The sequence below is a fragment of the Canis lupus genome, chromosome 29 (assembly GCF_003254725.2).
Source record: "Canis lupus dingo isolate Sandy chromosome 29, ASM325472v2, whole genome shotgun sequence".
Classification (NCBI taxonomy): Eukaryota; Metazoa; Chordata; class Mammalia; order Carnivora; family Canidae; genus Canis; species Canis lupus.
Window position 1 is genome coordinate 9,492,630 of NC_064271.1, and position 144,179 is coordinate 9,636,808.

General features: G+C 40.1%; 2 protein-coding genes across 10 annotated transcripts; one reads left to right on the top strand and one right to left on the bottom strand.

Annotated features, from left to right (window-relative positions):
• Positions 1 to 12,731: 12,731 nt before the first annotated feature.
• LOC112678488 (syndecan binding protein) lies at positions 12,732 to 51,346 on the top strand. 7 transcript variants are annotated; one of them, XM_035708518.2, is made up of 10 exons: positions 12,732 to 12,877; positions 13,612 to 13,745; positions 32,574 to 32,638; positions 37,970 to 38,048; positions 39,179 to 39,288; positions 44,182 to 44,343; positions 47,189 to 47,364; positions 48,094 to 48,265; positions 49,032 to 49,123; positions 50,165 to 51,346. In XM_035708518.2, the coding sequence occupies exons 3-10, from the start codon at positions 32,588 to 32,590 to the stop codon at positions 50,217 to 50,219; spliced, it is 897 nt and encodes a 298-aa protein (XP_035564411.1). In that variant the 5' UTR covers positions 12,732 to 12,877; positions 13,612 to 13,745; positions 32,574 to 32,587; the 3' UTR covers positions 50,220 to 51,346. The 7 variants fall into 7 exon arrangements, with proteins under 7 accessions (XP_035564411.1, XP_048959894.1, XP_035564413.1 ...); XM_049103937.1 differs by having other exon boundaries at positions 44,185 to 44,343; XM_035708520.2 differs by having other exon boundaries at positions 13,612 to 13,741.
• A 630-nt stretch (positions 51,347 to 51,976) lies between these two features.
• NSMAF (neutral sphingomyelinase activation associated factor) lies at positions 51,977 to 115,704 on the bottom strand. Of its 3 annotated transcripts, none has more exons than XM_025477792.3 (31): positions 115,305 to 115,704; positions 98,566 to 98,655; positions 95,517 to 95,595; positions 95,352 to 95,419; positions 95,235 to 95,271; positions 90,861 to 90,911; positions 88,260 to 88,331; positions 87,903 to 87,950; positions 87,758 to 87,810; positions 80,719 to 80,848; positions 78,966 to 79,037; positions 78,627 to 78,735; positions 76,513 to 76,689; positions 74,981 to 75,060; positions 74,334 to 74,424; positions 74,187 to 74,250; positions 66,592 to 66,643; positions 66,368 to 66,488; positions 65,848 to 65,979; positions 64,808 to 64,850; positions 64,302 to 64,465; positions 62,788 to 62,896; positions 61,395 to 61,453; positions 58,834 to 58,901; positions 57,954 to 58,021; positions 57,189 to 57,312; positions 55,627 to 55,710; positions 54,326 to 54,476; positions 53,824 to 53,926; positions 53,579 to 53,688; positions 51,977 to 52,679 (listed from the first exon to the last, which is right to left on the bottom strand). In XM_025477792.3, the coding sequence occupies exons 1-31, from the start codon at positions 115,361 to 115,363 to the stop codon at positions 52,585 to 52,587; spliced, it is 2,763 nt and encodes a 920-aa protein (XP_025333577.1). In that variant the 5' UTR covers positions 115,364 to 115,704; the 3' UTR covers positions 51,977 to 52,584. The 3 variants fall into 3 exon arrangements, with proteins under 3 accessions (XP_025333577.1, XP_025333576.1, XP_035564408.1); XM_025477791.3 differs by having other exon boundaries at positions 62,788 to 62,887; positions 115,305 to 115,603; XM_035708515.2 differs by lacking the exons at positions 90,861 to 90,911; positions 95,235 to 95,271; positions 95,352 to 95,419; ... (1 more) ...; positions 98,566 to 98,655; positions 115,305 to 115,704 and adding an exon at positions 89,570 to 89,718.
• Positions 115,705 to 144,179: the final 28,475 nt, after the last annotated feature.

A 144,179-nucleotide genomic window follows, 5' to 3' on the forward strand; every position in this document is an offset into this window, starting at 1 on the left:
CTTGAGATGCTCTTTTTGCCCCCTCCCTCTGCCCCTCCTCATGTGCATGTGGACTCTCTCTCTCTCTAAATAGATGAATAAAATCTTTTGAAAACATAGATGTTTGGGGCACTTGAGTGGCTCAGTTGGTTAAGCATCTACCTTTGGCTCAGGTCATGATTTCAGGACCCTGAGATTGAGCCCTGCATTAAGCTCCTTACTCAGCAGGAAGCCTGCTTCTCCCTCTCCCTTTGCCTGGTGCTCCCTCTGCTCATGTACTCTCTGTCAAATAAATAAATAAAATCTTTTTAAAAATTTTAAAAAATAAAAGAAATAGATTTTTTTTTTTGTTAGCACTCCTATTGTAAAGTTGGACAGTATGGTCTGCCTCAATCAACCCTATTTATCCCATATGTTCCTTTTGTTTTTAGCACGTTTTTGTAGAATGCAAAGCTTTAAATGAATGCATACATGATTTTATTTTTTAAAACAGACTAGCTATACTAAGAAAGCAAGAAGAATAGTTCTACAGCAAACTATAACTAATACAATATTCTTCTTTCACAACTTAGCACTAGTTCTTCAGTCACAATTGGCTTTCCAACCTGCTAGCTTCTACAATTTCATTCTCCTTTATCATCTAGAAAAAAAGTCTTGAAAAATGCCATTTTACGCTTCATGCTTTTTTTCTCAGGAGGCTACTAGAGGATATACTCTTGCAGAATAAAAGCATGAATGGCAGGATGCAGGAGTCAGGGGCTCAGGATAGAGCCTGGGGTAGGGTCTAGGGTGATAGTGATCCCTAAGAAACCTCCCTCAACTGACAGGAGACAAATTGCACAGATGGGGTTCCTTGGACGTGCAAATGATATGCTTGAGCATAGAAAAATTAACATATAAAGGTATCTTGTAGTTCTACTGGGGACACTGGGAAGGATTAGCTATAAGACCAAGAAAGCAAGTCCTAACTTTTTCTTTAAGTTTTATTTCTTTATTCATGAGAGACACACAGAGAGAGTCAGAGACACAGGCACAGGGAGAAGCAGGCTGTGGGACTGCTTCTAGGACTCCAGGATCATGACCTGAGCCGAAGGCAGACCCTCAACCACTGAGCCACCCAGCCATCCCATGCCAGTCCTAACTTGATTTGAGAAATGAGAGATTAAGACAGTATTTGCACCTCCCACCATATAGTGTGGATCACACATCCTACACTGGCCATTAGGACCAAAGAATAGAAAAATGGATGTCAGCCTGTTACATTTCAAGAGTTCCAGTAACAATCCTGCAGTTTTAATAGATTTACTTGTCCTAGGCACATGGAATACTTCATACTTCTGTGCCTGTGGCATAGCTCCTAGAGGGCTTCTTTACCTCCCCAAACCCTGGTCAAGAAGAGCCATCTCTGCACTTCTCCCAGAGGTGTAAAATTCTGATGATCTACTTGTTCTTTCTGAATATCCTTATCCAGACCTTTGGCTTCAAATAGCAACGGTATACCTACCTATTTCTCCCAGTTTCCTAGGCTCAGCCAAGATCTTGCTCCTAAAAGATTCCTTGCTTACCTTATATACCTCTTTGTCAGATATTAGGTTAATTGCAATGTAGGCCTTCCTTGCAGAAGGTGGGACTTTATAGAAAGACAACCTTTTAAAATACTTGCAAGTTAATACCTATTCTTCTCAAACTATTCCATTAAATACAAGAGAAAGGAAAACTCCCAAATTCATTCTATGAGACTCGTATCATCCTGATACCAAAAACAAGAAAAGATACCACAAAAAAAGGGAGAACTACAGGCCAGTATCTCTCATGAATACAGATATAAAAATTCTGAACAAAATATTAGCAAGCTGGATCCAACAATACATTTAAAAAATCATACACCATGATCAAGTGGTGCAAGGCGATTCAATATTCTCAAATCAGCGTGCCTGTGTTGAACGTCTGCCTTCGGCTCAGGGTACGATACCAGCATCCCGGGGATCGAGTTCCACATCGGGCTCTCTGCATGGAGACTCTACCTGTGTCTCTGCCTCTCTCTGTCTCTCTCTGTGTCTCTCATGAATAAGTAAAATCTTTTTAAAAAGATTCTCAAATCAATTGACACAATACATCACATCATCAAGAAAAAGGATAAAAAAGCATATGATCATTTCAGTAGATGCATAAAAAGCATTCGACAAAGTACAATGTCAGTTCATGATAAAAAAAACAAACAAGAAAACCTCTGCAAAGTAGGTCTAGAGGGAGTATATCTCAATATGATATGAAAAACCCACAACCAACATCATATACAATGGTGTAAAACTGAGAGCTTTCTCCCTAAGGTCAGGAACAAGACGAGGATGTCCACTCTTACCACTTTATTCAACACAGTACTGGAAGTCCTAGCCATAGCCATTACACAACATAAAGAAATGAAAGGCATTCAAATTGATAAGGAAGAATTAAATTCTCACTATTTGCAGATGACATGATACTATGTATATAAAACAAAAGACTCCACCAAAAAACTACTAGAGTTGATAAATTCAGTAAAGTCTATCATTGTACAGAAATCTGTTGCATTCCTATACACTAATAATAAAGCAGCAGAAAGTGAAAGTAATTAAATAATCCCATTTACAATTATATTGAAAACAATCAAAATATCTAGGCATAAACTTAAAGAGGTGAAAGGCTTGTATTCTGAAAACTAAAACATGTCTTGAAAGAAATTCAAAACAATGCAAAGAAATGGAAATGGAAAGACATTTCTTGCTCATGGATTGGAATAACAAATATTGTTAAAATATCTATACTATCCAAAGCAATCTACACATTTAATGCAATCTCTATCAAAATACCACCAGCATTTTTCACAGAACTAGAAAAATCCAAAACTTCGATGGAGATGCAAAAGACCGCAAGCAGACAAAGCAATCTTGAAAACGAAAAAGAAAAGCTGGAGGCATTACAATTTCAGACTTCAAGTTATAACACAAAGTGGTAGTAATTAAGATAGTATGACGCTGGCATAAAAATAGACACATAGACCAATAAAATAGAATAGAAAACCCAGAAATAAACCCATAATTTTATGGCCAATTAATCTTCGACAAAGGAGGAATGAATACACAATGGGAAAAAGTCTTTTCAACAAATGGTGTTGGGAAAACTGGACAGCTACATGTAAAAGAATGAAACAGGACCACTTTCTTTCACTATACACAAAAATAAACTCAAAATGAATTAAAAACTTAAATGTGAGACCTGAAACCATAAAAATCCTAGAAGATAGCCAGGCAGCAATGGCTCTGACATTGGCTGCAGCAACATATTTCTAGATATGTCTCCTGAGGCAAAAGAAAAAATGAAAGCAAAAGTAAAAACCACATCAAAATAAAAAGTTTCTGCACAGCAAAAGAAACAATCAACAAAACCAAAAGGCAGCTGACTGGAAGAAGATATTTGCAAATGACCTATCCAATAAAAGATTAGTATCCAAAATATATAAAGAACTTATACAACTCAAATCCAAAAAATAAACAATTCAATTTAAAAATGGGCAGAAGACACAAACAGACATTTCTCCAAAGAAAACATCCAGATGGCCAACAGACATGTGAATGTCACTCATCATCAGGGAAATGCAAATCAAAACCACAATGAGACATCACCTCACACCTCTCAAAATGACTAAAATCAAAAACACAAGAAACAAGTGTTGGCAAGGATGTGGAGAAATAGGAACTCTCATGCACTATTGGTGAGAATGCAAACTGGTGCAGCACTCTGGTAAACACTATGGAGTTTCCTCAAAAAATTAAAAATAGAACTACCTATGATCCAGTAACTGCCCTACTAGGCATTTACCAAAAAAATACAAAAACATGAGTTCAAAGGGATATATGCACCCCCATGTTTATTGCAGCATTATTTACAATAGCCAAACTATAGTAGACCAAAGCCCATCTATTGATGAATGGATGAAGAAGATGTTGTATATATATCATATATATATAATATGCATTATATATATAATACACACAATGGAATATTATAAATATTATAAAGAAATAAAATCTTGCCATTTGCAGTGACATGGATAAAGCTAGAGAGTATAATGCTAAGTAAAATAAGTCAGACAGAGAAAGACAAATACCATATGATTTCACTCACATGTGGAATTTAAGAAACAAAATAAAAGAACAGGGCAGCCCGGGTGGCTCAGCGGTTTAGTGCCACCTTCAGCCCAGGGCCTAATCCTGGGGACCAGGGATCGAGTTCCATGTTGGGCTCCCTGCATGGAGCCTGTTTCTCCCTCTGCCTGTGTCTCTGCCTCTGTGTGTGTGTGTGTGTGTGTGTGTCTCATGAAAAAATAAATAAAATCTTAAAAAATAAAAAATAAAAGAACAAAGGGGAAAAAAGAGAAAGAGAAATCAAGAAAATAGACTCTCAACTATAGAGAACAAACTGATGGTTATCAGAGGGGAGGTGGGTTGGGAGATGGTGAAATAGGTGATTGGGATGAAAGGGTACACTTATCATGATGAAAAAAATAATAAAATAATTTAAAATAAACATGTAGGTGAGGTATTGAAATTCTTTTTCTGGCCTTATTTTGTTTTCATTAATTAATTAATTAATTAATTAATTCATTCATTCATTCATTCATTCATGAGAGTGAGAGCACACATGCCCAGAAGCCCATGTGAGGTAGGGGGAGGAGCAGAGGGGGAGAGAAAGAATCTTAAGCTGACTTCATGCTCAGTGTGGAGCCGGCCACAGGGCTTGATCCCATGACCCTGAGATCATGACCTCAGCTGAAATTAAGTCGGACACTCAACCAACTGAGCCACCTGGGCGCTTCAAGTTGCCTTTAATTGCATAGGCAATCTGCTGCTTATCTTGTGGTTTTTAGTTACTTCACTGTGTAACCTTTTAAAGGCACTTTCCGTGACAACAAGGAATCCAGACTTTATGTTAAAAATTTAACAGCTGGAGTGGTAAGAATGCAAACAATGCAGCCAGGTGACAAAGCGTTCAAGGGTTACTTCTGGGCATGGCTACATGCGGAAGCCAAAAAAACATCTCAACTTACTCTCTTTGGCCTGGCAGCTGAAATAGTCTATTGACATTGATTATTACAGAAATCTTATGTCCTTAGTTGTTAAAATGTGAAAGATAATGTGGATCCTAGGAACAGAAAAATACAGTAATTCTAGCATTATAGAAAAATTTCTGTTCCTCAGGCATTGTGCCAAGCATCAAAGACCATTTCAAGCGTCGCCCCAGCCCTCAGGAAGTTTCTATAAGATGAAGTAATGATTACACAGAAGAAACAACAGGGAAGAAAAGCAAAGACAAAACCACTTCTGATTACATGTAAAATTATATGGTAAGGACTATGGCAAGAGCTGAAGGATGAGGGTGCCATCCAAGGGTCAAATTAATACAATTGCCTCATTATCCACACACAAGAGACTAAATGTTTGAAACTATAGTAATTTTCCATATGAATACAGTTCAGAAATTAAGCATTTTCCTGGCTGTCTAAATGCAACTAATACGGTTGATTCTGAACATCTGGAACACTTTTGGCCAAGTGGAACTTGGAACAAAGCATTTGGCATCCTTTTTTAGGGTGTGTGCTTTCACAGTTTAGGGAGGAATCCCAGATAGAATTCCACAGTTAATAGCAAATACAATTTTTACTATACTGAAAGAGTACTGTCCTGTGTGGTAGAGGAACACCCAGCTAATAACTGATGGAGCGCAGGGTAACCCAAATATTAATTTGGCACATCTCCTGTGGTCCATGGATGCATTTAGAGACTTTAATGATTTTACTTTCTTAATAGAACCCAGGTGCTCTTAAATAGTCCAGGTATTATAAAAAATTAAATCAAATATAAGTGGACTCAGTGTATTATAGTGCTCCTTTAATGATTGTTTTGGACACCGATGAAGAAAAAGAGCTATGTCCTTTTACCAACATAGCTATTTCAAGTGGGCTATAGCAAATTCTTGTATATTATTGACCATTTCTATTTCTTTATATTTTCTGTGTAAGAATCCATAGATCAAGTGCGTATTAAAATATATTTAAATTTCGCTCCTTGTAAGAATTATTCATCATGGTTAGTGAAAGAATATCGAAAATAAAACCTTGGAATAAAGCAAATGACCCAGTTGACAACTGCAACTCCTTTTTTAAGTCACATTTCACTTTAGTTTTGCTTGAAAAATTTTCAGCAGACCCCTAGAATATTTGTTTTGTGGAGGAGAGAACTTTTTAAATATGGTAAAATTTAAATATTTTAGGGAAGCAGAATTCAACACACATCTTTGAAAGGAAAGTCAAATACCATACTGTAAGTTAATTTAATCATTTTTACAAGTTATATTTAACATATTGGTATGTCATCCAACAATATTTTTATTACCTGTGAAAGGTGTGCCTCATGACTATGACAGAATTTTTAGTACTGATGACCACTTCACTCTGGCAAAATAATCTATGATGAAAAAATTTTAAAAACAGCTTTGTAAAAGAATATAAGAATACTAATTCAAAGGGATACATGCACCCTTATGTTTATGGCAGCTTCATATACAATAGCTAAGATATGGAAGCAGCCCAAGTGTCCCATCGATTGAGGAATGGATATGGAAGATGTGGTATATACATGCTATGTATATATACTATGGAAAATTATTCAGCCATAAGAAAGAATGAAATCTTGCCACATGCAATGACACGGATGGTACTAGAGTGTAATGCTTAGTGAAATAAGTTAATCAGAGAAAGACAAATACCATGTGATTTCACTCATATGTGAGAATTTAAGAAAGAAAAGAAAGCAAATAAGCAAAAGGAAAAAAAATAAGAGAGAGAGAGAGAGACAAATCAAGAAACAGACTCTTCTTAATTATACAGAACAAACTGGTGGATGGTGGGGGATGGGTGATATAGGAGATGGGGATGAAGGAGTGTATTTGTTGAGATGAACACAGGGTGATGTATGGACGTGTTGAATCACTATATTGTTCCCCTGAAACTAATATAACACAGTACGTTAATTAACTGGAATTAAGATAAAAACTTTTTAAAAAGTAGCTTTGTAAGAATTGTAAGTACCTGGGAAAATGGTAATTTAACAACAGAGACTATTCATATTTACACATGAATGTTATATTATAAAATAACCAGTTATACTAACTCCAAACTTAAAAAGTAATATTTACTAAGAAATAATTGCTTTTCACAAGTGTCTTTAATTCAATGTTCTTTTTAAATAGGGAGCACCCCATGTACATTGAAAAAGTGACTGACTTGACAAAATATAATTTATCTGTTTTCCAGAAAGATAATCTCTTTTAAGTGTGATTCTCTAAAATGTGCATAAATAAGTTTGTTTCAAGAAAGTCAGCTGAGGAGCTTTCTAGTGGTGGTTTAACTGTTCAATAAAACATTGTTCATAATCGTGTTGATGTAAAACCCCGAGGAAGGAAATGTGTTCCGGAATGAAAGTTAACATCATAAAGAGTTTAGGGGAGTCTGGTTTGTCATGTGGCTGGGATTTTAAAAAAGAAGAGGAAGTTGCATAATTCAATAGAGCAGGTGACCTGTGAGTGAGAAACTATTTTTGCTCTTTATGGTAAAATTAAATCTTTAGAAATAGCAACAATGCTAATTAGGATAGTATTATTCATTATTAGTATTTCAAGGACCTTAAAAAGACAAAGTTCTCAGTTCTGAAAATTGAATAAAAAAGTATCATGATCATTCTTATCTTTACTCCTACCCATAAACAACATTAAAAGCCAGGAAGAGATCCAAGAGGTTATTTTTAAAATAAGAATACTGAACTTTATAGCAAAGAATATAAAGAAATTTTATTTTTTTTAGGAGTTTATTTATTCATGAGAGACAGAGAGAGAGAGAGAGGGCAGAGACACAGGCAGAGAGAAGCAGGCTCCTCACAGGAAACGTGATGCAGGACTCTATCTCCAAATCCTGAGATCATGAACTGAGCCAAGGGCAGATGTTCAACAACTGAGCCACCGAGGTGCCCCAAAGAGATTTAATACGTAGTAATATCTTTGGTTAGGCATACCCTACCACGGTAATTGTTAGAGTATATTCATATTTGTGGATCTGTTTTTGTATCAGACCAAAGTCCAAAGAAAATAACATGTTCTGGAAAGTAACTACATTAATGTCTGCAGCTAACCTGCGATCATGGTTTGGGTCTAAACTAATAAATAATATGTTCATCTTACTGTATCTACATAAATATTCTTCAAAGATGAGTCATGTAAAGTGATACGATTATATGTCTTTTCTTGGTCAATTTGCCTCATTTTTTTCCGCTGCTTTGTACTCTGATTTATTAATTCATCTCCCCTCTCCCAGAAGCAGGAATCTCTTGTTCAAATATGTTACTTTTCCTGGAGACATTCCCTCTAGAGCCCTCTATCATCCAGCTTCAAATGGGATTGCTCCTTTTGCCTTTTGCATAGCTGTCATTTGAGGATCTCCCTTTGACGACATCCTTCAACTATGTTTGCCTTTCTGATGCTGAAGCCTCTGTGTTGTGGGAAACTCTTCACCCCCTTTTCCTTGCCCTTATCGTATTCTTTCATGCCACAAATGCACATTTACTTTGTCAGTTACCTTCTGATAAAGAGAACACGAGACATAGACTATGATTTTTAAAAAAGATTTTATTTATTTATTCATGAGAAACACAGAGAGAAGCAGAGGCACAGACAGAGGGAGAAGTAGCCTCCTCACAGGGAGCCTGATGTGGGACTCAATCCCTGGATCTCAGGGTCATGCCCTGAGCCGAAGGCAGATGCTCAACCGCTGAGCCATCCAGGCATCCCTGACTTTATGATACTTTGTAGTATTTATTTATTTATTTATTTATTTATTTATTTTTTTACTTTGTAGTATTTATACAAAAGTCTTCATTTATCACTCTCAAATGATCTCATCTGCTGCAGTGTAGACTTCTAGGTTAGAAATCACTGCCCTCTTTTTATTAAAGATTTTATTTACTCATGAGAGAGACACACAGAAAGAGGCAGAGACATGGGCAGAGGGAGAAGCAGGCTTCCTGTGGGGAGCCTGATGCAGAACTCGATCCCAGGACCCCAGGATCATGACCTGAGCCAAAGGCAGACAGACGCTCAACCACTGAGCCACCCAAGTGCTCCAGAAATCACTTTCCCTTGTGATTTTGAAGGCATTGTTCCATTGTCTCCTGGCTTCAAGCATTTCTGTTGAGAAGTCCAATCCATTCTGATTCTCAGTCATGAGCACAGGACCTATTTCTTCTATCTGGAAACCTGTGTATGAACTCACTCTCCAGTGCACTCTCTTCCTTAAGTGTGGGGAGCTGGGGCTAAAAGTTCCAACTCTATTCAAATGCTTCATCTTCCTGGCAACCAGCCTCCATCCTGGAGTTATCTAGGGCTCCTTCCCCCTATAGCCATTAGCCACCTCATTAGGACACACCTATCACTTCTGAAACTCAAAAGCATTTCTGAAGCATTGATCCAGGAACTGGAGACAAAGACTAAATATATATATATATATATATATATATATACACACACACACATGCACACCACATACTGTTGTATGGCTTTTGACAAATGCTAATATTATTGTCTACCATTATGATATCATACAAAATAGCTTCACCGTCTTGTGTTTTACCTACTTATCTTTCTCCTTATTGCCCAAACTTCTGGCAATTATTTCTTTACTGTCTCTGTAATTTCACCTTTTCCATAATGTCATATAGTCAGAATCATGCAGTATGTAGCCTTTCTACAGTCTGCTTTCACATAGCAATGTGCATTTAAAGTTCCTCCACGTCCCTGCATGACTTGATAGCTCATTTCTTTTTGTTGCTTATTAATATTCCATAGTATGGATGTACCACAGTTTATCCATTCACCTATTAAATGATACCATGTTTGCTTCCAGTTTGGGAGCAATTATGAATAAAGCAGCTATAAATATTCCTGTGCAGTTTTTTCCATTTGTTTTTAAAGATTTATCTATGTACTTGAGAGAGAGCACGAGCAGGAGAGGCAGAGGGAGAGGGAGAGAAAGAATCCCAAGCAGACTCCATGCGGAGCATGGAGCCCACCATGGAGCTTGATCTCAAGACTCCAAAATCATGACCTGAGCAGAAACCAAGAGGCAGAAGCTTAACCTGCCTGCTACCCAGGGACCACCATGTGCAGAGTTTTCTGTGGACATAAGTTTTCCACTCATTTGAGCAAATATCCATGAGCATGATAACTGGTTTATATGGCAAGACTATGTTGGTCTGTGTAAGAACTTTGAAATTACTTGCATAATCTAAAAACTAAATTAAAAAAAAAAAAGAACTTCCAAATTACCTTCCAAAGTGGGTGTACCATTTTACATTCCCACCAGCAATGAATAAACATTCTTGTTGCTCCATATCCTCACTTCACATTTGGTATTGTCAGTATTTTGGATTTTAGCCTTTCTAATAGGTATGCAGTGGTATTTCATTGTTTTTTTAATTTGCATTTCTCGAATGTCCTCTCCATACACATACTTGCCATTTGTATATCTTATTTGGTGAGCTGTTTGTTCAGATCTTTTGCCCAGTTTTAAATAGGGTTGTTTTCCTGTTGTCGAGGTTCAGGTGCTCTTTGAATATTTTGAATACAGTCCCCTTATCAGATATGTATTTTGCAAATATTTTCTCCTACTTTGTGGCTTGCCTTTTCCTTTTATAAACAGCATCTTCCACAGAGCCAAAGTTTTACATTTTAGTGAAGTCTAACTTGTAAATTTTTCTTTCATGGATTGTGTTTTTGTTGTATCTAAAAACTTGTGACCAAACCCAAGGTTACCTAGATTTTCTCCTATGTTATCTTTGAGAAGTTTAGTTTTGCCTTTTAAAATTAGGCAGGGCAGCCTGGGTGGCTCAGCAGTTTAGGTGCCGCCTTCTGTGGGGGTGGGGGGGATCCTGGAGATCTGGGATGGAGTCCCACATTGGGCTCCCTGCTTCTCCCTCTGCCTGTGTCTGTGTCTCTCTCTCTGCGTCTCTCATGAATAAATAAATCAAATCTAAAAAAATAAAAAATAAAAGAATTTAAAAAAATAAATAAAATTAGGTTAATGATCCATTTCAAAGTAAGTTTTGCAAAAGGTGCAAACTTTTTTTTTTCTTTGCATGGGGCGTTCAGTTGTTTCAGCACCATTTGTTGAAAATACTATCCCCTTAGTGCCTTTGCCAAAGATCTACTGAATGTATTTGCATGAGTCTATTTTTGGGCTCTGTATTCTGTTCCACTGATCTATTTTTCTAGTCTTTTGTCAATACCACACTGTCTTGAATACTGTGGTTTTCTAGTAAGTCTTGGTACTTTGGCCTGTGACTTTATTCCTCTTCTTCAGTGTTGATTGGCTCTTCTGGGACTTCTGTCTTTCCCATAAAAACTTTAGGATTACTTTGCTTATTTTGTTGATGTCCAAACAATAACTCGCTAGGATTTTAATTGAGATTGTGTCAAATCTATCAAGTTGGGAAGAACTGACATCTTGACAATATTCGATTTTCCTACTCATAAACATGGGCTATTTCTCCACTTATTTGGATCTTCTTTGAGGTCTTTCATCCCAATTTTATAATTCTCATCCTATGGATTTTGTACACATTGTGTTAGATCTAGACCTAAGTATTTCATTTTTTTGTGCTAATGTAAGTGACATTATGTCTTTAATTTCAAATTCTAATTGCTGGAATATATAAGTAATTGACTTTTGCATATGTTAACTTGTTAACAAAGTTGTATCCTACAACTCTGCTATAACTGCTTATTAGTTTTGGGGGGGTTGGTTAACTTTTTTGGATTTTCTTCATAATCATGTCACATGTTTATTATTTAAAGACAGAAAAAAATAGGTATATTTCTTCGTTACCAATCTATTGTCTAACTTTAAATGTCTTTTATCAGCTAGACCATAAACTCTCTAAGTTTCCATCTTGTCATCTCTTTTATGCTCAGATTTTTATTAGTTTTACCACGTTAAATTGTTGCGGCACTAAATAACTAGAAATAAAATGCTTCTAAGTTAACGCTATTTCGTCAAGTACTCTTTGTCGCTCTTTGGTAGCTACGGTAAGCCTGGGTAACTTAGTGCCTGTTCCTCTGTGCGCTAGCAGGGATGTAGGGACTGAGGCCATACACATCAGGTTCTTAGGTCGGTACCTGGAATACAGCCCTGAGAAACACAGTTTTTTAGCGTTTGCCTGAGGATATGGGTCATGACCTGTGCGCTGTACCACACATAACCTCGAACAGCCAATGAACTTTCGCTCAGATGGACAAAGAGTAATAAAAGCCAAGGAAAAAAGTTGTACCGAAGAGGCCAGGGGTTGAGACGGGTTCGTGCAGGCAAGTCTCCGAGCCCGCGAGCGCAGAGGTCAAGTGAGAGGTCAAGACGGCTGGGGTAGAGAGGCGGGAGGAGGTCCCCAAGGATGCGATCTCGGCCGCTCCTCGGGCTGGAAGCGGAGGGAGCCAAACGGGCGTCACCGCAGCCGGACACCGCCGAGGCCGCGGCACCCGCCGCCCGCACCGCCCCTCGGCCGGAGGAAAAGGCGCGGAGCCGCACCCGGGGAGCGGGCGGGCGGCCCTCGGCGCCCCAACCCCCGCGCCCGCCCCCGCCGCCCGTTACCATGGGGACTGGGTCACCTGACCGCGGCCGCGCGCCTGCGCGGGCGGAAGGCGGGGGAGGCGCCGTGACGCGCTTGGCGGGCGGTCCTCGGGCGCGCGCGGCTCTCCCCCCCTCGGGTCTCGGCGTCCCGGCCAGTTACCGGAGGCGGCGGCGGCGGCGGGTCCTGCGACCGAGGTGAGCAGCCGTGGGCGGGCGAAGGGGCGCTCAGGCCGCGTCGGGATGCGGGGACTGCGGGCGGGGGCGGGGGCAGAGGCGGGGGCGGGGGCGCCGCGGGTCGCTGGCGGAGGGCGTCTCGGCCTCGGCGGTGTTCGGGGGGCGGCGGCGACGCCCTCTCCTCGGGGGCCCCGCCCCTGCTTGCGCCCGGAGGGGCCCGGGGCGAAAGTCGGCGCGAGCCGCTCGCTCTGCCCGCCCGCCCGCCGCCGCTGCGGGGTTCGAGGTCCCGCCGGGGGCCGGGGGCGGGGGGCGGGGGGCGCCGGGGGCCGCGGGCGACGGACGGCCAGTGAGGCCCGGCCCGCCCCCGCTCCCCGCCGCCCCCGCCGCCCCCGCTCCCCGCCGCCCCCGCAGCTCGGGCGCCGGGGTCCGGGCCGCTCCGCCTTTTTGTTCCCCTTGGCCGAGGGCCCCCGGGAGCGGCGGGGCCGGCGGCTGGCTGCGAAGTCGCGGGGCCAGCCTTCCGCGGACGGCGCTGCGTCCCGACCCGGGCGCGGGGGCGGGCGCGGGGGCCGGGGCGGCGGGGCCGGCGGGGCCGAGGTGCGTGCGGGGCGCCGAGCCGCGACTCCCGGGCAGGGTGCGGAGGGGGGTTCGCGGCGCGCCTCTTCCTGGAGAAGTTGGAGCGCAGGGGAGGCGTTGCGGCGGCTGTGCGCGCGGGGAGCTATCCCCGGACGTGCCGTGACTCAGAGTTTTCATTGCAGGATTTCCTGGTAATAATGGGAAAGTGAAGGCATATGGATGTGGAAAGTTTCCGTCCTTACCGAAGTGGAGTTATTTAATCACGGGTCTTCCAGTGTACCGGGCTCGGAGGCGATTTCTGGGTTGTCTAGTGTGTGTATGTTCTCCGTCTGCTCATTTACTGTGTTGTTCTTTTTTCTTCTCTGTGTGAGTACATTCCTTCGAGAGTACCTTGGGGGACGCCTGCGTGGCTCAGGGCTTGAGCGTCTGCCTTTGGCTCGGGGCGTGACCCCGGGGTCCCGGGATCGAGTCCGCAGCGGGCTCCCCGCGGGGAGCCTGCTTCTCCCTCTGCCTGTGTCTCTGCGTCTCTCTGTCTTTCTCATGAATAAATAAATAAAATCTTTAAAAAAAAAAAGTACATTTGGTTTGCCAGACTTAACATCTACGTGTCTGAAAAAAAAAAAAAAGATTAAAAAGGAAAATTACATTGAAAACAGCTGCAGGCTGTTGGCTTTATCTTCAATGTATGTAGGTGATTAAAATTCACATTTTACTTTTTTTTAAAAGTTTTTTATTCGTGAGAGACACAGAGAGACGCAGAGACACAGGCAGAGGGAGAAGCAGGCTCCGTGCAGGGAGCCCGATGTGGGACTCGATCCCGGGTCTCCAGGATCACGGCCCGAACCCGAGGCAGATGCTGAACCCCAGAGCCACCCAGGGCTCCAAATCTAGATTTTCCAATCTTTAGCTTTTCTATTTGAGGTTAAGGGCAAACAGTAAAAAAAAGAAACAAAAAGTTTTTTCATGTTTTCTGTTACCAGTTTAGTTCTATCAATTTTTCTTCCTTCGGTGGTACTAGGAGCGCCTGGGTGGCTCAGTCAAGTATCTTCCTTCTGCTTAGGTCATGATCCCGTGGTTCTGGGATGCAGCCCCTTGTCTGGCTTCCTGGTCAGTGGGGAGCCTGCTTCTCCCTCTCCCTCTGTTGCCCCCCCACCCCCGCTTGTGTTCTCTCTCTTGAATAAATAAATTTTTAAAAATCTTAAAAAATAAATTAAAAAAATAAATGGTGTGTAATATTATAGATCAAGTGGTTTGTGCCACTAAGTGAAAATAAGGAAGTGGAATGTCTTTCAAAATGTTCAGGAAATAGTCCATTATAATCCAGATTTAACTCTGACAACACTAATTTTTGAGTGTTATAAGGACATAAAAATCATGACCAGAAGAGGATGAATTTACAAATAGTTGGCAGGTGAATGTACTCTTTAATAAAACCATTACCTAAATTAAACATGACTCAACTTTTTTTTTTCCTGTTTTTGTCAGATTTAGGTACTTTTTTTAGGTAGTAAATGCCAAGATTTTATATAAAAAAAGTTTCTTCTGAACAACTTTAAAATATGTCCTTTATCTAGTAATAGTTACATTATTAGCATTTATTAATTTCTTTTCCAGTGCTGCCAATATTATTTATACATTTAGGTTTTGAGGAGGTCAGTAGTAACATGGCTCAAAATGTAGTTTCCTTCCTTCTAAAGGTCCTCCAGTTGGGGATGCCTGGGTCGCTCAGCGGTTGGGCGTCTGCCTTTGGCTCAGGGGGTGATTCCGGAATGCCTGGATTGAGTCCCGCAATGGACTTCCTGCGTGGCGCCTGCTTCTCCCTTTGTGTCTCTGCTTTTCTCTGTCTCTCTCTCTCTCTCTCTCTCTCATGAATAAATAAATAAAATCTTTAAAAATTTTAGGCACTGGGGTGTCTCATTTGGTTAAGTGTCAGCCTTTGGCTCAGGTCATGATCCCCAAGTCCTGGGATCTAGCCCTGAATTGGGCCCCCCACTCAGCCAGGAGCTTCCCGCTCTGGTCCTGCCTCTGCTCATGTCCGTGCTCTCTCTCTCTCTCAAATAAATAAAATTAAAAAAAAAAAAAAAGTCCTCCAGCCAACCACATTTCCTTTCTATAAGAGCCAACTGCTTTGTGTTTCTTAGGTATCCATCCAGGGATATCTTATAACTGTACAAACATAGAAATATATTCTGCTCCTTCCTCTTTTTTTATTGTAATAAAATACACATAACAAAATTTATCATCTTAACCATTTTTAAGCATGTAGTTAAGAGGTATTAAAAACATTGACAATGTTGTACAATCCTCACCACCATCTGTCCTTAAATAACTCAACTTGTACAGTGGGAACTCTGTAACCATTTAGTAATAACTCCACATTCTCTCCTTCCCCCAGCCCTTGGTCACCATCCTTATATCTTTACAATTTTGAGTAAGTACCTCATATAAATGGGATCATACAGTATTTGTCATTCTGTGATTGGTGCATTTCACCTAACAAAGTCTTCAAGATTCATCCAGCATGTTGCAGAAATTCCTTCCATTTTAAAGCTGAATAATGTTCCATTTTATGTGCATACCACATTTTGCTTGTCCATTTATCCATAGATAGATACTTGCATTACTTCCATGTTTGAACTTTTGTGGATATTGCTGTTATGAACATGGGTGTACAAATATCTCTTTAGATACAGATTTTAATTCTTTTGGATGTATACCCAGAAGTGGAATGCTGGATCATATGGTAATTAAAAATAAAAAAAAAAAAATATATATATTTTTTTTGTGTGTCTGTGTGTGGAACTACCACACTTTTTTATAGTGGGTATACCGTTTTACATTCCCATCAACAGTGCACTGGGTTCCAGCTTCTCCACATCCCTGCTAATTGATACTTAAAAAAAATCCAATATAGTCAGTGTTGTACTAGTTTTGGATATACAGTATAGTGATTCAATGATACCATATGTCACCCAGTGCAAATGCATTCCTTAATTCCCATCACCAATTTTACCCATCTCCCACCCATTGCCTTTCTGATAACTGTCAGTTGTTCTCTATAGTTAAGAGTCTTGTTTTTTTGGTTTGCCTTTTTCCCCCTTTGTTCATTTGTTTCTTAAATTCCACATATGAGTGGAATCATGTGGTATTTGCCTTTTTTCTTATTTTGCTTACTGTACTGTCTAGCTTTATCCATGTCATTGCAAATGACAGGGTGTTATTCTTTTTTATGGCTGATTAATCACTGTGTGTGTGTGTGTGTGTGTACATCCTTCATCTTCATTCATTTGTTGATGGACACTTGGGTTGCTTCCATATTTTGGCTATTGTAAATAATGCTGCAGCAAACACCGGGGTGCCAGTATCCCTTTAAACTCATTTTTGTATTTTTTTTTAGGTAAATACCCAGAAGAGCAATTACTGGATAATAGGGTAGTTCTATTTTTAACTTTTTGAGGAACTTTCATAGTGTTTTCCAAAGTGGCTGTACCAGTTTGCATACCCACCAACAATGCAAGAGGGTTCCTTTTTCTTACATCCTGGCCAACACTTATTTTTTTCTTGTGTTTTTGATTTTAACCATTCTGATAGGTGTGAAGTGATATCTCATTGTAGTTTTGATTTGCATTTCCCTGGTGATGAGTCATGTTAAACACCTTTTCACGTGTCTGTTGGCCATCTGGATGTCTTTTTTAGAGAAATGTTCGTGTCTTCTACCCACTTTTAAAATGAATTATTTGTTCTTTGGTCTTTGAGTTATATATGTTCTTTATATATTTGAATACTAACCCAATATGTCATTTGCAAATATCCTCTCCCGTTCTGTAGGTTGCTGTTTATTTTTGTTGATTGTTCCTTTTGCTGTGCAGAAACCTTTTATTTTGAGGTAGTCCAGTAGTTTATTTTTGCTTTTGGTTCTCTTGCCTTAGGATATTTATCTAGAAAAATGGTGCTACAGCCCATGCGAGAGCCGTTACTGCCTGTCCTCTTTTTTTGGGATTTTATGGTTTCAGGTTTCCCTTTTTAGGTCTTTAATCCAATTTGAGTTTTTGTGTATGGTGTGAGAAATTGGTCCAGTTTCATTCTTCTGCTTGTATTTGACAAGTTTTCTCTCCATGTCTTTTTTTTTTTTTTTGATAGTAGCCATCCTAATCTCCCAGTTTTGATTTGCATTTTTGTAATGCTTAATGATGCTGAAGATTTTTTTTTTCATGTATTTATGGGCATTCTTGTATCTTTTTTGGAGAAATGTTTATTCAAGTCCTTTACCAGTTTTTTTTTTTTTTTTTTTTTTTTTTTTTTTACTTGTTGAGTTTTAGTAGTTCTCTATTCTAGGTATTAATCCTTTATTGGATAAGTGATTTGGAGATGTTTTCTCCCATTCTGTGGGTTGCTTTTTTGCTCTGTTGATGCTGTCTTTTGATGTACAAAATTTTAAATTTTTCATGAAGTCCAGTGTATCTAGATTTTCTTTTATCTGTGTCTTTGGTATCATGTCCAGAAAAATCACTGTTAAGTCCAAGGCTACAAATCTTCTTTCCTATGTTTTCTTCTAAGAGTTTTTATTGTTTTAGGTCTTAAATTTAGTTCCTTTATCTATTTTGAGTTGAATTTGGAAATAGTATTATGTAAGGGTCATCTTCATGCTTTTGCACATGGATATCCAATTTTCTCAGCACCAGTTGTTGAAAGATTTTTTTATTCATTGAATGGTCTTGGCCCTCTTGTCAAAAACCATTTGACCATATAGGTGAGGGTTTATTTCTAGGCTATTTTTTCCCGTTGATTTGTATACCATTATACTAAAAGATTAGTTTTGATTATTGTAGCTTTATAATAAGTTTTGAAATCAGGAATATGAGCCTTCTGATTTTATTCTTTTTCAAGATTATTTCGGATGTTTGAGTCCCTTGAGACTTCATATAAATTTTAGGATGAGTTTTTCTATTCCCTGAAAAAAAAAAAATCACTGTGATTTTGATAAGGATTGCATTGAATCTTGAGGTCACTTTAGCTGATACATTTTAATAGTATTAAGTCTATCAATCCATGAACATGGGGTGTGCTTCATATTATTTATATCCTTTTTGATTTCTTTCAGCAGTGTTTTGTAATTTTTTTTAAAATGATTTATTTGAGAGAGCATGGGCATGAGCACAGGCAGTGGGGTGGGGTAGGGTGGGGGCGAAGGGAGAGGAAGAGAATCTTAAGCAGACGCCCTGCTGAGTGCAGAATCTGACCTGACTCAATCTCATAACCTTGAGATTAGGACCTGAACCAAAATCAAGATTGTATACTTAACCAACTGAGCCACCCAGTTACCCCTATAGTTTTCATTGTACAAGCCTTTCATTCACCTCCTTGATTAAATTAACACATTTGTTAATTTGTAAGTATTCTTTTTGAAGCTATTGTAAAATAGTAACAATTTTCAGATTATTTTTCATGTATAGAAATAAACTGATTTTGTGCATTGACTATACCCTGCTACATTGCTGAATTTATTAGTTCTAACAGCTTTTTCTTTGTGACATCTTTATAGTTTTCTAAACCTTAAACATGTAAATCAAATAATCTGCACAGATCATTTTACTTATTTTTCAATTTGGATGCTTTTTATTTCTTATTTTTGCCCAACTACTCTGGCTAGAACTTCCAGTAATATGTTGAATAGAAATGGTAAAAGTGGGTTTCTTTGCCTTGTTTCTGATCTTAGAGGAAAAACAGTCAGTCTTCATCATTGAGTTTTTGGTGTGGGTTTTTCATATGTGGCTTTTATTATGTAGATGTAATTATCTTCTATTCCTAATTTGTTGAGTGTTTTTTCATAAAAGGTTGTTGAATTTTATCAAATGTTTTTTTCTGCATCAATGGAGATGATCATGTGTTTTATTTCCCTTTATTTTGTTGATGCAGCCTATTATATTGATCAGTTATTTGTACGTTGAACCATCCTTGTATTCCAGAAATAAATCCCACTGGTTAAAAGATGTATAATCCTTTAATGTGCTATTGAATTCCATTTGCTAGTATTTTGAAGATTTTTTGCAGTGTTCATAAGGGATATTGGTCCGTAGTTTTCTTTCTGGGAGTGACTGACTTGGATATCAGGTTAATGCTGTCTTCATAGAATAGGTTAGGAAATATTCCCTTCAACTTTTGCCAAATTTTAAGAAGGATTGGTAATCTTTTTTAAATGTTTAGAAGAATTCACCAAGGAAGCTTAAGGTTTATGGCTTTTATTTGTTGGGAGATATTTGATTACTGATTCAGTCTTGTCAGTAGTTATAGGTATATTGAGATTTTTAATTTATTTGTGATTTAGTTTTGGTAGGCTTTATATTTCTTGGAATTTGTCCATTTAATCTAGGTTATACAATACTTTGGTGTACAGTCATTCATAGTACTGTCATAATTTCTGTAGAATCAATGTGCATATTCCCATTTCTCATTTTAGTATTTTGACTTTTCTCTTTCTGTCTTTGGCTAACAAAAGGTTTGTCGATTTTGTTTCTTTTTTTCTCAGATCATGTTTTGGTTTCATTGATTGTTGTTTTCCTCTATTTTCTAGTTCATTTATCTTCTAGTTCATTTATCTTTAGTCTTTATGATTTCCTTACTTCTGCTAGCTTTAGGTTTAGTTTGTACTTTTTCTAGATCTTTAAGTTCCCTCTTGCTTGTAAGACAAATATTAGCATGTTTATATACTGCTCTCTAAAACATGCTTTGTTTTTTAATGTTATTTTAGACCTTTCTATGTTTATGTATATAGAACTTCCTTCTTTGAAGTATTTTGCTATTGCAGTTGGTGCTTCAAGAATAAGCTTTTACATATGTCACTTTTTATGTGCAAATATATTTGTGGACTGGATGCTGCAGGGTTGGAGGGTATCTGTATTCATAATTTTGATAGATACTGCAAACTTACTTTGTATGGGAATTGTACTTCCATGAGTAATATATGAGTGTCTTAAAAAACCTTACTGTCGAAGTCTGTTGTCACACTTTGGAGTTTTGCCAGTCCAATAGGTCAGAAATGGAACCTTATGGGTAAGAGGAAAGTATTCTGCTTAATAGTATATTTCATATGGCCACATTTCACAATGGCTTATCATGAGAATTTCCCTGGCTAATTATTAAAGAGTTCCTAAGTCCTTCCATGAAATCTGTGTCAGCCTGGGAAGCTATTTTTAACTTGTGCCCAGGTAATTCTGATCTGATGATTAGCCAAATTTGAGAACCATTGCTATAGACAGCTGTTGACTTTATCACAGTGAGTTCATCGACGACATTTATGAATCATCTAGAATGCTTAGTGTACCATAAAACATAGTCATCACCATTTACCATCTGAGCCCAATGGACACTTCTTTTTTTTATATATTTTAGTTCATCTTCAGAAAAATTTGCCAAAGTGATGGTAAAGGGACGGTTGAAGCACAGTTTTGCCAGAAAAACAATTTAAGTAACAACTGGAACACAAGAAACCCATAGGTTTTTGTTGTTTTTCTGTTTTTAAAGATTTTTAAATTTATTTATACCATGAGCTGGATGGGCAGGGACAGAAGGAGGAGATCAGAGCATCTCAAGCAGCGCATCTGCGCTGAGTGCAGAGCCTAATGCAGGGCTCACTCTAATGACCCTGAGATAATGACCTGAGCTGAAATCAAGAGTTGCCTGCTTAACAGACTGAGCTACCCTAGTACCTCAAGAAACCCACATTTTTATTCTAAATTTCCTGGATTTGAAAGTATATATAGCTGAAATGGGCAACATCTTTTTGAGTACAACTAATTGCTCATCAGTTGGCACGTGTGAAATTAGCACGTCCCTCTTTTATTGTTCCCAGGTCAAATACATCTCTGATATGTTATAGTTTATCATTACATATGGTTCTCCTTCATGAACTTGGTTGTCAAACTACAATACTGATACTAGATTTCATATACATCTCTAATAGATTCTCTTGTTACCATCTGGTACTTTGGACTTGTATTTCCAAAATGTAGTACTTTTACAAATTTTAATGGCTTATGATTTTATGGCAAGGTTGACCCTTTTTCTTCTATGTTTGCAGAGAATTTTCATCTATATATTATAAACACCAATTAGAATAACCAGTGTGATGACTTTAAAAATTTTTCATTACATTACTGTTTTTTTTCCCAGTCATCTTTGTTTAAACACCAACCTTCATTTGGCCACTTAAAATCCATTATCAAGTAAATTTTGGTCTATAAATATAAGGGAATAAAATATGGTAATATTTTATTTAGTAAAAAGGATTGAGGGACTTGTTTCAAAATGTTGCATGATAATGTTCTTTTGAATGAGTGAAAAATTTTATTTCTTTTATTAATTACAGGTATGTTTACTTATTAAACTTGAAAAACTTTAATTAGGAGATCATCATGGTCTGAAAATTCATAGTCTGTGATTTGCGTATATGATCGGTTTCCTCATTATCATAAGAATCTAGCATACAGTTACTTGTATTCTGATTTGTCTCATAAATGTCTTCCTCCTTCAGTTTCCTATTCTCTGCCATCATGGGTGAAAAATGGAAAAATTCCAAGTATTTAAGGAACACTTTGGAAAACAAGCTACACATATAGTGTCTTCAGAGTTTATATGTTCTTGAAAGAAGATGCAGTACTTTGGGTAGTACAAACTGAAGGATGAAAGAATGCAGTATTTCACTGTTGCATCATTCTGGGTGATCTTATTTTTTTGTTATTTTAGTTTCTTAGCATAGTTGCAAATAACTGATGAATTCTTTTTTTTTTTTTTTTTTTTTAAGATTGTATTTATTTATTCATGAAAGAGAGAGAGAGAGACAGATAAACAGCCAGAGGGAGAAGCAGGCTCCATGCAGGGAGCCCGATGTGTGGGACTCTATCCCGGAAATACAGGACTAACCTACGCCCCAGGCCAAAGTCAGGCGCTAAACCGCCGAGCCACCCAGGGATCCCTACTGATGAATTCTGATGTAATTCTGAATTGATGAAATAGAAAGGTATTTCAAGGTGGAGAAAAATAAATTCACTAAAATCCTATAACAGATGTTAGGTTTATGAAAAAGTCCAGTTGAACTCTTATCAGATCGAGTGATTTTACTACATTTAAAGGTTTTTCTTTCTTTTTTTTCTTTGGAAAGATTTATAAGAAAGAATAAAAGTCACTAAATAGAATGCTAAAAAAAAGGAACTCAAAATGGGTCCATTGGACCCTGATAGTATACAAAGGGTTGAGGACAGATTTCTGAACCTTGGTCTAGACTTGATTGTTTTAGTTTCTGGGCTAGGACTCCAGAATCTTTATTAACATTTCTAGTTTATACTTAACGGACTTTAAACTTGAAGAAATCCTATTTTAGGGCCTTAATGTGATTTTTAATTTGCTATTATATGTTAGTATAGTAGTTCCCCCTTATCTGCATGGTCAACTGTGGTCTGGAAGCTGATGATCCCCTTTCTGATGTATCATCAGAAAGTCAGTAGTAGCCTAACACTAGGTCACAATGCCTATGTCATTTACCTCACTTCATCTCATCATTGTATCTCTAATATCATCATAAGAAGGGCAGGTACAGTATAGTAAGATATTTAGAGAACACATTCATACAAGTTTCGAAGTATTTGTTTTATTGTTAGCTATTGTTATTAATTTCTTACTCTACCTAACTGTAACTTAAATTTTATCATATGTATATATGTGCAGGAAAAAGCATAATATATATAGTTTCAGTACTATCCCTAATTTAGATATCCACTGGGGGGTCTTGGAATGTGTCCCCTTTGGATTAAGGGGACAGGTAGGACTTTACTTTAGATTACTTTCCTGATGTGCATTTGTTGTTTCTTGTGCTAATTTAAAAAGTTTTATACCGTATTATTGAAGCTAATTAGTCTTCTATGTTTAAATAAGGGAATGGTTTGATGTGGTGTTCCTTTGAAAATAATTTATGGAACTAGAACATTCAAACCCATTGCTATTGAAGAGTTCCAGGAATATAGCATATAATGACGGCTATTTAAAGAAAAACTGTGTTCTAAGTCTTTTGCCTTACAGAATAGATACTTTGTTGATTTACTGTATCATACATTAAATTGAGACCCTGGAAAGAAGCTTAAGTTCTTGACAGAGCTGAAACTAAACTTGGCTTTTATTCCAACAGTATGTTTTTTAATTTTTTAAATTTTTAAAAATTAAGATGTAATAGATCTATAACATATTAGTTTTAAATATACATCTAAAAAAAATCTCACAGAGACAAATGTCAAGAAACTTAGCATCCATATCTTTTTTCTAGGGATTGTTAGGCCTTATGTTCAAGTCTTTTAATACATTTTGAGTTGAATTTTGTGTATGGTGTAAGATAATGGTCCAGTTTCATTGTGTTGCATGTGTCTGTCCATTTTTCACAGCACTATTCATTAAAAAGACTGTCTTCATTGTATATTCTTGACAACTTTGTCATAAGTTAATTGACCGCATATATGTGGGTTTATTCCTGGATTCTTTTCTCTCCCATTGATCTGTGTGTCTGTTTTTATGCCAGTAGCATTCCCTTTTGATTACTGTAGCTTTGTAACGTAGTTTAAAATCTGGAAGTGTGATGCCTCCAGCATTGTTCTTTCAAGAGTGCTTTGGCTGTTTATAGAGTCTTTTGAGGTTCCATACAAATTTTAGGATTCTTTATTCTAGTTCTTTGAAAATGCTATTGGAGTTTTTGTAGAGATTGCATTAAATATGTAGATTGCTTTGGGAAGTATGGACATTTTAACAGTGTTAATTCTTCCAGTCCATGAACACAGACTATCTTTTCATTTATTTGTATTCAGTTTTTTTCAGCATTGTCTTATGGTTTCAGTTTATAGATCTTTCATCTCTTTGATTAAATTTATGCTTAAATATTCTTTATCATTAGATGCATTTGTGAATGGAATTATTTTAATTTTTTTGTTTTAGCTTATTAGGATGTAGAAGCACAGATGCTTTTGTACATTGATTTTTTTTTTTTTTATCCTACAGTTCTACTGAGCTTGTTTATTAGTTCAAACAGTTTTCTTGGGATCCCTGGGTGGCGCAGCGGTTTAGCGCCTGCCTTTGGCCCAGGGCGTGATCCTGGAGACCTGGGATCGAATCCCACATCCGGCTCCCAGTGCATGGAGCCTGTTTCTCCCTCTGCCTATGTCTCTGCCTCTCTCTCTCTCTCTCTGTGACTATCATAAATAAATAAAAATTAAAAAAAAATTAAAAAAAAAACAAACAGTTTTCTTGGTGGAGTTTTTAGGGTTTTCTATAGATAAAATATCACCCACATACAGGGACAGTTTCAGCTTTCCTCTTTTCCAATTTTGATGCCTTTTTTTTTTTTCCTTGCCTACTTGCTCTGGGTAGAACTTCCAATCCTGTATTGAGTAAAAGTGGCAAGAGTGAGCATCCTTATCTCTACATTTTTATTCTTTTCTCCTTTTATATTTTTAATGTCACAATTTATATAATTTTTATCTTCTGTATTCCTCAGCAAGTTATTACACTTAAAGTTTTGTGTTGGGGATCGCTGGGTGGCTCAGCGGTTTAGAGCCTGCCTTTAGCCTAGGGTGTGATCCTGAAGTCCTGGGATCAAGTTCCACATCAGGCTCCCTGCATGGAGCCTGCTTCTCTCTCTGCCTATGTCTTTGCCCCCCCCCCCCGCCCCCATGTCTTTCATGAATAAATAAATAAAATCTTAAGAAATAAGTGTTTTGTTTTTTTTTTTAAAGATTTTATTCATCCATCTGACAGAGTATGACAGTGGACAGAGGGAGAGGGAGAAGCGGGTTCCTCACACAGCAGGGAAGGCTGACGCAGGACTTGATCCTAGGACCCTGGATCGTGACCCAAGCTGAAGGCAGACAAATAACCGACTGAGCCACCCAGGCACCCCTCTTGTACTTAAAGTTATTTTTATTTTTGTTTTTTAACATTCATACTAGCTTTGTAAGTGATTGCCTCTTTATGGAACTAGATTATTCTGAATTTTACAATATATTTATTTTTACCAGTGAGATTCGTATTTTCTTATGCTTTCCTAAAATTAGCTTCCTTTGGTTTCTTGTCATTCTCATCTAGCTTTCACTTGTCTGGAAAACTTATCTCTCCTTCAATTCTAAAGGACAATTTTACTGAGTAGAGTATACTTAGTGGCAGTTTTTTTCTTTGTATTATGCGACTTCTTCTGGGCTGCAAGGTTTCTGCTAAAAAGTGTGCGTAAAGTCTTATGGAGGTTCCTTTGTACATAACAAGTTGTACCGAACAAGCTTTTCCTGCTTTTAAGATTCTTTCTCTCTTTTAACTTTCGACATTAGATTATAATGTGTTTTGATGTGGGTCTCTTTGGGTTCATTTTATTTGGAACTTTATGGACTTCCTGGACTTGGATATCTGTTTCCTTCTTCAATTTAGAGAATTTTTTTAGCCATTATTTTGTCAAATTTAAAATTTTTGCCCCTTTTCCTCTTCTTCCTTTGGGACCTTTATAATGAGGATGTTTGTTTACTTGATGTCCTGTTAGTCTCTTATGCTATCTTTGCTTTTGCTCTCCTTTCCTTTTCTTTTCTTTTCTTTCTTTCTTTCTTTCTTTTTTTTTTTTTGTTCTACTGCATTTAGTCTGTTCTTGAATCCTTCTATTGTATTTCTCAGTTAAATTATTGTATTTTTCAGTTCTGTGATATTTGCTTGGTATTTTCTTGTATTTTCTTTTGAAATTTTCACTTTTTTCATCATTTGTTCTCTGAGCCAAGTGAGCATATATATTGACTGCTATTTCGAACTATCAGGTGAATTGTTTATCTCCATATCACTAAGGTCTTTTACTCAGGTTTTATTTTGTTCTTACTTGAAATATTCCTTTGTTTCTTTATTTTACTTGACTTTCTATTGATTTCATTGATTAGATTAAGTCATCTCTCTGTCTTGAGTGACACACCTCACTTAAGAGATGAACTTCATCATCTGAGTTCTTGGTTGTCTCATACTTTTTTAATTGTCCAAACAGCCTACTTTATTCTTAGTTGCTCCCAGTAGTTGAAGGTGTGCCAAGATCTGTCAGTGTTCCAAAGGAGAGGATCTTAGTCAACACTTAGATTCAGGGACCTCAGGCAGCAGCTTTTAATGTATGCAAAATACCTCTTTGAGGGAAAGACTTCTGTCGGTCCATTCTGTGTTGTGCCCTAGGGTGATAGTTCACTTGGTTTTGTTTTGTTTTGTTTTGTTATAGTACTGTGGAACCTGTGAATACAGGCTTCCTCACTACCAAAGCCTGTTTATCCAGGGATGTGCCCTATGGGAAACATTTTGTGTGCCAGGCCTGTACACTAGCTTCTGTCTTGGAGACACCAAAGACTTGGTAGGGGGCAAAGGAGAGGCACCCACTGGCCTTCTCAGTCTTTGGAGAGTATTGTAGTCAGCTCTTAGATGTGTGTTTAATTAGAAGCCTATTCCTCAGGCTATAGCTATGAGGATAAGCTAATAGACTTCTTTCATAGAAAAACTGGAGGTGCATTTATTTCAGTCCGCTGTCTCTGTGTTGTGCCTTGGGGAAGATAGCCTGTTAACAACTGTTTCTGTTTCTTATAGTCTTATGGGATTGATGAATTTAAGCCTTACTGGCCACCAGAGCCAGGCAGTCAAGGAGTTATCTTTGGGCAGCAGCTACAAAAGCTAGAGTACCAGATGTGTTGTATTGCACTTTAAGATTACTGATTCTGCAGTCCCGAATTTTTATTATCCTATGATTTTTTTTTAACAGCTGGGATTAAACAAATACTATTTTAACTTAAACAATCACATGTCATTTTAAAAAAGACCAGTTTTCGTAGTTGGTTTTATTGAGGGAATGCGGTCAGCAACTCAGAAAATGATATGCATTGCCATTCCAGGTGATATTATCTGGAAAGCTTTACTAGTATGTTTCTTACCTCATTTGCCAGAGTATAGCATCTAAGAAGCAAATTAACTAGATGTTCCAAAATATAACATATGGTATTTGAGTTATGGAGGCTTTTAGTCTGCACATATGTAAAGACTCTAAGGAAGCTACCCTGACATTGCCCTGAGGATATGGGAGAGCCAAATAGGAAAGTTGATACTCAGAATAGTCAGGTATTTTTTTTATTTTTAGATGTTCTAAACAAACCCTGAAAGTGTTCCAAGCTCTGAGAAACATTTTAGTAGAAACTAATTTAGGGGTTATTTCCTAAGGCCTAGTGGTGCACTGGGTGCAGAGGTTTTTCATTACGCATGGAGAGAGTTTAGAATGGGCCAAACCTAGTCTAGGGGTAAGTGGAGACCAGTTCTTTCCAGGAATTAGACCAGTGAAACAAAGCTTTACAGTCAGGAATGTGCTCAAACTCTGGTAGAGTAGATGGCAAGATGTTTTGCCTACTAATTTCAGGGTCACTGGGATCTATACCTTATTATTGATTCTCAGTCAGCTGAAGGGGAGGCCTAGTAGCAAAATTCTGTAGTCAGTACAATAATAGTGTGTGAGAGGAGTTTTAAGTGAAAGTAAAATGCGAGTTCACATACTGATATAATAGAATTATTTTCACAATCCCTTTGAATCTCATTATTGGTCATTCTGAAATTCCAACCGTACTTGAAAGGATTTTTCAAAGGTAGTTTGGTAGTTCTTAAAAAAGGGCTAATTGTTTTTGACATTAGATCAAAGATGAACTCACTCCTACTTAATGGAACCCTTAAGAAAAATAATACAAGAATTTATTATTCTCCCAGAAAGCTTTTAACAGTTTGTATTCAAAGATGTAGACTGGAAAGATAAGAAAATTTGAACTTTTCAATGAATGTTTGAAAGATATCTTGTTTACTGCTGTTTTGGCAATATTGATCAAAATTTAGTAAATATTTGACTTGTTTTAGGATAAGGAATTATGCTAGGGAAATAAAAAATTAAAGGCCTTGATTTCAAGGACCAGAGAAACATAAACTTAGCTGTATAACAGGGAGAGTGAAACTGCTGATGTTAGAGAAACCTGTTAGGTTGAGGTCATCAAAGGTGTCCTCACAGAAGTAGCTCTTGACTGGGGTTTTGAAAGAGAAGTCCTCAAAAGGGATTTTGGGAAGAGGAAGCAGCTTTTGCAAAGATAGGGGGCACAGAAGCACTTGACCAGGATGGGAAGTAGCTGGGAAACAAAGGGTGGAGGGGAGGTGGGCGGGGGGGGGGGGGGGGGTGGTAACTGGGTGAGGGTCACTAAGGAGGGCGCTTGATGGGATGAGCACTGGATGTTATATGTTGGCAAATTGAATTTAAATTAAAAATTTAGGAAAAAAAAGAAATAGAAGGCTGTTGCAGCTAGAATGTTGTAATGTTTAGAAAGAAATTATGTGAAATGAAGCCACAAAAATAGTTTGTGAAGTAAAATCGTTGAGGAATCCTTCGTACTTTAGAAAAATAATGAGAGTTGATTAAGGTCACATACTTCGAACAATCCTGAAACTAAATTTTTTAAAAAGTGTAAGTTGTGATGATACTTTTTATTTAAAAAATGTCTGAAAAGCCCATTTCTTTTCTGGGATGGAGTTTGAATATTTGTATGAGCATGAAGTAATTTTTAGGAAATGAGTGACCTCAGGGTTGTTCAGACAACTTCAGTTAATATTTAAGGAAAAGCTTTATGAGGGAAATGTTTGAGAAAACTCACTGATTTTTTGAAATTTACACTCATCCAATTCACTTTTCATGAGGAAAAGGGGATCTTGTATGTGACCAGTGGCAGAAGTAAAAGTAGAAACCTAAAATAGAAATAGTACTACATTAAAAGCCAACATTTGGGGATCCCTGGGTGGCGCAGCGGTTTGGCACCTGCCTTTGGCCCAGGGCGCGATCCTGGAGACCCCGGATCGAATCCCACATCAGGCTCCCGGTGCATGGAGCCTGCTTCTCCCTCTGCCTATGTCTCTGCCTCTCTCTCTCTCTCTCTCTCTGTGACTATCATAAATAAATAAAAATTAAAAAAAAAATTAAAAAAAAAAAGCCAACATTTGTTCCAGTGAATTTAAAATAATTTTATGATACTGATAAAATGGTTGGAAATGTAAATAAAACATGTTTACAGGGGGAAGCTTAATGATTTTTTGAGACACAGAAAGGTTACTGCATTTTGTTTCCCTGAATTAATGGAATTAAACCATTTCTTACTGTATTTTCTCACGAATTTGCATTTTATTCACATATGTAAGCCCTGTTTTCTCCTTAAAAACTGTATCAGGCCATTTTTTTTAAAAAAAAGATTTTATTTATTTGAGAAAGAGGGGAGAGCACGAGCATGGATAAGAGGGAGAGGGGGGAGCAGACTCCTCACTGAGCAGGGAAGCCTGATGCAGGGCTTGATCCCAGGATCCCAGGATCATGACCTGAGCAAGATCATGACCTGAGTGGAAGGCAGACACTTAACCGCTTAACTGACTGAGCTGTCCAGGTGCCCCTGTATCAGGCCATTGTTTATTTGGCATTTTATTGGAGGTTCTAGCCCAGGAAAATTAGGCAAGAAAGAAAGAAGGGAAGGAGGGAAGAGCAGACAAAGGATTTGAATTGATATTTTTCCAAAGATATACAAATGGACAATAAACAAATGAAATAATGCTGAACATCATTGATTATTAGAGAAGTACAAATCAAAACTACAGTGGGATGCTATTTCACATCTACTAGGATGGCTGTAATAAAAAAGACAATAGCAAGTATGGCAAAGATACAGAGAAATTAGAACTCTCCCTTATATGTTGCTGATGGGAATGTAAAATGGTACAGTCACTTTGGAAACCAGTTGGCATTTTTTCAAAAAGTAAAATAGTTACCATGTGACCCAGCAACTCTACTCTTAGTTATAAACCAAGAGAATTAAATATATATATGTCTACACAAACACTGGTTGTAAATGTTCATTAGCATCATTAGTAGCATTATTCATGATAGTCAAAGGCTGTAAAAATCCAAAATGTTACTGACTGATCAGTGGGTACCCAAAATTTAGCAAGTCCGTATAGTCGGATGTTATTCCGTCATAAAAAGGGGTGAAGTATTGGTATGCACTATAGCATGGATGAATTTTGAAAGCATTATACTAGGTGAAAAAGAGACACAAAAGTCCACATATACTGTAATTCCAGATTAAATGTTCAGAATAGGCAAATCAAGAAGCAGAAAAATTTTTAGTTGCCTGGACTTGGAGGGAGGGGAGAATGGATAGGCATAGAGTTTTTTTTTTTTTTTTTTTGGAGGGGGGCAGTGATGGAAATGTTCTAATACCAGATGGTAGGGATGAGTGCACAACTGTAGATATATTAAAACTGAAGAATTGTATACTCTAAAACTGTGAGTTTTATGGTATGTGAAGTGAAGTATATACATTTTTTAAAAGATTTATTTATTTTGGAGTGCACGAGTGGGAGGAGCAGAGGGAGAAGGAAAGAGAATCTCAAGCAGGCTCTGCACTGAATGTGGAACTGGATGTAGGGCTCGATCTCATGACCCTGAGTCATGACCTGGGCCAAAACCAAGAGTTGGCTGCTTAACTGACTGTGCCACCCAGGTGCCCCCAAAGTACATAGATTTCTTAAAAAGTGGTGTTATTCAGCATCCAGCTAAGAGACAGAAACTATAGTAACTTGAACAGTGAAAGTTCAATGTACAGAATTATTAACCTGAACATGAACCGGAATTGGTTGGTAAAAAGTAAAGAGAACTTTAATGAATATAGGACAGATTTAATAAGTATCTACTAACCCCTGGGCTGAGTTAGAGTACCCCAGGAAGAGACTGCCCTCTTCTGTGCCTGAAAGCCAGGCCTTGTTGGAGAGTGCAGCTGTTGGTCAGTGGATGGTGAAGTTGGTTTTCAAAACTAGTTTACTGGAAAGTCTCCCTTTGGAGTGCTGGTGGAGGTCAGCTACAGGAAGGGTGCTGCACCTTGGAACTTGGTGCACATGAGAGGAGTGTTAGGGAAAGCTACTTATGGGGAGATGCCTTGCAGGTGGCACCATGCTAGTAAACTGCTCAACAGATGTGGGGGTCAGTGTTGGTTCTGTGCACGGCAGGAGTTGAGTGCTTAAAAAGCTGTTTTCTGCCAGGGGCAAGATGCTAGAGAAGCAGGTACTGCAGCAGCCTACCTGGAGTGGTATCCCAGAACCTTTAAGGAAAAACCTTTTCTCCTCCAGTGTATCTCCAGCTCCTTGCACTGACGAAGCGCAACCTCATGCTAGCTGGCCACAAAGCAGTATTTAAGGGGACTGGCTCCATTTGCAGAGCCCCCAGTAATGTGTGGATTTGGGAGGTGGGAGGTAATACATTGATAGCCAGCTCAAGAACCTCTGACATACCCTATGCCAATTAGAGATAAATTCTATTTTGTTGGGTTTAAAGGAAGTACCAGATCTCATAGTTATGACTAAACAAAATTTTCAAGTACATAGCCTTGTAATACTTTGAGAACTTTGTTGTAAATTTTTACAAAAAGCAATTTATGGTTGCTAAAAAACATTGAGCAGTATAGAAATGTTTAAAATGTAAAAATTTCTCTTATTCCTCAGTCCCTTAATATCTGTATCATTTGTCTCCTAAAATTAAAACTATTCCTAACGATTGCTGTTAAAAGTTATTTTTTCTAAGTACATATATAATAATAGATGTGTGCATACATATAAATGTATATATATATTCCCTCTCCCCCCCCCCCCCAGTGATAGAGATTTCATAGATAATTGTATAGGAGCTCTTCTAGGTTTTTGTTTGGATATAGTCTTTTTTCATTTGCAAGCACTTGTGTAAGCTAGGGTAAGTCAGATAACCATTCTCTTTGATTTTTTTAAACTTTTGAAATGAAGGGACTTTTACTTGAAGGGAAATTTAAAATCTGCAGTGGATATAGTTTGATAGTAGTAACGGAGGATGAAGTAGTTTAGTAACCAGTAATCAGTTTTTAGTGTAGGCTAGATGTTCATATTTTTCCATGTGTTCTACAATTTAAATGTTTCTTATTGTGTTAAAAATTTACATATGTTTATATATATTGCTGGTTTATGTATACTATTTAAATTTCAATGAAATTTGAAAGTTACAGAAATTTGTTTGTTTTTTCTTTAGAAAAATCTGCAAAAATGTCTCTCTACCCATCTCTTGAAGACCTGAAGGTAGACAAAGTTCTTCAGGTATGTCTAAGTTGTTTATGTGCTTTTCTTTAATATATACATTGTCACACATTCTACTTATAGGTGAAGTGAAGCAAAAAACTTAAATAGTGGATGTATTCATTTTTACATTAAACTTTTCAGTTTATTAATTGCAGACTAAAAAGTTATTAATTGCAGACTGAAAAGTTACAGAAAAGCTACCAATTCTTTTTCATTTCACTATGAATTAATAGATATGGGATATTATTACTTTAAAACTGGACTTAAACTCAAGATAGCTTGATTTTAAGACTCAAGTTTAAATTAAATACCATATATTTATGTTGGTAAAATACACTTCAACTTTTTAGATGCTCATAATTTTATTTAAAATTAGTATGTAGTTCTTTGGATCTTCAGATAGGACCTATCTTTAAAAATAATTCTTTGCCTTTACTGAGAAATTAAAAATTATAAAAATGGTGAATGCTATTAGAAGTAATATAAAGCACAATGAAAGTGATTTCCTTTAAGTGGCAGACATTTCATGTGAATATCCTCTAAATGTCTGAGTGTTAGAGATTATAGTATTTCTAATTTTATGAAGTCAAAAACTTTTTGTAGTTCTTCAAGTAAGTATTAGCTTTCAAGATAGATGCTTCTGCTTAAGAAAGTTTGAAATAGGGGTCAAGTCTTGCTGTTTTGTAAGTTTTTATTCTTTTTAGCTGGGGATAATTTGTAGTACTTCAAAGCTTCTTATTCTGAGGATCCTTTTACTTGAGGCCTTGGCCAGTTTACTCTAAATAAAAATCAATTATAAATTTGTGAGAAGTCTTTATTTTTTTTAAGGATTTTATTTATTAGAGAGAGAGAGAACGAGATAGTGATAGAGAGCCCAAGGAGGGAGGAGAGGGAGAAGTAGGCTCCCCGCTGAGCAGGGAGGCTGATATGGGATCCCAGGATCCTGGGATCAGGACCTGAGCCAAAGGCAGTCAATTAATGGACTGAGACATGCAGGCGCCCCTAAACTTGTGAGCAATCTAGACTTAAGCAACATCAAGTATAAAAGTGTCTTTTAGGCTAAATTGGCCTTTTTAAGGTATAAACCCCCAGCAATAATAGGGGCAGTTGTATGGTTGGAATTGTTACCTTGTAGCAGTGATTGGGTAAACATGTTCATCAACACATATTTTCCATCATAAATCCACTGAGAACATTAAAATGTGGTTTGTAAAACCTGAAATCTGTTCAGCTGCTAAAGGCTTTGAAGCTTCAATTTTTAGAGATTTGTCATCTTAAATGCTTTATTCTTTCTTCAGTATTTTGTCAGTATTTTTCTTATGGCATTTTTATTTCTGCAAAGTTCATCCTAACAAGAATACTTTGTTTTTAAAAAGCTTTTATCTGAAATACGTAGCCTTCAAGAATAACAAGACATTAATATGACATCAGAGCAGTGAGTGATAAGGATCTGCAGACAAATCTAAAAGAATGACTAATCTGTTTTTGTTCTTTATTGTTTTTTTTTATATATATATTTTTAATTTATTTTATTTTATTTTATTTATGATAGTCACAGAGAGAGAGATAGAGAGAGAGGCAGAGACATAGGCAGAGGGGAGAAGCAGGCTCCATGCACGGGGAGCCCGATGTGGGATTCGATCCCTGGTCTCCAGGATCGCGCCCTGGGCCAAAGGCAGGCGCCAAACCGCTGCGCCACCCAGGGATCCCCTCTTTATTGGTTTTTATAAAATTGAATTCTAATCATAGTTGACTTTGACAGAAATTTTTGGTTTTTAAAACTTAAAAGAGAAAGTTGATTTTTTTTTAAGATTTTTATTCATTCATGAGAAATGCAGAGAGAGGCAAAGACATAGGCAGAGGGAGAAGCCGGCTCCCTGTTTGATACGGGACTCAATCCCAGGACCCCAGGATTTGACCACAACCAAAGGCAGACGCTCAACCACTGAGCCTCTCAGGTGCCCCAGGAAAGTTGATTTTGACATATGTTTGGAAAATAAAGAGAGCTACAAACACAACATACTGACCTCTTTAAGGAGAAGCAAGTTATATAGATGTTCTGAGCAGGAAGTTTTAGCTGCTTGGAGATGTAACCATGAATAAGGAGGGAGAAACATCAGTTTTTATTCTTTTGGTGTTTGAAAATATTCTTCCTCAGCACTATACTCTTGGGCTGGTTTTTCTTGTTGTTGTTTCATTTTAGGTTTATTTTTGTTCTTGAGGTGTCCCTGCACAGGTAGCATTTATTTTCTAATCTTCTGACCTTGTACACGACAGCAAAGCTAAATTGCAGCTCCTATATTTTATAAACTACTTTACAAAAGCTGTTGCTTTTAGCATCATAAAATCCCTGAATCTCTCTCTATTGTGAATCCTTCACATAAACCTGTGGTGGTTACACCTATATAAAATAAGCTTTTAGAAACAGTGTTGTAACAGAGACTCAGTCTTCTAAGACAGTGAGCAGAAGTCAACACTATTAACTCCACACGCAGGCCTTGGTGGTAACCGTGTGCTCCTTGGGAGACCCCATTCCTTTTCTTTAAAAATTGTTTGAGATTTCACGTAAGTCTGAAATAATTTACCACATTTAATGGCATAAAGTCCTTATGCCCTTGTTGTACCATCTTTCTTCTGGTTTTGTTTTTACTATAGATTACATAATACATATATAACTGTAAGCTTTCTATATATATTCTCACTTCAGTATTCCTTGGATAAGAACAAAAGCAACGAGTAAGCAACGAGTAAAAGAATAGAAAATAATAACCAATGGAAAAAGGAACAATTTTTTTAAATGAATACATTTTATTACTATTTTTTATTTTAGGAGACTGAGCAGGGGAGAGGCAGAGGGAGAGGGAGACATGGAGGGAGAGAGAATCTTAAACAGACTCCACATTGAGTTTTTGGGGCTTGATCTCACGATCCTGATGTCACATGACCTGAGATGAAACAGGCGCTTAACCAAGTGCACCGTCTGGGCGCCTCAATACATTCTATTTTTAAAGCAGTTTTAGGTTCACAGCAAAATTGAATGGAAGATAAAAAGACTTTCCATCTTAGTTGCGCCTCCCCCCAACACACACACTTAGCATATCTTCCCCTACTATTAATATTCTCACCTGAGTGGTTCATTTTTCACAATTGATTAACATACATTGACATATTTTTACCACTCAAAGTCCATAGTTTACATTAGGGTTCAGGCTTGCTGTTATATATTTGGTGGTGTTTTGACAAATGTGTAATGTCATATCGCTACCATTGTAGTACTGTATAGAGTCTAGTATCGTATAGAGGTCCATACTGTAGACTACTGCTCTAAAAATTCTTGTCTATTCTTCCCTCCCTCCCCACTCATCTCTGGCAACTGCTGATCTTTTTACTGTCTCTGTAGTTTGCCTTTTCCAAAATGTCATAGAGTTGGAATTATACGGTGTTCAGGCTTTTCAGATTGGTTTCTTTCACTTAAATAATGTGCATTTAGGGGATCCCTAGGTGGCTCAAGAGTTTACACCTGCCTTCAGCCTAGGGTGTGATCCTGGAGACCCAGGATCGAGTCCCACATCAAGCTCCCTGCATGGAGCCTGCTTCTCCCTCTGCCTGTGTCTCTGCCTCTCTCTGTGTTTCTCATGAATAAATAAATAAAATCTTTTTTAAGAAAAGGTGATTTAAATTTCCTCTATGCCTTTTCATGGCTTGATAGTTCATTTTCTTTGAGTGAACAGTGTTTTTTTTTCCTTAAAGATTATCCAAGAAGTAATCCACTGGCTCCTAGCTCACTTTTAGCTGATAGCTGGTGATAGAACTTTGAAAATCCAATATACGTTGAGTCTGTGGACTATTATTTAAAATTATAGAGATTTTTATTGCATTTTATTTCAGTTTAGAATGTGACAGATTGTAAAACGATAAATACTAAAGTATGACGCAATAACAGTGTCAGAACATTTACAACCCAAATGAGTGAAGTAGCATCTAATGCTTTTATAGGCTATACTTATTTAAATTAAGCATCAATCACTCCAAGCATTTTGGGACTACTCTTGGCATTAATTTCAGGGCTATAAACATAATAGTATAATTCACATTTTTTTTCCAATTAAGTAAAAAGTGATATTAAAGATTGGCCATACAGCTTTAGCAATCTTGTCTCTAAATGATATATGGCTATTTTAGAAAATCAGATCTATCTATATAGGAAAAACGATTTCATCTTGGAATACTTAATGTGACATGGGCTGTGAAGGGCAGCCTGAGAGGAGTTCCTGGCATACTTGAGCATGAGTAGCATTTTGATAAATATATATGCTGCAAAATGATTTTAACAAGTTTGTTTAAGTTACAAATTAATTATTTTAGTGTTCTTTAATGTCAGTGATAAAGTATGCATTTGCATACTTTGTAATTTTTTTGTATTTAGTATAGTGTATTCCTTTCTTATAGTTGCTAAAATGAAGATGAAGATTATATCAGTGGGATATGTCAAAATGGCAAAATACTAACAACTTAGTATTTAAATTTTTAGGTGTTTTTCTGATATGTGACTTGTATGAATATGGTTGAGCTTTTTCCTTAGGCAAGTATTATTAGAGTAGTTGGTAAAAAAAAAATAATGAAAATTTAAAATATGCAGCCATACATTTTGTAATGCATTTTGAAAATGCTACTTTGTAATTTGCAGCACTATGAAATATTGGTTATATGGTACTTAGTCAAATTTTATATCACAGTGTTAAAATATTTGGAATATGAAATGTATTTTAGATTTGCAGATTTCCTTTTTTTTTTTTTTTTTTTTTAAGATTTTGCTTATTTATTCATGAGAGACACAGAGAGGCAGACACACAACACAGGCAGAGGGAGAAGCAGGCTCCTCACAGGGAGCCCTATCCGAGACTCTATCCCTGGACTCCAGGATCACACCCTGAGCTAAAGGCCGATACTCAACTGCTGAGCCACCCAGGTGTCCCTGCAGATTTCTTTTGAAAAACTTGTTGAAGTGTTTAAAATTAAACTATTTTAGAGAAAGAGTGAGCATGAGCAGTGGGGGTAGGGAGGAGCAGAGGGAGAGGGAGAGAAAAAACCTCCAGTATACTCCACCCTGAGCATGGAGCACACATGGACCTTGATCTCACAACCTTGAGATCATGACCTGAGTTGAAATCAGAAGTCGGATACTCAACTGACTGAGCCACCCAGGTGCCCCCAAATTAAACTTTATTGAATAATAAGACTTCAATGTTTTAGTTTCTTTTTGGAAATACTGAATTTAACTTATAAATTATATAAGACTTTTAAGCAAGTGTATATATAGCATTGTTAGAATTTTCTTTTCTTTTTCAGGCTCAAACTGCCTTTTCTGCAAATCCTGCCAACCCAGCAATTTTGTCTGAAGCTTCTGCTCCCATCTCTCAAGATGGAAGTAGGTTTATACTTTGGGTGTATTCTTCTTGAACTGAAATATGTTTAAGCCTTCTCTTACTGAAATAGGGAATCCAAGATTTTTTTTTTTAATCTACAGCATAAAATATGTGGCTAAAGTTCTTGTAATAGTAAAAGAATGTTTACTTCAAAAAATAATCTTTAACCAAGAAAGTGAACTATGAACATGAAGGATAGATTTTATAGCTTAGTCAGAATTAAGTGAATTAAGTTAAATCTCAACTCTCATAAGTCCCTAACTAATGACTGATTCATTTATGAAGAAAACCTATATGTGCACTGTGCCCATACTGCTGCTCTTGAACTTGCTAAACTGTCCTCCGTCTGTGTGGAATGAGGGTGGGTTTTGAAATTTCCAGCCAACTCCTTTTGGGGGAGCTTCCCAAATTCTGGGATTTCTGCTAGGTCTCCATATACTTTTCTTTGGTTCCTTTTCCTTCTAAGTTTATAGAGACTTAGGACAGAACCCCTAAATAATATGATTTAAAATAAAAGTATTAAATAGGTTTTTGTAGCCAGTCATAACTATTTATAACATTCTTTTAGACAGTTCATTTTAAGTCACAGATTATATAAAAACACTTTTGGAAATACTAATTTTGCTACTAAGTTATTTACTGTTAATATTTGAATATATTGTTTCTAAGATTTCATTAGAATGTGTTTAATGTTTTTTTTAAATAAGACACTAAATACACTTATAAGCTTTGCTTTTTTTATTCAGAAGAATCATTTAATAGCAATCAGTGTTTATTAATTGAGTTGTAAAGTAGCTGGTTGACAATAAACATTATAGTCAGTTGTTCAGCAGTGGAGAATCAGTGGTATGCTTATGAAATTCCTAACCAAATAGATTTATTTTAAGAAAGTAGGAAGATGATTTATTTAGAAAAATTATTTTTATCTTGACTATTTAAACCTTTTCTATATTTCTCATTTCTAATTGTCATTATAGACATAAGGAGATGATTTTCCAAGTTACTAATATAGATTCATTCTAGATTTTATAAAATACATGTAATTTCTTAACACAAATAGAAGCCCATAATAACAACAGTTTTCATTTTAAATATTCTGATTTTTTTTTCTTTATTCATTTATTCATTTTAGATCTCTATCCTAAACTATATCCGGAGCTGTCCCAGTACATGGGCCTGAGTTTAAATGATGAAGAAATCCGTGCAAATATGGCCTTGGCCCCTGGAGCATCAGTTCAGGGGGTATGTATACTGTACTTAATTTTGAATTGTATATAATATTTTAGAGATAAAAGCTCTCCTCTTCATGGGCAACTCACAAATTTATAACTTTAGCATTGGCCTCTCTTCAATTTTAGATTGCCTTCTGGGTATCACTTCTTAAATGATTTACTCTCTCTTAACCTTTTACCACTTTTCTACTTTATTAGGAGTTACAGATCCAGATGCTTTTGAGTAGTTTATTCTCCTTAGTCTTCTGCATTTAGTCAGTTATTAAGACTTAGTGATTCTGTCCTCCTCAGGTTTCTTGTATTCACTTTTTCCATTCCAGCCCTATAATAACTGCTTCAGGGTTTCTGTACTTCTAACATAGATTATTGCAGTCATCGCTTAAATTTTCTCTGGTAACTTCTTATATCAAACAGTGCTAACCTGCTGCTAGATTCGTCTTTCTGAAGTACAAGTCTGTCATATCTTTTTTTGGTCATAATCTTTTAACATTCAACATTCTGAAGTTTAAAGCTTTCTATAAGACCTCCCAACTCCAGGCTTTTAAATGTTTTTTGTAGCTTCTTACTAAGGTCCTTGCTGTAAGGCCATAGCACTTTATAGTACTTACTATAATTGTAGTTAAGTCATTAAGACAGGATCCATATCTGTCTTGTTGCCATAACCCCAGTGCTTAACATAGTACCTGGCATTTATTTATTAACTGTTTATTGAAAACTTATTTATATTATTCAAGGCCCATTTGGTAGACAGTAGGTATGTCAACAGAAATGATTTAAGAAATTAGAAAGGTTAAAGAATTGAATAACCAGACATTGAAGAAAGATGTAATTGCAGAAAGTTGCTGCTCCTTCTAGGACTGGGGTGACACAGGGAAGGGTTTTGAGTTTTGAGTTTTCAGAACGTAGAAGCTTGTGGGAGGGGACCACTGCTGTCAATACTGATACCTCTGAGGGGTTGCAAGTGAGACAGGTGCTGAAAGTGGCAGTAGAAGCTGGAGAATGGAATCAACTGCTGCCACTAGGGGTTAAGGGCACAGCTCATGCAGTTGGATAGAAGCTGGTAACAGAAAGAAACAAAGCACTTGTCTTCTTCCAGCCTCCTGTGGTGGATACTTACCAGAAATCAGGAATATGTATTTTGCACAGTTCAAGCTCTACCCTCACCAAGTAGAGTCTAGAAGCATGGGTTTGGAGCTGACAAATAGTAGCTTAATACCCAGCACTACCTACTCCTTTGACTACATATATCCACATACTTTTTAACTTCAAATGACAGCGATAACTGCAGGGTTGCCCTTTAAAAGATGCAATTCTTGGTAAAATTGGGGTTCAGCCTACTTTCTTCTGTTATGGGGGACTCCGTGAGTGGTAAGCATTTTAAGCTTTGCTACCCATGCGTGGTTTCTCTGGTATTCTTGTTTGTTTGCTTTACAACCTTTTAGAAGTACAAAAGTAATTTTTAATGCAGGGGGTACAAAACCAAGCAAGTTACTATCTCTGATATAATGAAGTACCTCCTACCCTTAACCCCAAAATGGGACAATGCCAGTTATCATAACCATCTCTGGGCAGTGGCCTGTGATATCAGTTACTGTACAGTATTAATTAGCCCTTAGTAGTCACATTTCCAGCTGAGTATTTTTGACCTAAAGACAGAAGTATAAAGTTCACTGTTATAAAGAAGTCGTGTATAAAGGTAAAGGAGGTAGGCGGGAAACAAAAAGTTGTCATATATATGTATGTGTCATATATATATATATAATTTATGGGTATAATCAAAGAAGGTAGTCATAGCTACTGGGATCCAAAATATTGGTGATTTGATCACGAGGCTGTAGTTAGTATTATGACTTCCTTTGTCTGCTACACATTCTTTACACCATTGCCCTTGAGCTGGTCTTTTCTTAGTATATACTGGGGTGACCTAAACCATTTTTGAAGTGTCAGCCCCCCTTTAAGTATCTTGTTTTTTCTTTTCATTTTTGTTTTATTTTACTGCTGGCAGTTTCTATTAACTGTTTCCATCTAGTGAATTTTTCCTGTGTGTATTTTTCTTCGCTAGATATGTTCCATGTGGTTTTAAGTCCTTGAGTGTACTGAACAAATTTATAGTAGCTATTTTAAAATCCAGTCTGCTAATTTTATGATGTTATTTCCAAATTTCTATTAACTGATTTCTCTCCTGATTATAGATTACATTTTCCTGCTTGTTCACATGGCACCTGTTTTTTTTTAATTTTATTATTATTATTTTTTTTTATCAGAACAGGACATTGTGAATTTTTTTACATTTTTAGGTGCTGAATTATGTTGTACTTCTTTAAAGAGTGTCAGCACTTGTTCTGGCAAGCAGTGTAACTACATGTGCATCAGTTTGGCCCTTCTGAGGCTTGATCTTACATATTGTTAGGGTAGGTATGAAGCAGCCTTTATTGTAGGGTTATCATAGCCTCATTACTGCAGCTGTGTGTCCCCTCTGTGTGTACCCTTTGCTGAAGGCCTTGGGTAATCAGTGAGCACACCACTTTTGCTGGTAGGATCTTGGATGTCTCCCAACCCTGTATGATAATGCAGGAAGGCTCAGCTTTCAGCTCCCTGCATGACATCTGGAGCTTTACCTCACAGATACGGAGATTAACATTTAGCAGAGGGTTCAAAGCGATAGATCTCTGGAGATTTTTTTCTCTGTGTAGCTCCTTCCTCTTTGGGAATCAGCCCTGAAAGTTCTGGCTGTTTTACTAGCTGCTTCACTCTTCCTGATTTTTGTCTCCTCGACTTACAGGAACACATTGCTCTGCTTGAGATTTGTACTTCTGCGTTCCAGTCCAGATAGTGGTCTGGGTAGAAAGCCAGGCGATGAAAGGGCTCACTTCATGTGTTTCCTTTCTGTCAGGGTTTACTGCCCTACACTGCTTACTGCCCAGTGTTTAAAAATTGTTGCTTCCTATTTTTCCAAAATTTTTAGTTATTTATAGCAGGAGAGTAAGCCTGGCTCCATATGACTGCAAGCAGAAGTCTGTTTTTCTATTAATTTTACTGTTGTACATGGCAGACCTAAAAGGCATCTCAAAGAACCTCCTGGATTCCACACGTAGTCCAGAATCCATTATCTAGCAGCAACCTAATTTCTTCTTGGTAACTAGAACTAATCACACTAGCCAGTTCAGTAATCTCTTCTTGCCTTTGTGTGAGTGGCATATAAATCCCAAACAACAGTTAGGTGATGACCCTTCTTATTCAGGGGGAAATATTGTATTCCCCAGTGGAGGCATTCCTCCCTCATAAATAAGACCTTCACACTGTAGAGCTCAAGATGTGGGGACAGGACGCAAAAGTTTTGTATATGGTTAGGTATAAAAATGAAAGGAACCATTCCCAGGCCACACCTTGGTTTACAGACTTTTATTTGGGCCTTGGAAGAAACTGCATCATGCATTTGGTTGCTCATTCAAAGCATATGTTGTATCCTATAAGGTAGAACCCCTTTCAGTGTGTTGTCTCCCACTGGCACCTTAAATGGGTGGAGATAGGAGCCAGTAGCTTAAGAACCCACATGTTCCAGGCACTCTGCCAGGTGTGGTAGATGCAGTAGTAAACCATAGCAGTGCCCCCCTTCCTGCCACACACAGTACTGGAACTCACATTGTAGACTGATAAACTGGTGCGTATAACATGAAACAAATGGAAGGAGAGTTAAGTGAATAGTGTTAGGGCTCCATTTCCATATAGTGAGCATATATGTTCTCTCTGAGGAGTTGACACATGAGCAGAGAACTGAAATGAGGGAGTAAGGCATGTGAGTATCAGGTGGGAGAACATTCTATATAGACAGAACCTGAAGGCTTTCAGGCAGAAATGAACCAGGTGGACTTGAGAGACAAGAGTTGTGTGGTGAGCAGAGGAAAGCAAGGCAGGACATGGCAACAGATGGCATTGGAGGGGTAGGGAGGACCAGGTGCTCTGTGGTCTTGTAAACCATGGTAAGGGATTGGGATCATAGTTGTGGGAGTGGTGTCATCATTTGGTTTCTTTTCTTTTCTCTTTTTCTTTTTCTTTTCTCTTTCTCTCTATTCTAGATTTCTGTGCTTACTCTGTGGGGGGAGAATCAGGAAGATGATCTAAGTTATTACAGTCCTTGCCAGAAATGGTTGCTTGCTTACAACAGGGTAAAGGGACAGAGATAACATGGTCATAATAAGTAAGAACACCTAGTAAGTCAAGTACTTTAAAATACTTGCTGGAAAAAATAAAGATTTTTCCAAAAGTAAAACCCATTCCAAAGCTCTCAACCCTTTTTCTATATGCCAGCTAAACTAAATAATTCATTTGCTTAAGTTTTCCTGTTTGTATCACATTTCCTGATTTTCCTTTGTTTTTTATAGCTGTAGTCATTTCTTTTAAATCTTTGTAATCTCGCAACTAATATTTTCTGGCATTACGTGTTCTGATTTCTAGCCTAATTGTGTACATTACTCCTGTTAGACTGTCAGCTTTAGAATATGCTATCATAATTACCATGAATTCTGAACAAAAAATTTGCCATCCATGGGGATTATGTAGTTGAGTTTCCTCTTTCCCTATTATTACTGCTCCAAGCATTACAGTTATTAAGTAGGTCAGAGGGTTTTTTTTTTTTTTTGACAGATTCCAACTAAGACGACTTTGATTAGCTCTTCCCTCACTATCTTTTTAGTCTATTCAGTCTCTCTCAAATAAAATCTTAAAAAAAAAATTAGTAAATAAAAACTAGGGTGATTTTTGCATAAAACAAACTTTATTTGAAGGAAACAATACATATCCCTTTTTGGGAAACCACAACTGAGTATATTCAAGTCAATTATCATTTTAGGTTTTTTTTTCATGGAGAATGTTTCTACGTATTGACACATTGTGTTCTTATCAGCAGTTGGTAGCAAGACCTTCCAGTATGAACTATATGGTAGCTCCTGTAACTGGTAACGATGTTGGAATTCGTAGAGCAGAAATTAAGCAAGGGATTCGTGAAGTCATTTTGTGTAAGGATCAAGATGGAAAAATTGGACTCAGGCTTAAATCAATAGATAATGTAAGTATTTTTAATTCTATTTCAGTTTGTCCAATAGCTTATGAGATACTAAGTGATCAATATTAGAAGAATTTACAGTGGAAATGTTTTAATTAATTGTAATATTTGATTTATAATCAAGATCATTTTAAAATTGTTAATTTTTTTCACTTGGAGATGCCTTATTTTGAAGAGTCAGAGTTGGTAATTTATTACTTTAAATGAATTTTGTTTTTGATCTTTCTGTAATAAAGTTCACTGGTCTTCATATATTATAACTTGGTTGTATAAATAAAATGGCATTCAAAAAGGGCATTATATGTGATGTTTAAGAAACTGAGAATGAGAGGGGCGCCTGGGTGGCTCAGTGGTTGAGCATCTATCTGCCTTTGGCTCAGGGCATGATCCTAGAGTCCTGGCATCAGGTCCTGCATTGGGCTCCCCACGGAGAGCCTGCTTCTCCCTCTACCTATGTCTCTGCCTCTCTCTCTGTGTCTCTCATGAATAAATAAAATTAAAACAAAAAGACCAGTGAGAATTGGTAGCCTTTATAGTATGTATTTTTAAATTAAATAATGATCATTTAACTTGTGAAGTGGGTTTGCACGTTTGTTATTTCCATCCTTCATTTTGAATTTAATAGGTCATTTTTTTGAGCAAAAGTGATTTTCTAATTAGGGCAGCCATTCCTTTACCTTTGTAATTTCCCAGGGTTACTCTCTGAGGAGGCATTTAGGATTGTTACGGATATGCTGAGTCTTTACCCCGATTTGTGGTTTCAGGCATTATGTCTTAGATTCCTTATTAGTCTTAAGTCTTGTTAGCTCAGTGTGTCCAACCTTTTCACACAGGAAGTGATAATGAGTGTCACACTGGTAAATGACTGAGGCTCATCTTGGCAGGCAGGCCCGACCGACCTTGCCTGCCTGCCCAGAGAGCTGAGGTCATCTATGGCTCTGCACATGCATAACTTAGGACACATCAGCATGCTTCTTCAGGAAGCCCTAATGTTACTGCTCTCCCTTTGTTTTCAGTAAATAGTATATGTTGCCCCCCCCCCTTTTTTAAGAGTTTGTTTATTCCTGAGAGACACAGAGAGAGGGGCAGACATAGAGGGATAAGCAGGCTCCTTGCAGGGAGCCCAATGCGGTACTCAATCCCAGAACTGGGGTCACAACCTGAGCCAAAGGCAGATGCTCAACCACTGAGCCACCCAGGCGTCCCATATGCTGCCCCTTCTGTCAGGATTTCTTCTCTGCTTCTTCCTCTGTCCTAAAAGACAGGACACTCTTCACAGGCCCCTATCTCCATTGCAGATATCCCTGCAGTAGATTTCTCCATTTGGCCAGTACTCATTGCTCTGAGCATTTTACAGGGTCCTGCCTAATTTTCAGTACTGCTCTAAAGCAAACTGTAAGACACAGAAGTTGTATCTGACCCAGCCTAGGAGGATAGAAAAGGTCCAACTTTGGGATCCCTGGGTGGCGCAGCGGTTTGGCGCCTGCCTTTGGCCCAGGGCACTATCCTGGAGACCCGGGATCGAATCCCACGTCAGGCTCCTGGTGCATGGAGCCTGCTTCTCCCTCTGCCTGTGTCCCTGCCTCTCTCTCTCTCTCTGTGACTATCATAAATAAATAAAAATTAAAAAAAAAATTTAGAAAAGGTCCAACTTTGTAGATGCTTTCATTTTTTACCAACTTTACTCTTCTATACTTATATTTTTTTCAATATCTAAGATTGGGAGTTTATAGAAGTATAAATATCATGTAGGTTTAGTTCTTTGTCGACTAAACTTGAGTTTTCTGTATTTCGTAGGGGATTCCTTGTATGAAAGAATTGGAGTGGATCCCTGAGTGGCTCAGCGGTTTCGCGCCTGCCTTTGGCCCAGGGCGTGATCCTGGAGTCCGGGATCGAGTCCCGCATCGGGCTCCTGGCATGGAGCCTGCTTCTCCCTCTGCCTGTGTCTCTGCCTCTCTCTCTCTCTCTCTCTCTCTCTCTCTCTCTCTGTCTATCATAAATAAATAAAAATAAATCTTAAAAAAAAAAAAGAATTGGAGTAGTATTGAATGTACTCACCTTTTTAGGCTATTAAATAAACTCTAATCTTATTTATTTTTAATTTAGCAAATGGGTTAAGGAGTCCTTCAGCTGCAAGGAGAGCTATGACCTTACACTAAACTATCATTTTTTTAGACTGTAAATGAAATCATAAAATTTCTAACAGTTGACTTCCTTTTCCCTAAACAAAGACCCTGTTGCCAGTACCTATTTTGTATTCTACCAAACTCATAGAAGCTTAGATATATTATGGAAACCTTACTTTTTCTTTTCTCTCTTCTCTTCTCTTCTCTTCTCTTCTCTTCTCTTCTCTTCTCTTCTCTTCTCTTCTCTTCTCTTCTCTTCTTTTAAAGATTTTATTTATTCATTCATCAGAGACACAGAGAGAGGCAGAGACACAGGCAGAGGGAGAAGCAGACTCCATGCAGGGAGCCTAATGTGGGGCTAGATCCTGGGACTCGAGAATCATGCCCTGGGCCAAAGGCAGACACTCAACCACTGAGCCACCCAGGTGTCCCCCCTACTTTATTTTCTTTAGACTTTTTATTCCAAGACAAAGGATGATTGAAGTTGGTCAGGTGGGTGGTGGTGGGTCATGATTGGAGGTAGAAATTACTAGTGAGATCTCCCATTTTTGCCTTATTTCTTGGGGCCACTGCCTTGATAAATTTTCAGTTTTATTTATGTAGTTTTTTTTTTTTTTTTAACTTGGGCAGATTTCTAACATGAACAGTTGATTGCTAATTTTCCAGCGTTTTTAAACCATATCGTAACAGTGGTAAATGACTGTTATTTTATCATTTCCTAGGGTATATTTGTTCAACTGGTCCAGGCAAATTCTCCAGCCTCGTTGGTTGGTCTGAGATTTGGGGACCAAGTACTCCAGATCAATGGGGAAAACTGTGCAGGCTGGAGCTCTGATAAAGCTCACAAGGTGCTCAAACAGGCTTTTGGAGAGAAGATTACTATGACTGTTCGTGACAGGTAAGTTGACTAGACAGTTCAGATGGAAATTCAAGACTAGTTTTCCATTTTCTGGGGCTTCTGAAGATTCTGTGGGTATTATATTGTGTTTCAGAAGATTTCATGTTATTGATTAGCCTTATACTCTGGCAATTGGCAGTTGTATTGCAGATTCTTCTTACATAGTTTTCTTTTTAATAAAGCATTCTGGTTTTGTATGCATCTTATTTCAAAGTTTATCAAATTCATCTTCTAAGAAGTTACTTTCCTGTTTCTATAGATCATAGAAAATGAATGTTGGAAAAGTAAGCAGTATGGCATCTCTGGCCATGCTTTCTAGTTTGCTTAGATATCCAGCATAGGATGGATAAGTGCCAGGGGCCCTGCAGAACTCTGAAGTGGTATAGGAGGAGTTCATGAAACCAAATCTGGCCTTTTGAGGTGGTTATGATGTTCTAGTTCTCAAGATAGAATATTTTATTTAGCAGTCAGTTAATAGCCTAAACAGCACATGAAGTAAGGGCCTCTGTTTATTTTCTTGCCTTTTACTAACAAGTGTTTAGGGTGGACCTATCTCACATTGTTAACAGTTAGCTTTTGGATTTTTATTCTTCTCATTTAAACTTAGGTTTTATCTAACCTTGTTTACAGTTTCTCACACATGGTAGGTATTTAGTAAGCAAGATTTCAAAGAATAAGTTGGACCAATAGGAAGAATGAAATTTTTAATTTCTTTCATTATGTTTATAGGCCCTTTGAACGGACAGTTACCATGCATAAGGATAGTACCGGACATGTTGGCTTTATCTTCAAAAATGGAAAGATAACATCCATAGTGAAAGATAGTTCTGCAGCCAGAAATGGTCTTCTCACAGAACATAACATCTGTGAAGTCAATGGGCAGAATGTCATTGGGCTGAAGGTAAGGAACAGAATTTTTGTCTTACTCCTGCAGTTTTATTTTAGCAGATGTCTTTTTCCATTTGTCTGTTGAGGTTGTGTTTTCATGTTGACCTCCAAAATAAATAGAAACTCCGTGGGGGGAGATGGGTGATGTGGCACGTGGGGCTTGGGCTGTGCTCTCAGGCCAAAGGAAATTGCCTGGGTCATTTGGAATTAACATTCCTAGAGCAGAGGGCTTGACTCTTTGATCTCAGCAGTCCCTTGAACTAGAATTCTATGGAGATGTGGGCATTGAGATTTTGATGACCTTCTGAAAGGATGATTGCTGAGCTTTTGCAACCTAGGAATAGTAGGAAATGAGTAATAGTTTCTGTTTTATATTAGTACCTTTTTTTCCCTCTACAGATTCCTATGTGTGGCTATTTTAAGGTGTAAATGTTTTCATTAAGATCTATTCATTTCATAAACTTGGTTAAGGATGCACTATTAACTGGGGGGATAGGATAGTGTATGTAAGGAAAATTATTTCCTCTTAAGTAATGAAAAGATGATTTTTTAGCTAAAATATTTACTCAGCTTACTTAGTAATTTTGTTACCATCTATACAATTGTGATACTATAGAATTAAACTTGGTAAGGGAAACTGGAAAAAATTATAAAGAGTCAGATTTTAGAGATCTTAGCAAAACATAAAAGAGGACATACATATTTTTACCAAGAATAACATAGTTTCATATTTATGAAATAAAGCCTTAGTATTAATTTTCATTACGTATTTTCAACAGGACTCTCAAATTGCAGACATACTGTCAACATCTGAGACTGTAGTTACTATTACAATCATGCCTGCTTTTATCTTTGAACATATTATTAAACGGTAAGTAGACGGTACTTCAATTTGATGCTTCTGGTCCTGTGAGTTACAAGAAAGTACAGTGCTTATATTAAGTCCCAAGTCTTTGGTTCTTTTACCTTAGGCATGCCACGGTATTTATATCTAGAAAAATCATAGAAATTGGTAGGTAAGGATGATCCCTAACAAATTCCCAAGTACTGCATAAAGTTCACCACACACTTCAGAAGTTTTGACATTTTCTAGTAGAAAAGAGGTAAGATGAGCACAAGTGGGCAGGCTTTCATCTCAGCTTTCAGTAAAATGGATTGTGGTTGCACTCTGCCTACAGCTTCTCTGCTCAATAGAAATCTACTGTGGTGGCTCATGATGGAGAATTCCTGCCTATGAGATGTTAGGAGTAATGGTTTTTGTGCTGAGAGCATCTAGGAGACAGGTAGAGGCTTGTAGGGGTGTGGAGTGTGGTGCTACGATGGTCCTCAGAAATGAGGATTAGGCAGCTGAGTAAGGGGAAAGGAGAGAGAGAGGCAGCAAGTGTTGCTACCTCCCCTAGAACTTTTAAAATCCTGGCTTCTAGCAGAGCTGCTTTTGCCAAGCCAACCTAGGTCCTTCTTTCAGAATCTGTCTTGCCTGTGGAAATAAAACATAATACCTTAATAAAATTTTTCAGTTCCTTGGTAGAAAAAAAAAAAAAAGGGAAGTGTTATAGTCAGGACTCATTGTTTTCAAGTTCTCTTAAACCAGTGCTATGTTCCCCCCTCCCAGTTCATAACAGTGTTGTCATTTTCCTTGTTTTTCGTCATGAGCTTTAATATACAAAGACTTATTTGTGTCTTATCTAACTTTTCTAGCCAAGGTTCAGGAGTCATTCATACTAGATGGCAAACAACTAGATTCCCTGAGACTCCTAGATCTGAACTCATTAAAGAGACTTTCCCTCTTTCCACAATCCCACTTGATGCTCACGAGTGCTAAGTTTGAATGGGAGTTTTCCTGGATTAGCATAGCCTTTCTGAAAAAAGAAACCCAAACCTCACTTTCATAAAGTGACTGACTCTCTTGTAGGATGGCACCAAGCATTATGAAGAGCCTGATGGATCACACCATTCCTGAGGTTTAAAAGTCATGGCACAATGGAAACTTCACCGAACTTCTCCAGTTTACTTCTTGGGCAACTTAACTTTATATTATGCACATGAAGCTTTCCAGGAGCCAGAGCGCATATGCGGCATGATGAAGACCTTTCTATCTTACATTATGGCTGGGAATCTCACTGTTTAGATTGGATATCTTGTTCACACTTCAAGATTGTTGTAGCCTTATCCTGGTTTTACAGATGTGAAACTTTGGACAGATTTACTGATTTTCCTAGAGTAGTTTCTCTACTGGAAACCTGATGCTTTTATAAGCCATTACGATTAGAGTGACTGATACAGTCTTGGCTCTGTGTTAGAACCAATCACCTTTATCTTACATATCAAGTAGAGCTGTTCATATTACTTTAGTTCTATGGTATAATTGCGTTTTTAATGTGTTGCCATAGTACATGTAGAATGACTGCTTTTGATGCTTTTTTAGTTCTGTGGGTGTGCGTGTGCGCGCGCGTGTAAAACACCAAGTACACTGGTTTCATTCCATGTAAGCATTATACAGTGTATGTAGGTTGTAAGAGATTGTGTTGGTCATCATTAAATTGTAACTACCTTCACTTAATATGCTTGAACTGTCGCCTTAACTGTGTTAAGCATCTAGAATAAAAGCCAAAATAGAACTATTGCTGCCTTTCTAAAACCCAAAATGCAGTTCTATGTTAAACTGAAATGTACACTAGCCCAGAACAATGTAATGATACATACTGAGCTATACAGCATAGCTGCTTAGTTGCATTTGAGATTTTTCTAGTCATTGTGTAATGGAAATTTCTTTCTTCTAAAAGTTACCGGTATTTTAGTTTCTGAGAAATGAATCACTATGTATTAAATGTAAAAATTCTTGTACCAAATAGGATAACTATTTTGACTTCCTTTATTCACTTGTAGGTTAAGTGGAATAATACCTAATTTTGTCATTTACTCTTAAATTCTGTAACCTACCCTCTTTGAGATCGTCTTAGGATGTTTCCCAGGTAATCTGTTCCATTTCCTGACCCCTCCCTACAAACAAAATGGCAATGACACTTTATCCTGATTTTTTTCTTTTTGGTTTATGTCTATTCCATTTTAATTAAATACATATAAATAAAGTTGACTTTTAGTCTGTTATTGTGTCACTTGGAAACTTTCACCAAACTTGCACAGGACTTAGAAAACAGGCATGTGAAGTTCCCACCTTGGGCCCGTGGAAGTGGTCTCCCAGAGCAGCTGACACCCAGAATCCCTGAGGAAAGCCCTCTGTGCTGAGAGGGCGGGGGTGTCATGAAGAGTGTTTCTACCTGCGACCAGTACACTGCGGCCTGCACACTTCAGGCTGTGCAGCAGAACTCACGGAGGCCGCCGGTGCTGCTCCCTGCAACAACTGACACCAAGTCATGTTTAATCATACTTAAAACCAACTTTGAAAACTGGTACCCTGACTCAAGTTTTCCATGTCATACAGCCTACAAAATAAAACTTCTATAGTCTTTAAAAACATTGTCATAGTAGAAAGGGAAGTCAGTAGAGTTGTTTTAGAGCTTACCCTTGTTGAAATTTAGAAAAGCGAGCTGAACAATGCTTCCTGGTTTACCTGCCTTGTTAACTGGATTTGGGTCTGTGTATAGTTCCAGAAATGTAAGTGAGTGACACCTCACTCAGTACAGTTTTCAAGGATCAATACTTGCAGTTCTTAAAAGGTACTAGTCTTGGCAATAAAATATTTAAATAAGAAAATGAAAACAGCTTTCATTACAGAAAAATATTTTTAATGTAGAAAAGGTGAGCATTTAATAGCTATAATGAAATAAACCGTTCTATACACAGTAAATATACTGTTACAAGAATTGCTGATCTTTCCCCAGGTTCTTAGAATCTGAGGTCAGTAGGTTATACAAAGTAACCATTCATGAAAAACACAGGTATCCAAAACCCCAATGGGCAGCAATTCTATGGGTCAGGAAGACAGAGCGACTCAGAAGTAGGAGAGAATACTGCAAGTTTTCTTGGAAAATTCAAAATTGTTGTGTTTTCTGAAAGTTTTCTCATCTCAGTTTATTTAGTATCTCCCGGCTACTTAGCCACCCAAACCTGCCTTCTGCCCATCAGCATCCTGGGATGGTTATTGGCCTCACACATGTAATGTTTTCTCCCTAACACTGCCATATCCTTGCCTTGGGAGGATGGCAACTAGTGGCCTTCAGTGAAGTCGCCATGATTTAGGAAGTTTAAAACCACAAATGTCTCATGTGGTAAAACTTCTAATTACTATCATTGCACATTCACCAGTTCATTTGAAAGTTTGGTTTAAAAATAAATAGAGTTCGACTTAACATTCAAGAGAGGAAAAGGCACTTAATACTGCAATTTCCAGAACATAATTTGTCTGTCTTCCCCTCCTGTGATGATGCTGCTACACTGTTCGTTCATCCATATACATGTCACAGCACCTAAAAGAAAGAGACCTTGTGGTTAGGTAGTAAGTTGACCGGGGGCCCCGAAGATATACTCTAAGTACTATGTTGTCTTCTCATCTTGTAATTGGTGTATAAATTAAAAATAACTGCTTAGCACAGGAACTTATGGGGAATAAGGAGACACTTAAATGTAAAGCTAAAATAATGGGTTGCAAATAGATATTCCTAGCCGTAGTCAGGATGGGTGAGAGGAGAAGGTAGGGAACCGGTGTAAATTTGCTCATTCCATTTCTACTGGAAGGAGTCAAATGTTTAAAGCCAGTTAAGTTAAGAATGATCTAAACAGATCACTTAATATAAATGTTAAGAAATAACCACATAACTGGGTGATAGAAGGAAAGGAGTGAAGGTGGTGGTTACTGGTCACAGTGAAAGGTAAATAGATGCTTATAACCAGAGATACTAGAAGAATTAAAAACCATAAATCTTCCAGAAGGTCAAGAGGCAACCATGCAAGTGTAAGCAAAGAGTGGAAAAAACCCAAAAGAACAGAATAATCAATATGCCTACAATGTGCCCTCTCAATAATGAGGGCACACCTCCCAGGATACAAACTGGAACCCATCCTTCGAGGAGGAGACCGGGGGTGGGGGTGCGGGAGTCAGTGGCAGGAGGAAGATTGTTCACATTATTATTTTTGTGTTGTACAAACTTCCTTTTTGGAGTCAAATGTCTGTTAACCTAAATCTCAGTCCCCAAGGACCCAAGAGATGCAGCTGGCCTGGCCAACCAAGGTGCTGGAGGGGAACAGCTACGGCACGGGGAGGAACGGTGTGTTTTCTGCCTGGGAAGAGTATGTTTCCTGATGGGAAAAGTAGGTCTGAGTTCAGCATTTTAGGAAGAAAGGTCCAGTCAACCGCATAACTGCTCACCTGTGTGGCCCTGGATTCTCTCACTGATTTTTCCTCCGAGGAGGTCCCAAACAAGCAGTTCACCAGACTGACTTCCAGATAAAACAGAATTTCCATCCCAGATAAAGCATCTGCAAGAAAGGTGCAGAGATCATCGTCATGACGGAGGGGCTCTCTCTTACCCTGGCCAGAGCAAACCCAAATGACATGATCACGAACTTGTCTGTAAGTGTTTTCACACACTAGTAGCTCAAAAAACATATTACCTCTGGGGCTCGTCTGAAGTCATAGAGGAGATGAGCATTCCTGTCTGCACATCTATGACGTTTAGACAGCCGTCTTCCCCTGTGCTGAGGACGTGGCGACTGTCTGCAACACGAGGAGACACGGCTTCAGAAGCGTGTTGTAAAGGATTCTGACATTTCACCTCTGGCATAATGTTCACTTTCCTTCTCCTTGAGCTACCTGTACTTGCCAGATGATTCTCCTCTCCTTGAAATGCTTCTAAGACCCCGGGCTGCTGACCCTTGGGTGTGAGTGCATTTGCATCTTATACATTCGTTTCTCTGGGCAGCTGACGAACTAAGAACCGTTTCCGCTACAGCCTTCCTGTAGGTGCCGATGGCCCGAGTATACGCTACGGGGCCGGGAAGCAGCCTCACATCCAGGCAACACTTTTATCAGCACTGTTTTTCTCTTTACGTTCTTCTTATTTAAAATCATTCCGATTCCCCCAGTTATCATCTGTATTACAAAGGATAATACTACCTGGGCTAAACGCAGCATCACACACGGTCCCCGAGTGACACGGGATCTGGTGCAACATGGTGGCCGTGGTGAGGTCCCAAATATTCACCGTGCCTTCTTTGGTGCCTGAAACCAACAGTGTACTCGCAGCATTTAAACTAATTGTATCTACCTAAGGAAGAAAACAGAGTAGTCCGCTTAGGGTTACGGTCAAGAGCTGTTCCCCTGGCTGGCCGAGCAAGGTTCTGCTCCGCTGTACGGTGTGCTGACGTGGCTCATGCAGATGGCCTTCACCATTGCTTACTGAATTATTTAAAAATTAAATTCTTCATATGCTAGTGAATAAAATGAAATACTGGTAGGGTAAATGGAATGCTTTTTTTTTTTTTAAGATTTATGATTTATTTTGAGAGAGAGCACATGCGAGAGTGAGTGGGAGGAGTGGCAGAGGGAGACAATTTTCAAGCAGACTCCCCACTGAGTGTGGAGCCCAGCTCTGGGCTCGATCCCGTGATTCACAAGATCACGACCTGAGCCCGACACCAAGAGTCAGATGGTTAGCCGACTGAGCCACCCGGGTGCCCGATTTGCTGTCTCAAAATAGCCTAAAATTGACAGTTTCAGAAAGATACCTCCATGTATTACACATCGTACACGGTGCCAAACGGTCTGAAGCACAGCTGGCCCATGGTTACCTGAGGGATTTGGGAGAAGCCGGGGTCTCTCAGGGTTATGTTTCCAGGCCCACCCGGAGTTACGTACTACGTAAATATTTCTCAACCTCAGCTCAACTGTCGACCATGAAAATCAGGCATCAATTCACCACCTCCGAGCAAAGGCAGTATTGTCAGCTCTAGTGGGAGATGCAGCAGCGGGACCCAGGGGGACTGGAGGGGATGGGACAAGTGACAAAGCACTAGCTTCAGTCCTGCCCCGGCTCGGGTGCACTTCCCTGGGCCACCCCAACATCAGGTCCGTGTCTTCGCCTGTCGGAGGGCGTCATGCTAGAACAGACGGCCCCTTCCACCTTCTGTGTCAGAAAACACGAAAGCCGAGGAGGCACACTGTGTTGCCCCAAATAGTTTGAGGGTGTCCAAATATTCAATGTCTTGGAAATCTGATGGGACCATAGCTAGTTGTTGGGAACCAGCAAATTGGAGGAAAAAAAAGACAAAGCAGACTTGGAAACCCAAAGAGTCCATGCTCTCTTCCAATAAGCATAATAAAATGAGAGAGAAAAATGGACACACAGCTAAAACCAACCCCCGCCCCCTCCTCTGGCCTCAGGCTCAGCGGGGAGCAGCGCTGTTGCTGGCACTCACACTGACGTCGTGTTCCAGCTCGGCCAGCATGTCAAACCGCTGTCTCCTGGTGCAGGTCATTTCTGCAGGAACACCAGACCACACCTAAGGTGGAATATATTGCAGAAGGTATTTCTTGCGCACGAAAAGCATTTCTAACACATTCGAGAAAAATGCTTGACTGACCAACTTCCAGTTAACGTACTTGCCAAGAAAATAACGCTGTTTTTCTCTTTACATGAGAAATGCTTCTGGTTCCTCTCCTGCAGTGCCAGGCTTTTATTCCGGCCACAGGCACTCCCGAGTGCTGGTGCCTGTGTCTGTTTCTACCCTTTGCACTTGTGGCTGTGATTTTTATGAGGACTAAGGAAACCTGAGTGCAAGCGCATTGTAGTGTGTCTGTTAATGTTTTGAGAAGACCCGAAAAGGCAAGTCCCCCCAAAAAATTAATAGAATTTGGTGTAGGCAAGGGAATTTATAAGAATGGGGGGAAATCCTGAAAAACTCTTGAAGGAATTCTAACAGTTTTAGGTTCTTGCTTTCTTTTTACATAAATGCAAACTGGAAACTGAATATGATGAATACTGGTGGGGTGTTTGCCAGATAGTTGTGGAGGGTTCCAAAGAAGGGGCTGAGGATGGCCCCGCATCAACAGAATGGTGAATGAATGTGTGTCCGCCTGTGCTAACTTGAAATAAAATGTGTCCTCTTTCCATGATTCCCCAGTTTAACTTGACATTTTCTAATTAACTGGTTAACTGTTAGTCCTGACTGTGTGAGATCAGATGGGCTGCTACTGTCTACAGCTGGCCCTTGAACAATGCTGGGGTGGTTGGGGGTGGGGGGCGACACCCCACCCCATGCAGGTGAAATCTACTTATAACTCTGACTCCCGCAAAGCGTAACTGCTAATAGCCTACTGCTGACTGGAAGTCTTACCAGTAACACAAACAGCTAACATAGTTCGTGTTGCATGTATCGTGGACTGTAGTCTTACAATAAAGCTAGAGCAAATAAAATGTTAAGCAAATCATAAAGTGAATTTACAGTACTGTACAGATTTATCGACAAAAATCCACTTATAAGGGGACCTGTGTAGTTCAAACCTGTGGTGTTCAACGGTCAACTGTATTTCTCTGTTAACTCTGTCTTGTGAATTCCACATTGTTCCAACCCCCCAGTTGAGCGCACATGGCACAAAAAAATCATGAAGACTTCCCATTGAAAAGTACACAGGTTAAAAAAACACAGGTAATAACATTCAGTATCTTTCTACGTCACTTACACACTTTGTGAAAAATAGTGAAGTGACTTAGCACATTAACAACGGGTAGTAGAATGGTTTATAATACTTGTATTAACCAAACATTTAAAAAAATATTCTATTTATTTATTCATGAGAGACACACAGAGAGAGGCAGAGACATAGGCGGAGAGAGATGCAGGCTCCTCACAGGGAACCTGATGTGGGATTCGATCCCGGTACCCCGGGATCACGACCTGAGCCAAAGGCAGACGCTCAACCAATGGGCCACCCAGGCGCCCCTTACCCAAACATTTTAAGTTAGAAAATATATACAGACCTTCACTGTGGAGTCCCACGATGCAGAATACAGTCGGTTGTCATGCCAACAGATCTTACTAACGGCATCATCGTGTCCCATTAACGTGTCCTGGCGTCTTGCAAATGCTATAGAATAAAAATAGCTGACATAAAAGATAATGAGAACTATTAAAAAGCATTCCAAAAAAAAAAAAAAAGCATTCCAGCTTCATTCTGAGACTCTTAAACACATATTATGTTGTTTAATTCTAATCTTACTGAGACTCGCTAGAATTACAAATTACTTGTTTTCATCTTACTAAACCAAAATACTCAATATCTGAACTTAAAACTAGAAGTCTCCAGGTCTGGCTCATTTGTGTTTTTTTTTTTTAATTTTTATTTATTTATGATAGTCACGGAGAGAGAGAGAGAGGCAGAGACACAGGCAGAGGGAGAAGCAGGCTCCATGCACTGGGAGCCCGACATGGGATTTGATCCCAGGTCTCCAGGATCGCGCCCTGAGTCAAAGGCAGGCGCCAAACCGCTGCGCCACCCAGGGATCCCTCATTTGTGTTTTTACCTCAGTTTAAACCACAGAGCGAGAGAGTCCTGCTGGAGAAATTATTAGGTTCAATAATCATAGTGAAAGCCACCAGTACTATCTTTAGCTAATATTTGTTCCTTTTTGGAAACAACACAGTAGAAGACCTGTGCCACCAGCAGAAGACCTGTCCTTCCTGCTTTTCGTCCCCAGAGATCACTAAGCCGAGTGAGGAATTACACCGGGAGCCCAGATACATACATGTTATTATCCCATGAAGAACTTATGACAGTGGCATCTCCTGGCAAAAGTAAACAAGATGATAAAGCCTGAAATGCAAATGGTTCAGCATTAATTATTTACAATAATTAGTAAATCCCTAACACGGTAAAACTAACTTGTAAGCTGCCCCCAAAATTCATGCTCAAATTCTATTTACTTTTGTCTCCTCACGTTTGGGACTTTTTTTTCCCAATGGCTAATTCCAGATGCTTAGTTTCCTCCCAAACGTAAGAAAGAAAGTCAAAGCGTGTCCAGTGCATGTGGATCTAGCCTGAGGATTTTTAGGGGCCCTGGTGGCCCTCAGGGCACTGGGCTGGAGGAGCTCCTAGCCTGGGTAAATCGTGAGGGGAGGGTGGGCTGCGTATTATCCTTAAGAAGTCTCTGGACTACAGACTTGCACAGGTAGGGAGAACTTCCAAAAATCTGCAGGGAACTTCAAAACCTTTTGGGTGGTTTACATTAACAATAAGATGCATTTTTCTTTTTTTTTTTTTTCCAGAAGAACTGGTTTTCAAGTATTTGGTGTCCTACCAACTCAGAAATGCACACATTATTTAAAAGACATAGACATGTTTAGTTTGCCAGTTCCAGAAAAGGAAAGATTTACTATGGAGAAGTCTACTGGGTGGCACTTCTAGTTTTCCAGACTACAAACCAAATCACGGTATTATGAGAAAAAGGCACCCTGAAAAAATTTTAATTGAATTGAGAAGTAATCTCACTGAGGCATTCTGTAGACACCCCATGGGAATAAACCCAATTGCTTGGGGAGAAACGAAATGCCAGTATAGGTGCGTATAACACAAACTGCTGCATGAACTTCCATCATACCACTGGTTTAAAATTAAAGTGAACTCACCATATTTGAAAATGATATGCTTCTTTGTAGCATTTTGGATTCCTTAGAGAACATCTTCAAGGTGGAATCTGATTTAACAATGAGAAGGGAAACGTATGAGAAAGATTTCCTGACCCTTCCAGAGGTCAAACACCAACCAGAGACCAGCAGGCAGTGGGGGTGGCAGGTGGGGCCCCCTCTGGGGACCTGTCAGCCCATGACAAGGACACTGTTGCATCCCCAGTGCAGGACCAGCACCCTGCTCACATTTCAGCAGGACTGAACGTGGAGCGGGCCTCGTCACGGACAGAAGCTAAGAGTTCGAGAGGAATAAAGTAGCAATTTTATAAAGACCACAAAAATTATAGTAATATATGTTTTGTTTTGTTTTTTAACAAATGGCCTAATTATGGTGTGATGCCCCTGTAGAGAATTAGCATTTCTGGAGGAACCAGATTTCCTAAAGAATAATAAAGTAGGGATTAAAGTTTCCTCTCCTAACAGAAGCTTTAAAAAGTGTAGAATAATCTCTTGGAAATCAAGACTTGCAAAAATGACATTGAGCTCCAAACATCCCCTATTTGAAGCAAGTAACACATTGCCTAACTTGTAAACACACAACATGACAGCTAAAAGGTCAGAGTGAGCCTTAAACAATTTCTTCTGTATAGTAAAATTTAACGTTTCTTTTTTTTTTTTTGTTTGTTTTAAGATTTTACTTATTTATACCTGAGAGACACAGAGAGAAACAGAGAGAGAGAGAGGCAGAGACACAGGTCCAGAGGGAGAAGCAGACTCCATGTGGGAGCCTGATGTGGGACTCGATCCCGGGACTCCAGGATCAGGCCCCGGGCTGAAGGCGGGCGCTAAACTGCTGAGCCACCCGGGGATCCCCAAGTCTAACGTTTTGACCTAATTTTCTCAACACCGACATACCAAGTCCTGAGACTTCATAAAGTGGAAAGCATTTCCAGCATCAGCTTGGAAGCAAAGTCCAAAGAGTGAACACAGCATTCCCTGAACTTGGCCCTGTGGGGCCTTCCTGAGACTCTCCGGACCGACCTGCCTTTGATCCCGCAGTTCCGAGCATTCGCCTCAAGGTCACCAGCAGCTTATTACCCTGGGGCAGCCTCAGGGAAGGAAGCCCGCAGGGCTGCGGGTAGCCCCACGGGTAAGGATGCTGTTCTCCCAAACAGGACACCCCCCCCCCACCCCGTGCTAGAGGCGACCCCGACAAAGGCTGCCGAAGAGCCAGGCTCCCAGCTGAGGGCCACCCAGGTGCCCAGGCAGCGAGGTGTACACCCCGGGTGTGAGCAACACGGGTCCCTTCGGGGTGACCATCAGGATACGTATAAATCAATAATATGAGTTATTAACAGAAGAAACAAACAGGAAAAAAAAAAAAAGCTCTTGACTTAAAAAAAAAAAAAGGACCCGCTTTCCCCTTTATTTGGTAATTGTACAAAGAAGTGATAATCATGCTTAATGAGCCTCAGGGCTTTATGGCCTGGACGCTCCCCAGACTCGTGGTTTACAAGGTCATCCAAGTACAACAGACGGAGGGACTGGATGAAGCACATCAGGCAAATCCAGCTAAGAACGCAGGCTCTGCTTAAAGATGAAGCCTTACAGAGACCCTGCTTTCCAGAGGCCTGTGGTCTCGTGTCACGAGGCTGGCACCCTGTGCGGGCAGGATCCTGGGGAAACGCAGACGGCTTCCCTCTATCAGAGCATCGCCGTGTGACCCCAACGGGGCCCAGTCGTGTCCTGCACGGTCACTTCCCCTGGCCCACAGCAGAATCATCACCTACGCTTTGGGGAACATCCTGCTTTACGCATCCTGGGATTGCACTTGAGAGAGAGACAGGAATGACGTGCTACAGGTCATAAGCCATTACAGAACCTGAGTGTGGTGACTGATTGCTCTGGAAGCGTTTAGTTGCAGAGCACCACTGCCAAGCTTAGTCAATGAAAAACATAATTTCATATGATAAAGAAAGGCTAAGGAACAAGTACCCTGCAGGCAGCCAGCTACTAACTCTGCCAGAACAAGCTGTCTTAAAAAACAGAAGCAGGATGGCCAAGAATTTGATGACGTATAAGGACATTAACAACGTATGAGTAAGATTTCCAGGGAAATTCTATAACACACACCCTGAAGTATGTACCAACTGACAAAAGGGATAACCTTAACAGCGAACGAACGCACACTTGCAGGCGCTACAGCACACCATGCCCTGGGGCATCCTGCACTGGACCGACCCTCCACTGTCAGGCCTGTTCTTGGCTCAGGCGGAGCCGTGGCGAATGTGCAAGGGTCCTGCGGCAACGGCAAAAGCCCCCGCTGAGCAAGAAGATGGGAAACAAGCTCCTTCTGCCCTGTCCCTTAAATTTCCAGAAACAGAAAGGCATTTTCATGATTGTTTTGGCAAACTGCAAAGACGTTATGTTAAATGCCATGAACTGCTCAAAATTCACTTTACGTGGAGGCAGCACATTCCAGAACAAATCCTTGACCGAGAGCTAAGAAACCTGGATACTGCACGGTTCCAGTAAGCCACTTTTCAGGCAGGAAGACATACCTTGTGAGGTTGTAAAGACAGAGGACCCGTTGCAAGAGACCGCTATCCCAGTAACTGCCCTGTTGAAAGACAGAGTGTTAGAAGTCCCCAACCACCGGGTGCTGGGACGCTAGTCTCTTTCAAGTCCTCGATTTCATTTTACCAAGTTTCTGTATTTTCTTTTGTCAGAGCTCGTCTGCTGGATCTGCCCCCCCACCCCACCCCCACATTACACCCCCACTACCAATTTGAATTTAGTTTTGGCAATACCCGTGGGTGGAAACCACTCCCGGTCTCAGCTTTCCTAGCTGCCTGATTTAAAGTTGAATATGTTCCTGATGCCGGGAAATCTGCTTCTTTTTCGATTCCACCTTATGTGACTATCCCCGAAATTACTGAAAGTCTTCTTTACAAGCACTTCACTTGCTTGACTTCTGAATCGAATTTACCAGAGCATCTGTACGGTAATGATACGACTGTCTGGTTCAACCATTTCCTCTTACAGGTTCATTCATGTCTTCACTGCTTTGGACAATAAGGCCTCTTTCTATGTGTCACTTAGAGAAGTTGAGGAAAGGAAAGCCACTGTTATCATCAGTAAGGTGGAACTATGCATATCTTTGCAGGAGGTTGTGCTCTGATCTGGAGCCATCGATCTGAAGCAGACTGGCACCTTCAGTCCCATCCACAACAAATGGTGTCTATGATACCAACATGTCAGACACGATGTCTACGGCCAAGGTGCAGGCCAATGGGCTCGTCTCTGAGCCCGGGTTTTCTCATCTGTAACAGGATGTGGCTGAGGGGAGGCCAGTGTTTCTCAAGCCTTTCTGTCAAAATGTGTAAATACCTTTAATGGTATAAGTCTGAACCCTCATAGCCCCTCTGGGTTTGACAGGAAGTCCTTTCTTTGAAAGTATAGGTATTATTTTTAAAACTCCTGGGAACTTAGCCCTTTGATCTAGAAAGCCCTAGAAAGACCAGGGGGTAGAAATGACAGCATGGAAGGCTGACATAAATCTATTTCTTTTTAAAGATTTTATTTACTTATTTGACAGAGAGAAAGAGAGAACAAGCAGAAAGAGCAGCAGAGAGAGAGGGACAAGCAGGCTCCATGCAGGGAGCCAACGTGGGGCTCGATCCCGGCACCCTGGGATCATGACCTGAGCCGGAGGCAGACGCTTCACCGACTGGGCCACCCAGGCGTCCCCAGAAATCCATTTTGTGCCAAACCTTCCCTTGCCACATTGACCTCAGGTGGCTGATCACTATAGATGTTTTAGGGGGATGAGAACTCTCAAGACAAATCAAAGTAACGCTGAGAGGGACTCCCACCCCCTGGACTCCACAGGCAACAGCGTCTCTGCAGGCCAAGGGCCCAGGTTCTGCACGGACAGCACGGGGACGTTCTTACTCTTTGTGGATCTTATACTGGTCGTGTAACTGCAGCTTGGCGATGTTATTCCAGGCCAGGGTTTTGCTTTCTTCCGTCAGGTCTTCAAAGGACTCCTCACCTGGAGAGACTACAGTGAGCTGTGGCTGAGTGAGGCACCTCAATTAGTACCGCGCAGCAGACAAGCAGCACCGCCCGCGACGTCCCGTTCAGGCCAAATGACCAAGGAGGCACACCTTGGTCTCGGCCCCGAGACCGAACTACTCTGAACGTGCCTGCTACACAGCTCCCTGTTTGTCAAGGGAAGTGAAAAAATGTGTGATCTAAGAAAGGAAAAAAAAATCCTTTGGAGAAAGATGACAAAGTTATCATCTTTGAAATATGCCGGTCTTTTTACACTCGTAGCAGTGTTTGCCAACGTGCCGCTCGGCCGCTGACTTAGGAACCTCAGGAAGTACGAGGCTGAGTAACTATTTCCTTGTCAGGAATCGCTGCAGAAGCCGGTTTGTTCCCCAAAACGCTGTGGGTTCACTTTGGTGCTGACGGGGGAGAAAGCGGCCTGGCGCCCAGGCCTGGACAGGGGACGCCGTCCCTCCCGTGCCACGAAGGCCTGGAACAATCACCCTCGGGTGCAATCACAGGACAGTGGGATGAGCCTGGTGACTAAGCGGGCCCGGGTTTGAGAGGCGTCACAAGATCATCCCATGGTCTCTCTGACGTAAGCCCGGGCGCATTATCTCTCAGAGGCCTGCTGGCCAGCCCTGGGTCCCCGGCCGCCAGCACCCCTCCACGCCTGGCGCCCCCACCCAGAGCAGACACGCCTGCAGGGGCCGAGCACTCATGTGACCCCGCCCCCCGGGTTACACAGAGTGCGGGACCCCTGGGAGCCTTCGGGCTTGAGGCTGTGCTCTGTGAAATGTCCGACAGGGAAGCTGGGTGAAGGTGAGTAGCCTTTCCTCCTCCTCCACATACTAGATGTGACACGAGGGTCACATTCATTTTAGCACCCAGCACACAATGGGGGGGACTGTGTGTCTGTTCCAACGACTGGGTAGGAAAAAAGAATCAAAGACGACAAAGCACCCTGAATTCGAGATGTGTGGGGAAAGAGAAGGAGAATTAGGGACAGAGGAAGGAAGTCCTTTCTGGGAGAGCCCAGGCGAGACAGCAGGGCCAGCAGCCGGGTGTGAAAGTGACGGGCTAAGCAGCCAACGCTGCCTTGGAGAACCAGACAAACGAAGGAGAACCCGAGCCACAACAACAACAAAGCACTGCCAGGTCTCATGTAAAATGAGTAATACCACCGGGAAGAACTTGATTTTCTTTAAAATCAGCAGTTAAACACAAATGAAACAACAACAAAAACAGGCTTGTCGGAGCTGTTTTTCAGGAGAACTGCAGCAGGACGCCCGCACGCAACCTCTGTCTGCCACACGACAGTTCAGGTTTCCCCTGGCCTTCGGAATCTTCAGGAACATCTCGATCAGAAAAGAGAAACAAAGGGTGCTCACATTTATTCTCTTTACAGAACTCACCTGGAGAATCTGCCATGGGAGCATTATGACTATAGGTTTGGGAGAAATTTTTAAACTTTGGGGTGATCCGTCGTGGATGTGGCGTCACGAAGAGTTGTTTCGGCGTCTGGCCAAACTCCAAGATTTGGGTCAGCATGGCTACTTTCTCATCAGGGTCCTCAATGCTTTAGGACAGAACACAAATAATGCAGTGAACCACGAGGTTCAAGTTCTTTGAAAGCATAAATGTCAAATAACGCAAATTAACAGCAGACAGATTTAACCCTCAAAGAGTAATAGAGACTACATGCCAGGACTGTCTAAGCCTCATCACACATCTTTAGAGAATTTTCAGAGGCTCAGTACCTTACCGAGGGGGGGAAGGATATCTTCCTTCCTTTACGGGGGAAGCAAAATATGATTCACTGTAAAATTTCCACACCTTAATATGATCAAAGAGCTGCATTAATCGTTTAGACAAAAAGATATTTCGTGACTCAAGTAGAAACTCCTAGACATACAGGTACCTGTTAAGGTCTACGCCTCCTTCATAGGTCAGGGGATGAAATACTGGAGAAAAAAAAAAAGAGAGATGAAAAACACTCTTGAAAGAGGTGCTGTTTGGTTTATAATAGGCGCGCTCTTGTACAGAATCTTAAAAACTCAACAACTTGAAACTTCTATTCAAAGAAACTGATGGTCACTTTGCACAAACAGACTGGTAACATCCAACAGCAACAAATATCAACTTGAGTTATTATCTTTTGCTGAGCAGAAAGTCATTGGGCAGGTGAGACAGTCTGTTATCTCCAGGTATTTGCCAATTAGCACTTCTGCCCCCAAGGGAAGCACAGATCACCCTGCACTGCCCAGCGAGCGAGGTCAGGCCGGAACTTCCAGCTCCTCTGACCTGCTAGCACCACCCAGCAACCTGGCGGCAGGTAAGAAGGAACCTGAGCAGGACGTGTATCATGCTGGCTTCTTTCTGATCAATTAATAAAAAGCCCTGGGTCCCTTCAGAGGAACTGGGGGTGCCCTTCTATCATATTCTGATTTAGTTTAAGATTTTATTTATTTGAGAGAAAGAGAGAGAGAGAGAGAGGGAGGGAGGGAGGGAAGGAGGACGGGGGGCAGGGGTGGGGGGAGCAGAGGGAGAAGGATAAGCGGATTCCCCACTGAGCAGGGAGCCCGATGTGGGGCTCCATCCAGGACTTAATGACCTGAGCTGAAGGCCGACAGACGCTTAAAATCCACCAGCTGAGCCACCCAGGCGTGCCAAGATTGAGTTTTAATTGGAATTAGTGAGTGGGATGGAGAGTACATGCTAAAATTGGAAGACTGGAAAAACACCTCTCAGAATCATGGTGGGGTTGGGGTTCTTTAGGCAAAAGTGCTTCCTCCTCTGTTACTCAGTATCTGATCCAGGGCCACTGAGCTGGGAGCCTCTGTTTGCCGATGGAAGATGCTTCTGCTCAACACATGAGCCTGACTGGTCTGGTCTTGATTCTTACTTTTTTGCTTTTGTTTTTGTCTAATGTGCTATGAAATTTCCGAGACTCTCACACACCATTATGGGCCCCAACGGCATCGCTCCCTTTTTGCTTGTAGCCAAATATCAGATCGATCCACTCGTGGAGGTGCTCGGACACATAATTGCTTTCCAGCGCGTCTTTGCTCTTCTGGAGAAAATCCTCGGGACCTATTAGATTAGACTCGATCAAAACATCAGTGTCTTGGTTTACTGTCTCCCATTTCTTTTGTCTATCCATATGTAGCTAAAGCTTCTAGGAGAGGGTAGAGGTACATATTTCTTAATGAGGTTTTTCTCTGTCTCCATCATACAAAATATAAATTTTGGCAGGGAGAGGGGAGTGGTGAAAATCATCTTTACAACATTTAGGTCTTCCACGTTTTTACATTGTAGACTCACAGACTATTTCTGATTTGGAACAGGACTGACAGCGCCTCATTTACATAGAGAATTATACTATTAGTTTTTAAAAATCCAGGCAACTAAATCATAATACTGAAACGGTCCCCCCAGGTGAAACATTGCTCTAAGTCAGTACTTCCAAGGTGGTACTCACTCCGTGCCCAGGGGGGAAGTTCCACATCATCAACCATCTGTCCTCCTTGTCTCTTTCCCAGATCCAACTTCAGATTATTGACTAAAAAGCTGACATCATCACCATAGAATTCTGGAATCAACTGAAAGTTTCGCGGGGGTGGGGGAGAGAACAGCAATGAACATTTTTTTAAAGCAGTTAGAAACCACAAGTCCAGTGAATTATTACCTTTATTAACTGCTTACCTCTTTAAAATCTGTTGCACCATCCAAACAGTTTTTCCAAGTTTCTCCAATACTAGATAAAAAAAAAATTAACTGATCTGAAGTCTTGGGTCTGGAAATAGCAACCACAGCACTGTCTATACACCTAAGTGTTGTCCTACACTTCACCTGTATTAACCTGTTTCTCTAACTCATTACTCTCAACAACTGTGTCAGGATCCCCCTTTGACAGAAGAGATGAGACGGCTCCTCAGAGCTCATGTGGGGAGTGACACCGGGTGAGGACACAGATGCAGACAGGGCATCTCCAAGCCTACACCATGAGCCTCCGTGCATGCACACTGCCTCATTGACAGGCCAACACAGGGTGGTACATAAACACGGATAATCTAGCACGGCTGTTTCAATAGCTCATTTCAAAAAGAATTCAAAAGAAACATGCATACAGTTTAGAAAAAGACTGGAGAGACATAGACCAAAGGATTAACAATGAATATTATCTAAGTGTGGTTGGGAGGTCAAGTGAACTTAATTTTCTTCTTTGTATTTTCTAACTTTTTGGCAAGGAAATATTCCTTTTATAATTAAAAAAAGTCATTTAAATACTTATAGGAAATTATATTCAATTCACAGCAGAATTATTTAGAATAATGAGATACTGGAAACAGTCTAAATGTCCAACAATGCAGAGACAGTGAAAATACTTAAATTATGGCATATATTAGGATGTGATACAATAATTTAAAAGTCACTGAAGAACATTTGATAACATGGGGAAAACTTCAACATCTAATACAAGGCTAGGACAGGCAGGACAAAAGCTGTATTTAAAAGAAGTTCTGGGGGGGAGGAGCAAGATGGCGGAAGAGTAGGGTCTCCAAATCACCTGTCTCCACCAAACTACCTAGAAAACCTTCAAATTATCCTGAAAATCTATGAATTCGGCCTGAGATTTAAAGAGAGACCAGCTGGAATGCTACAGTGAAAAGAGTTCGCGCTTCTATCAAGGTAGGAAGACGGGGAAAAAGACATAAAGGAACAAAGGCCTCCAAGGGGGAGGGGCCCCGCGAGGAGCCGGGCTGAGGCCGGGGCGAGTGTCCCCAGGACAGGAGAGCCCCGTCCCGGAGGAGCAGGAGCTGCACCGACCTTCCCGGGGGAAAGGGGCTCGCGGGGATTTGGAGCAGGACCCAGGAGGGCGAGGATGCCCTCGGGCTCCCGGGGACAGTAACAGCAGCTGCGCGCCCAGGAGAGTGCGCCGAGCTCCCTAAGGGCTGCAGCGCGCACGGCGGGACCCGGAGCAGCTGAAGGGGCTCGGGCGGCGGCTCCGCGGAGGGGGCTGCGCGGCCCCGGGAGCAGCTCGGAGGGGCTCGTGCAGAGGAAGAGGCTCCGTGCGGAGGGGGCTGCGCGGTTCCAGGAGCAGCTCGGAGGGGCTCGGGCGGCGGCTCCACGGAGGGGGCTGCGCGGCCCGGGAGCGCGAATCCACCAGCGCAGGCTCCGGAGCACAGGGCGCCGGGACACAGCCCAGGATCCGGCCTCCCCCGGGACAGGCAGGGGCCGGGAGGGCCCAGGACAGCAAGGACACTCCTGCCCCAGCTGAGCACATCAGCGGCCCCGCCCCGGAGCCTCCAGGCCCTGCAAACGGAGTTCCTGCCGGAGCTGAATCCAGGTTTCCAGAGCTGCCCCGCCACTGGGGCTGTTCCTCCTGCGGCCTCACGGGGTAAACAACCCCCACCGAGCCCTGCACCAGGCAGGGGCACAGCAACTCCCCCAACTGCTAACACCTGAAAATCAGCACAACAGGCCCCTCCCCCAGAACACCAGCTAGACGGACAACTTCCAGGAGAAGCCAAGGGACTTAAAGTACACAGAATCAGAAGATACTCCCCGGTGGTTCTTTTTTTGTTTGTTTGTTTTTGTTTTTGTTTTGTTTTGCTTTTTGATTTGTTTCCTTCCCCCACCCCCTTTTTTTCTCCTTTCTTTTTCTTTCTCTTTTTCTTCTTTTTTTTTTTTTTTTTTTTTCGTTTTTTTTTCTTTTTCTTCCCCTTTTTTTTTTCTCTTTCTCTTTTCTTTCCTTCTTTCTCTCCTCTCTTTTTCTCTTTTTCCCAATACAACTTGCTTTTGGCCACTCTGCACTGAGCAAAATGACTAGAAGGAAAACCTCACCTCAAAAGAAAGAATCAGAAACAGTCCTCTCTCCCACAGAGTTACAAAATCTGGATTACAATTCAATGTCAGAAAGCCAATTCAGAAGCACTATTATACAGCTACTGGTGGCTCTAGAAAAAAGTATAAAGGACTCAAGAGACTTCATGACTGCAGAATTTAGAGCTAATCAGGCAGAAATTAAAAATCAATTGAATGAGATGCAATCCAAACTAGAAGTCCTAACGACGAGGGTTAACGAGGTGGAAGAACGAGTGAGTGACCTAGAAGACAAGTTGATAGCAAAGAGGGAAACTGAGGAAAAAAGAGACAAACAATTAAAAGACCATGAAGATAGATTAAGGGAAATAAACGACAGCCTGAGGAAGAAAAACCTACGTTTAATTGGGGTTCCCGAGGGCGCCGAAAGGGACAGAGGGCCAGAATATGTATTTGAACAAATTCTAGCTGAAAACTTTCCTAATCTGGGAAGGGACACAGGCATTCAGATCCAGGAAATAGAGAGATCCCCCCCTAAAATCAATAAAAACCGTTCAACACCTCGACATTTAATTGTGAAGCTTGCAAATTCCAAAGATAAGGAGAAGATCCTTAAAGCAGCAAGAGACAAGAAATCCCTGACTTTTATGGGGAGGAGTATTAGGGTAACAGCAGACCTCTCCACAGAGACCTGGCAGGCCAGAAAGGGCTGGCAGGATATATTCAGGGTCCTAAATGAGAAGAACATGCAACCAAGAATACTTTATCCAGCAAGGCTCTCATTCAAAATGGAAGGAGAGATAAAGAGCTTCCAAGACAGGCAGCAACTAAAAGAATATGTGACCTCCAAACCAGCTCTGCAAGAAATTTTAAGGGGGCCTCTTAAAATTCCCCTTTAAGAAGAAGTTCAGTGGAACAGTCCACAAAAACAAAGACTGAATAGATATCATGATGACACTAAACTCATATCTCTCAATAGTAACTCTGAATGTGAACGGGCTTAATGACCCCATCAAAAGGCGCAGGGTTTCAGACTGGATAAAAAAGCAGGACCCATCTATTTGCTGTCTACAAGAGACTCATTTTAGACAGAAGGACACCTACAGCCTGAAAATAAAAGGTTGGAGAACCATTTACCATTCGAATGGTCCTCAAAAGAAAGCAGGGGTAGCCATCCTTATATCAGATAAACTAAAATTTACCCCAAAGACTGTAGTGAGAGATGAAGAGGGACACTATATCATACTTAAAGGATCTATTCAACAAGAGGACTTAACAATCCTCAATATATATGCTCCGAATGTGGGAGCTGCCAAATATATAAATCAATTATTAACCAAAGTGAAGAAATACTTAGATAATAATACACTTATACTTGGTGACTTCAATCTAGCTCTTTCTATACTCGATAGGTCTTCTAAGCAAAACATCTCCAAAGAAACGAGAGCTTTAAATGATACACTGGACCAGACGGATTTCACAGATATCTACAGAACTTTACATCCAAACTCAACTGAATACACATTCTTCTCAAGCGCACACGGAACTTTCTCCAGAATAGACCACATATTGGGTCACAAATCGGGTCTGAACCGATACCAAAAGATTGGGATTGTCCCCTGCATATTCTCGGACCATAATGCCTTGAAATTAGAACTAAATCACAACAAGAAGTTTGGAAGGACCTCAAACACATGGAGGTTAAGGACCATCCTGCTAAAAGATAAAAGGGTCAACCAGGAAATTAAGGAAGAATTAAAAAGATTCATGGAAACTAATGAGAATGAAGATACAACCGTTCAAAATCTTTGGGATGCAGCAAAAGCAGTCCTAAGGGGGAAATACATCGCAATACAAGCATCCATTCAAAAACTGGAAAGAACTCAAATACAAAAGCTAACCTTACACATAAAGGAGCTAGAGAAAAAACAGCAAATAGATCCTACACCCAAGAGAAGAAGGGAGTTAATAAAGATTCGAGCAGAACTCAACGAAATCGAGACCAGAAGAACTGTGGAACAGATCAACAGAACCAGGAGTTGGTTCTTTGAAAGAATTAATAAGATAGATAAACCATTAGCCAGCCTTATTAAAAAGAAGAGAGAGAAGACTCAAATTAATAAAATCATGAATGAGAAAGGAGAGATCACTACCAACACCAAGGAAATACAAACGATTTTAAAAACATATTATGAACAGCTATACGCCAATAAATTAGGCAATCTAGAAGAAATGGACGCATTCCTGGAAAGCCACAAACTACCAAAACTGGAACAGGAAGAAATAGAAAACCTGAACAGGCCAATAACCAGGGAGGAAATTGAAGCAGTCATCAAAAACCTCCCAAGACACAAGAGTCCAGGGCCAGATGGCTTCCCAGGAGAATTTTATCAAACGTTTAAAGAAGAAATCATACCTATTCTCCTAAAGCTGTTTGGAAAGATAGAAAGAGATGGAGTACTTCCAAATTCGTTCTATGAAGCCAGCATCACCTTAATTCCAAAGCCAGACAAAGACCCCGCCAAAAAGGAGAATTACAGACCAATATCCCTGATGAACATGGATGCAAAAATTCTCAACAAGATACTGGCCAATAGGATCCAACAGTACATTAAGAAAATTATTCACCATGACCAAGTAGGATTTATCCCTGGGACACAAGGCTGGTTCAACACCCGTAAAACAATCAATGTGATTCATCATATCAGCAAGAGAAAAACCAAGAACCATATGATCCTCTCATTGGATGCAGAGAAAGCATTTGACAAAATACAGCATCCATTCCTGATTAAAACTCTTCAGAGTGTAGGGATAGAGGGAACATTCCTCGACATCTTAAAAGCCATCTATGAAAAGCCCACAGCAAATATCATTCTCAATGGGGAAGCACTGGGAGCCTTTCCCCTAAGATCAGGAACAAGACAGGGATGTCCACTCTCACCACTGCTATTCAACATAGTACTGGAAGTCCTAGCCTCAGCAATCAGACAACAAAAAGACATTAAAGGCATTCAAATTGGCAAAGAAGAAGTCAAACTCTCTCTCTTCGCCGATGACATGATACTCTACATAGAAAACCCAAAAGTCTCCACCCCAAGATTGCTAGAACTCATACAGCAATTCGGTAGCGTGGCAGGATACAAAATCAATGCCCAGAAGTCAGTGGCATTTCTATACACTAACAATGAGACTGAAGAAAGAGAAATTAAGGAGTCAATCCCATTTACAATTGCACCCAAAAGCATAAGATACCTAGGAATAAACCTCACCAAAGATGTAAAGGATCTATACCCTCAAAACTATAGAACACTTCTGAAAGAAATTGAGGAAGACACAAAGAGATGGAAAAATATTCCATGCTCATGGATTGGCAGAATTAATATTGTGAAAATGTCAATGTTACCCAGGGCAATATACACGTTTAATGCAATCCCTATCAAAATACCATGGACTTTCTTCAGAGAGTTAGAACAAATTATTTTAAGATTTGTGTGGAATCAGAAAAGACCCCGAATAGCCAGGGGAATTTTAAAAAAGAAAACCATATCTGGGGGCATCACAATGCCAGATTTCAGGTTGTACTACAAAGCTGTGGTCATCAAGACAGTGTGGTACTGGCACAAAAACAGACACATAGATCAGTGGAACAGAATAGAGAATCCAGAAGTGGACCCTGAACTTTATGGGCAACTAATATTCGATAAAGGAGGAAAGACTATCCATTGGAAGAAAGACAGTCTCTTCAATAAATGGTGCTGGGAAAATTGGACATCCACATGCAGAAGAATGAAACTAGACCACTCTCTTTCACCATACACAAAGATAAACTCAAAATGGATGAAAGATCTAAATGTGAGACAAGATTCCATCAAAATCCTAGAGAAGAACACAGGCAACACCCTTTTTGAACTCGGCCATAGTAACTTCTTGCAAGATACATCCACAAAGGCAAAAGAAACAAAAGCAAAAATGAACTATTGGGACTTCATCAAGATAAGAAGCTTTTGTACAGCAAAGGATACAGTCAACAAAACTCAAAGACAACCTACAGAATGGGAGAAGATATTTGCAAATGACATATCAGATAAAGGGCTAGTTTCCAAGATCTATAAAGAACTTATTAAACTCAACACCAAAGAAACAAACAATCCAATCATGAAATGGGCAAAAGACATGAACAGAAATCTCACAGAGGAAGACATAGACATGGCCAACATGCATATGAGAAAATGCTCTGCATCACTTGCCATCAGGGAAATACAAATCAAAACTACAATGAGATACCACCTCACACCAGTGAGAATGGGGAAAATTAACAAGGCAGGAAACAACAAATGTTGGAGAGGATGCGGAGAAAAGGGAACCCTCTTACACTGTTGGTGGGAATGTGAACTGGTGCAGCCACTCTGGAAAACTGTGTGGAGGTTCCTCAAACAGTTAAAAATATACCTGCCCTACGACCCAGCAATTGCACTGTTGGGGATTTACCCCAAAGATACAAATGCAATGAAACGCCGGGACACCTGCACCCCGATGTTTCTAGCAGCAATGGCCACTATAGCCAAACTGTGGAAGGAGCCTCGGTGTCCAACGAAAGATGAATGGATAAAGAAGATGTGGTTTATGTATACAATGGAATATTACTCAGCTATTAGAAATGACAAATACCCACCATTTGCTTCAACGTGGATGGAACTGGAGGGTATTATGCTGAGTGAAGTAAGTCAGTCGGAGAAGGACAAACATTATATGTTCTCATTCATTTGGGGAATATAAATAATAGTGAAAGGGAAAATAAGGGAAGGGAGAAGAAATGTGTGGGAAATATCAGAAAGGGAGACAGAACGTAAAGACTGCTAACTCTGGGAAACGAACTAGGGGTGGTAGAAGGGGAGGAGGGCGGGGGGTGGGAGTGAATGGGTGACGGGCACTGGGTATTATTCTGTATGTTAGTAAATTGAACACCAATAAAAAAAAAATAAATAAATAAAAAAAAAAAAAAAAAAAAAAAAAAAAAAAAAAAAAGACTCAGTGCAATAAAAAAATAAAAAATAAAAAAAAAAAAAAAATAAAAGAAGTTCTGGGATCCCTGGGTGGCGCAGCGGTTTGGCGCCTGCCTTTGGCCCAGGGCGCGATCCTGGAGACCCGGGATCGAATCCCACGTCGGGCTCCCAGTGCATGGAGCCTGCTTCTCCCTCTGCCTGTGTCTCTGCCTCTCCTCTCTCTCTCTCTCTATCATAAATAAATAAAAATAAAAAAAAATTATTAAAAAAAATAAAATAAAAATAAAAGAAGTTCTTACACACACACACACACACACACACACGACTAGAAAAAGCCTGAAAGGAATAGATGTACCCATTAGTGATTCTTTACATTTCTTGACATTTTTGTATCCAGGTTTTTTGAGCAAACATATTGTATGTTTATAATTAGAAAGTTTAAAAACTGGTAGGTGAAACATTGGGTCAAACCTGTTGAACATTCGGTCTGCATTATCAAATCTTCCATTCTGCAGGCACAGCATGTACTCGGGCGCTAGAGGGAAAATCAGAGTTAAGTGAGAGAACAGAATCTCTGAAGAATCCACATGAATTGGGAGGGTTGATAAAGAATCTTACCGATCCTAACAAGATAAAATAGCACATAACCCGGGGATGAGTAGTGACTGCCGTACATGAACTTTGGCTCTGGCATTTCCTGGTAGCGGGCCTACAACAGATGGAGAGAGATCCTGCTTAGATGTTGGCCATGAAGATAGTGACTGACTCAACTGGTCAAAGCCTAAAATTGGGGCATGGATACATATCCCTTAGTTTCTCTCTTAAAGGGGAAAAGGAGAAAAGAAAAGGGGGGGAAAACTGTGAACACACACAGTATTCCTGTGACAAGTATTTTGCTTTTCTTGGCTCTGTGGGAACAACACTGGGCTGGATTGAACAGAATGGATTTTATGTGTCTCTTATGTGATTTACCAGAGAGCACCTTCGTGCAAATAAATCCGTAAACTGATTTGTGATCAAGCCACAGTCTCCTATGTCCTGAATTGAAGGCAGAAGAAGCAAACGGTGGGTGGGTGAGCAGCTAATAAACTTACAGGGGAAGGCAGAGGGCAGAGAGGAAAGTAAGAAAAAATAGGATGTAGATCCTCTAGTCACTCATCATAGACCTCCCCTAAGTCTTGGAGAAAGGAGTTTCCCTTACTACAAAAACAGAGGCCATGGCTCATGGAGGTGCTTAGAAGCCAGGCATCCCCAAAACCACGTACCAGGAGTCTCTCCAGCCTTTCCTTGTTTAGGGCCCCTACTGGCCTGCTAAGATCCCGGAAGGTTCCTGGATTTGACAAATCTATAGAAATAAATACATTTTAAAAAATGAATTAAAATAAAGCAGGCAAGCTTATCCTTAATAACATTATCTCCTCCCCATAATGGATACATAGGCACACACATTTCTTTCCACAAATAATTCTTTTTTTTTTAAGATTTATTCGAGAGAGAGAGAGAGAGAGGCAGAGACACAGGCAGAGGGAGAAGCAAGCTCCATGCAGGGAGCCCGACGTGGGACTCGATCCCGGGTCTCCAGGATCACACCCTGGGCTGAAGGCAGTGCCAAACCGCTGAGCCACCTGGGCTGCCCTTAAAGATTGAGACAGACCCCAGAATTATAGTATTTCTGATAGTCACTTACATAGCTGTAAAGGTTAGCGCTTGAGTTCCGAGTTAGCAAGTCACTCAAGAGTAGCAGCTCTTAATTGAAAACGCCCTGATTACTGATTTTTTTTTAACTGTGTTTTAACTATGTTCCAAGGAAAACAACAAAAAATAATCACATTTTAAAAGTCAGTATTCCTCTACCAAGATTTAAGGTCGATTAGAGTGAATATTATTATTCTCTGATAATAACATAATACGAGAATTGGGGACGGAATATTTATCAGAGGAATAAATTATCATATTCCCAGAAAGTCTCTTATTTCTTTCAAGTGAAAGGGTTTGATTAGTGAACTATCAGAAGGAATTCACTGCTCACAATATATAATTTAGACTATTACAAAATCAAATTATAATACAGTCACATTTTTGTTACAATAATTTGAGAGAAATACATATACCCCAGGGTTAACATGGTTCTCTCTCATTTATGTAATTATTGATTTTTGTTTCCTCCTTTAAATATTCCAGTACTTCCTAAATGTTCTGTAATGCATGATTACTACTTTTGGCAACCACATGCTTGAGTGTGAATTTTATCTTATTTTACTTTTTAAAGATGTTATTTACTCATGAGACACACACAGAGAGAGGCAGAGACATAGGCAGAGGGAGAAGCAGGCTAGAGAGCCTGATGTGGGACTCGACCGCAGGATCTGGGATCATGACCTAAGCCAAAGGCAGAGGCTCAACCACTTAGCCACCCAGGCGCCCCTTGAGTGTGAATTTTAAAACAACAGGACAATCTGAGACAAATTTTCAAAGTGAAAAACTTAAAAGTATCTCAAGTGTGGTCGTTACAGGTAATAACGCCAACATCGGCTTAAAAATCATAGGCATACTTTCTGGGTGGGTCTTTCCAGAAGTCTGCGAGTCCTCTTTTCAGGATTATAAGACTTTAAGGGAGAGTGGAGAAAACACATAAAGAACCCCCAGAATTTAGATAACGCTGATCCAGTACATCAGAATGGAAGCTAGCAACCTTTGGTACAAGAATCCAGATGGGTTCTAATCTGTCTACACATACAACACGGCTGGCAATCGGAACACCCCCTTTCCTCCAGAAACCCCACCCTGTGGCATTTACCAAGCTCGGCACTGCAGTAGTCGCTGATGATCCAGGGGAACACGGGGTACTGCGACAGGTCGTTGCAGCTGCGGTCCGCCAGGTTGTTGAGGTGGAGCAGGTACTGGTAGTTGGAGAGGTGGCCGCGCTGCCACTGCAGCGTGTAGCTCTCGGCCGTGCGCTCGGCCACGTGGTGCTCTGAGGGGAACAGGGCCCGCAGGGTCACCGCTGAACTTGGCCAACCCTGGCTACATTATACTGAGCGTAAGAAACTAGAGGCTTTACATATAGATTCTTCGATGCATTTTTTGAAAAATGCATTTTAAGAAAGCGAGGTAGGCCGTGGTTGGTTTTCACCAAACACCTGTTGCACTGAGCTGGCGTATCTCCCAAAGATATTCGCCAGGAGGGAATATTATTACATATGATATAAAATACATCATATATATTAAATATTTGTTGTAAAACAAATATGAAGGTATGGAGCAAATATGTATGTATTACGTGGTGACGGATGACGTTCACTATATTATATACAGGCCGCCATATATACAAAATGTTTGAGTTTCAATGCCTTTAAGAAGCTGTGACCATTCGTAAAAGTTTATTGCCCCCAATATTTATGAAATTAAAACAAAAAACAGTCTTTTAAGTTTTCTTTTAGATCAGGAGGAGGTGTACAGCCACAGGTTTGCCAATGCCTGTGTATTATGTATGCGTGTGAGGAGTGAGAAAGGAACCCAGTGAAGGAGAAAAGGTCTCTGGCAGGAAAGCACTTCTCAAAGACCAGAGCCCGGCAGCTCCCCGTCCCGCCCTGAGACTACCTCAGGAAACATAGGGTTAGTCAGCAGCCGTAGGGGGGGGGTAAGGACAGCTTTCCTCTCAGGGAGCGAAGTGACTCTACTGTTTTATTTTGTTCAGAAGATTCTGCCTTAAGTGTTTTGTTGGCTGGACCAAGCAAATTATCTAACTCATCTGTTGATTCAATATTTATTCCTCTGATTTTTACCAAGTTTCTTCTCTAACCAGCTATGAGGAAAGGGCCTAAAAAATCAAAATGCTTATTCTCATTTCCCACACTCACAACACCTCAGAAAAAGTCTGGCCAACCCGAGGAATCAGATCAGAGAGAGTAAGGAAGCTTTATAGAAGACAGGTTTTTAGGTCATGGCAAGTGTTTTGACTTGAGATTTTAGGACTCACCATGAAAGCTGAGTTTTTTGTTGTAATCTTGTTATACAATTAGAGGAATAAAATGAAAAAAAAAATTTAATCAGGAGGCAGGAAGTAACAGTCAACTTGTACCAGAGCTATACTCAGGCATTAAAATAAACATAATAGCTTAATGTGAGAAGAAAAAGATATAAACTCTAAATCAACTATAAAATAAAATATATTCCTTATTGAAAATAAACTATTCTTCTGAGGGAAAATTCTATTTCTAAGGGAGTAAGAACAGCGAAGAAGATAAGATGGCATTAATAAAATCCCAACATCTATTTTTGAAAATCAACCTATTTTAGTTTTCTAACAACTTGTAAACAAAAATGATTTACTTCAACCATACAATTTCATATGTTTATGCCTAAAAAGAAAAATGAGGTGCTCTTTCCAATAAAGGTGGGAAAATTCACATTTTTCCAGGAGACTTAGAAACTATGAAAAGCAAATCAAGTCTCATGGTACTATACTGAGTACAGAAGGCTCATGTGCTCCTTTTATGTGTTTTCCAGCTTTGTGATTAAGACCACAGCTAACGATCACAAGCACATGACCAGATAACTCACTGCTTCACATTAAGAAACCAAGTCTCGGTTTCCATAAATGAACATAGACATAACTGAACAGAAAAATAATGAGGTCGATTCTTTATACTCCATTCAACCTGGGGGTTGTTAAAATACAAAAAACATTTAAAAATATCAAGAGTTTTTCAAACGCACAATTGGAATGAACTATTACCAAATATCATTTATATTTCCCTTAGCTTTTAGAATTCCATTTTGCCAACCTTGTCCCTGAGAGGACGACCCAGAGAGGTGATTCTAGATAGCACTTCTCTTACTTCCTAACTCAGTACTTAAAAGTTGAACTACCTTCATATGAACAGATACAATGAAGGCTGAGCACCATACCGAGATATGTGGCAATATAAAAATAGAGGTCATCTCTATCTTGAGGTTCATAGAACTTTAAGTAGATGTCAGAACAGAGATCATCTTCTGTGCAAAAGACTTCCAAGCCCTATAAATTCAGAAAGAAAACAGTAAAATAAATACCACTGGATTTACCTTGCAATCTCAAAACAAGCTATGGAAGTACAAAAGAAAGACTTGGAGTCAACGTGCTTAATACAACATACTTGCACTTTTCAAACATGCCATGAGTGCTTACAAGTCAAAGTCAATACACCATTGGCCGAACTGAAGCTATGATAATCATCCACCCAGAAGTGACATTCCACATGAACTCACCAAAGGCATGAGGCCGTGCCTCCTTTTGTAAATGCGGCGGACATCTTGGAGTGTTATCTGGACCACAGGTTTCTTTAAAAGTAGAAAGACAATCTCAAAAATCAACATTCAGACACAGTTAGAAGCTGTCCTTTGGTACCAGAAATGTGAAAAAGTGGCCAAATCTTGCCTTCCCAATGTGTTACATGTGAACAGTTGGAAAGGGAGCTTTTAGAACAGGCATTTCTGGTTTGATGTCCTGGTCTGTCCTCTCTCACTTACTTCCTGACCATGGACAAGTTTCCCTACCCCCACTCAGGACCTGCCAAATGATAATGCACTGATGTATCATTCAGGGTTCTGCAAGGCTGCTGAGTGATAAGGGATATTCAAGTGCTGCTACAGATAACCTCTCAGGAATTCTGCTATCTTTTTATAGATCAATGGTTTTTTTTAGAACTGACACAGTACATCTTTTTTTAGAATCTCGTTCTTTATCTCCGTAAAAACTATATTGTATTAAGGCTCATAACAATAGTAGCAAGCAGGGCCACTAAATTTTTTTTTTGTTATGAGGAGGAAATTTTTCTTGCTTCTTTAGAGGCTTAAAACACTAGTTATAGGAGAATGAAAAGCCACTGAGATTGGCTAAACGGTGACATATCCACCTTTCTCCTAAGTGAGAGGGAGGAAGAGCCCACATGTGGAAACTGCCTGAAGACTGGTCAAGGATCCTAGCCCAGAGAAGTGGGAGGGGATACATGCTCCCCCATCGATCGTGGAGCTACAGCACATACTCAGATAGTATCCCACAAGCCACAGTTACAGCAGTGGCCAAGGCACTATCACACCAGCGGACAATGCCCTTCAGCACTGTGAGCATCTATGGGAGGGCTGGGTGAGGGTGCCGCGCCACCTTCTGGACAGGACTGTCACAGCACCATTGTTCACGTAGAAAAGTATTAGATGTTTCAGGGACCTAATGACTGGCCAGCCTGGAGAACTTCTAGGACGGAGCTTCCTATGACAGAAAACACGTTCTTTAAGCTGCCCTGCCAAATGGTCCAATGCACTATCAGAGTGTATTAGTGTTTCTATTCTTCTGATGAACCAGTCCAAAAAGTATTCACATCTAAATAAAGTGACAAATCTCTACAAATTTTACTGTGGAAATCCGAGTTTACTTTTACAATCTGGCCCAGCAAATCTAAAGTCATTGTGAAAGAGGACACTGTTTCCACCATCACGGTAGAAACGCTACAGCTGCTCAGTTAGAGCATCTCCACATGTGCCTGTGTACCACCTGGCAGAAGATATTGCTTGTGACAGCTTCACATCTACTGATTTTGCTCCTAAAGAAAAACAGGAAATACCCACTTATTTGTACACATAAGCAGATATACAGAAAATACCCATTTCTCTTTAATTTTAGTATATTTCATTGGTCTCTTCCAGAAGTGCTTCCAAGTAGAATGGTAGAAACCTCTAACAACCCTTTACTAAAATTGGGGGGGAGCAGGGCAGGGTTACTTTTCACAGCAGGAGCAAGTGACCCAGGAATTACTGAAAAGAGTTCAGAAGAGCTGGAATCCGATCAGCAGGCATCAGGATGACCCAGGGAGGCCTGTTAAACACAGAGCTGCTGGAGGGGAAGAGGGCGATTTTCGATCCTTGACAAAATAGGAGAACACTGTAACTGTGAAGTCAAGTCCACAGGAAAGATGAAGACCCCAGAGCTAAAGTGGCTCTCGTCTGACTCTGTGTCTCTACTTACCGGGTACCCATTGAGAGGCTGAAAATACAGGTTTGTGTCAGTGATGCACACATGTCCTGGATTCGTCACCAGCGGTGTCACCATTTCTGCTTTGCATTCCATGTGCAGCTTTTCAGAAACACTTTGGAATCTGACAATACAGTTTTCAGCAACAATAAGAAAAATCACAAATCAATGTATGTTCTAGGTTTAGCTTTCTTTAAGGGAGCTATAATGTGACTACACATGACATCTGTCTAAACACTATACTTAATACAAGAAAAATGGTAATATAAATCCATTGCTTAAGTAAAACTGATGTTCTTCACTTATTTAATTTCTTAAAAAAGATTTTATTTATTTATTCATGAGAGACACACAGAGAGAGGCAGAGGGAGAAGCAGGCTCCCCGCAGGGAGTCTGATGTGAGACTCGATCCCAGGACCCCAGGATCATAACCTGAGCCAAAGTCAGACGCTCAATGACTGAGCCACCCAGTTGCCCCAAAACTGATGTTCTTTAAGAGACAAAAACCTGACATTCTTTTAAATGGTGTAGTGAGGGATCCTTGGGTGGCGCAGCAGTTTGGTGCCTGCCTTTGGCTCAGGGCGTGATCTTGGAGACCGGGATTGAGTCCCACGTCAGGCTCCCGGTCCATGGAGCCTGCTTCTCCCTCTGCCTGTGTCTCTGCCTCTTCTCTCTCTCTCTCTGTGTGTGACTATCGTAAATAAATAAAAAAAAAAAATTAAATGGTGTAGTGAGAACTCAAACAACAACGAAAGATGGGTTTATGTGCCACAGAAGAGAAGACAGGCGAATAAGTAATACCAAACAACCCTTTATAGCTGAACTCTTCTTCCAGAATAAACTGGTCTCGAAACTATTCCTATATTAACATATTTTTCTATTGTTGCATCTCTAAGCCCCATTTTTATAGTCATAGGTGCCATTTATTTCACACAGCACTTTGTAAGGCTATGAGTCCATAATTACAATTACTTGAATGTCAGTTCCAAGGTATGTTCTTTTGTGGCTTTACTACAGTATAACCAGTCAAATGTGATTTTTCTACCACCCCCTCCTAAATTATTTAACTAGTTGAAAAAGTCCATTTTATTTTTGCTTACTAATTAGTAAAAAAAATAGAGGGGAAACAACCAAGTTATCAGTATTTGAAGGCAATTCTTTAGTTACATAACTGGGTTAAAAATAAATCTCCCCATTGTTATAAGTAACAACGGGACAAAAGCCCACGAGATAGACTTCTACTTCCTTAGGAAGTGAAGGGGACCTTAGAGCTGTCACCCTAACCACACACACCAGCTAGAAGAGCTACACAAGCCTTTTTAAAAGCCATCGGAAAGCTCAAGATGCAAAGAAACCTAAATGAAGAGAGCCACGATTGGGTGTTGGGTGGCAGGAAGAAGAGCCACCTGTCACAGATAAGGAGGACTGCAAGATGGAGAGGGGTCTAGACGGAAGCAGAAAGCAGAGTCGGGACTGGAGAGCAGAGGGGCGAAAATGCTGCCAGCTGGGTGGAGAGCAGAGGGAAATCTTCCAGGGTTCAGAAAGCTAGTGGCTCAGCTGGAAGGTGCAAAGATTATTTCCAGGGTCCTTAGAGTGCTCAGATCCCAAGCTCCACTGGAAGAAAGTCCTGATCCCTCCCCCCAAAGAACAGTGGGTGGCAGAGACAGGGACATAACCATGGCTGCCACAAAGCCCTGACCCCACTAGATCATAGATGGTGCTGCCAGAGCCCCCAGGACAAGATCGGGGACAGAGGGGTGGGCGCAAGCAACCACTTCTGGAGGTAACATAAAGCAGCATTCAGTTAGGTCTCTAAGGTTCCTTTGAACACATGGTACCCAGCATGCAACAGAAAATTACAAGAACCTTACAAAGCAACAAGGAAATATGACCCATGCTCAAGAGAGAAAAGATTCAACAGAAGATGACTCGAGGTGGGACCCACTGGAGGGAGACTTCAAGATAAGAGATATGCTAAAGATCCAGAAGAGGAGCAACATGTGTGAAGAGAAGGAGCTTTCTCTCTAAAAAGTAAATTCAAAAAAATGAATTAAACATTCTCATTAAAAAGGGAGGTTGTCAGACTATAAAAAGCAAGACTCAACTATATAAAGTGTGTGTTTTTCAGAAATAAGGACACAGGTTAAAAGTAGAGGGATAGAAAAAGATATACCATGCAATCATACCACATGAAAAACTGGTATGACTAGATTAAAAGAGGACAAAGCTGACTTCAAGACAAATGGAAAAGGAGGGATATTTCATAATGATGAAGTGTTCAACCCATCAAGGAGACATCACACATATTAATGTTTGTGAACCTAACAATACAGCTTCAGAATACACAAGGCATAAATTTGACAAAAATGGGAATAATTTCACAATCATTACTGGCAATTTTAACATCTTTCTCTCAGTAACTGATAGAACAAATTGACAAAAAACCCCAACAAAGTATAGATGATCTGAACAACCTCAACCAGATGGACCTGAATGACAATATTCAGTAACTTCAGGTACACATTCCTTTCAGGGACAGAGGATGCATTCACCATGACAGACCATATGCTGAGCCCAGAACCAATCTCAACAGTAGCAAAATACTGAAATCATATAGAATATATTTTCTGAACCAAGATGGTATTTAATTAAAAATCCATAATGACAAAGTAATAGTAAAATCCCCATATATGCAGAAGTTAAATAACACACTTCTAAATAACCCACGAGTCAAAGAAGAAATAACACAGGAAATCACAAAATATTTTTACAGTAATGACAGTGAAGACATATCAAAATGTGTGGGATGCAGCTGAAGCAGTGCTTAGAGGTCAAGTTACATTTAAGTACCAATTATGTTACAAGAAGGTCTAAAGTTAGTGTTCTAATCTTTGTAACATGTTAGAAAAAGAACAATTAAACCCAAACTAAGCCAAAGGAAGGAATCATAAGAGGGCAAATCATTTTTATATAAAATGGAAAAGTAGAGAAAAATCAATAAAGCCAAAAGTTGGTTCTTTGAAAATAATAAAATTGGCAAATCCCTGGCAAAACTGATAAAGAAAAAAAAAAAAGAGAAAATACAAAGCCGTGGTATAAGGAATGAAAGAGGGACCATCACTATAGATCCTACTGACATTAAAAGGACTTTAACAGCTTCATACCAATAAGCCTGGTATGAAGTGGACACTTTTTTTTGAAAACCACAACTTACCAAAACAGGCACAAGAAACAAAACCAACACAGTCTCATAGTAAGTAAAATAAATAAGAACACTCAGGCCTATAGGACTTTACCAATAAATTTGATTAAAATTTTTAGGAAGAAATACAATCCAAAAAAAAATTAAAAAAATAAAAAAAAAGAAAGAAATACAATCCAGCACACACTCTTTCGGAAAACAGAGAATAAAGGAACATTTCTACACTGATTTGATGATGCAGACATAACTCTGATAGCAAATTCTGACAAATACATTAAAGATTTACAGAGCAATATCCCTCATGAACACAGATGTAAAAATCCTTTACAGAACACAGGCAAAGCAAATCCAGTAATAACAAATTATACAAAAAGAATACATCATGAGCAAGTTGGATTTAGCCCATGAAAAAGGCTGGCTTAAGACTGACAAAAATCAATCAATGTAATTCACAATATTAACAGAATAAAGTAGAAAAGATATGATCATTTCAGTAAGTACAGAAAAAAATATTTAACAAAACTCTAAACCTATTATTGAAAATACTCTCAGCAAACCAGAATAAAATGGAGCTTCTTCATTCTGATAAAGGGCATCCAAGAAACACCTACAGCTAGCCTCATTCTTTAGTTGTGAAACAAACCCTGTTCCTGTAAGATCAAGAACAAGGCAAGAATGTGCTCCTGCCACATCTATTAAACAGTACAACGAGGCAAGGCATAGAAATAAAAGCCATAAGGATTTCTGTGAAACTGTCATTATTCACAGATTAAACAATTATGTATACAGAAAACGCTATGCAATCTATAAACAACCCACCAGGACTAATGGGTAAATCTGGAAATGTCACAGAATACAAGGTGAATATAAAAACAAAACTAAACAACAACAATGTATATACCAGTAACAAATAACTGGAAAACAAAACTTGAATAGCATCAAAAGTCACCAATCGGGATACCTGGGTGGTTCAGTTGGTTGGGCATCTGCCACAGCTCAGGTCCTGATCTCAGGGTCCTGGGATCGAGCCCCATACCAGGCTTTCTGATCAGCAGGGAGTCTGTTTCTCCCTCTCCCTCTAGTCTATCTCACCCTCTCTCTCAAATAAATAGATAAAATATTTTTTTAAAAATCACCAATCTAGGAATCCATTCGATCAAATATGGCCACATGGACAGACTGAACATATAACACTGGGGGAAAAGAGGGTAAGGTGTAAAAGACCTCTGTGTATCTTTACGCCTTTACTTATCTTTACCTTATCTTTACCATCTTTACACCTTTTCTTTAGATCTAAAATTAGCCTCAAGTAAAGGGGGATATTTTGGGGTACAAATGGGGGAAACTTGAATATGAAACTATAAATTACATGACGTTAGAGAATTATCGTTATTTGGGTATTGTCATAGTATGGATGAGTGCCAAAGGATACCCTTTGAAGAGACACATGTTGAAGTAGTTATGGGTGAAGTGTCATGATGTCTTGCAATGTAATTTCAAGTGATTCTGCAAAAAGTATGTATTTTATACACAATGCAAATGTACATACACGTACACATGACCTATATGTATAGACACATATAACACATATATATCAGACATACACACACTACATATACATGCGCACACACATGCGCTCACAGACCATGTGAGAAGTAAAGCAAATCTGACAAAATGTTCACAAACGAACACCTGGTGACTTGTCGGGTATCTGTGTTCATGTTATTCCTCCAACTTGTGAGGATGTGAAAATTTTCTAAATGAACAGTAGGGAAAAATAAATATAGTCATCACCTCATTTCTTCAATAACAAAGTATCTTCTCAGAACTATGATGAAAGCTCACTTTGGCAAAAGTTTCCTTTTTTTCTTTGAGAGGATGTATACAACACCAGAGTATCTTATCTTCTACTGCAAGTTTCTTCCCCAGATTCTTCAGCCTAACATTTTAGAGACTGGATTAAATTAAGACTTCCAGAGTGAGCCATTTTTTAAATTAATGTCACACTGAAATCCAGGATTGAAAAAATCACTACTCAGAAGAATTATGCATTCTAAGTAGGTCAAGAGAAACTAATTATTCTTATTCCTTTTCCTTGCTAAACTGGAAGCTATTCTTCCCCTCAGCAATCCATTTACTTAGCATATCCTGCAAGTATTAAAATAGAAAGAAAATTAATGCTATGTAGGTGAAACAGAAAAAGCAGCAATCAAATATAAACACAGAAACATTACTGGCCAGATGGCTTTACTGGCAAGTTCTTCAACACTTCCAAATGAAGTGAAGGGTCACAAATCTCACAACGATCACAATAAAACAGAATATTACAAACTAATCTCATATATAAACATAATCTTCTAGCAAAAGCCTAGCACATCATAATCCATAAATGAATCTACTCAACCAATACTTTCTACGTTGTCCTTAAGCTGTAGTGATTACAAATGCAGAAATCTAAAATAAGAATCTAAAAAAATATATATATTTATAGTGAATAGGCCCTGCAATAATTTGTCCATAAGATTTTGTCCACGTTACAGAGTTTATAAATAAAGTCAATGGAACTGATCAGAAAGTTTAGCAGGGTTGCTGACAACAAAATGAATACACAAAAACCCGCTGTGTTCTATATATCAATAATAAATAGAAAGTGAGTTTTTTAGGACACCATTTACAACACCATCAAAAAATATGAAGTACTTGGGATAAATCTAACACAAGAGAGGAAAGACCTTTATGGAAAAAAAACCTTAAGGAAGACATTACAGAAGGCCTACATAAATGGGTGATTCACTGCAATCACAATCAAAATCTCGGGGAGCTTTCTTTTCTGGAACTCAACAAGCAGTTTCTAAATTTATACAAAGTGTGGCATAAGGCCAAGAACAATGATGACATAAATTAAAAAGGAAAATAAGATGGGAGGCCCTGAACTTGCAGATACCACAAGCTACTTCATATAAAGCTATGTGACTGCTACAGTGGTGATACAGATGAGATGCAAATCTACTTCGTAGAAGGCAAGAAAGAAATAAGAGAATGGATTCATATAAAAGCATAATTATTTGCATGAGATATCATATACTTAGAAAAGCCAAGAAAATCAATGAAAAAAAAAACACTGGACCAGTAGGAATGTGTCTCCTGGCCCCTGTAGGACACCTTAGCAAGGTACCTTAGCAAGGGTCAGGAAAGACTTTCCATAACAACTGACAGCTAAGCTGAAATCAAATAAGAGTCAGCCTGGTGCAAAAGAGGAAGGAGGCTGAGCACTCTAAGCAGAGGCAAGCGTACAAAGGTCGCAGGGAAGAGACCCTGGGACATGTGCGGGATCCACATAAATGTGGATAGCAAGCACACAGAATTAAGTCACGTCACCAGCGACCAGGGTTGTGCACAAGGGCTGGAACCTAAGCCATGGAGGGTTAAGACTATCCTGAAGGGAATGGGAGATCTTGAAGAGCTTTAAACAGACAAGTGACATAATTAAGCAAGTACTTTAGAAAACTTGCATTTTCAAAGTACACTCAGGACAGTAGGGAAAACAGGACAGGAGAAGGGAAGACAGGGGTCCGGTGGAAGACATCCACTCCTTTTAGGGGTGTGAGGGAGTGAGGGGTGCCTCAGGAGCTCAGTTGGTTAAGCATCTGACTCTTGATTTGGGTTCAGGTCATGATCTCGGGCTCAGTGGTGAGTCTGCTTAAGACTCTCTCCCCACTTCCACCCCCGCCCCGCCATACTCACATGCACTCTTTTTCTCTCTCTTTCAAATACATAAATATATCTTTAGAAAAAACAAAAAAGACTCAGGGAATGAAATCATTAACTTACCTGTTTTTGTCAAATGATGTCCTAGCCAAACGTGACTGCAAAATAGCTGTTATCTATGAAAACAGAACCATGTAAAAGTATTTATGAGAAAACCATCAGTACGATTTAATTCACAAGAAAGACACAGACCTTTAGAAACTCTTACCATAGCAGTCTGGTCTCCTAGTTTGTCGAGGCAGGATGCTCTGTGAAGCTAAAATATTGCAAATATACAAGAATTTATTTTTTTCTCTAAAACATATAGGTATTTCCTTAGAACTAGAAATGAAACACAGCAATCATTCTGTTACTTGGTAACGGTTAAGATCACTTCTCATAAATCTATGACTTCTTCCCAATATACAGTTTTCAAATTCAACATATTCAAGTAAACTGCTTCATATTTATAAAAGAAATTATAGTTTCAGTGAGATGTGTAAATATGATTTTTTTTTTAAATGTTCTGCTGAAGTTTGCTTTGAATTTTCTGCCCGATGAATGCCTGAGCACGGTGCTGGCTTACCTGAAGCAACGTCTCCACCACATCTTCCACTTTCCCTGAAACGTCCAATTCAAAGACATACTCCATTTTGCCCTGACAAAAAAGGGAAACAAATCAAATCAAAGAGAAGCGGCATGTCAATGTCAAGCTGTATTCCTTTAAGAACACCTGCACCCCCCCCCTCCGTTGACCCGTGCATGTCTGCCTGCACCCCACCCTGGAAGGTGAGCTCCAGGTGAGCAGACACTGTCAGATTTACTGCTACATTTATTATTTCTTCCCTTCTGCTAACTTGGGCTCAGTTTGCAGTTCTTGCTCTAGTTTCTTGAGGTGTATAGTTGGGTTTCTAAATCTGAGAAGTTTCTTTTCCTTAATGTAGGCACATATCACTACAAACTTCCCCTTAGTATGTACATTTGTGGCATCTCTCAGTTTAGGTGTGTTCTGGTTTCGATTTTGTTTCAAGATATTCTTTAATTTCCCTTTTTATTTCTTCTTTGACCCACTGGTTGTTTAAGGGCGTTGTCCGACTTCCACACAGCTGTGAATATTCATTCCGCCATGTATTTCTAGTTTTATTCCATGGTGGTCAGAAGGGATGTTTGGTAGGATTTCAATCTTCTTGAATTTGTTTTGATTCATTTTTTGACCTAACATTTGATGTCCTAGAGAATGTTCCATGCACACTTGAGAAGAGTGTGGATTCTGTGCTGTTAGGTAGGGTGTTCTCTATGCGTTCCTTAGGTCCATCTGGTCTACAGTGTTGTTTAGATCCTCTGTTTCCTAAATGACCTTCTGTACGGATGTTCTATCCATTAATTAAATTGGGGCATTGAGGTCTCCTATTATTATTAGGTTGCTGTCAATTTCTCCTTCCAATTCTGTCAATGTACGCTTCAAATATTTTGGTGCTGGGAAGATGGGTGACTACATATTGTGAAGGTTAATGGGATGTGTCACATGCTCTCCTCTTCTCTTTGTCCTGAGGGAGAGTCTGCCAGGAGAGTCCTGCGCTGTCCTCTGTCTGCTAGACCACGGGTCCCCTGGAGCAACAGCCTGATGTCCAGCTCTTATTTTCAGTGGCCCCAGGCATCTAGGGCATATGCCAGGTCCTGTCCCCACTCCAAGACAGGCAAGACAGAAGCCAGTCCCTTGGGCAACCACCCCAACAGAACACTGGACACATGGTCCAGTCTTGTCCTTCCCTCCGGGGAGAAGTTGGGAGCTGGGAGTTCTCTCCCATCACGTGGTACTGTGTTGCGGGAGGGCCTACAGTGAAAGGCTATTGCAAATGCCCCTATCAGCTTCAATGAGGCTGAGTTCATGCTAACCTGGGGAGCAGGGTCTCTCAGTTGGTTTCCAGGTTTGTTGCAAAAGGCATCATCCATGTACTGTCGATTGAATCAGTGTCTTCATGAGAGGAGCAAGGGCTTCCTAGTCTGCCATCTCTCATGGTCACCATCGGTGTCACCATCGCCCTCTTTCTGAAATCTGAAAATCCTTGGGTGTTCTAATTCCCACTGGAACAAAAGAGCTTTTCTTTGCTTCAGACAACCTCCCTAATCTCCTTTTACAGAAATTTTCAAAGAGCCAAGAAGAGCTTGGCACTTCAAGTGGATATGAGGAGGGCCTTAGGAGGGAGAGCCCCAATCCCCTCTGGCGGTGGTTCTCAACTTGGGGGGGGGTGGGTAATCCACCACCCCCATGAGGCTTCCGTCAATGTAGGAGATACTATCCAACAATAGGGGTAATGGTGAAGAGGGGGTGTTTAGTGGCTGGGAGCAGGCTGCACTGTAAGGGATGGCCCCACAAAATTAAGAACTATCCTTCCCCAAATGCCAACAGCACCACCTGGGAGTAATTAAATCTCATATTTACAGTTTCTGACTAGCACATGTAAGTGTTTCTTGTGCATAAACCCCCAAGGCCACAGCATGTAACTAACCCCACATGTTCCCTAAGTGCTGGCTGAGAAGCTGCAGAGACAGAGATTCAGCCTGTGAGGCTCTTCCTCATTTACAGAGGTGTCCCTATATAGGGCACTGATGTAGGTCCTATAGCCTGATGTAGGTCCTATAAAGACTCTTTTTTGGTAAAAGTTATCCCTTTGATATATATTAAGCTGAAGCAAAAGAATTCAATAAAGCATAGTATGGTTAAATGTAACATTTATGCTTATGTGACAGGTCCTGGAAAACCAAACATGGCAGTCAAACCTACTCACAGCTTCTCCCAATTAAGACAATTTACAAATTATAACTGAGCTCTCAAGAGTATTTTATAACCTATAAATATTTCTCAACATTTTAAAAACTATATTCTCAGTAATATCCAGCAAATAATCTTACAAATGATACATATTCTGATTTCAATTTCTCATCTAATAATTTAAGTTTTTCCCCCATTAGACACATTTGTTTTTAGGCCAAAAAGTTAATTGAAATGTCTTGGACTAAAGTCTGGTTCCCTTGGGTAATTTTGTTCTAACTGCTGGTAACAAGCTTTAAAATACTATACTCATTATTAGTATGTTTGATTAAAGATGCTATGAATAAAGTCACAGAATCTTATTGCTTAAAAAACGATATGAATTGCTAGGAATAAATGAAAAGTGGTACTTACCCTTTCTATTTTATATGGTGCAACAATGTTGTGTTCTTTAATGAAATACACCTGAGAAAGACAAATTGATACTTGTAAAATAAAAATTTTCATAGTAATGAGTTGCTATAAATTAGGATATTATGAATCAAATTTAGATCACTGTTACATAATCTCTATTTCCAAAAGCACTTGCATTAATATTAGTATGACTTTAAAGTTCCAATGTTAGAATAACAAACACTGCATTAAAAAGAGATTCATCAAGGGGCAGCCCAGTGGCTCAGTGGTTTAGCGCCTGCCTTCGGCCTGGGGCCTGATCCTGGGGACCCGGGATTGAGTCCCATGTCGGGGTCCCTGCATGCAACCTGCTTCTCCCTCTACCTGTGTCTCTGCCTTTCTCTCTGTGTGTCTCTCATGAATAAATAAATAAAATCTTAAAAAAAGAGAAAGAGATTCATCAAGGCAACAAGGTAGCAACCATTACTGGGTAAATAAAATACTTAGGATGTTTTATGAATGCCAGTACTTGTACCAGGTAACCAAGTACACCAGTGAAGGAAGCTAATTTAAGTGCAAATTTTGTAAGAAATGGGTAAAACAAACTGTCGTATGAAATGCTTTTTAAAAAAGATTTTATTTATTTATTCATGAGAGACACACAAAGAGAGGCAGAGATATAGGCAGAGGAAGAAGCAGGCTCCCAACAGGAATCACAATGCGGGATTCAATCCCCCGACCCCAGGATCACGGGGCAGATGCTCAACCATTGAGCTACCCAGGTGCCCCTACATTTTTTTATATAAAGAAATTCCTCTTCTCGAGGTGATCTGGGCACATGGTGCTTCATGGCCACCTGCTGACACTATGTATTAGTAACCATGTCCAACAAGCAACGCCACTGCCCCCTGTGCCCCCTAGAGCCGTCAACATGGAGCAAGAACCCTTCGCCCTGCTTTCCCTCCTGTTTTGATGAAAGACCTGCCTGGGCCATCAGAGCCAGTCACTTGACTAGGCTGTTCAAAAGCTTCTGCAGTAACATGCTTCCTGCACTTTCTCCCATTTGAGACAAACCATAGATAAAAACCCTCCCTTGGTCTTATATCCTCCTTTTGTCATTTCTATTCCTTTGTGTGGCAAAACTCTTTGCAAGAGCTGACTGTACTTTCTCTTGGGTTCAGGACAGGTTTTCAGCTGCACTGTGTTATGGAATCCCCTCCTGAGAAGGTCATAAAAGGTTCAGAGGAACCTCCATGTCACCAAACCCAAGAGTCTATTCTAAGGACATCCTCCATTCTGTTTCTCAGAGTACATGACAGAGCTGATGGTTCTTCACGAAGCAGCTTTCCAGTTGGCTTCCAGCCATCAGCTCCTGGCCCTCTGCTGCCTCACCCACTACTCCTTCTGCCTTCCTTTGGACCCTCTCTCTTCCCAACCTCCCCCTAGTAGAGTCCTCAGACCTCTCTGTGTACACTCAGCCCCAAGCCTTCACCCAGTTTATCTTTCTTGCCTTGACCTCCTCCCTGAAGCCCAGAGCAATGCTCCCAAATGCCCATCAGCCTCCAGGAGGCCACATTCTAAACAAAGCCTGCTCTTCCCCAGGCTTCTTTACAGCAATAAAGCCACTGCTGCTCACCCTGTTGGAGTCATTCCTGTTTCCCTTTGAACCCTGCAGCTAGCCCATCAGCACATCCATCAGGTTTTTATTCAGGATATATCCAAACACTGACCACCTCTCACCCTCCCATTGCTACCATCCTGGTCTGAAACCTCTAGGTTCTCAGTACCCCTAAAGGCTCTCCTTGCTGCTGCTCATGCCCTCTACAGCATATTCTCTATCTGCCTCCAAGAGATTCACAAATACATACAAATCAGATCGTACCCCTCCTCTTTTCAGCTCTCTGGGGGTGGGGGTTCTCTTTTGTGCTTTATTGGGACTCCCTACTGTGGCCCGAGGACCCTCCATGACCCAGACCCTGACACTACTTCAACCAACCTTCCCAGCTGCCCTTCGTCCCTTCCCTCAGGCACATTCACCCTCACCGGGCCTGCCACCAGCCAGGCTATTGCCTCTCAGGGCCTCCACTGCTCAGGATCCAGCCTGGCTAATTCCCTCAGGCCTTCAGAGTGGTGTGCCTTCACACATACCTACTTGGGGAAGTGCCCCCGGCCATTCTGCCGACAGCAGCACATGCCCTCCTCATCATTCTCTACCCTTACATCCTGTATGCATTTCCTTCATTATAGAAGACGTCTGCTTATTGTCTGTTGCCCTAATCTCAAGGTAAAGTCCATGGGGAGAGGGGCTTGGGATATTTTATTCTTCCCTGTATCTTCATAGCCTTGAATATACTTACTGAATATATAAATGCATGAATACAAACTATAATTTACACACATACACCTCTTTTTATTCTACAAAAGAAAATCTGGAAGCAAAACTCTCTAAAGCCTAAAGGACCCTAACATATTTCTGAAACAGTGTGACCACTTAAGGAAATCAAAACCCACAAAAGTTGAGTATTTTTGGTTGTATACTTAATCCAGGAAGCTCAAAATAATTCTAGAAAGAAAGAGTAAGGGACCCCTGGGTGGCGCAGCGGTTTGGCGCCTGCCTTTGGCCCAGGGCGCGATCCTGGAGACCCGGGATCGAATCCCACATCGGGCTCCCGGTGCATGGAGCCTGCTTCTCTCTCTGCCCCTCTCTCTCTCTCTCTCTCTCTCTCTCTCTCTGACAATAAATAAATAAATACATACATACATACATACATACAGCCTGCCCCACGTTTATGCAAAACCAAGTAATGTTCTTCATCGCCCCTGACCTATTTTAAAAAAAAAAAAAAAATGAAAGAGTAACTAACTGCTGGCTAGTCACCCCAGGATGTTAAGCTGATTCTGAGTTTACCTGACATGAGGCCTCTTCTAATAAGTTCTAATAAATAAATATACTAAAATGGATTATTATTATTATTATTTTTAATGATAGTCACACACAGACAGAGAGAGAGGCAAGACACAGGCAGAGGGAGAAGCAGGCTCCATGCACCGGGAGGCCGACGTGGGATTCGATCCCGGGTCTCCAGGATCACGCCCTGGGCCAAAGGCAGGCGCCAAACCGCTGTGCCACCCAGGGATCCCTAAAATAGATTATTTTTATAATGGAAACCACACTTCTGACTGAAAAAATACCTCTTCCTTTCAAAATATGGACTTTCTAGCATAAGGCCATGATGCAGAATGATACTTCAGAGATAATGAGAGCACAGGTGCAGGCCAGAATTAATAATGGTGTCCCCTACGATCCAGAGTAAGATGGCTACAACCCTTTGCACATATGCCAGTTAAAACAACATAAGGTCAAAAAATAGGCTGTGAAGTGTTTTCTTCCTTAAGATTCATCAACGCATGGAAGGCAGACACAGAAAAGTACCTAAGCTGGTATCTCCTAGCTTTCATAAAATACTCTTCAATGTAATTGAAAAGTGTTCCATGAACAGAAGAGGCAAGTGATCCAAATATCACTGGGAACACCCTCTGCTCCCAACCATCGCCTCTTGAGACCTTTGAGGCATTTCCGTGTGCTAAGGCTTTGGGTCGAGTCCTGAAGGAAAGAAAGCTGTGTCTTTGCTCCTCACAGCTTTTCCTACATTTACTTGACCAAGGAAGGATGTTCCTTTGAATGTGTCATGAAACTAGAGCTCTGCATATATCTGGGACAACATGATCTTGAACCCTCTCATTTTAGCAATGAAAAAAGGTAAAAACCAGAGCAAAAAGCAAGTGGGAGAGGCCCTGTACTCCCTTCTTATTTATAAGTTAAAAAAAGAAAAATCTATAGATGAACTAAATGTATGATTGGAGAAAAGCTGTGTTTTAATTTTTCTCTGTGTTGCCAATATTAAGCACAGTACTAGGTACATAAATGTGTGCAGAATAAATTTAGGATGAAAAAGGTCAGGACCCCAAGCCTCATAACTGTACAAGACGGCATGTCCTGAGTTGGTGCCTTGGCTGCACCATGAGTCACCCTGAAATCCACCTCAATGCTGTGCGGCCTGTCTCCCAACCTTCTAATTGGCCAGGAGGCTGCAGGAGGGACTGCAGGGCTTTTGGCTGAACCCCCACATGACTGGGGGATTGTCAGGATTCCCAAGGATGAAACCACAGGCCTGTGGTATCACACAACTTTATAAACATTAAGGATCTCATGAGGGACCACAGCTTTTAAGAAATATAGTTCTTAATGGTTCAATTTTAAAAACATGTACACATCTATTCCAACAGTCTTCATCTGAGATTTCTACAAATAATTTTACCGTTCTAAAAAAAGAAAAAGTGTGCATATGTATGTTCATTCAGGTTAGTAAAAAATAATTACTGTGTGATGCTTACCTGACTGAAAATGAGTGAGATCTCCCCGGATTTTGTCCTACAATGCAGACAAAAGTCATTAAAAAATTATAATTTTTTGGTAGAGGTAAAATTAAACACTTAGTGACAATGACATACTTTGCAAAGTGTCTGTTGGATCCATTTTCTCCATGTTTTCCTATTTTTATACAATCTCTCAAAGGAATCTGGATAAAATCGAGAGGGAAATATTACAAAAATATGCAAGGGTAACATATACACAAACAGTAGGAATGTCTCTGTTCATATTTAGGATGCACTTACCTTAATGATGGGCTGAGATATGGCATCTGGTTCAAAAATAACTGATTTTGAACATATTTTTAAGGAGCCTCTGATTTTCCTAGGAATCAAAATATAAAGGATTATTATCTATGAACATAAAGTCACAAAAAATCATAATACAACTTTTAACTAGAAAGTAGATGCTAAAGCATTAACTAAAAGAACAGCAGTGTAATTAAAGATTAGTGACAGGCCAGATTTTAACCTCAGGGCAAGAGTTTGCCAACCTGATCCCATTATTCATTAGGGGCTGAAATTTTTATGACTCCTGGGTTTATTACCTAGAATTCATCCACAAAGAACAACTTTCCAGTACTTATCTATGATTTGGTTACCCTGAGTACAATCTGTACAAAGAAAGCAGAAAAAATGCTAGATTCTTTACTTTTATTGATCAAGTTTCAGAAAAGTGAGTTGGTGTCCTAGGATCCCTGCCAGGTAACATACGTATCTTATGAACTTGTGGGTTTTAACAATTCTGATACATCTCCCACCACTGCAGGCATTATTCTCTTTTGATGTGTCGTTTGTGTCATTTGTTGCCCAATTCTTCAAGTTGGCCCTTATGTCCTTTTAATTGAATGTACAGATTTCTGGTACCTCCCTTACTGCCAGCAGGACAAGATCTCCCAGGTTCATCTCATACCCTTCCTGCCCCAGACTTAGACTCAGCCACTTCTCACAAAGCCTTCATTCCTGTTAGTGGGACACAGTATTTAGACAGCATAATCTGGGGGATCATTGCTATAGGGTTGTTTCTAGGCCTTTTCAGAGGGGAGTGCTAGAAAATACTTTCTTCTAAAAGGAAAGTATATACATCCGTATAAACATTCCCAATTCTAATGTAAGATTAGGCTTTGAATTTAACTCCTTTACTGTTAGATTTGTATCTTTCATCCTGCAAGTCTTGGTCTTGGCCTCAACACATACTCATTTGCTCCCTCTAACTATATAAATCTATGTGCACGTGTGACTAAACCACAGTTTCAAAATAATAATATCAAAAATTACAGCAATATTACTACTAAAACATTTACATCATTTTTTGTGATTCTTTTTCTACTGTGGCTATACCACATCAGAGACAAAAATTACTATGCTGTGAAGCTGATTAAAATAATTCTTCTCTGTGGTTAACCCTCTAACTTACATATATAGTTAAGTTAATTTGTTTCATTTTCTTTTTGAGTTTTAAGGTTCAGTGTTTATTCTGAAATTTAATTCTATATTAAAGTATATGTAAAATATTTCTACAGTTCCAAAAACAAAGCTATAAAATAAGGGATATTCAGAGAAGTCTAATTGCCATTTTATATCATACCCTCATTGCTCCTTCTTCTGTGTAGATGATCATTCTCGTTAGCTTTTAGTTTATGCTTTTTAAAATGTATAATGGGCAGACTGGGTGGCTCAGTGGTTTAGCGCCGCTTTTGACCCAGGGCGTGATCCTGGAGACCCAGGATCGAGTCCCACGTTGGAGTTCCTGCATGGAGCCTGCTTCTCCCTCTGGCTGTGTCTCTGCCTCTCTCTCTCTCTCTCTCTCTGTGTGTGTGTGTGTGTGTCTCTCTCATGGAATAAATAAATTTTTAAAAATTAAAATGTATAATAAAAATTATTTTAATTTAAAAAATATTTTTAAAAATAACAAAAATTATTCTTCTCCTTTCATAATGATATGAAAGACAGCATACAATATACAGTATTCTTCCCCTTACTGTTTGCACTAAATATACGTTAGGGCTCACTCCACAGCACTATACAGAACTTCTCCACTCCATTGTAACAGCTGCAGAGTACTCCATTGTGAGGACATGCCCTGTTTATTCAATCAGTCTACTAGACTGTTTCTAGCACTTTGCTATTACAAGTAGCGTTATGATAAATAACCTTGTACATATGTCCCTTTGTGTATTTCCCAGGGTACCTTCTTGAAATAGCCTTCCTAGAGCAACAGGTTAATGTTGTGAGATACCACTGAATTCATTTCCACGGGTTGTCCCACTGAACTCTAATAATAACTTAAAAATTACAAAAGCAGGTCTCAGTTTGCAAGCTTATATTTATGTCTTAATAATAAATATACTGAACTTTAAGCAAGACATTGTTATGATATAGGGAAGAGGAGCACTGGGAGGAAAAACAAAGGTACAGAATTAGGGAGAAGAATATGAGCAAAATTGCAGAAGAAAGCAAGGTGCTGGTTTCAATGAACAGTAACTGTCTAATTTGAATGCTATGGAACAAACACGTCAGAAGCTCCCAAATAAAAAGCTAAGTGATTTTCACTTTAGGTTGTTTTTTAAACAAATACCACATGGCTCTAAAGGTCCTTTCAAGATAAAACCTGAAGAGCACTAACAATTAAAAAGTTTATCTGAAAAAAAAAATAAAAATAAAAAATAAAAAGTTTATCTGACATCAAAACATGTTCAAGCTGTGGCCTGTAGTTGTTGAGGGACATCCCCAAAGAAAATCATTAGCAGATACAATTTTGCAGGAACAACTCTGATCTTAGTTAACTCCCCAAGTTGGCACTTTTAAACCAAAAAACTTCACTATACATTTTTGTACACAGCTTTCAAAATGTATGGTCAAAGAAACTGAATCTGTTTTTATAGCAATAAGCAGTAATTATTACAACACAGAGAAAACTGATTTTGCTTCCAGTTCAAATCCAATTATTCCTTTTGAAAGTACTGGTTTTTCTGCCACTCTGGTATTTTATGATTATTACTTTATAATACCATAACCCAAATAATTGAGAGCATTAAGTACAAAAGTGATACAAGAAAAAAGAGCTGAATGAATCAATCCTGTCCAGTTGAGTTGAGACACCCACGTTAGAGGAATTCATACAAACTGCTTCCCAGCTTTAGAAAACATCTGAAGTTATGACAGTAACTTTGAAGTCCTCCTTTCTCATTAATTCCCAGTACAAAAGAGGGAGGGAATCTACATGACCATACATTTAATTTTTAAAGTATCAGACAAACGAAAGGTCTCACAGAGATCCAAAAATCTTCCTTACCTTTCATTCTGACCACCCTTGTTCTGAATATGATTAGCGGTATGTTGTTCAAAGTAGTATTCCTCCAAGTTAAGCAGGAGCAAGGAAAATCTGAATTTGGAAAAACCAGAACAAAAAAAAACCTCATGTTATTGTTGTTGTTTTTTTTTTTCTAAGTATCACGAAAGCAGAGTATTTAAAGCATTTGTTCCCAAAGTGTTTGTCCATTCATTAAGTTAACAGGTACCTATGAAGTGTATATTATGTACCAGATGCTCTTCTCTACTCAGCAGGAAAAAGCAACAGATAGTCCTGCCCAGCCAAGGCAAAGATAAAATAAATAAAAAATAATTACAGATGGATTTTTTCAATTCCTTTAGGAGAAACCCCAGATTTCTTAAAATTTTCTTTTAATTTATTTATGATAGTCATCAGAGAGAGAGAGAGAGAGAGAGAGACACAGGCAGAGGGAGAAGCAGGCTCCATGCACTGAGAGCCCGATGTGGGATTCGATCCCGGGTCTCCAGGATCGCGCCCTGGGCCAAAGGCAGGCGCTAACCCGCTGCGCCACCCAGGGATCCCGAAACCCCAGATTTCTGAAATAAAACGTATTCTTGTCTGAACAAAACCTGGGGCTCTCTCACCTACAGAGTTTTTTCATCCTTTGCTCCTGCTGACTGACCACCAGGCTTCCCCACCGCCCCTTCCAGGCTGCACACCCCCTCTGCTCCCATGTCCTGCCTCATGGTTAGTGGCATTCATCCTACTACTTCCACAAGATCATATGCCTGGGAGAGGCATGTCTCTAGATATTTCCCTATAATAATCAGTCTAATGCTTTGGTATTGAAGAAATACGTAAACCAAACAGAATAGGATTAAAACATAGTTCTTTTTAAAGTTTTATGTGTTTTAAACCTTTAAAAACAAAATAAGGAAATAAGAAGAAGTATTAATTTAGTTGTCCAGCCACAGAAACAAATACATGGCAAATAACTGAAAACAAGTGTTTTTTGTTCAGGAAGTATCAGTGGCATCTAGATTTAACAGGAAAAACTCTTGTGGGGATGGGATACTGGAGTTCTGGTGTGCTGGAGGATGCTATCTCCAATAAATATAGCAGATCAAGCATGTATGTCTATTTCTGCTCCCTCTGGAAACACCACTAAAATTCTGGTGACTTAAAATATTTTTTTAAGGGGCACCTGGGTGGCTCAGTGTTTGAGCATCTGCCTTCAGCTCAGGTCGTGATTCTGGGGTCCTGGGATCAAGCCCCACATCAGGCTCCCCGCAGGGAGCCTGCTTCTTCCTCTGCCTATGTTTCTGCCTTTCTATGTCTCTCATGAATAAATAAATAAAATCTTTAAAAAATTAAAATATTTTTTAAGTGGCAAGACCACAGACCAAAGAAAACTGAAGAGTCTCAAACGAAGATGAGAGCAACAAATCCGTGAGAAACAGCAAGTGGATGGGAGGAATCGGCAGTGATCAAAAGCCAGAATGGCAAACACCTCCAGGAGAAGTCACCAATCAGGAGAAAACCAACTCAAGTCATAGGACTTCCAAAAAGTCCCAAAATCGCAGGTATCAGGTACGAAGAAAGTAGGGAGAAAGCCTGGGGGGACGGTGGGTCTGAATGAGTCAGTAGTCCACACCCCTCCCCTGATGCATACCCTACCTCACTCTAGCTTTTTCTAGACAAAAACCGAACACGAGGCTCCAAACTAGACATCAAACATAGTAGAAAGCAGGGCTGTGGTGTAAAAAGTAGGAAGACATAACCATTCCAGAAAGAGTTTGGTAGATTATTTTTAGAAAAAACTAAACAACAACAACAACAACAAAAAAGAAAAAACTAAACAGCTATGGAGAAAAGACCTATGGTATGGATAGGAGTATCTGAAAGAGCCAGGTCTTTACAATATCATCCCATACTGAAGCCCAACAGAAAAGGCCCACCCACAGTGACACAGAACAACACAATTCACACTTAGATATGAATGGATAGCCTAAGACCACCAACCTCTAATATGAAAGAACTACACCAAAGCAAGTGGAAGAACACAACTTGAAGTTCTAGGCACAATACAGAAAACAGGAGGTCAGAAGCCTATACTAAATATATTTACAAAGAAGAAATTATATTCATGGGACAAGAAGACATTGCCCATTACAGAGAAAATCTGAACCAAAAGGAAAATAACTCATAAATTAAGAATAATGACAGCAGGAACCAGCTTTATCATTCTAATAGGTAACTTTTTTATTAGCCTATTAATGTCTTTAAACCCGTGAATAACAATTAATCATGAGCTACAATGCCAGGGCTCAAAGTAAAATGCTCACTATTAATACTTACTCTTGAATTTCAATGCAATCACAAGAGTTAGGATTGCTAGAACAGTCCTTTGATGCATCAGATAATTTCCACAAAGGTTTAAATCAGAGAGATACTTACTAGTTACCTTGCCTCTTAATTTAGCTTGTTCTAATGACCTGAAACCCTTGGCTTGGGCTGGAGCTATATAACCCTTCCTTCCCATTCTTAATCTCCCCACTCCTCCTCTTAGAGAGAAGGTAAAGTAAGTTTCTTTAATAAGACAATGGCATACAAAGCACAAGTAGCCTTCATAGACAACCAGTTCTTCCACATGATTGTTAAAATATAGTCCTATTCCTTGCAACAGCATGAATGGATCTAGAGGATATTAAGCTAAGTGAGAGAAATCAGAGAAAGATAAATACCACGTGATTCACTCATATATGGAATTTAAGAAACAAAACAAATGAATAAAAAAGGAGACAAAGAAAAAAACAGACTCATATACAGAAAACTGGTGGTTGCAAGGGAAGGTGGGTGGAGGGATGGCTAAAATAGGTGAAGGGTTTTAAGAGCACACTTGTGATAAGCACTAAGCAATATATAGGATTGCTGAATCATTGTATTATACACTGAAACCAACATAACACTGTATGTTAATTATACTTGAACACAAAATAAAACTTTTTTAAAGAAAAATATAAAACATATGTAATCCTAACCTTAATATTATTAAAATGTCCATACCACCCCAATGATTTGTACATTCGATGGAATCCCTATCAAAGTCTCAGCGGCATCTATTACAGAAACAGAAAAAACAATCCTAAAATTCATATGGAATTTAATAGCCAAAACATCAAGAAAGAAAAACAAAGCTGGTAGCCTCACAGTTCCTGATTTCAAAACATATTACAAAGCTATGGTAATCAAAACAAACTCAAAATCAGCAGAAAGACAGACATATACACCAATGGAACAGAATAGAGAGTTCAGAAATAAACCCTCACTTATGTGCTCAAATATGGGTTCCAAGGGCATACAATGAGAAAAGGACAATCTCTTCAATGAATGGTGTTGGGAAAACTGGATTTCCACATGCAAAAGAATGAAGTTGGGCCTTTACTTCAACATCACATACAAAAATTAATTCAAAATGGATTTAAGACCTACATGCAAGACTTCAAAGTATGAAACTCCTAGACAAAGACTTGGCAGAAAGCTTCATGATGTTGGATTTGGCAATGATTTCTTGGATATGACACCAAAAGCACAAGCAACAAAAGCAAAAATAAATGTGACCACATCAAACCTAAAAACTGTGCAGCAAAGAAAACAATCAACAGAATGAGAAGGCAACCCAAACAACTGGAAACAAGATTTTTAAACCATATATCTGGTAAGGAGTTAGTAACCAGAATACATAAAGAACTCCCACTGATCAACAACAATAAAATGTAACCCAATTAAAAAATGGGCAAAAGATTTAGAGAAGATATACAAGTGGCCAAAAAGTGTATGAAAAGATACTCAGTATCACTAATCATCAGGAAAATGTATACCAAAACTACAAATGAGCAATTACCTCACACACTACTAAAACAACACCTGAAAATAACAAATGTTGGTGAGGATGTGGAGAAATTGGGACCCTTGCCCACTGTTGGTAGGACTGTAAAATGGGGCAACTGCTATGGAAAAGAGCATGGAGGTTCTTTCAAAAATTAAAAATACAACTACCACACAATCCACAGTTCCACTTCTGGGTATTTATCCAAAAGAACTGAAAACAGGATCTCAAAGAGATATTTGCATAACCATGCTCACTGCAGCATTATTTACAAGAGCCAGGAGGAGGAAGCAACCTAAATGTGCATCAACAATGAATGGATAAAGATAATGTGGTATATATATACAATGGAATATTATTCAGCTTTAACAAAGAAGGACGTCTTGTCTTATGCTACCTCATGGATGAACCATTATGCTAGTGAAACAAGCTAGCGGCACAGGCAAATACTACATAATTCCACTCACGTCAAGTATCTAAATTAGTGAAACTCTTACCAAGAGAAAATAGAATGGTGGTTGCTAGGAGCTGGTAGTAGGGGAAAGAGTGGAGCTCCTTTTAGGGAATTGCTTTTCAGGGCGTAGAGAGCTCCAGTTTTGCAAGATGAAAAGGTTCCAGAGATCTGTTGCACAACAGTGTGAACATACTTAACACTACTGTACTATACATGTAAAAGTGGCTAAGACAGTCAACTCATGTTACGTGCTTTTTACCACAATTAAAAAAAATTAATATTAACTATTATAGAACTAGAGTCATTATCTTGACCAGTAACTTACATCCTCCTTAATTCACCAATATGCATATTTTGTAAGAGATCCAAAACACATGGCAAAGGGATAGAATCGAATCATGTTATTGAAAGTGAAAGGATTAAGGAATTTTTCTGAGTCTGCATTTTCCTTCCGCTGATGTGTTCAGTTTTACCTGCTTTAAAATTTTTGTATGTAAAAATTATGACAGTAAAGTTTCATGGCATTTTGAATGATGATTTTCAAACCACATCCTTGGGAGGAAAAGGTTCTTGTGAGGTCACTTTTATAATTTTAAATGTTTTCTTTAGGAGACCCCTGGCCCTGCTCCTGGGGATTCCTTAGTTCAATTCACCTTTACAAAGGTGTGGGCGGCTCTTTGGATTCTCTTTGATAAATGTACTCATTTAGCTACTTAATTTCCTAAAGGAGAGGCTGTCCCATTCTCACATCACCTAAATTTTAAAGCATCCTACTCATTGAATAAGTTCACTTTAGGCAGCCCCTTGTGTTTGTGCCCACCCAACCACTCGACCCTCTACTGATGAGCAGTAGTTATAATGCTAGTCCATCATTTCTCTAGATTGCAGCTGCAGGGCAGGTTTCACTGTGTTGAGGGGAACTGCTTTGTGCTCCGTGAGAAACAGCGGCCTAACGCCTGAGAGATGTGTACACGCACGGGAGAGGGCACGAGAGGCCCGTACTTGCCCTCTCTACTCTGGGTACCCTAACGCTGTCCTTGGCTCAAACTAGACACGAGGGCCCCTACCACTCAGAGTTGGTGCAACTAAGTGGGGCATTTTTGTGAGCTTTTTAGAGTGGCTCTGAAATGAGGACATGAAGAAAAATGCTGAACAGACAAGGGCGAGAACACAGTCCTGTGACTCACCATGAAAACGTTCCTCCTGGAATACATTTGACAGTAACCTCTGAACAGTCATTCAGAGACACATCATTCCGCCAATCTATACTAACATTAGTTTCTCCTTTCTCGATTCCGCTATTAAGACATCAAAACCAAAACAAAACTCAAAACCCTTATCCTCTGTCAAAGTTCCCATGAGCTAAGCTACTGCATGTCCCTGACCTACCAGCCAAACTCTGTCAAAAGAGTTGAGCATTGATGTGACTTTATAGTGGATTCATTCTGGAGACTGGTGGCAACAACCTTCTCTTCTAGCATTTTATAAATAATCTGAATGATCCAGAATTAGCACTAAACTTACTTAGGCATATATGTTCCTTTGGCACCTTTCAAAGTTCCTAGATCCCTGAAATGGTTCTGGGGTTCCAAGCTCGAAACTCTCCCAGCAGCTCCCAGCAGGAGATGTAGCACACATTGGAAGGCTTATCCTGTCACTTCCCATCTGAAGGTCAGTATTATTAACACAAATAAGAGCCATTTCCTCTCTTATCAATCAATTTCCACTATCAGCCAAGGCCTTGCGCGGCAGCAGCCTGCTTTTAAATTCAACTTTAGGAAACTGTGAAAATGTTTTTAATCTGCAGCATTTTTTAAAGCCACAGTTGGGGCTTTAACTTTCCTGATGCTAATTGTGCAGGTCTGTGACATCCTCTTAATCTGTCCCTGGTTGTTGTCCTTGTTTTACATTTTTAAAAAAATTATAAGGGGGATCCCTGGGTGGCGCATCGGTTTAGCGCCTGCGTTTGGCCCAGGGTGCAATCCTGGAGTCCTGGGATCGAGTCCCACATCCGGCTCCCTGCATGGAGCCTGCTTCTCCCTCTGCCTGTGTCTCTGCCTCTCTCTCTCTGTGTTTATCATGAATAAATAATAATAATAATAATAATAATAATAATAATAAGTATAAGCTCAGAGGAACACCACCTGTGCAACTATCCTATGTTTAACTGCTTGTCTGATTTTCTGTAACTCTTCACCAAAGACCATTTGGCCTGAATGTTCTGAATTTTATTTTTGACAGTTTCAAAACTTTCTGGATCAATATCCATTCCAGAACTGTTCAGTAATAATGGCTATCTTCCCCACCTCCCCCTTGAAACTTTTAATATCTGCCTTCTAAAAAATCTACTTCTGTTATGAGTCCATCTTGGTTTCCTCTGGGCTTCAGCAATAAATAACTTGACAGGGACTGCTTTTTCTGAAGGTTTCCAGCACTGCTACTTAATTAATTTCTATTTAATACTCAGAATTTTACCAAGTTCTCAAGTTTTCTGCCTTCAAATAGATTGAAATTTCAACAAGGGAACTTAAGAAACTAATTCTATCTCACTAAACATTGACTAAGTCAGGTCTCCTGTCATTATCTGTGTTGCTATTTCCCATTTTTCATCTACATCAGGTACATATCCGCCATTCTTTCTACTCACTTAGGTGGCCTGTAACAAAGGAATGCAATTATCTCTGTTCCTCTTTTTAGTAAGGTCCCAGGTTCTTCCCCTCTGTTAATGGATTCCTCTGCACTTGTGCTTCTTGACATTCAGGGCCCACTGCCTCACCTCCTGACAAGTCTTCCCTTCTGAACAGATCTGTAGCCTTTCAGCACTAGAGTCTAATCTTTTTTTAAAGATTTCATTTATTTATTTATTTACTTACTTATTCATTCATTTATTTATTCATTCATTCATTCATTTATGAGAGAGAGAGAGAGAGAGAGAAAGAGGGAGCATGCACACAAGCAGTGGGGAGAGGGAGAGGGAGAAGCAGACACCCCCTTAGCAGGGAGCCTGAAACAGGGCTTGATCCCAAGATCCCAGGATCACGACCTGAGCTGAAGGCAGATGCTTAACTAACTAAGCCATTCAGGTGCCCCTAGATTCCATTCTTGAGTCCTCATCCTAATAAGCTTCAATAACACCTAAGACACATTAATTCTCTTTTGTAATAAAATTTATTTTATTATTCATATTCTGCATATTTACATAAAGACACCTGAGTGACTAAATGTTATTTCTAGGTCCTACACAGATTGTTTTTTCAAGCAAATTACTGCCCCCTCTTCCCGTACTGTAGCATTCCATCTCCTACCTACTCTCGTCCAGTGTAATCAATGTCACCATTTCATCTGGCTTTGTGATCCTTTCCCTTGGGGATAAGTTTAAAACTCTACTACTTGGCCAGACTGTAGGAAATTACATTCTCCTCTGACTCTACTTTGCAGTTACTTCCTGGACTAGATGGTTCAGATATCAAAATCCCTTTCATTGACACCATTCATAAGACCAGTCATTTCTACTTTCAAGTCTCAACTATCTTGAGAACAAATGGCAAAAATATCATCCACGCTTTCAAAATCTTTCAATTTCCTCACTGGGGTCATAGCCTGAAGAAGGATATTCCATGAGCCTTCTCCAAACTATGGAGAAGATCAATGTGGAAGCATAGTTCAATGGCACAAAATTTAAAAAAAAAAAAAAAAAAAAAAAAGAGGAATGCTTAATTACTGTTATCTAGAAAGTGCTTCTCAAACATAAACATGTGTACGAGTGTATGATCATGTAGGGGTCACATTAAAATGCAGATTCTGATGTGGCATATCTGGGGTGCAGCTTAAGATTGTGCATTTTCTATCAAGCTCTGAGGCAATGCAGAGGCTGCCAGCCATTGTATTACACTGAGAATAACAAGGTTTCCATTATTACTAAACATTCTAAATTTCTGAGGTACCATAAAAATAAGCACCGGCCTCATATTTAAAACAGAAGCAGCATGTTATGGTGGCAAAGGTGATGGCCTTGGATCAGATAACATCTGTTCCAGGCTTAGGTCAGCCATGACTTGGCCATTAGACTTTTAGTCCAATCACTTTATTTAGGACTCAACTATAAAATTGAGGGGAGGGAGACAAATTAGATTACCTCAAAAGTCTCTTGTTAACCAGTGGGTTTATAGATTTATGAAATAAACCCAGGCTTAAACAAACCAGCAGGAATTCCAATTCAGACATTATGGCAGATTATGTGTCCAGAAAAACAATCTCACTATACAGCATCTAAAATTGCTGGATAAATTAATACAATCCTTTTTTTCAAATGCTTGGCTGAGGTGATACAAAGGTGAGGAAAGCCTCAGTAGAGAAAACTTAGCAGGCGTTGGAGCAGTCTTTTCCTCTGGGGGCTCTGCCCAAATCTGAGCAGTAGGGAGCCTGCTTTCATAGGGCCCGGTGCCCTGAGAAGACAGCAGAGGGCAAAGAGGACAGAGAGGACAGGTAGGGGCAGAAAAAGCTAGGATCCCTAAAGTTAACCCTTGGAGGATGAAAATAAAAACCACCCATCCCCCTTTCCTAGAGGGAGATGGTAGGACCTGGGTGCTGGGCTAGGAGCAAAGTCAGTCTCCCTTGAGAAGATAAAACCACCAGCCTGCCCTGACATACATTTGGGACTAGAACTCACTACTTATTTAGCCCAATAAAACTCAAGACAAACTAGTGTGGTCTCTCCCAGCACCCCAGACAGAAATGAATACAAACACTTTCTGGAAAAATCCACCTGAAACCCAGGCCTGCAAGAACTCCCAAAGATAAGTTTCCAAAGAAGAAGTGACAAGCAACTAGAGAAAAAAAAAAATTGTAAATTCTAAGATGGATTTAAATACCCACAATGCAGCAGAGAAAAATGCAGATTAATAGGAAAGAGCCTTTAGGAGACATAAAAACAATATTCTAAGAGCTGAAGGCTTGGCTCCACATTTCCTAAGAGTGTTTCAGCTTTAGGAATCCCAATTAGGACAGGTGAATAAAAAGAAATTTATAGATAGACAAACAGTGAAACACTACAAAGAGGAGATCTTAAAAGCAGCCAGAGAGAAGACAGAGTCCTTAAAAGAAAGCTGGACTTAAATGCTAGGGGTTTGTTGCAAGCTGGTCTCCCCAGAATAAAGTGGCCTCCTGCGAAGCTCCCCAGAAACTTACTGTGCCCTGGGGCCAAAGTCAAATGGTCCTCGTGGAATGCAAGGCTAGGACCCCAGTGTCTTCATTATGCCAGAGAGAGTTCTGGTGGTTCCCTAACCACAAACACAGATACAACAAATCCTGCTCCCATCCTGCCACATCACACAGACTCAAGTGCAAGGCTTAACAGCCCCAGTCAGGCCATGGTGAGCTAAGGTTGCATCACAGCATAGCTCTACTGCATCCTGGCTCCTGCTCACTCCAAGGATCCAAGTTTCTCCTGAAGTCTGAAGCTTGACCTGGCCAGGTAGCTAAGAGCTGTGTCATGGAAGGCACAGCACACCTGTTATTGACCTCTTCTCTGAGTTTGAGAGCTGTTTCCTCCCACCAAAAACTGCTCTAGCAGTTTGGGTGCATATTCCCTGGCTATCTGTCTTTATTTGCACAATCTTCAAAATGCTGAGAAAATTACAGCTAACTCCTGAACAACGTGGGTTTGAACTGTGCTGATCCACTTATAGGTGGATTTTTTTTTCCCAATACACTACAGTACTGAAAATGTATTTTGTCTTCCTTAAGGAGACTTTCTAAGTAACATTTTCTCTCTCTTTTTTTTAAGATTTTATTTATTTATTCATGAGAGACACAGACAACGAGGCACATTCACAGGCAGAGGAAGAAGCAGGCTCCCTGCAGAGCCCAATGTGGGACTTGATCCCAGGACCCTGGGATCACGACATGAGCCGAAGGCAGACGCTTAACCACTGAGCTACCCAGACGTTCCTCTAAATAACATTTTCTTTTCTCTAGCTTGCTTTAAGAATACTTTAATAATACTTTTTTCTCTAGCTTACTTTAAGTACATAATGTATATAGCATACAAAATATGTTTTAATTGGCTGTTTGTTATTGGAAGGCTTCTGGTAAACAGCAGGCTACTAGTAGTTCAAGTTTTGGTAGGAGTCAAAGTTATACACAGATTTTTAACTGTGCAGGGGTTGGTGCCTCTAACCCCCTGTTGTTCATGGGCCAAAAATTATACATCTAGCAAAACTGATCTCCAATACAAAACACAAGCACATGCTCAGACAGACAAAAGCAGCTTACTACCATTAGGGGAACTTCTAAGGATATTCTTCAGGAAAGAGAAAATTATACCATAGAGAAGGTACGATAGGTGAGAAGGAATGCTGGACTAAGACAATGGTAAATATGCATGTAAAACTATATAAGCATAAACGTTAACTAGACAATTGTAATGTCTGATTTGTAGGTTTAAAATCTAGATTGAAAATACTAGACAATAGAGACTATAATTTAGGATGGGTCAATGGAAGCCCTCCAAGGTCCTTGTATTGTTAGGGACCAAGGTTAAGAGAACGATTAGTTTCAGATCTTAAGCTAAATATAAATGCTAAACTTTCAAGGTAAGCTCTAGAAAAACAGAAACAGTATATAAGTACCATACTCTTCAGGAAAAATGAAAGAGAAAAAGGGGGTCTTAATTAATCCAAATGAAGGAAAAAAAAATAAGATAAAACTAAAGAAATAAAAGAATAAAGTCCAAATATATTTGTAAAATAATAAATGTAAATGGACTAAATCTATCAAGACAAAAATTATTGGAAAATTATTTATTAAAATATCCAACTATTAAGCTATTAATGAAAATATGCCTATAACCTAAGGACAAAATCAAAATGTAAAAAAAATGAAAAATTCCATATAATGCAAATACTTCAAAGAAATTTGATATATTAATATCAGAAAAAAAAAACAGAAAAAATCATTACTAGAATCCTTGATAAAAGATTCAATTTTCTAAGAAGATAGCAATTTAAACTTACATAGACTCAATAACAACCCTTGAAAATATGATAGCAAAAATTGACAGAAATATAACTCAGGGACATCTGGGTGGCTCAGTGGTTGAGCATCTGCCTTTGGTCCAGGGCGTGGTCCCCAAGTCCCAGTATCGAGTCCCACATCAGGCTCCCTGCATGGAGCCTGTTTCTCCTCCCTCTGCCTATGTCTCTGCCTCTCTGTTTCTCATGAATAAATAAATAAAATCTTAAAAAAAAGAGAGAGAAATAGAAGTCAAAGTTTATATCACGAAGCATCTCCCAGTAACTGCTAAGTCACTCAGAAAAAAATTCATTAAGAAAAATGAAAGATCGAAACCCAACTGACAAGCCTAAAGTAACAGATATATAGATATTATACCAATATTAATATACATGTTTTCAACCTCACATCAATGTGTAAAAAATGACTACCATCTACGTCACAATAATTTCAAATAATTAGTATTAAATAGAATTTGACTAAACACAAATTTAAAAATAAAAAACAGGGGCACTTGGATGGCTCAGTCAGTTAAGCATCTGACTCTTGATCTCAGCTCAGATTTTGATCTCAGGGTCCTGAGTTCAAGCCCTATGCTGGGTTTATTAAGTGGCGTCCACTTAATAAAACAAAAAACAAAGAGATAATTTTCAAAATTACTGAGTCATAAATGTACAGTCACAATTCTACATGTCTGATGAGTAAAAGATGAAATTGCAATGGTATTTAGAAAGACAAGCAATGTTTTCATTAAATGGCCAGACCCACTTTACATCACGTTAAAAAAAATTTTAAATAAAAACCATAGAGCAAACCCACTCAAAGTTTGTGGTTATTTTCTTGTGTCTTCTTAAATGGTAGCAATTTTGGAAGAAGCTAATTTCAGACAGCAATAGGGCATAAGGTAAGGTAAAGGCCTAAATAATGCAGTTTGGGTAAAGCCAATATAAATTCTAAGTTAATCAAAATATCTGCAACACTTATTTCTTCTCCCACTCTTTTTTGTTTTGTTTTTTGTTTTTATGTGAGAAAAATAAACCCTATTTCTGAGTCACAGGTAGATTTCCTTCAACTCTTCAGCATTCCTGTGGTTCTGCAGTTTATATTCATTTTCAACACCTGGCATATACCAATGAGACATTATAAGAATAGGATGGTCAGTCTTAGAAATAAAAGCATAAACAGGAGTATAGCAAAGCACTCTGCCCTCTCAACCAGTACTTGTAGTATGATAAATACAGAATCAATCGATAAAATATTAAATAAAAGACATTTAGTATCAGCCAAAAAATTTAGTATCAGCATAACCAAGAGAATCATATACACGTGGAATGTCTGAAAGCAAAGTTGAATTCTAAGAAGTGCCTGTAAATCATTAATGAAATATGTGTGCTCAACATAGAATTCATGATTACTAGTGTTTTATTCTGGGATGATAGCTTAAAAGTTACACCTAAGTAATTTGTTGTACAACATTACAGAGAGGAAAACTGGACTCTCTCCTGGAGGAGCATGCCTCAAGTATCTCAATTTCCAATCACTTAAGAAAAAAATAGCTATTCGTCCATCACACCACTCCTAGATGTGAAGACGAAAATTATTTAACAATTAGCCTACTCTTGAAATAGAAATGTCTTTTTTTAAAGATTCTATTTATTTATTTGACAGAGAGAGCACAAACAGGGGGAGCAGGAGAGGGAGAAGCAGGCTTCTCACTTAGCAGGGACACCCCCTCCCTCCTGCAGTGATGTGGGGCTCCACCCCAGGAGCCTGGGATCATGAGCCAAGCTGGAGGCACACACTTAACCAACTGAGCCACCCAGATGCCATGAAAATAGAAATATCTTAAATAGCAGCAGTTTGTAAAATATCCTTATCTGCAAACGCACTGTACACATTTGTTATTTCCAACATCATTTCTAAGATATGTGAGTTGTCTTTTAAACTTCTTCCCATTTATTTTCATTAACACCTACACAGTACATTTTTTTTTCTTTTTTTACACAGTAGATTTTTTAAAAGCCAGTAAAATCAATATAGTTTCTGGAATCTAAATCTTAACCAAGATACAACTGTACTTAACTTTAATGACCAAGCATCCCTTTGTTTTCAAATACTGAAAATTACCAAAGCATTTCTTTTTTTTGTTGTTGTTGTTTTTTTATTTCTTTTTTGTTTGTTTGTTTTTCAAAGCATTTCTTTATAAACAGAAATATTACTAATAAGTGGTACCACCATACAGTTGTTCAAGCCAGAAACCTGAGAGGACTGCCATTTTGCGCAAATAAAAATACAGAACACCGACTTATTTCTGAATTTCAGATAAGTTACCAAAAAATTTAGTATTAAAAAAATTTAGTGTAAGTATGTACCAAATACTGCATGGGACATACTTGTACTAAAAGTTTTTCACTATTCATCTGAAAATCAAATTTAACTAGGCATCCTATATTTTATCTGACAAGTCTAGCTGGGATTCTCTCTATGATATCTTCTATATGAAATCCACCACACCAAGACCTGTCCATTCTACTTCCTAAAAACATCTAAAACCCATCCACCTTTCTTCATTTCTTCTGCCCCCATCTTGGTCTAAGCCACCAATCCAAAAACTCCCAATCAGACTCTCTGCTTCTTCTACCTTTATAGAAATATCACTTACACTAAATGCAGTAGTATCAGTTTAATACTAAAAGAAATAAAAGCTAACTTCAGGTTTCTCCTTTCCTGGGGTCATTACTTGGTAGTGGCAGAAATCTAAAATCTTGAAAACAGCATGAAACCAATGAACTCACAACTCTGAGGAGGTGAGGCCTTTTGTTGGGTCACCTCCGAAGCAGTCCCAAAGAAAGTTAACAGTTCTCTTAGGTATGACTGAGCCAATGATCTACATCAATCATTGTGCTAAATAGGTGTTTATTACCACAAAGGGATGAGCCAGGAAAAATCTGTGCAGAAATAAAGCTGGTTTAAAATATTCTCATCTTTCAGAGTGCATTCATTCTTAGATTTACAGAGACTGGTTGGTTCTAGCCCACACCTGATTGTGAGACAGATTCCTTTCATCCAACTGGTATTCTTTAGACACCTTTTGGGTTAAAGTCGGCTTATCAGTCCAAGATTGCAAAGCCAGGGAGCAGAGCATTAAAAAATTGGGGCAGTGAGCAAGCAAGATTCAAATACATCCAAGATATGCGGCACCAACTTCTTCTGATTACTGATGCTCAGAACAGCTGCTGCCTCCTGACAGATGAATAAGTGTTTCGGTTGTGAGAGCTACAGTTATCTCCGTGCACTGCTAGCCTGTCACACTGATCAATAGATACCAACAAAGCAGATTATATGCTGAAACCTCAGTGCAGACTTCAAGATTTGTGTGACACTGCAGAGCTGCATAAACTAACTAAATGAAACAAAAATTACAGCTATCAAATTAACTGGCAGGTCTAAAGAAAACAGGTTTTCCTCTATATCAAAGAGGCCACAGAATTGTTACAAATGATTCTTTGAGCACAGAACATGATGGCAATTCAAGTGTTTCTAAGTTCTCACAATGCAAATTTGCACATCCATCTATTTAGTACAGAATACCCCCAACTCTTAATGATGCTGGCACAGAACAAAGAAACTCAAGCTCCTTCATATGAAACAAGCCCTATAAACGAAGTCGGAAGAGCCTCTACAAGTGAGTTACTTTATTTAGGGTCCAGTTATTATTTATTATTAAAAGATAAACGTTTCGGGATCCCTGGGCAGCTCAGCAGTTGAGCTGCTGCCTTCTGCTCAGGGAGTGATCTCGAAGTTCCGGGATCGAATCTCACATTGGGCTCCCTGCAAGGAGCCTGCTTCTCCCTCTGCCTATGTCTCTGTCTGCCTCTCTCTCTCTGCGTCTCTCATGAATAAATAAAATCTTTAAAAAAAAAAAAAAAAAGATAAGCCTTTCTGTGGATAAAACATAATCACAAAACCAAAAATGTTTTTGAAAGCCATATCCAAGATATGCTTTTTTTTTGGATACATCTTGTCATCTTCTCTATGGTGGGGAATGAAATTTTAAACCATCGATGGCCTGGCCAGGCCAACATTAGAGATTAGAAAAGGACATGAGTGTCTGGATGAAAGCAGTCAAGTCACGTCTATAACACAAGTGTGGATGCTGCGAGGCCACACACAAGCCTTAAAGTCTCCAGCCTGTATTTCCACGTATAATCTGCTTTGCTGGTGTCCCCTATAGGGGCCAAGGGCAGGCTGCCCCAAAATGTGCCCCTTTGGCATATTATTTCAAATTAAAGTTACTTAATAGCCAGTGCAACGTCATTCAGACCCTCCCCTGTCCTCCTAAAAGCAGGAAACAAATGTCCCATGTGAGAAATACCCTCCCTGTGCCAAAAAATAAAAAGACATCTTTACCACCCGAGATAAGGACTTTAGAGCCAAGAAAGACAAACAGACCTTGTTGTTTTCTAATCTACTCCCTCAGCCTAAATTCCGCTTAGAATCCTACTAATTGAGGCTCCCAAACACCTGCTTTCTTTATCCTGTCGATTCCTCACACCCATACTGTCTCCTTGTCCCAAAATGTATAAAAACTGCCTGCCTTGGCCATCTCGTTAGGTCTCTAATGCTGGGCCTCCGCACACGGGTAATAAAACTTCGGTTCTCTCCTCCTGTTCATCTATTTTATGTGAATTCAGTCCGGCTCTTAGACCTTCAAGGGTGAGGGAAGAGGTTTCTTCTCCTTCCCGCAGCGCCGATCACAGGTGACCTGCTCGCGGCGCCCCCGATGACCTGCTCTCAGGGTCAAAATCCTCGTAAAACGATTCGTTCCCAGTCCCTTTCGGCACCGGCGAGTGGGCGAGTGAGGCGGCGGCGGCGGCGGCCTCCCCAGCGCCGAGTCAGGAAGTAGGGGCGGCGCTGCTCGGCCCCGTCCGGCCGCTGCTTCGCGGGACCCCGGGTCCGGCGCGGGCCGAGTGCGGGGGGGGCGGGGGCTGCGGAGTGCGGGGCCCCCCGGGCGGGCGCCGAGGACCGTGCGGACCGTGCGCCGCCGCCCCCGAGCGCGCCTGACGGCCGGACCCCGGCTTCCGGCAGAGCGAGGCCTCGGCGGCGGCGCGGCCCGACTCGGCCCGGCCCCGGCCCGGCCCCGCGGCCTTGGCTCCGCACAAGTTGGCGGCAAAGGGCGGGGGAGCGAGGCACCGCAGCCGCCCGGTGCAGGCGGGGCCGGGGCCGGGGCCGGGGCCGGGGCCGCGCGGGGGGAGGCCGCCGGCCCGCGCACCCCGCCCGCACCCTCCGCACCCCGCCGGGCCGCGGCCGCCGGGACCCGCCGAGCTCCGCCCGCGCTCGGCTCGCCCCGGCCCCCCCGGCCCCCCCGGTCCCCCCCCCGGCCCCCGCGGCCCGGCCGGCGCTCACCTCTCCCTGGAGTAGAGCTGCAGCTGCCGCTCGCGCCGCTGCTTCCGGATAAACGCCATGGAGCGAGCGCAGCGCGGGCGCCGGGTCCGGCGGGACTGCGGACGCGGCCGGGGGCGGGCCCGGGGAGCCGCTGCGAGGTCCGCGCCGCGAGGGGGGCGCGGCTGCGGCGGCCCGACCGCCCCACGCTGCGCCCCGGGCCCGGCGTCGGCGCCGCGCTCAGCCGAGCGGGCGGGCGTGGGGACTCCCGCGGCGCCGTGACTCAGGCCCGGGCCGCCCGCCCGCGGCCCCCGCGGCCCCCGCGGCCCCCGCGCCCGCGGCCCCCGCGCCCACGTGCCGCGCTCGGCCTCCGCCGGGCCTGGCGCCCTGCACCTCTGCCGAGCGCAACCCCCGGGCCGCACGACTCCTTCCTCTTTCTCCGAGGGCTCTCTTGAGACGGAGCTCCCGCGGCAAGCAGCCCCCCCATTTAGGGTGTGCCCTCGGGGGGTGGGGGGGATGGTCCCGCACACGCACCCCGGGGCCAGCCGCCCCACCCGACCCGAGCCTCCGGGTACCGCGCCCGCCCGCGCTGCCTTCCCGCGTCTAGGAATGTGCCCCTTCCCCACGTTCCCTACAAATGCAGTCATACATTGTGTAGCCTTTTATGTTTGGCTTCTTTCATTTAGCATAAATGTTTTTCAGGTTCATTCGTGTTTCGGTATTTCAGTCTTCTTTATGGCCCGAGACTATTCCAGTGCGTGGATATACCACGTTTTGTTGGTCCATTCGGCGCGTGGCTCGCATGAACAAGGCTGCTGGGAACACGGCTGTACAAGTCTTTGCACGCTCAGGTGTTTCCATTGCTACTGACTACATACCTAGGAGTGGAACTGCTGGGTCCTGTGGCAGCTCTGTGTTCAAATGTTGAGAAACTGCCAACCTGCCTTCCAGAGCGGCTGCACCTTTTACATTCCCAGCAGCTGTGTGTTAGGGTCCCAGTTTTTTCACATCCTTGCCAACACTTATGTCTGACTTTCGATGATAGCTCTCCTAGTGGGTGTGAGGGGTATCCCGCTGCCTTATGACTGACTCCTTAATATAGCCTGAATCTGAGCCTGTGGTTGTAAGGGGATTCCTAAATAACAAACTTCTGAATTACATATATGGTGACACTTATCTAATATTGCCTTACAGATCAGGTTTTGCAGAATAAGATTTTTAAAGGCTTCTATGTAAATGTGTATTTCAGCTCACTAAGATGCTGCAGGACCCTGAAGGGAAGATGGAAAACCGAGATTAAAAGCCAAGATGGATCTTACTGAGTTTGATCCTAGCAGCATTGGAAAAATGATACCCATAAAGTGGGCACCTATTAGAACTGTGAAGCTGCATAAGTACCCTGTAACTTGTCTTAAGTCCCTTCCACGTGATTCTCACGTGCTGCACAGAACCTGTAACTGTAAAAACACGTCAGAGACATTAGCTCAGTGTACCGATAGGAAATTGTGCTTAATCGGAGTGCCAGGACAAGTGCACCAATGGTGAGATAGGATAACGAAAGTTGCAAGAGGTACAACATGATAGCTTTCTGTATGAGAAATAATACAACACATGTTATGAATTCAGAAGAGAGGTATCACTTCGGCTGGAATAAGGCAAGAAAACAGCACTCAAGTTTTCTCCTTTTAAACGTTAAAGGGTAATGTGATTCTTTTTGGGTGGAGAGTGACAGTTTCTCCTTGACCAAACTTTAGCCGGGCCTCTTTGAACCTTCTTCTCAGCTAGGCCTCAACCGTGGCCTATAAAAACTACAGACTCCCAGCACAAATGATTTTGTCCACACTCTCCCCCACATTAAAAGACTTAAATCAACACTAACATGGTTTCTAACAGCTCAAGGCCTCATGCTTGGGATGACCCTAAGCCTCCTTCAAAGTCCCTGTCTGAGAAAACTCAAGGTTGCCCAAAGAATTTACTGTTTCTTGTAGCCAACACCTAACATAAGCCCCTGACTGCTGTTTCTTAAGCATTTACTAAGAGGGGTTTACAATGGTGAATTCTTTCTCTGGACCTTTGAGGTAGGCATATGTGTACCTCCTACAACTCAGGAGGGCCTTTCTCAAGGACTTGAAAGCCATTCCTTTGAAATGTAATCATCAGGAAGGATCGGCTTCTGTCTCTCAGGCCCCAAGATAATTGCCAGCTAGCAGATACAGAGACAGCATTTACACTGATTAATTACACTTTGTAATTTTTAACTTCCCCAGCTTTATCTTTGACAAGAGGAGGGGAAGAAACTTGCTCAAAAGGATCCTCTTGAACAATAGCTCAGAAGATCGATGCTTCTGCTGTCACAGAGTTTGTGTTTGTGGAGAATTCAGCCAGAATTGACTTGATGGGATGAGCCCTGGGTGTCATACCAAATGTTGGCAAATTGAATTTAAATTTAAAAAATAATTAAAAAAAAAAAAAACCGAGATGGAATTTCCTCAGTCATCACCCTCTGCCTCCAAATCATCCAGCCTACTAGCATCTGCTCCCTTGCCTTCATTACTGCTATTTTGAGATATATTTGCTCCTACAAAGGCCAACTTCTTTCTCAACAATGTAGCCTTTATGATTATGTTCTTGTCTCTTTTCCCTTTCTCTCTCTTGCTTTGTCAATTTCTCCCTCACTTTTGAATCATTCCCATCCAAATATATAGTTTTTTGTTTTTAAATGTTCCTTTAATTCCCTCTGGCTCCCCATGCTTAGCAAAACTTTTAGAGACACCTGTCAGAATAGGTTGTCTGCATTTTCTCTCTCTTCAATATATTCTAACCAGGCTTCTGTTTCCATCACTCTTCTGAAATGTTGCCAAGTCACCACATTTACCAGTCACTTTTCTCCTTTCAACTTCCCTGAACTCTCAGCAGAACTCGGTATAGGTGAACATTGCATTTCTCATAGTTCCTTGTGGAAGCGCCTTCCTCCATGGCTTCCGAGGTCCCACAGTTTTTTTGCTTTTTTTTTTTTTTTTTCTTCCCTGGGTCTTTCCTCTTTCTCAGTATCCTTGGTTGGTTTCTCTCCTGCCTAACTTCCCAAGGTTGATTCTCTGCACTCACAGGTCATTGTAACCTGTGCTGTGATTGGGTGGGGGAGAGGAAGGAGGAACCAGGATAATGTGTTAGGTTTAGGTGTGTGAGAATGAAATTGAGTAGCAAATTTCCAAGGCTCTCCTATGTGGGTACCTACCAGGGAAGACGTAAGGGAAAATTTCAGGACATGGAGCAAAGTAAAAGACCGCAGTGGAGGATGAGAGACAGATGACTTTGAAATGTACAGTCCCTCAAGAAATGGGAATTTTGGACAGAACACTGAACTCCCATAAAACCACTTAAAGCCCTAAGCCCATCTGATCTTTAGTTGTTTACAAATATGGCTTGTGGTAATATTGCCTACCTCAAGTGAAGGTGATTGCGCATCCGGGAAATATGGTGAAGCTCTGGGAGGGACCTTATCTCTTTACCCCTTCCCCCGTTATCATCCTCATAAAACTCAGAGCTTTATTCTTTTAAAACAGTTTCTATTCAAAGCTATTTTGCAATCACCAAAAAAAAATTTTTTTGAACTCTCAGTAGTATATTTATTTTTATTTTACAGACTCTGAAAACCTCAAAAAGGTTGTACTCATCAATTTTTAAAAAATTGTGTTTATTGCAGATGACGATAAGTACATTTATGTACCTCCCATTTGCAAGAAATTCATCAGCAGAGTAAACAAGAATGTTGTCTTTATCTGTAAGATAAATATCTTTCAGTAATGCATATTTCTGAAGAATGTCTACTTATTTTTAAAAATCTTATGGAGGCATACATATTTAATTACCACCCTTTCTTAAGTTAGAAGTGGTAGCATATTTTTTTTTTTACCTAGACAAAATGGCTAATCATCATTCTCTTATATATGTTACGTCTTGCTACCATTATGTCTTGAAGCTTCCTGTTCTCTGCTTGATATGCCATTTTGCCTTTCACCCAACATTTCTCCCTGTTGAAATCCTACCTAAGTTTCCACTCAAGACTTTGAGGCCTTCTCCAATGCACCCAGGTGGAATTCATCTACCACCCATTCACTCAGTACATATTTATTTCATAACAGCATACATCAGACATAGTCGTGGGCACCGGATAGTGACTTCACAAAGCTCACAGATGGGGATTTTAACAGTGATCCCAGTCTATGTTATATTATTGAGGCCTTTCTCTCTATTTAGGTTAGAAGCTCCTTGGAAATGGGAACGGTGACTTGTTGGTCTTTGTATCCACATTACCATTCCCCACAGTGTCTTGCACTTAGTGGTTGTTCAGTAAATATTTTTGTCACCACTGTGTCTGTTATGATTTTTTGCGCTATAGGTAATAGAAAACTCAGTCAACAGTTGAAGTTCTTTTTCTCATTACTAGTTTTGTTTGAATAGTTCAGTGATATGACATGATTTTTCTCTTAGACTTATAGCCAGTCATGTGGTCCACAGATCACTGCTGGATCGCCATGATCATACCTGGCTTCTGAACAGAAATAAGGAGGAAAGAGAGTCAGACTTGCTTGTCTCTTTTACGAGGCAACCCAAAGCACTTCCAGAGACACACTCCAGATTTCCACTTCCATCCCATTGACCAGAACTGTTATAACAAGTTTGTGGCAGCAATAGAAGCTAAGAAAACAAGTATTTGAATCTTGAAGGCAGGATAGTGGAAAGAGCCAGGCAGGAGGGTTCTCAAATCACCCTATCAGCAGTATGTACCCTATTACTAAAATAAAAAATGGTCAAGGACTATACTTTGGTAGTTCTTAAGGACCATCACTCTTTGAGACTACTATTCTATTGTCTTCTTTATTTTTTTCTACAATAAATATGTACCAACTGTTTGCTGCATGCCAGGAAATGCTCCAGGTGTTGGAGACACAGTTGTAAATAAAGTCCTTGCCCTTAAGGAACTTACACTTTGCTGAGATGGACAGAATTAAAGGCAATAATCTGAATTCAGGCAGGAGTAAGTGCTATGAAGACAAATTAGAGGAGAACAAGGGATAGAGTGTGAAGGGGGTAGGTACTGCTTTCAGTAAGGGGGTCCTGGAAGCCCCCTCTGATGATTGATACTTGAGCTAGTGAATGATTGAATTTAGACATAATTGTGAAGATCCCAGAAAAGGCATTCCAGACAGAAAGGGACAATAACCATAGCGGCACTGAGACATGAGGTGAAGTAGCTAAGCGTGCTCCAGGAGGGGTGCTAAGGTATCTGTGGCCAGGGCCATGGAGCCAGGGAGGGCACTGGACTATTCATCAGTATTGTTATTGTCATTGTTAACAATGTATGACAGAAGCCACTGGGGGATTAAAGAGCAGGGGAGTCGTCTGATCTGATTGTTTTTTAAAGATTTTATTTATTTATTCATGAGAGACTCACAGAGAGAGAGAGGCAGAGACATAGACAGAAGGAGAAGCAGGCTCCCCACCATGAGCCCGATGCAGGACTCGATCCCAAGACCCCGGAATCACCACCTGAGCTGAAGACAGTCAGCCACTGAGCCACCCAGGTGCCCTCACTGGATCTGATTTAAATGTTTAAATGTTCCTATGTTGTAACTAGCCTGACAGAAGCCCAGAACCTACACAGACAGCTTTGAAAGTCAGATGGGAACAGTTATTGGCCATTTCCCTTTCACTTCTTGCTTAAGTAACAAGGAGAATTTTTGGCTCAGGTACCTGGAAATCTGAGGTAGAGTGGGCCTCAGGGTTTATTGAGCCAGTCTCAATATTTTCATCAAAGACACAGCTACTCTACTGTTAGGCCCTCAGCATCATTAGCTGATTGTAAGATTGGTCCCCCTCCCTACAGGGCTCACAGGCAGTTTAGATTTTCTCCTTCAGGGTGAGAGACCACATCTAGCCCAGTATCTTAGCAAGGATCCAGAGATTCATCTTGTTCAGGCCTCCTAGGTCACACGACTACTCTGAATCAAAGACTTTAGAAAAAAAGAACGTTCTATGGGCCGTAGACCACAGCCATCTCGAAAATTAAAGTAGGAATGAGTTTTTCCCAAAGCACATGGCTCAGTGAAGAAGGGGAGGAAAACAAGTGAAAAGTATGTGAGAAGGACCAGATTGTGGGGCAGCAATGAGATGTTAACTCTGCCACTCCCAGTAGACACTACGCATAACCATTTGCATTTTTCCACGTTGGCAATGTGGGCGTGTACCTGTTCTTTTCCCTTTTGTGCCTGTTCAGGCTTTTGAGTTAGTGTTGAGGTCAGTAGACCTCACAGTTTTGCCAGGCAATTCTTATAAGCTAGATTTTGAAAACTTTTAAATGATTTCCCCCACACAGTTAGTATTGTTTCTGAGATTCAGATTTCTATGGCCAGTTGCAAAATCCTAATGTGCCTCAGGAAATATATACGCCCACAATTGCATCAAGTTTTTCTCCTCAGGTAACATACATTTGTCAGAAGGCACTCATAATCTGTTATCCGCACAGAGTATCTTGCCTGCATGAGTGAGGACTTTATAAACCCAGGAACTTTTCTATCCTCGTTGTCCATTAGAGATTAGAATTGATTAGATTAGAAGGTAAGGGGTGCCTGGCTCAGTGGTTGAGCATCTACCTTCAGCTCTGGGCTTGATCCTCGGTCTGGGGATCGAGTCCCACATTGGGTTCCCTGCGTGGAGCCCACTTCTCTCTCTGTCTGTGTCTCTGCCTCTCTCTGTGTGTCTCTCATTAATAAATAAATAAAATATTTTAAAAAAAGATTAGAAGCAGCAAATGATAAATGAAGCAGTGACTTTAAGATATATTTTATATCCTTCAGAATGCAGAAATGTCAACTTCATTGGTAAATAAATAAAAAGTAGGGGTGCCTGCTTGGCTCAGTCGGCTAAGTGTTGACTTGGAATTTTGGCTCAGGCCATGATCTGCTTGAGATTATCTCTCTCTCTCTCCCGTTGCTGCTCCGCCTTCTTGCATGTTCTCTCTAAATAAATAAGTAAATAAAATCTTTTAAAAAATAAATAAAAAGTAAAACACAATGAGATGCCATTTTCATATATAAAATTACCAAATAATCAGTGCTGTTAATGGTAGCATTGGGTACATGTGAGAAGAGTATTGGGTACTGCTTTAACACAACAAATAGTATAATTCAGTACCTGTTTCAGGTGTCTGCTGGTACAGGTTTAGCAACTAGCAAGCTGGGAGAAAACAGACTGATTTGGAGTGCTGGCCAATAGCTGTGGTATAAATACTCCAGTCATGGCCAATTTCAAGCTACCAACATGATGTCACTGAAAACAGAGGTGAGAAGGGATAGGCAAGTGAGCTAGCTCTTCTGGAGGGCAATTTAAATAGGTGGCAAGAGGGATCCCTGGGTGGCGCAGCGGTTTGGCACCTGCCTTTGGCCCAGGGCACGATCCTGGAGACCCGGGATCGAATCCCACGTCGGGCTCCCGGTGCATGGAGCCTGCTTCTCCATCTGCCTGTGTCTCTGCCCCTCTCTCTCTCTGTGTGACTATCATAAATAAATTAAAAAAAGAAATAAATAGGTGGCAAGACTCCTTGAATTCACATCTAGGAATTTTTTCTTAAGGAACTACTCAGCGGCACAAAGACACTTATTTCTTGATCCAAAGGTACTTGGGGTATAAGAACTTTAACACAGCAGGAAAGTTTAAGAGTTTGGGGAGATAAAGGAGATGAGAGATGGGATCAGATTTGGAATGTGTGTCCTGTGTCAGTCAATGGCCTGAGAAATTTGGCTTCTCATTATAACACAAGTGAAGAGATGAGAAGTGGGAGGAGGGGTGGGAAAAATATAGCCTTTTGTCCTGACTACATGGCTCTTTGACTTCTGGCTCATGTTCACTTCTGCATCTCCCCAAGCTTCAGAAGCCCGGGAAGGATGCATACTTACACACCCAAGTGTTTGCAAAGTTGCTTTGAACTCACTAACTTCCTTGTCCTCCCACTTCTCATTCATGACTCAAGCCAAATTTCACTTCCTCCTTCCTCCTTGAGCCATCCCCAGTTGCCATTTTACCTAGCCAGACCCTGACTAAGACACAGGAGATACTGAATGCCAAGCATTTTCAGTGTTTCTTGTTTCTAGTCTAATTTTCTTTTCCTTTCCTTTCCTTCTTTTTTCTTTTCTTTTCTTTTCTTTTTTCTTTTCTTTTCTTTTCTTTTCTTTTCTTCTCTTCTCTTTTCTCTTTTCTTTTCTTTTCTTTTCTTTTCTTAAGATTTATTTATTTATTCATGAGACAGAGAGGCAGAGACACAGGCCGAGGCAGAAGCTGGCTCCCTGCAAGGAGCCCAAGTTGGGACTCAATCCTGGGGATCCCAACCTGAGCCAAAGGTAGACACTCAACCACTGAGCCACCCAGGTGCCCCCACAGTTTAATTTTAGATCATACTATAATGTAACTATTTGTTCCCATGCCTATTTACCTTCCTCTAGTAACATCTCTTCAAGGGCCAGAGCTCATGTCACACATTTCTGATCCCTTGTGATTAGTAGAGTTATCTGTCCAGTGCATATCTCATCAATGAAAGTTGATGAAAGAAGGAAAGATTCAGCTCTATTAGTCTATTACCTACTTTGTGATGTGGTATTTCCTCTTACTTACTGTACTCTCTTGTTCAATTTTCAGAGTGCCCCTTATAGTAGTATTTTGAACTTAGCTAACAAATCTATCTTACCTCACTCACATGGTTTAGATGTGTGTGCCATGTGTCTTTCTAGTCTGTATCCTGGCAAATTCAAATTCAAGAGTCCACACTTTATCCTTTCAATGGAGTTTCTCTTTTCCACTGTTCCAATCCCTTCAATTCCCTTCTCCAAACAGTGAGGTAGAGTCTCCCTTTGTGCTGTTGTTTAAAAAGTAGTAACTGCTTCACTCTATTTTTTATTTTCTTCACTGGGGCTTAAGATTGACTTAGAGGGACACCTGGGTGGCTCAATGGTTGAACGTCTGCCTTTGGCTCAGGATGTGACCCTGGGGTCCTGGGATCTAGTCCCACATCGGGCTCCCCACGGGGAGCCTGCTTCTCCCTCTGTCTATGTCTCTACCTCTCTCTCTGTGTCTCTTATGAATAAATAAATAAAATCTTAAAAAAAAAAAAAGGCCAACTTGGAAAGCTGACAGTAAAACAGGTCCCGGTTGTCCTTGTGAAAGAGATGCAAAATATCACTCTACACATGGCCTTGACATTCAAGAGATTTTGTTTATGAAACAGACCACTTTTTTTTTTTATCACTGAGGATTGTGTTGCTTGCCAGATTTAATGTAATCATTTATTTAAAGGGAATTGGCAAATGGCAGGTGGAAGATGAAGTTGAAGGGTGTATTATCTGTCTCCAGATACAAAAAGAGTCTGGAAATTAGAACTTAAGCCCTAAAATAGTCATAGTTAGAACAAAACAAAACCTGCAAGTCTACTTCAGCACAGATTTATGAATAAGATAGCCAGTGAAGTCTATGCAAGTAGAACATATTACTTTTTAAATGCTATAAATTGCTTTTAAAAATAATGAAGCCTCCTCAGATGCTGCCAATAATTATGGAAGGCAGAATAATAGCTCCCTGAAGATCTTAATTCTTAAAACCTGTGAATATATACCTTCCATGGAAAAATAGATTTTGACAATGGAATAAATTAAGGAGCCTGAAAATGGCAACATTATCACAGATAATCTGGCTGTGTCCCCAGTCTAATCACATGAGTCCTTTCCTAGTTGTGTTTAGGGAGAGACATGCCTATGGAAGAAAGAATCAGCAGTGTGAGAAGGACTCAAGCCATCCTTGTTGGCATTGAGGACAGTAAGGACACCATGAGCCAAGGAATGTAGGTGGCCCCTATAAATCAGAAAAGACAAAGGGACAGATTTTCCCCTAGAGCCTCCAGAAAGGAAAGTCGCTTTCCTGACACCTCGATTTTAGCTCAGTGAGACCCTACACAACAGTAAGATAATAAATTGTGGTGACTTAAGTCACTAAGTTATGGCAATTTTATATAGCAGCCATAAGAAAATTACATGTGACTTTTTTTTTTTTGAAAAAGTAATGGAACTGTTTACCAGAAAGAAAAACAAAAAAACCCAAAAAACCTGGCAAAGCATTGTATCTAATTTAGATGGAAATGGGGAAAATAACTTTAGGACATGAATTATCTTTGATTATTCTTTTCCTAGATAGGTCTAATGACTAAGACAAATTGGAGAGAAACAGATATATCATGTACATTAAATATTTACAGCATTATCTTTATTAGTGGAATTATACTTTATCTATTTTTCTATTTTCCTATTTAATTTTTTAAAAAAGATTTATTTATGAGAGACAGAGTGAACAGGGGGAGGGGCAAAGGGAGAGGGAGACAAGCAGGCTCACCACTCAGTGAGGAGCCTAACACGGGGCTTGATCCCAGGACCCTGAGATCATGACCTGAGCTGAAATCAAGAGCTGGATGCTTAACTGATTGAGCCACCCAGGGGCCCCTGTTAGGTGTGGAGCCCAACATGCCCAACTCATGACCTTGAGATCAAGACCTGAGCTGACATCAAAAGTCAGATGCCTAACCAACTGAGCCACCCAGGTGCCCCTTGCTTAATTTAAAATTTTTCTATAATAAATATACGCCATTTTGTATATTACAAAATATTTGCCAAAAAGTGGAGGTTGACAGAAGAAGAAATGATTTGTCTATAGAAAGATCTAGTTCAGGGATCCCTGGGTGGCTTAGCGGTTTAGCACCTGCCTTTGGCCCAGGGTGCGATCCTGGAGTCCTGGGATCGAGTCCTGCATTGGGCTCCCTGCATGGAGCTTGCTTCTTGTTCCTCCTGTGTCTCTGCCTCTCTCTCTCTGTCTCTCTCTCTGTCTCTCTCTATGTCTATCATAAATAAATAAATAAATCTTTAAAAAAAGAAAGAAAGATCTAGTTCAAAGGTCATTCATGACAGAAATTATGACCCATGAGTAAGTTTTCCAGTCAGTAAGAAATTCTCTTTCTTTCTTTTTTTTTTTAAAAGATGTTATTTATTTATTCATAAGAGACATAGAGAGAGAGGCAGAGACAGGCAGAGGGAGAAGCAGGCTCCATGCAGGGAGCCCGACACGGGACTCGATCCTGGGTCTCCTGTATCAGGCCCTGGACTGAAGGCAGCGCTAAACTGCTGAGCCACTGGGGCTGCCCAAGACATTCTCTAAGTACTGTGCAACACATGCAGACACACACTCATCTTTGAAGCAAAAATTAGAATTTTTGTATAAAAACATGTATAAAACCATGAGCTTGATAGTTTCCTAATATTTGAAAGAATGTTCTTGATGAAATCAGTGAGGATATTAGCAAGTGTGACTTTTTTTTGACATTGCAATAATGAAATCTGTCGGCATTTGGAAGTTACACAAACACATGTTTAAAAGAACCATTCAGAATGGGAGATAGACTAATGGATTTTCATGTAACAGAGGAAGAGAAACTCACTTTGGTTCACTTATGGTTTTGGTTTCCACATCCAACCATTCTTTTATTTTTAAAAATATTTTATTTATTCATGGGAGATCCAGAGAGAGAGAGAGAGAGAAGCAGAGACACGGGCAGAGGGAGAAGCAGGCTCCATCCAGGGAGCCCGATGCGAGACTAGATCCTGGGACTCCAGGATCACGCCCTGGGCCGAAGGCAGGTGCTAAACTACTGGACCACCGGGGCTGCCCCAACCATTCTTTAAAAGGCTGCCACTTGATGGGTTCCAGCATAGTACCAACGAAGAATATTCAATCACACAAGAAAGCTATTAAATTGTCTTCCCTTTTCTAACCACATATCCCTGTGAGATGAGATTTTCTTCATATACTTCAACCAAACAACATTATCATATGAACTAAATGCACAAGCAGATTGTGGAAATCCAATTTTGTTCTATGAAAGCCAGATATTAAAGGAATAGCCAAAATGCAAAACAAAACCGAGTCTTATAATTAATTCTATTTTAAAAACGTTTTTTTTTGGTGAATGCATTATTTATGTTTACAGATAATGGGTTTATCATTTTCATTTTAAGATATTTTTAAAACTTCTCACTATTTCTAATATGGTAAATATCAATAGCTATAATCCACATAAACAAAAGTTTTCAATAGTTTTTAAAAGTATAATGGGGGCAGCCCGGGTGGCTCAGCGGTTTAGCGCCACCTTCAGTCCAGGGTGTGATCCTGGAGACTGGGATAGAGTCCCATGTCGGGCTCCCTGCATGGAGCCTGCTTCTCCCTCTGCCTCTGTCTCTCCCTCTCTCTCTCTGTGTGTCTCTACGAATAAATAAATTTTAAAAATCTAAAAATAAAAAAATTTAAAAAATAAAAGCATAATGGGTTTGGTAGACCAAAAAGTTTGAAAACTACTCAATAAACAAAACCATCAGAAAGTTCTAGAATCTAGCAGCTTCTGACAGAGAGATTGCAAACATTGTTAGCTAGAGATGTCTTACTTGTTTGACACACTTGTCATTTCAGGAAAGGTTAAAAACATCACAGCTTTAAGGTTTCAGTCACCCACATGACCGCTAAGATTTCTGGTTGGTGTGATAAACTGAATTATAAATGATTTACATTAATATAAAAGAGATTTTCTTACCCTATAAGTAATAAAAAATGCAAAGTATGAAAGACATTTTGGTCCTTCGCTGTCAGAGAAAATGGTACTTTATTAAAAAGAACAGGGGGGAAAAATGAATGGAAATTGACATAAGAAGGTTAAGACTTTGGGAATCACTTAACGAGAAAATAGCCACTGAGAAACTTGGTGATAAACCGGATTATAGATTATAGCAAGACTGGAATTTCTAACAGGGTTGAAGGGATATTTGAAACAAGAAGAGTAATCTGTCAGTTTAAATAAAACCTCAAGTTTAAGAAACATTCTTTATTCCTTTAGTTTTTATAAAGTATACTGTCATTGCAGATAACCAGAGAAAACATATTTCTGATCCATATAATTTCTCAGCTGCATTTCAGAGCCCAGCTGGGTCATGGTCACGGCCATGGTGACAAATCGCAGCTCTTGAACTGGCAATCTGTAACATGGAGAGTTCACATATGGAGAGCTGGGAGTTTATTTCATGTAATTTAATTTTCCCTCTCTACCCAGCAGGGAAAACGTTTCAGATATTTTTGGGAGTAAATGATCATGTTCTCCTGATTATGATTCTAGAGGTACAGTACTTTAATGCCAGTTAATTGAGCCGATGACTCCCTCAACAAAGAGACTCCACTAGTTCCACACAGGAGCTAAATGGGCTGTAACGTAGCACTGGCCCGGGAGGGCTGTTGAAGTATTCCGTGGCCACACATGGTTCTGCCACAACGATAACGGTTTGATGGTGATCCAGATGGATGATGATGACTAGAACTTACTGATGTTGCCATACCACCGACCATTTTTTTTTACTACTCACTCACTTACATCCTATCACAGCATATCCAGTGTCTCATAAGTTAGTAGTTTAGAAGAGATACAAAAGCTGTTTTAGAATTGGATTAAGGGTCTATTTTTTCTTAGCGAAAGGCTATAGATGAAAAATAATATGGTTTTATAATGATCGTATTGCAACAATTGTTACAGTGTTTGCACTAAAGTTAATTTTAGGACCCGAGTGTAGAACACGGGTGATGGCTTTTTGGCAACCTGCATCCCCTGCCTCTTTCTCATAGACCATGTTTAATTTCCTTTCGAGGATTATTTTATCTCCTGTTAAATTTAGTCTGGTGGAATTTTTTGTTAGTCAAATGTTCTTTCCTCACCCAGCTAATGGCTGGGCACAGAACCCAAACTTCATGCACCTTCCGTGAAATTTAAATCCCAAGTAGAATACAGACTAAGGATGACCGAATGATTTATTCTAGTGGAGCTAACTAGGAAAAACTGGTCTTGTTGCCACTTCGTTCCTGCTGCTCTTGTTCACTAGTCCCTGGAGCTACCTGGGTTCCTGCCCATAAAAACCCTGCTGCTTCAGCCTGCTCATTGATTCTCAGTATTCCTAATTCCTTTCCAGAAAACTTTCTTTTTTATTTAAGGTAACCAGAGCCCAAACATCCAGTTTCTGGCTTGCAACCAAAGAACCTCAATGTGAAAAAGCGTCCATGTACATATTATGACACGAAACCTGTAATTTAAACATGCATTTGTAATTTAATGCTGCCCGCAAAGCACTACCCTTAGCCGTGTGCAAGAGAGTGTTGGCATAAATACCATAGGCCTCTGTCAATTCCAACATCTCGCGTATCCGTAAGCACAAAGGACTTAATTCAGGAATCACTATAGTTTACTTTGCATCACACAGTGTTTTAAACCCTAAAGCCAGGTATTGGTAATGCAGAGACAAGAATAAAATGGTGGCTCATTTTCAAAGAACTTATAACCTAGCAGAGCAAATAGACATGCACACAATTAAACAGAACCAGCATTATAAAGTATGGCCAAACCAGAAGCAGGGCCCCAGAAACAGCAGCAATTTCCTGCTGCCAACTAGTTCCAGAAGGGGTTTCTGGAGCTCAGGAAGGAGAGGAAGGCATCTCAGTCAAAAGCAACACAGAGGGAGATTAAAAAAAAAGACCATGGGGATCCCTGGGTGGCGCAGCGGTTTGCCTGCCTTTGGCCCAGGGAGCGATCCTGGAGACCCGGGATCAAATCCCACGTCTGGCTCCCGGTGCATGGAGCCTGCTTCTCCCTCTGCCTATGTCTCTGCCTCTCTCTCTCTCTCTCTGTGTGACTATCATAAATAAATAAAAATTAAAAAAAAAAAAAAGACCATGAAAGATTGTGGCTGGTTTGGGCAACAGCAGGAAGTTCAGAGTGGATAACAAGAATACGGGAGGTGTAAAGGCCTTTACAAGGAGGCAGGAGGAGCTTGTGGACGTCAATGCAGGGGTGATGATGAATTTAGGTTTTGAGCAGTTGGCTGCAGAGAGCCAGGACATAACTTTGGATTGGAAAAGAGAGTCAAGAGAATGACCAATCCTATGTTTTACAAAGGCAACTCAGGGGCAATGAAGACTAGCTAGCAAGGAGACAAAATCACTACAGAATGTACTGGAGTGGGTGGTGATACCACCAAATAAGATAAGAAACAGGATAGTGTGCAAGTTTGGGGGAAGGAGATAAGGATTCTGCTGAGGACAGGAAAAGATTGCTACCATAGCAAACTTCTAAGCTACCCATGATGTAGGGAGAGGAAAGGAGCGAGTTGGGGTGACCTGATTCTCCTGAGTGGCAGCTAGGAAACAGCTCTGTGATGGCTCCAGGGACTCTCTGGACCCTTTCGCTGTGGCATGTGGTCTGCAGCAGTAGGGACAGGTTTTCACTGCCATGCCTATGATAGTGCCCACCATGTAGTGGCCTCAGAGTCAACATTTATTGAATGGATGAGTTGGCCACATCTTGAATCCTTCCTTCTTTCCTCCTTTCTTTAGGCTAGCCGGAGATAATTCTGCCAAAGGGGACAGATTATCTCTTTTTTCTTATGTTGCTATATCCCAGTTTCTAGACTTCAAATTTTAGTAGAATTAAATTTGAAAACAGTTGAAAATTGTGGAATTATCTGCTTCCGTTATGGTCTTTAATTGATACTCATTCACACAGCAACTGGTGCAGAATGGGGGTGGCCACTTATTTGGGCCCTATGGGGCTCCCCATTCATCGGTGTGAGCTAGCTGGGTTTAAAGAAGAATGTGGAGGATATGTCCTGCCTACTCTGAGAACCAGAGTAAAACACTGTTCTTTGGCAATTGTGTTTATAGCATCTTGGTGTTTGTTTCTTTATTGATAAATACATTTTTTCCCTAAAAAATGGACATATAGATATATATCTTCCTGATGCTCAAGTTTATCACTTTGAAAATGAAGCCATCAAAAGCATACAGTACCAGGAGCATGTTTTCATGTTTTTATCAACAGATTTCATCATCCAACAGATGCTAAAAGATGACATTCTTTGAATGGTATAATTTCCAGAAGGCTTTATCATTAATGACTACCAAGTCACACCATCTGTATTATCAGTGATATTTTATCCCTCTCTCCATTCATCACAACTGCCTGTTCTTACAGGAAATGATATATGGGGATAAATATATATAATGAGAATATTTCAAACCTTGGAGCTTTGCAGGAATGGTTATTGAATACATGGAGGTAGATTTGGCTTGGCATTTGTAATTGAGAATGTCAAAATAGTCTGTAAAGAGAGGATAGGGTCCTGAAAGCTACATTCACCTTAAATTCACTTATTGATTGACTCAGGTATAGTAAGTGGGATTATGTGTAGGCAAGGCCCTTCCTTGGACTCTGGGGATAGACAGTTGAACAAGACAGATGAAGTTCCAATTTTCAGGCTGCCTACATCCTAGCAGGAGAGACAGAGATTAAACAACCAATTATGGAGTGAATTATTTCATTACAATTGTGGTCACTGCTAAAAAGATTAAGTACAGAGGCCCTGTGAGATCAGGTGGCCTGAATGAAATTGGGTGTGTGACACACTGACATACTGAGGAAATGGCTGGAGGCATAGAGGAAGCCTTTCTTCGAGAAATGCTGTTAGTCTCTATCTGAGAGATCAGTTGTCCAGGGTGGTGAGGAAAGTGCCTGGAGCAGACAGGAGCCTGGCAAAGTGAAGTGAAAGAAGCCAGAGCTGCAGGAGCACAGACTCTATGAGATGCCTAGACATGTGGTAAAAGTTCCTAACAGCCTCAACTTTAGATTCTTGGTCTCATCTCCAGTTGAGGTTGTGTAGACAATCATACTGTTTGTGAATGTTTAAATTGGCTTATTAAATAAATATTGAAAAACACACTGTGGTTTTTGATTCCTTGTTTTTATCATTTGGAAGGGGTGGTTCTTTTCTGTCAGGGGCATGGAAAATTTTATGTGGCTCAGGTCCTTCTTACCTCAGAAAGACTCTACTGACAAAAAAGGGAATCAGCTCACATGGGACCTCGTCAGCTCTGCAGAGAATTTGGGGGTCATCACTCTAGGGCAGTGAAAGACTGACAAGGGCTTCTGCCATATGTGAGAGAGGCTGTGTCCATGTTTTCACACTAATTATCTATTCCTGCTTTTGTCACTGCCTGGTGAGGAAGGTATTTCTAGTTTTATTTTACAAATGGATAAACTAAGGCTAAGAGGCCAAATAATTTCCCCAGGTCACACTGCTAGGAAGTGGTGAAGCTGGCATTTTAATACAGGCCTAACTCTAAAACTCGGGCCCTCTCGACTGCTTCATAGCCAGCCCACAACACTGTGGAGTATTTTTGTTTTCAAGCAGGTTTTTAGTAGCCCAATGCCAGGCTTGAACCCATGACCCTGAGCTGAAATCAAGAGTTGGACACTTAACGAACTGAGCCCTGCAGTGCCCCTGTGCTGTGGAGTTTTAAGAAGGATGGGCAACATGGGGAAGGAGAGTGCTATGGACTAAGTTGTGTCCCTCCCTCAAATTCATATGTTGAGAGTTTAACCCTCATTACTTCAGAATATGACCATATTTGGAGATAGGGTCTGTCCAGGGATAATTTAGTTACGATGAGGTCATCAGGGTGAGCCCTAATCCAACAGGACTGGCGTCCTTATAAGAAGAGGACATTTGGTTACAGGTGTATACGTGAGCAGACACAGGGAGAAGATGGCCACCAGCAAGCATCCGAGAGAGGACTTGGAAGAAACCAACTCTGCTCACACCTTGACCTTGAACTCGCAGTCTCCAGAATTGTGAGAGTAGAAATTTCTGTTGGGTAAGCCTCCTAGTCCCTGATGCTTTGTTATGACAGCCCTAGGAAGCCAACATAGGGAATTTGTTACTATCTTTATGCCTCTTCGATTTTTTTTTTCCACAGGTGCCCACGGTTGGTCTTGGCAGATTTCCGGACACAATATTCTGCTGGCTACAGACAGTTCTTTGCACACCTGATCTTCTCCCCATAATTAAAAAACATCATCAAGTTAACCCTCAAAGCTGTACCTTCCTACCATAGGATAATGTGGAGTAAAAGATTATGGTGTTTAAGCCAACTCCCGCCAATAATCAGTATTAGCCATCCAAGTTGAGGTGAAGCCTTAGCGCAGTTAAACATGTGATATTTGATAAAACGTAACAAAGCTTAAAGGTCTTAAAAAAAAAAAAAAAAGCTTAAAGGTCTTAGGGTAAGATGTGAATCTTAAGAATTTAGGCCCTAGGGATTACTCAGAAGAGAGATGTCTGGTGAAGGGAAACTTTTGGCATCTTTTGAAACATCCTCCAAAGCTCATGCATAAGGCTGACTCCACTGCAAAGAATATTCTGGCAGATGGAGGGGTTGAGAAACCCTGTGTAAATTTACTCTCATTTACAATCTCATGGCTTGTTTGGCTTCACTAATTGAATCAATATTTCTTGTGTATTTTTTTTTCTCTCTTTCTCAAAAGAAAAAAAAAACCCACAAAAATACAGTACCAACCTAATGCCTTCAGGCACTTGTATTCTGTCTTCTGAAGACTTTTTAGTGTTATAATTCCCTCAGCCACTTTGTAATCCTTTATTAAGTTTTAATGTGGTTTAAACTCTCCATCTGTAGACAATATATTATTTCCCCCTCTTTGCCAGCAGGTCTAATTCTTCCCAGTAGTCTGTTTTAGAGCTCCTTCTGGTGGTTTAGTGCTATTATGACACATCCATCTGTAGCATCTGCATCCATTCAATCTCACCGTGATTGCTAAGACCTAATCATCAAAACAAAATCACAGCAAGTGAATGGAACAGAATGATGTTCAGCCTTACAAATCAGGAATATTCAAGTTGTGACCATTAGAAGAAAGGACAGGAGAATTTCTGGGGGGGGCAGGTTACAAGCATTCTAGCAAATGGTCATTCTTTCTCCTATGACTATAACATTCGAAAGGACGCATTTCATATTCCTATTGTTTGCTGAATTAGATTACATTTTTGGTACGGTGTGAAGGTGGAGAAAGGGTTCTAGTTTTGTGTTATACTTTTGCTCATATTCATGCTATTTTGAGAACAGGCATATTAGAATAGGGCAATAAAAAATAGAATAGAGCAATATTATTAATTATTAGCTTCTTTTAAGATTTGATTACTTCATGAAATGTTAGTAGAAAGAGCTCAGTAACTTGAATTCACAATTACTTATTTGCCTTCTGATCTAAATGTCTGTGCCTTTCTTTTTATTTATTTTTTGTCTTTTATTGTGGCAAGAACACATAATAATATAAAGTTTATCATTTTTTAGAAATGATTTTATTTATTTACACATGAGAGACACAGAGGGAGAGGCAGAGACAGACATAGGCAGAGGGAGAAGCAGGCTTCTCACAGGGAGCCTGATGCAGAACTTGATCCCAGGATCCCAGAATCATGACCTGAGCCAAAGGCAGACTCTCGACTGCTGAGCCACTCAGGTGTCCTAAAATTTACCGTCTTAACAGACTATTTATTTATTTATTTATTTATTTATTTATTTATTTATTTATTTATTGAGAGAGGCAGAGACACAGGCAGAAAGAGAAGCAGAGAGAGAAGCAGGCTCCATGCCGGGAGCCCGACATGGGACTCGATTCCGGGACTCCAGGATGCAGGCGGCGCTAAACCGCTGCACCACCAGGGCTGCCCCTAAAATTTACCATCTTAATCACTTTAAAGTGTGCAGTTTCTGTGCCTTTCTGAATTTTCCTACCTGTTCTATCATGCCCTTTGTCATTTCATACAAGTTATTATGTAAAATTTACGTAGTAATATTTAAATGAAATAAAACATATAGGATTATAACGACAAATTGGCCTGTATTATGATTTAACCAGAAAACCATGTGAAAAACTGAAAAACTTTTAAAAAGCAAAAAACAAGCATAGGTGTATATCAATATAAAGTGTTTTCCTTTCCAAAGTCAAAATATTGGGAAACTAAATACTTATTAGAAAAATTTTACCAAAAATTGTGGGTTTTTGGGGGACTCCTGGGTGGCTCAGTCAGTTAAGCGTTGGATTCTTGATTTCAGCTCAGGTCATGGACTCAGGGTTGAGAACGAGCCCCAGGTCTGGTTCTGCTCTGAGCATGGAGCCTGCTCAAGATTTTCTTGTTTCCTCTGCCCCTACACCCCTCTTAAAAATAAAATAAAGTGAAATAAAATTTTGGTTTTTATTTTGGAGCATATGTTATAATTTTAGTTATACTCTCACTGCTGAAAAATAATGTTTTCAGAAGTAGGTTTGATTTTTTGGACACTGACAGAGGAGAAATGGTTAATAAAATAGATAATCATGCTGAGTAACTTATGCTTAGGTCAAAAATAAGACTCAACTATTAATTAATGAGATGCCTTTTCATGCATAACTTGAAAATGAGTCTTCCACACAATTACAAAAGCAGGAATTTAAGAATATTTATGGAAATAGCAGCATTTTTGGAATTAAGAAAAACATGTGAGCCAGCTACTTAGGGGTTAAAGTTATTTTAACTTACATTTTCTCATCTGACCATAACAAACTGGCAAAGTAGGTGAAAGAGGTATTACTATTAAAATTGATTATCATAATTAATTATTAATTAATTGTCTATATACAGATGAGAAAATGGGGACCTGAAGAAGTAGAGTTTGGTTCAAGTTGTTGCTGCTGCTCACTGTGGGATAAACCTGAACCCAGGATGCCAAATCCTAAGGTCTTGCATGTCTCCCACAACCCTTCAGGGCACATTCTTTGATGTATAGCCTGTGGTATTTTTTATTTAAAAAAACCCAGATACCCCATCAGAAACCTATAAATCTCATAACATTCAAAAACTGTTGGACAGGACTAGAGACTGAATGAGAATTCCTCTCTAATTGTTAATAGTTAAATGGCAACACGATTTTATTTCCTTCTTGAAGCAACAAGCAAGTAAGTGTTGATCATCAGAAAAAGGTGTCATTTGTAAAAACCAATTTTAAAAATACTCATTGCTAAGTTCACAACTTTTTTTTGAAAGGTTTTGTTTATTTATTCATGAGAGACACAGAAAGAGAGGCAGCGACCTAGGCAGAGCGAGAAGCAGGCTCCCTGTAGGCAGCCTGATGTGGGTCCCAGGATGGGAATCATGGGAATCATGACCTGAGCCAAAAGACACTCAACCACAGAGCCACCCAGGTACCCCTAAATTTTAATTTTAGATTTAACTAAGCTCCACTATCCTTTGCTGATTGAAGATGACATGAAAATGAATAAAGGGAAACCACCAAGAAAATGGAATCAGGAGGTTCAACAGGGGGACTCTCATGCTCTACAACTCACGGTCAATTGCAAATTCAACAGAAAGTGAGGGAACCTGCAAGTGGGTACTACTTTACTATTCTGGCTGGAGGAAGAAAAGCTTACCTCCTTTCCTCCCTTCTTCCCTAACAGACCAGCTAGTGAGAGACTTCACAACTCAGCCAATGAGAAGCTGCTATACTTCTAACTCCCTGTTTACTCCAATGGACTTTTTGTTTCTAACAGCGCCTACCAAATCTCTCTTTCCTCTATAAAAGAAAGTTCCTCTCTTTTGTTCAATGGACCTGCCTCTAGTTTTTGCAGTAGCTTGCTTGTATTGAATTCTAAATCTCTTCTATTTCCAACCAAACCCGTTTTTACCAGTAGAATAACAGGCAGTTTTATTTTTAAGATCACCGATAGCTACTTTCAGCTCTTCTAGAAGTGTACACTATTTCATAGTCTATCATTATGTAGGTCCCCTCTATATAAGATGGAAATACTGTCCTCCCTAAACCTCCTCCCTTTCTACCTCCTTCTTTTGTAAATCACTCTTTTACATTCACGTTGTAAATTTTTCTAAAGGTAAAATTTACAATGCTACCATTGTATTATGTTCTGTAACCTCGCTTTTTTTCATATGCTGACTTAATTAAAAATCAATAAACAATTAACTTTATTATGGTTATTAAATTATTATTCACTTTTAGACCAAGTGGCATGCTAGTATTATATTTCCGTCCTGGTGGGACACATCCATGTGCCACTTGAAGGAAAATGTCTTTAACATCACAGTCCCCTGGAATTCACTCTTCAAAGCACTTAAAATCATACATTTGAATTTGCCAAAACAGGCCATGATTTTCTCCCACAGCTTTTGGTTTTGCCTAGAGTTTCTAATAAACTTTATTTTTGTTCACCAAATAGTAGAGTTGAATATTCTTATATTTTCATGTTCTTACAGTTATGCTACTCGTTGTCTGGGGTCCTTTTGCTGGGGGCGGGATCCCCTTCCTCCATGGTAAGTCCTCCCCATGCCTTTTGTCTTCTACTCCCATCTAGCCCATGTGTTCTCTGGAGCTACTGAACTATGTCACCTTGGGATATATCTTCACTGCTCAACCTCTCAATGGTAAACCAAACCCTGTTTTTGTCTTTCTCGTATTTTCTTCAATCTTTAAGTAACTTCCTATGAAAGAATATAAAGGAGATCATTTAAGTTCTTGCATGTCTAATATGTCTTTATCCTGCCTCCATGTGTAATTGGTAATTGGGTAAGGTACAAAATTTTAGGTTAAGTCTTATTTTATGTCAAATTTTGAAAGCCTTACTCTATGGCTCTCCTACATCTGGTGTTGTAGATAAGAAGTCTGGCATCAGTCTGATTCTTGAGTTTTTGTAGGGAACTATTTATTGTCTTTGGCAGCTTTTAGGGATTTCTCCTTATCTCTGATGATCTAAATTTCACAACAATGTAAAGAGATGTTTTCCCCACTCATTCCATGGTCCTGTTCAGTTACTCTTGTTCAGACCCTGTCCTTCTTCTGGACTTATTCTTCAAATGTTGAATGGAAAGAAATGGTCCTTTATTTTTCTTGTATTTCCTCATCTTCCTTGCTCCACTTCCTGGAATATTCACCCAACTTTGTCTTCCAACCTTCTCTGTTAGATTTTTCCTTTGTGTCTCTTTTCTCTCATTCTATACTTTTGAGAAGATTTCTTTACTCATTTGCTGTGTTCTACAAACTCTGTTTTTACTATTAACATTCAAGATTCTCTTTCCCAAGAGCTCTTTCTTTGCTTTGTGATTGTTCCCTTGAACAAGCATTAGGAATATACTCCCAGGGTGCTGCAAGAGAAATATTTGGGGACATAGCCTTAAGGAAACAATAATTAAGGTTAAATTACTGGTGTCCTTAGAGGAAGAGGAAGAGATACCAAGAATGCATAGGCACAGGGAAAAGACTATGTGAGTATATCATGAGAAATTGACTACCAGCCAAGAAAAGAGGCCTCAGAAGAAATTAAATCTGACCACACCTTGATCTTGGGCTTCCTGCCTCCAGAATAGTGAGCAATACATTTCTGTTTAAGCTGTCCAGCCTATGGTATATTGTTATGGCAGCCCGAGCTAACCAAGAAAGTAGCCATAGTACAGAGACTCTATATTACCAGGTATATACTGGGCTTCCAGTATATCAGCTAACACTTCTCCATGAAAATGAGGAGTCTAAGAAGGATGGATGCTTTATAGAAGGGAGGCCATTATATTTCTACATAGCAGAGGACTGAGGAAATTCCTGAAGCTGACTTCAGGTATTTCTTAAAAATAATTTGGGCTGTATGTGAATGTGTGTGCACACACATGCATGCATATATGTATGATGTACTAGTAATGGAAAGGCTTTTCTTTTTTTTAAGTTTTAATTTAAATTCCAGCTAGCTAACATACAGTGTAATATTAGTTTTGGATGTACAGTATAATGATTCAACACTTCTTTTTTTTAAAAAATTTTTATTTATTTATGATAGTCACAAAGAGAGAGAGAGAGAGAGAGGCAGAGGGAGAAGCAGGCTCCATGCACTGGGAGCCTGACGTGGGATTTGATCCCGGGTCTCTAGGATCAGCGCCCTGGGCCAAAGGCAGGCGCTAAACCACTGCACCACCCAGGGATCCCTGATTCAACACTTCTATACAGCACCCAGTGCTCAATAAACTAAGAGCACGGCTTAATTCTCATCACCTATTTAACTTGTCTCCCCACCCACCTGCCCTCAGTTTGTTCTCTATAGTTAAGAGTCTGTTTCTTGTTTTGCTTTTCCCTTTGTTCATTTGTTATGTTTCTTAAATTCCACATATGAGTGAAATCATATGGTATTTGTCTTTCTCTGACTTATTTCACTTGACATTGTACTCTCTAGCTCCATCCGTGTCACTGCAAATGACAAGATTTCATTCTTTCCTATGGGTGAGATATATATCTCACATCTTCTTTATCCATTTATCAACTGATGGGCACTTGGGCTGTTTCCATAATTTGGCTATTGTAGATAATGCTTCTATAAACATTGGAGTGTGTGTATCCCTCTGAATTAGTATTTTTGTTTTCTTTTTCTTTTTTTAGATTTTATTTATTTATTTATTCATGAGAGACACAGAGAGTGAGAGGCAGAGACACAGGCAGAGGGAGAAGCAGGCTCCATGCAGGGAGCCTGATGTGGAACTTGATCCCCGGTCTCCAGGATCACGCCCTGGGTGGAAGGCAGCACTAAACCGCTGAGCAACCGGGCTGCCCAGTATTTTTGTTTTCTTTGAGTACATATCCAGTAGTACAATTGCTAGATCATAGAATAGTTCTATTTTTAACATTTTGAGGAAACACCATACTGTTTTCCAGAGTAGCTGCACCAGTTTCAAGGCTTTTCTAAGGATTGTGCTAAAGGCAAAACCCATAATTGGAGAAAAGTGATCAACATAACCACATGAAAAGGGGAAAGTTGGGGGCATCTGGTGGTTCAGTAGGTTAAGCATCTGGCTCTTGATTTCAGCTTAGGTCGTGATCTCAGGGTTGTCAAATCAAGCCTATGTCAGGCTCTGCGCTGAGCATGGAGCCTGCTTACGATTCTCTCTCTCCTTCTCCCTCTGCCCCTTCCCTATTCTCTGCCTCTCTAAATAAACAAATAAATAAATAAATAAATAAATAAATAAATAAATAAATAAATGTAAGAATTCCTTACAGAAAAAAATCTGTCTTAAACAAACTTAAGAGTGAAAGGGTAGGGAAAATATCTGGATAATACATTTAAGACACATGAGCTCAATTTTTGAAAAATGAAAAAGGCAAATATCATAATAGAAAACTGGACCAGAGATAAGACCTACAACTCACTACCAAAAAATGCAAATTCCAAAAATAGGCTTAAAAAGTTTACCTGGTTTAGTATACCTGTGACCCCAATAATAACACCTGGAATGGAATTGATTAAATGCTACCTTAGAATTACTCCTCACTAGCTATTTGTATTTATAAACAGCCAATGTCTTTGGTTCACTTTCATCTAATAAAAGCTGCAAACAGAAGGGATCATATACTCAGACATGAACTTCAGCATACTATACTGAACTCTAAACCAATGAGCACTATGCCAAATTAAATATATTCTGCTAAACGTGATATTTATTGCTCCCCTATTTGTTTTGTACTTGAAAATAATTTTTATCTATAATGGCTGAATAACTATTGAACTATGCAAAGAATCCAGGTTGAGCATCACTCTGAATTGCACAACAGTTGCTTAAAGTGTCTTTTAGGAAATATTTGATGATATAGAATATGTAATAGTCAACTTTTAAGATGGATGTATTCATATACTATACTGTTATTAAAAAAAAAGTACTACAAGCTTTTAAACAACAGAAACATATTTGTCCTCCATACTGGAGGGCAGAAATCTGAAATATATCACTGAGCCAAAATCAAGGTGTTTGCAGGGACACACTTCCTTTGGAGGTACTAGGAGAGAATCCATCCTTGCCTCTTCTAGTTTCTGGTAGTTTTCAGCATTCTTTAGCTTGTGGCCACACCTCCAAAGCTCTTTGCTCCTGTTTACATTGCCTTCTCTGTGAGTCTTGAAAAATCCCTCCACCACTCTTATAAGGATACTTGTGATGGCATTTAGTAATGTCATTCACCTGGAATATGCAGAATTATTTCTTCATATCAAGATCCCTATTCACATCTGCAAGGACTTTGTTATATAAAGTGATAATCACAGATTCCAGGAATTAGGACTTGATAACTTATGGCATGGAGGTGAGGGGAGGGAAGGGGGATAAAGGTATAAGATTCTGGGGCACATGGGTGGCTCAGCAGTTGAGCGTCTGCCTTTGGCTGAGGTCATGATCCTGGGGTCCAGGATCGAGTCTCACATTAGGCCCCCTACAAAGAGCCTGCTTCTCCCTCTGCCTGTGTCTCTGCCTTTCTCTCTCTCATGAATAAATAAAGTCTTTCTTTTTAAGTGTAAGATTCTGACACTAATTACAGTGTGTGTGTGTGTGTGTGTGTATGTGTGTGTGTTTGTTCCATGCCATTAAGCAATTCTTGAACACCAACTAGGTGTTCTATAATTCAACTCAATTTTGACACTGTCTACCTGGAGATAGGGTCATATCCCATAGGTTACGGATTCAGGCCTATAAACTGTCCACACCTCCCACTTCAGATGTTAATTGTGAGTCCAGTTTTTTCCCTGTGCTTCTGACCAACTGGCTCTGGAATAGAGGTTCTAACAACCACCTCCTTGGGTTCAGTTAATCTGAGCAGTTTACAGAACTCAGAGAAGCATTTTATGTACTAAATTACTGGGTTATTATAAAAAGACTAATTCATGAAGAGCCAGATGGAAGAGATGCATAGGGCAAGGTATGGGGAAAGGGGCACAGAGCCTCCATGCTGTTTGAGTGGGCTACTCAGCAGACCTTCAAACTGGAAGTTCTCCAAACTGTCCTTTTGGGATTTTACAGAAATTTCATTACATAGGCATAATTGATGAAATCATTGGCCATTGGCGATTGACCTTAATCTCGAGTCTCTGTCCTCTCCTCAAATATGTGTGTGTGGGACAGTGGGATTGAATATTCCAACCCTCTAATCACATAGTTGGTTTCTCTGGTGACTAGTCCCCATCTTTAGGTTATCTAGGGCTTTCCAAAAGTCACTTCATTAACACAACATCGACACTCTTATGAGTCATTACTTATGAAATTTTAGGGGTTTTAGGAGCCCTGTGCCAGGAATGGAGAAATGGAGAAAAGACCAGATATATCTATCCTTATTATAAATCACAATATCATAGGGTTGCATGATTATGCCTGCCACAATGCCCCAATTATCCCTATTTCCTAGCATTTCTCCTAATCTTGTATGATTCTCTCTCATAATGAACTGGGGTTGGTCTATGTGACCAATAGCCTACAGCAGAAATGCTGGTATGATGCTTCTTAGATAAGGTTATAAAAGACTGCAGCTTTCATTTCATGTATTCTCTCTTTGCCTCATTACTTATCATTTTGGAGGAGTCCAACTGCCATGTCTCAAAGATGGCCCTTGGCGAGGCCCATGTGGTGAGAGAATAAGAATTCCAGCCAATGGCCAGGGAGGAACCGAGGACTCTAGCTAATAAATGTGAGTGAGCCTTCTTTGAAATGGATCTTCCAGCCATAGATAAGGCTTCAGACTACTGCATCTCAAGCAGACAGCTTGACTGAAACTTTGTGAGAGACCCTGAGTCACAATTGCCCAATAAGATTGTTTTAACATTTTTCACCCTCAGAAACCATGAGATAATAAATGTTGTTTTAAACCATTAATTTTTTTAAAAAATTTTATTTATTTGTTGATTGATTTGTGAGAGATATAGAGTGTGGGGGGAAGAGAAGAGGGAGAGGAATAGGGAAGGGGAAGGAATCTCAAGTAGACTCCACGGTGAGCGTGGAATCTGTGGAGGAGGGGGCCTTGATCCTGCAACACTGAGATCATGACCTGAGCAGAAATCCAGTCTGCACCCCACTATTGTTTTTAAAGTAGGCTCCATGCCCAATGTGGAGCTTGAAGATCAAGAGTCACATGCTCTACCAACTGATCCAGCCAGGTGCCCCTAAACCACTAAATTTATCAAGCAGCAATAGGTAACTAATACAGAAAGAGTAGATTAGTGTGCAGCTGGAGATTGGTGGAAATTCATTAATATTGTAAGGGGCCTCATAAATATTATGGCAGTCTATATTATTGTCCAATTGTATAAAAGAAAGCTAGAAGACTTGTAGAAAACTTGTCATGATAATGTAGTTTTTTAAAAGAAGATTTCATTTATTCATTCATGAGAGATACAGAGAGAGAGGCAGAGACATAGGCAGAGGGAGAAGCAGGCTCCCTGTAGGGAGCCCAACATGGGACTTGATCCCAGGACCCTGGGATCATGGCCTGAGCCAAAGGCAGACACTCAACCACTGAGCCACCCAGGCATCCATGATAATGTGATTTTAAGCAACCAAAAGAACAATTGCCAATATGTGATGCTGGGACTACATTGTCAGAGGGACTGTGCTATGATGACTCTGTATTGTCCCGATGTCATTTGTGCTTCTATTTTCTGGAAGGCATTGCTTCAATGAGTGTACATGTAACCTAAAAAATGAAAATTTAAAGAAAAATGAGATACCATGCTTTATATTTTTAATTTGCAAAGATGAAGAGAATTAACACTTGATCTTGATTGAATGAATTTCTGGTAGGAGTACAAACGAATATATTATTTCTCCAGGGGAATTTGGTAATATGTATTGAAAATCTAGAAATATGTTTAATCAACAATTATGCTTTTATATATTTTTCTTAATAATCTTAATAATTAAGATTCAATTTCTTTAATATAGCATTGTTAGTAACTTTGAAATAATTTTAAAATAAAAATAGTCTAAATATCCAAACAAAAGGGCTTAGTTAAATACATTATGACATTTTATATTTAATACTGTAAATTTCCCTCTAGGTACTGCTTTCATTGCATCCTCCCAATTTTGATATGTC

Bases quoted from the DNA above. Each gene is read 5' to 3' on its own strand.
- LOC112678488 (XM_035708518.2), top strand. From the start codon at position 32,588: ATGTCTCTCTACCCATCTCTTGAAGACCTGAAGGTAGACAAAGTTCTT. The intron at 44,344-47,188 runs GTAAGTATTTTT...ATCATTTCCTAG, and splicing joins GGCTTAAATCAATAGATAAT to GGTATATTTGTTCAACTGGT. The intron at 48,266-49,031 runs GTAAGGAACAGA...TATTTTCAACAG, and splicing joins AGAATGTCATTGGGCTGAAG to GACTCTCAAATTGCAGACAT.
- NSMAF (XM_025477792.3), bottom strand. From the start codon at position 115,363: ATGGCGTTTATCCGGAAGCAGCGGCGCGAGCGGCAGCTGCAGCTCTAC. The intron at 66,644-74,186 runs GTTTGACCCAAT...TTTTTTATCTAG, and splicing joins GCAGACCGAATGTTCAACAG to TATTGGAGAAACTTGGAAAA. The intron at 64,851-65,847 runs GTGTGTGAGAGT...TTTTTTCTCCAG, and splicing joins TGCCGTTGGGGCCCATAATG to TATTTCATCCCCTGACCTAT.